The sequence below is a fragment of the Castor canadensis genome, chromosome 8 (assembly GCF_047511655.1).
Source record: "Castor canadensis chromosome 8, mCasCan1.hap1v2, whole genome shotgun sequence".
In the NCBI taxonomy this organism is placed as follows: domain Eukaryota; kingdom Metazoa; phylum Chordata; class Mammalia; order Rodentia; family Castoridae; genus Castor; species Castor canadensis.
The window spans coordinates 24,973,993-25,109,603 of record NC_133393.1 but is presented as its reverse complement, the minus strand read 5'-3'; the positions used below and the strand labels follow the sequence as shown (position 1 = coordinate 25,109,603).

The following is a 135,611-nucleotide window of genomic DNA, read 5'->3' as shown; positions in this document are numbered from 1 at the left end:
TAAATGTTATTTTTTAACAGAAGGAAAAACATATTGAGCAATAAAAGAGTCATTTTTACACTTCTTAATATTGCTGCAAGATCCACCCCAATACTCATTCTGCTTTTGGCAGCTGTCTAAAAACTGTCATTTTTAAAGCATCAAAAAACAGGGAATGCAAATTAGCCCCATTACATCAACTCTGCCTTATTTCTGATGATTAGCCAGATGCCAACAAAAATAAAATGAAACTGAAATTCTCTCTTGTTCCTGAAAGATCTCTCCTAAAATGACATATGGGTCAGAGCACATGACTGTCTTCTCTATGAGGAAAGGGTCTTGTTGGAGATGCACCGAGGCAAATACAGAAGCAGAGACCCAACTGCACCTGGGGGAGAGGGGGACAAGAAAGGCTTCATGGCTTTCACTGCCACATGGAACTGTAATCAAGTTGGGTACCCAGAGCCCCATGTCCACACAACAAACTCAAGTGGGTCTTCTTAGCTTTCATGTGGCTAATTGAACACAGCCTTCTGCCCCCACCAGAAAGTCCCCAAAACATGATAAAGAGGTTTTAAAAAGTCAAGCATCTACAAAGGCAAAATGAATAAGTAAAACTACACAATCTAAATAAGTAGACAGATGAGTATACAAAGCAGGAACTAAACAGCAAATGAACAGCTGTCTTAGCAGGTGAAAGCACCTCCAAGACAAGAGAATCCCAGACTGGCTCATTTCACACAGCTACACCCCAGGAGGGACTGGAGACACAAGTGCCTCTGGGAGCAGGGTGCCAGAAGGCGTGGAACCAGAGGTTGACTCACCCCACAAACACAGTGACCCTGTATAGTCCACCCTGATGAGTGGTTTGCTCAAAGGTTGAACCCCACCACAGAAGTCCTGGGAACCATGAAGAAAATGATTTAGGATTAAGAAAAAGCCTGTATCCAAAGCAGAAAGTCTTCTTGACCCTTTCCCCCAGGCAGTCCTGAGACTCCAACAGCCAGACCTGCCCCAGGAAGATTAATGGAGAAATCTGCTCTGGAGATATTGACCAGACCAAGAAAAACACCTACACATGCCATCAGTATGGGGGTTCTCATGGGCATTAAGCTATGATCAATCAGTCAGCATCAAACACTCCCTTCTACTCCTGCCTCTGAGGAGGAGAGAGGGACCTGGACTGAAGGAGGACGTGCTCAGCTCTTCCTGTTTGCTTCCCAATCCCATCAGCATCACCTCAGTGAATGTCTTCAGCCTGGCAGCACCAGTTGACAGCAGCTTAGTTACACCAGCTCAGCACACAGGCCAGGCCCCTCCTCAGATGCATGTCCTCCAGCCCCATGGGTCCTTCCTCCCAGATTCTATTATTGAATGATCCTAAACTCTTCCCTTGGTGTCCCCAGCCTTAGGGAAGGTCACTGCTTCCCACACCTTCTATCTCTGTGCTACCTCATTGCCTTTTCTGATCTTCTTGAATTTTGATGTGCGGTTAGCAATTCTTTATATAAAATTATCTCTGTTTAGATATACTCCCCTCCACACCTTGCCTCAGTGGGTCCTAAACACAAGGTTACTTTGGAGAAAGTTCAGCTGGATTCACTACAGGGAAGCCCACTGGAGACCCTACCCATCGGCACACCTGGAGATTCCAAATAGCTGAAGGTCAAGGATTATTGCATCTTGGAGGTCTAGTCAGGAGACAGGAGCCAAGCTTTAACTTGACAAGGAAAGTTTAAAATAAGGATTGTTATTGACTGTAACAAGAGAGTAGCTATAAAGATGTAAGGAGAACTCAGAAGGAGACCCCAGGGTGAAGGAAGAGGACCTAAAGACAGACAAAGCTGCATCCGGACCTCACCGCTGGTGTGTAGAACCCCTGAGTGACGGATGACACTAGAGCCAAAGCCCGTGCACAGCCAAGGGAAAGAGGCGAACTTTGGTTTGTGGTGATGGGGGGGACAGAGAGCGAATGGGGTAGGGGAAACCGCCGAGGCTTGCAGTATCCGTGTCAGGACCAGCTCGCTGAGGGGACGCACGCTCTCAGCTCGTAGCTGGAGCAGAGTCCACTGGGAGTCCCAGCGCGGGCCACTGATGCGGGCCACTGACTGCAGCGACAGTCACAGCCCGCTGCCCCTACAACCAGCCAGAGAAACTTTCTTCCAACCATGTCTCTCCAGCGCCCTCTACTGACAAGCCTTATGTCGCGCTCGCTGTAAGAATCGCTTCAGCTCTGTCATCACAGAGCGGTTAAGATTCTGGGTTGAGAGGCAACAAGTGATATCGCAGTCAACATGCGATGAAAACCACTGAAGTGAAGGGACTGGAAGCAGATGAAATAGAGTCAATGCAAGGAATTAAGTAATAAAACCCACTGCAATTAGTGTTCTTGTAAGAATTCTCCATGGAAAAAAACAAGAGGTTATAAAAATGAATATTTAGAGAACTAAAAAGAAACTGTGAATGAAAATTACAATTTCAAAATAAAAACGTTCCATAGGAGGCCTGGGGGCATGGCTCAAGCAGTAGAGTGACTAGTAAGGGACTGGCAAGGGCAAGTCCCTGCCAGAAGGCCAAATGAGAAAGAAAAAAGGAGAGAGAGAGAGAGAGAGAGAGAGAGAGAGAGAGAGAGAGAGAGAGAGAGAGAGAGAGAAAGGAAGAAGAGGAGGGATGGCAGAGTGGCTCAAGTAGTAAGTGCCTGCCTAACGTGTGAGGCCCTGAGTTCAAACCCCAGTACTACCAAAAAGAAGACAGAAGAAAAAAGTTCAATAGGAGTGCTAGAATTTAGAGTTGAGGGAATCTCGAGGGCAGGAGGAATGGCTTAAGTGGTAGAGCATCTGCCTAGCAAGCGTGAGGTCCTAAATTCAAACCCCAGTACCACCAAAAAAAAAAAAAAAAGTAAAGTTGAAGAAATCTCAAAAGAAGCAAGGGAGGAATATGAACAGTATAGAAAATATATGGAAGTAAGATAGTTAATCTGGATGAATAATTGGATTCTAAAAGGAACAAAGAGAACAGAAGAGAGGAAATTATCAAAGAAATAATTCAAGGAAAATTTCCAGAACTGAGAGACATAAGATTCTAGACTGAGATAGACCTCAAGTGTCCAACAAAAGGATGAAATCCATGACAAGTCATCATGAATTTTAAAATCATCATTTAAAAAATACTGGGGATGGCTGGGCACCGGTGGCTCACACCTGTAATCCTAACTACTCAGGAGGCAGAGATCAAGAGGATCGTGGTTCAAAGCCAGCCTGGGCAAATAGTTCACAAGACCCTATCTCGAAAAAGAGGTCTGGTGGAGTGTCTCAAGGTGTAGGCCCTGAATTCAAGCCCCAGTCCCACACACACACACAAATACTGGGACAAAGAAAAATCCTAAAATTTGAGTAGAAAGAATAGAAAAAACAGGTCACATAAAAAAAGATGGAGACTTAGACGATTTTTTTCTTTTACTTTTTTTATTTCTATGTTTTTTGTTTTTGTTTTTTGGGGGGAGGGTTGGGACTTGAACTCAGGTTCTCACATTTGTTAGTCAGGCTCTCTACAGCTTGAGCCACTCCATCAGCACTCTTTTTCTTTTCCTTCCTTCCTTCCTTCCTTCCTTCCTCCCTTCCTTCTTTCCTTCCTTTCTTTTCTTCATATGTAGTCCAGGCTGGACTTGAATTTGAGATACTCATACCCCAGCCTCCTGAGTGCTGGGATTACATATGTGCACCACCATGCCCAGTTTATAACTTGGATTATAAATATCCTGAAAGGCCCATGTGTTGAAATCTTGGTCTCCAACCTGTGTCACCATTTGGAGGTGGTGAAACCTTTAGGAGTTGGAACAGTACAATAAGTTAGGTCATTGGAAGCATGCCCTTGAAGGGGATATTAGGACCCTGGTCCCTCCTCTTGCCTCTTTCTTTGTTTCCCTGCCACCATGAGGGGAACAGGCCTACTCTGCCAAACACTACTGCTGTGATATACTGTTCTGCCATGGTCCAAGGCAACAGGACCAAGTGACCGTGAGCCAGAATAAATCTTTCCTCCTTGTAAGTTGATTATTTCAGGTATTTTGTCATAGTAACAGCAAGCTGACTAATATAGGTGTATAGGGTTTTTAGACAATGACATTGGAAACTAAAAGACAGTGGAACAGTGTTTTCAAATTTTAGACATAAACTTTGCAACTTTGAATTCTATACTCAGTAAACCATGTATTAATCAAGTATAATAATAATAATTAAGGCATTTTCTTTTCCTTACCTCTTTCCTCAAGAAGTTACTAGAATGTGTGTTCTATCAAAGTGAGGGGTTAGATCAAGAGAGATAAGGACATGGTATCCTTCACAGAAGGAGGTGACACTGAAACCTCAGCATGATGCTGAGGGACATCCCAGGATCAACAGGTCCAGACACTTCAAAAGCTCCCTTTTGAAATCTCTCTAAAACCTTTTTAGAAGATTAGTGGACTGGTGGTGTAGAGTGCCTGCTTAGCAAGTGCAAGGCCCTAAGTACTGCCAAAAAAAAAAAAATTTTGTAAAAAAAAATTAAGCCTGGTGCCAGTGTGGCTCGCGCCTGTAACTCTAGCTACTCAGGAGGCAGAGATCAGGAGGCTCAAGGTTTGAAGCCAGCCCAGGTTGAGACCCTAACTCGAAAAAACCTATCACAAAAAAAAAGCTGGTGAAGCAGCTCAAGGTGTAGGCCCTGAGTTCAAACCTCAGTACTGAAAAAAAAAGGAAAATAAATAGGAAAATAAAAACCAATTGAGAGTCTGGGGGTCTGGCTCAGTGGTAGAATGCTTGTCTAGTATGCTTGTGACTTTGCTTTTTGCTGTAAGTCTGGTAGAATTTGTTTGTTTTTAAAATTATATATGTGGATAAATTTGATAAAAATTTAAAATAGTCTAATAAAAACTCATTTGGGAGATAATACTCATTAAAACAGCAAGACTAATATTGGGCTTTTTAAAAAGTACAAAAAGCTCCATCAACTACGCAGACTGCCTCTTCTCTGGACATTCCTACATTCTGAGAGATTTAAAGTGTACGATGGAGACCCCTCTTGTAAGTTTATCGGACTTTTGATTTTTCCTTCCAGTGCACTGTAGATCACGCTCACTTACCCTTTATCCTGATATCCTGGGACAATTTTTATAAACATAGCATCTCACATTTCAAACAATCAAGTACAATGCAGAGCCTGCCTTCTCCACCATTCCATCTGGTCCTCTCTTCTGATTTCCCCTACCCCTCCAGAAACCCAAGGCTCTATGAACCTCCTGTCGATGAAGCCACTGTGGTCACAAGTGAGCCTGTACACCAGGGCCAGGGAGGCCCAGTGTATTGACTGTCCCCCTCAGTCTTGGCCAGAGCCCAACAGAAAGACAGCAGCTCTTGACATTTGACACGCTCTGTTCCCAGGTCTCTGTGCACAGCCCCTCAATTTCACCTTCTGGACTCTGCCAGATGTAGGTCAATCTCCAAAGATGAGGTAAGCAGGGTCCTAAATCCCAAAGCCCTTCGCAGCTACCTACCAGCCCTAATATCCTGTGGGGTCCTGAGGGAGACATGGACTGCAGACATTCCAGGCAAGGCCACTCTTGAAGGCTGGTGACCTGGGATTTACTCAGAGCCTCCTTCGAAGGCACTTCAAGCCTCTTTGGGAAGCCCAAGGGAAATGACTCATGAGACATGAAAAGGGGCAGGCTGAGGCAAGCTACTACACATCCTTGATTTTGTCTAGGCAAAGAGTCCTTATGATTACACAGGTCACTAATCTAGTTCACTAAGGCCACAACAGAGTTTGGGGTCAAAACTTTAGGAATAAAGAGAGTTCTTTAGGCCAGGTGTGGTGGTACATGCTTATAATCCTAGCACTAGGGAGGCAGAGAGTTTAACCATCACATTTCAAGAAGGAGATTGGGTAAACAGAGAAAAAAGGAATAAAAAACAAGTTTCCTCCTGTTTCAAGAATGTTCCTTGATGGTTGGGGGCATGGCTCAATGCTAGAGTACCTGCCCAGAAAGCACAAGGCCCTAAGTTCAAACCCCAGTACTGCCAAAATAACAATAATAATAATAATATTCCTTGAAATAGCTCCTACTACATTCTCTCTTATTCTATTGACCAGGACTTGGTCATGTGGCCACATTTAACTGCAGAGAAAGTCTGGAGAATGGTATAATCCACTAGGAATGAGAGTCTATTACTATGAGAGAAGGGAAGAACAGATATCACACCTTTCCCCTTCCTGATGTCAGACAGCTCCTCTGAGAGACCCCAAGGCCCACATTCAGGAACTGAGACATGTAACAAGTCAACAGGTGCTCTGTGATTTATCCTGAGACATGACTCAGTAGAAATATAACAGATTTCATTTTAAAACCCTTCTTGGGCTCATTCCCAGGCCCAGCCAACTTCTGTTCTCACTCTAAGGAAGGGAACTGAACTCAATGGCACTCTGAGATCTTCCTTATAACATCCTCCCTATGAAAAGGGATGGAATTACAGTGGAAATAGATAAGACGAAGGTGGGCAGATTCAAAAGCCAAGTTATGCCCTATTTTTTAATTCCACAAGGAATATATATGCATATATATGTAACGAGAGTCTTATCAGGAGTCTTCACATTGCCTAGATATTGGTCAGGACCATACATTAAGGATATTTTCTTTAAAATTTTTTTTATTATTGTTGTACTAGGGGTATATTGTGACATTTGCAAAAGTTCTTACAATATATCATAGTTTACTTCACCTTCTCCATCATTCTCCTTTATCCTCCCTCTCCGCAAAGATATTTTCTTGAATGAGCTTATTAATCTCTCTCCTCCTGTTAAAATGCTACTATTTACAGAACTTTCCTAATGAATAGTAATTTTATTGAGCCTGGAGTGTGAATTTTTCCATCCTATACCTCTTTAAGAGGGATAAGATAGAACATAATATAGTGTGAAAAAAAATAACATTGTTCCAAGATTGGCAAATGTTAACAGTTGTTGAAGCTGCATGGTAGATAAATAGGAGTTCTTTATACTATTTTCTTTCCTTTCAAAAGTTTGAAATTTTCCATAAGAAAATTTATTTTATAATTGTCCCAAGAAGATCTAATAAATCTAAAAAAAAAACCAATCAGCCTTAGTGGATGACAATATGGAGAGTGGAGATGTGTGGGGCTTTGGCCCTTCTAAATTATTCAGATCATGTGTTTTGAATCAGGGAGTTCAAGATGGGAGTGGAGAGGTTCCCTGTGATCCCAGGGCGGTCATCCGCTGCGTGCAGAGCCTCCGCAGCCTGCCCTCTAGTGGAGAAGCGCGGGTCCCTCCCCTTTTCCTTCTTTATAGCCTTGCAAAAGATAAAAAAGGCAATAATGTAACAGTCGTGCTAAATGATTTGCGTGACTAATCTCACTTAATCCCCACGAACAGGGAGGTGATAATGATTACCCCTGTTTTACAAATACAGACTGAGACTTAGAGAGCTTCCCCAATCTGACCCCAGCAACAGCTACTGCTGCAGAATGAAGGGAATCTGTCCAAAGAACTGTCCCTGCTGAGTCCTGCTGTCCTGGTGTTTGCTTCCTTAGAGTGGCTCTTTTCTCTTCTCTTCCCTGGAAAACATCCCTGGGTTTGCTTCTATAACATGAGGCAAGGGAGTTGGCTGCCCTGTGTATCTTTCCCAGGCAGCTCCCCTGCTTTTTTTCTGTGTGTGGGGAGAATGGGGATAGAAACCAGGACCTGACAAATGCCAAGTGTTCTAGCTCCAGCCCAAGACAGCTTCCTTCTGAGCTCTAGAACAATCCTCACTCCCAGGAAAGAAACTGGGACAGACTCAAGGCTGGTCCTGGATCTCCAGTACTTTTGTCCACAGTCTGGGGTGTCCGTCTCTTAGTAGCAAGATACCTGGGTGGAAAGTCCAACTGCCAATCAGAATGTTGCTTGATGACCACCAAGTCAGGAGATGTGGATATTTGGCTCTACTACTTAAGCCACACCCTCAGCCCTTTTTTGCTTTAGTTATTTTTCAGATAGGGCCCCATGTTTTGCCCTGGGGTGACTTAAGACTGTGATCCTTCCAGGTCATAGTAAAACCCAGTCCTACAATAGAACATTGTATATGCTTATATCAACCTTACTTTGAACAAAATCTAAAACAGCCTATACACAACACAATAAAATAAAAAATCATGACCAGAATAAATGAAGTTAGAAAAACCACATATAAAGACAGTTTAATATAAACATTATGCTGGGAAGGGGAGGTCACGATTTGGAATGAACTCTTTAGCAGACAATTCAAAGATGGAAACACAGCCCTTGCAGGTAGATTATGCCTGTAATCCTAGCTACTCAGGAGACAGAGATCAGAAGGATGGCAGTTTAAGGAGGATGGGCAAATAGTTGGAGAGACCCTATCTCAAAAACACCCAACACTAAAAAGGATTGGTAGAATGGTAGAGCGCCCGCCTAGCAAGCATGAAGCCCTGAGTTCAAACCCCAGTACTGCCAAAAAAAAAAAAAAAAACAAGGAACACAGTCATCAGATGGCTTTTAATGTCCCAAGGGTAAAATGAGACTGGAGTTACAGAAGCAGCACAGCCATTTCTGAGTTCAGAAATTGCTTTTCCTCTGGTCCCCATGGACTGGAAGGGGTGTGGTAAAGTGAACACCATCTTGCCCACATTCTTGTCAAAAATACAAGCTCCAGAGCATTCATTTATTGTTTCCAGTGTCCTGTGACAGCTGGTGGCACCAACATACAAGCACAGCAATGCAGTCTTGGGCTATGTGCCCACACTGTTGGCTGAGCTTAATCTAGGGATGCGTTCTAGGTAATCATGAAATAGGCGACACTCATATTCTTCTACCAATGTGACAAAAGAAGGCCCTCTCTACATGGAGCACAACTGTAAGATCAATGTTATACACTTGATGTCACAGCCATTTTGGGCTGCTCATTAAAAGTAGGTTACTGGGGACAAACCTTACCAATGTTCAATGTGAGACTGTTCAGAAACGTCCCAATGAATCCCGCCTGTACAATTCATGTATACTAGTAAAAATGAGACGGAAAAGAAAGTAGATTATAACAGGCCTGACATAGTGTCTCACATCTGTAATCCCAGCTACAGGAGATAGAGATCAAGAGGGTAGTCATTCAAGGCCAGCCCAGACAAAAAGTTAGTAACAGCCCATCTCAACAAACAAGCCAGGCATGGTGGTACATGCCTGTCACCCCAGCTACTTGGAGGCATAGATAGGAGGATCACAGTCTAAGGGCAAAAATACAGTCCCTATCTGAAAAATAACCAAAGCAAAAATGGGCTGGGGGTGTGGCTTGAGTGATAGAGCATCTGCCTAACAAGCATGAGACCTTGAGTTCAAACCAAGAACATGCCTGTTTCTCTGCGAGGAGTAGAGACTAAGTAGCTCACACATCTTGTCCCTTGGGCCCACATTCCATAAAAGCCACTTTTTTCTGCAGCCGCAGCATTCTTTCTTCCGATGGGCCCAATGCTAGCTAACGAAGCAGCTGTACTGCCTCTTAGGTTTTGGAAATCAGATATTTACCTTCTTGTTTTTTCACCCATGCAGGCTTCCCAGGTTATTCTTTCATTGGACTTATTTACTCCTCAATTCCCTTAGTACCACCTGCAATCCCCAGATGGCACCTCTCACTCACTGTGGCAGGTTTCTTAAAGTTTTCATGTATACCCATTAACTTCTATCCAACCTCCGGGGAAACCCTTTGCTAGGTATGTGTTTTCAGGCAAGTTACTTAGCCTCTTGAACTTTTTTTTTTCTTTTTCTTTTTGGTGGTACTGGAGATTGAACCCATGGCTTTGTGCATGCTAGACAAACACTAAACCACAGAGCTATATCCCCCACCCCATCTCTGAGCCATTTTTCCATCATGTAGAAAGTTGATAATGCCTGGGAGAATTGTTTGGCATTAAAGTAAATTTAATAATAGTAACAGCAGAAAAAGTTTATTGAGTTCATATTGTGCCAGACACTCTATGAAGCATTTAATATGCAAATATTTGGTGGCATCATCTTAACAACCTTATCACACAGGAACTCAGAGTATCCCTATTTCAGATGAGGAAACTGAGGCTTAGACAGCTTAGGGCCTAGCCCTTTAGTTACAGAAGTTACAGCTATTCTTACTCAATGTCATGGGAAAGGCACCATGAGCATGGGGAGTTAGCCAGGGGTCAGGAAAGACTGGAACAGTGAGTCATTTGCAGATGGATGGACTTGTCTGGTTGGCTGTTTTGTTTTCATTGTGAGTCTACCATTGTATACGGTCCTTGAAAAAACACAAAGTAAAAAGGTTGAAAAATTCTGGACCACTTCCACCACCAAAGAATAATCATTGAATAGCATCTCCATGTTTTGTTTTTTCAAAGAGATCAACTTGTACATCTATTTTTTTTCTGGGTAACATTTTTTTCTTTCCTGATTTTTCACTGGAAGGATTGCTTTCTATGTGGTCATTTCAGCCTTTCTAGTAGTTTAAAACATCGACCTTTTAGATGTCATAGAATTAGTGATTGCCCTTACACTTCAAGCAAAGCTATTTAAAATTACATTTTTGTTTTTGCAGTACTGGGGTTTGAACTCAGGTCCTACACTTTGAGCCACTCTTCCAGCCCTTCTTTTGTGGTGGATTTTTTTCAAGATAGAGTCTCATGAACTGTTTGCCAGGACTGGCTTCGAACAGAGATTCTCCTGATCTCTGCTTCCTGAATAGCTAGGATAACAGGCATGAGCTATCAGCATCCAGCTAAAGTTACATTTTTATTTAGCATCAAAGATAAATCAGTATCTTCAGTCTTTCCCCTGAATCAAACATGCCTTCACTCCTTTCCCTCTTCTATTCCCTCACCGTACTCCGCTAGGTAGGTACTGAAATGTGGGTGGATTGCAGGAGTGAAGTGTGGACCCCAACCTTCAAGGTCAGTCACAGGTACAGCCGGTCAGCAGGCAGGGGACCTGCAGCAGGCAGGGGACCTGCAGCAGTCAGGAATGCATTCCTTGCTTCTGCAAACATACTCTGAGTCCCAACAGTGGTGTCTGCCCAGAGGCAAGGGTGAGGAGTTGGAGCCACAGCCCAGAGGGACAGGTGGCTGGCTGCATGTGAATGAACTTTGGTGCAACTCCAGGCTCTGCAACCAGCCAACTCAGAGCAAGGGAGTGGTGTGACAGCTGACTTAGAGGATGGGTTGGAGGTGCCAGAACCTGTGGGTATGAGGTCAATTAGGAGACTGCCCTAACCACCCAGGTGGGAGGCCACGAGGATCCCCATGTGAGAAAGAAGGCCACAAACAGGAAACAAATTTAACAATTAAACAAAAGCACCTCCCTCGTGTATGTACCATGCCAGGCCCTGTAGAAACATCAAGGAGTCACTTCCTCCCCTGGTGACTTGCCTGGCTGCAGTCAGCCCCTGGAGAGCCCAAGCACCTTGACTTGCCATTAGTGCATTTCACTGTCTTTTCCCCGCCATATTGAGGTGCCAGAGAGTATCCAAATCTATCCACTCACCTACCCTTACTCCCCTCCAATCCCTCCACCACCCAGAGAAACCAGTCTTCCTTCCTTCTTTCTTTCCTTCCTTCCTTCCTTCCTTCCTAACCTGGCAATTGCTAGGGAGGCACTCTACTGCTTCAGCCACACCTCCAGCCCTTTTTGCTTTAGTTATTTTTTGGATAGGGTCTCACTCACATTTATGCCCCAGCTGGCCTGGACTATGATCCTCCTATTTATGCCTCCTTCGCAGCTGGGTGACAGGCTTGTACCACCACACCTAGCTTCTATTAGTTGAGATGAAGTCTCTCAATCTTTTTGCCTAGGCTGACCTTGTACCACCATCCTCCCAATTTCCACCTCCTGAGTAGCTAGGATATGCAGGTGTGAGCCACCAAGCAGGGCTCCTTAAAAGATAAATGTGCTCCTTTACTCTCCGGCTTAAAACTTGGAATTTCCATAGTTCTTCAGGTGAAGATAAAACCCCAAATTCCTGCCCTGCAGAATCTGGCCTGCCAGTCCCTCTCCTTGGCCTTCTCTGGGGCCCACAGGCTTCTTTCAGTTCTGTGACGGCTCTAGGCTCTGCCCCTCAGGGCTTCACATGGTCCTGCCTGGAAGGTGCCTAAGTCCCTCACACATCCCAGGGTGTCCTCCCCCAATAGTCTTTGTATAAACATGCATCCCCATTAGTTTGTAAGTCCCAGGAGGAAGGGACAGTGAGTGACTTGTTCCTTCCCACAGTCACAGTGTCTGGGCATAATAAATATATTCTAATAAGTAAATGAATAGATGATGTAACCAGTGTTGAGATCAGCTTTGCTGATCCCTGAAGAGGAAGCTGGAGAGGTAGCAGCCAAAGTGGGTGTAATTGAAGCATCTGTATCAGTTTGCAAGGGCTGCCGTTAGAGCACCACCAACTACGTGGTTTAAACACTTGAAATGGATTGGCTCACAGTTCTGGAGCTAGAAGTCTAAATTCACAGTGTCAGCAGGTTTCATTCCTTCTGAGAGCCACAGAAAATCTGTGCCAGATCTCTCTCCTAGTTTCTGGTGACCTCAGGCATTCTGGCTTATAAATGGAGTCATCCCTGTGTGTTTATGTCCTCTTCTCTCTGTATATATCTAGTGTCCAGCTTTCCTTTTTTATAAGGACATCAGTCATATTGGGTTAGAGCCCACCTTAAGGATCTCATTTGGACTGGAGGTATGGCTCAATCTGTAGAGCACCTGGTTTGCAAGCACGAAGTCCTGAGTTCAAACTCCAGTCCCACCAAAAAAACAAAACAAATCTCACTTAAACTTGGTTACCTTTGAAAGGACCCTGTTTTCAAGGTGTTGAGGATTAGGATTTCAACATATCTTTTAATAGGCCCCAGCTAAGTGCATATAATAGGTAGAAAAATCACTCGGCATTTCATTCTACCCAGCTATAGAGATGTCAAAATCTGTATAGCGGGGACTGGGGCATGGCTCAAATTAGAACAGCTTGCCTAGCAAATGTGAGGCACCAAAAAAGGAAAAAAAATTTCTAGAGTGAGCCGGTCCCCATCTAACCTCACTTTACCTGCCATGTCACTTGATTCACACGTTCCAGCCTTCCCCACACCAACATTACCCTCCAAATGAGTTCACATCATTCTCACATAAACCTGGCTCAGTGCAGGTTCCCTTCCTGCTGTCTCTCAGTGAGGTAGAAAGTCTTTATTCATAGTTAGTAATACCCATAACTCTAACAAAAGCAGAATATGGGCTGGGTATGGTGGCACACACCTGCAATCCCAGAACTTGGGAAGCTGAAGCAGAAGGATTGAAAATTCAAGGTCAGTCTGGGTTACAAAGTGAGATCCTATCTCAAAAAAAAGGAAAAAAGTAGGATACAATAAACATATCATTTAATTAGCATACTGGGAATCATTTGTCTAACCTAAAAGTAACCAAAAGTAACTTTTTCTTTCTTTTTTAACTCCTGGTGTTGGGAATCAAACTCACACATGCTAGGCAAGTGCTCTACCATTGAACTACACCTGTAACCCCCAAGAGAAGGCATTTTTACCACTAATTCTTTCATGGACCCCTAGCATCTAGCTTTTGGTTTCAAATACTATTCTCCACTAGAGTCCCTTAGAATGTAAGGCTCAAGCGAAGGATGATTCCATGTACCAGGAAAGGACATGAGAGTTCTGTCAATTCCAGAAGCAAGGATGCCTTCAAAATGCCAAAGAAAGTACTAAAAAGGACAAAGGATCCAACCTCAAGATGCTCCCATTGTTCAAGTGGAGACAACTGAGCATAAGAAGAGATGGGGATGGGGATGATAATTATAGTTAATTGAAGTACATTGAGGCTGTGGAAGGTCCTGAGATCATGATGATACTCAAAATATACAAGTTAATATAAGGGCACAAAAATGGCCATAATAGAAAATAATGGAGTTTTAAAAACTGAGCAAAAAGGGAACTGTTCATTTTGTTTCTTCTTTTAATTATGTGTCTGTTTACAAGGCAGAGGTGCTTATTTTTGTCTGTGTAAGCAGAAAAGAAACCCATAAGGAATGGTGGGAAAGCCAACTTGTTCCACTATAAGTATGAACTTTGGCAGAAAAAAAAAAACATCTGACAAGAGGTGAAGTCAGAGGCAAGAATGAAAAGAAGGCAGCTCCAACAGTACGTAACAAGAGGATGAATTAACAAGAACACGAAAATCCCTAAAAATGGAGAACTAACAAAGAGCTAACCAGTTCCTCACTCCCTACAATATTAAATGTCTAAATTGCCCTACTAAATAGTAAAATACAAACAAGGAAGGCATACAATTTACTAATTCAAATAGATTAAGTCAGTACATTATGAGAGGAAAATGGGTCATGTAATAATAATCACAAGAGGCTTTTAAATATTTTATATTAGCAGAAGAAAATAGGTTGCAAAATTCTAAAAATCTTTATGAAGGATATGTACCTAAAAGAGTTTTATTCCCCAATGAGATACAATTTCACACCCACTAGACTAACTACATTAAAAAAGGTAAAAGCTGGGTGTGGGCCGGGCACCGGTGGCACACTCCTGTAATCCCAGCTACTCAGGATTACATAGTGAATCCTATGTAGGATTACTACATAGTGAGAGATCAGGAGGATCATGGTTCGAAGCCAGCCTGAGCAAATAGTTCATGAGACCCTATCTTGATAAACCCATCACAAAAAAGGGCTGGTGGAGTGGCTCAAGGGGAAGGCTCTGAGTTCAAGCCCCAGTACCACAAAAAAAAAAAGAAAAAAGCTGGGTGTGGTGGCACAGACCTATCATCCTAGCAGAGGCAGGAGGATCTCGAGTTTGAGGTCAGCTTAGGCTACATAGTGAGACCCTGTCTCAAAAAAACAAGGGCCAGGGATGCAGTTCAGTGGTACAGTGCTTGCCTAGCATGCACAAGGCCCTAGGTTTGACGCCCCCAACACCACACACACAAAGAGAAAACACTGATAATAACAAGCATTGGCAAGAATGTGGAAAAATTGGAACCCACATACACGCAGATAGGAATGTGAGCTGGCGTAGCCACTCTGGAAGACAGTCTGGCAGCTCCTCAAAAGTTTGAACCTGGATTTTTCAAATAACTCAGCAATACCATCCCTAGTAAATATCTCAGAAAAATGAAAATATATATCTGCACAAGAACTTGTATGCAAATCTTCAGAAAAGCATTATTCATAATAGCCTATAAATAGAAATAGCCTCAAATTGCAAAATAAAATTTGATATATCTATATAGTGGAATAAAGAAAATTTTTACAATAAAAAGAAATGAAGTACTGATATATGCTATAACATGAATGACCCTGGAAAACATCATGCTAACAAAAGTGCAATAGAGGTTTCTACTTACATGAAATGTCCAGACTAGACAAATTTATAGAGACAGAAAGTAGGCTATTGTTTGCATAGGCTTGTTTGGCAGGGGAGGGTTGGGAGGAAATAGGGAATGAGTGCCAATGAGTATGGACTTTCTTTTGGGGTTGATGAAAATGCTCTAAAATTGATTACAGTGATGGTTCTCAATTCCATTAGTTTACTAAAATCCCTTGAATTGTACACTTTGTGTGTGTGTGTGTGTGTGTGTGTGTGTGTGTGTGGTAGTGGGGTTTGAACTAAGGTCCTCACACTTGCTAAACAGATCCTTAAGCTGGAATCCTGGCTCCTGGTAGAGTGTCTGCCTATTAAGTATGAGGCCCTGAGTTCAAATCCCAGTAACACCAAAACAATCAATAAAGAAGATAAGGTATGCACGTGTTCTACCACTTGAGCCATGCCTTCACCCCTGACATAGTACACTTTTTTTTTTTAAATGGGACATGAAGCTCTTGTTATACTCCTACTACCCTAACTGCTAGACTAGATGGTCTCCATGACCAGGATAACACTCTCTAGAGTCTGACAGATAATCCTAGGGCTCCTGTGTGCACATGCTTGCTCTCCCCAAGTGGGAATGTGGGTTAGCAAAGGTGAGTGTCTCTGAAGTGTTTTCACCAGTTTCTTGACAGAAAAAGTTGAATGCAGAAGGAGACAGAAGCAGACAGAGTGCATCTTCATAGCAGAATAATAAGAGAAACAGATGCAGGTGTCTGATCTAGAGAGACAAAACCAAACAGCTAGCCTTCAGGTGATACAAATGATAAGTACACCTGGACTTGTTGGAGGAAGGACTCAGGTGGTGATTACACTGTGGGGGCCAAAGAATCTCATTTTCACCTCTCTGTGAAGTTTGGCCACCCATGTCTTCAGTGTCCTTTTGATGGGCCTAGAGTTTGAACTCAGGGCTTCACACTTGTAAACTAGGCACTCAGCCACTTTAGCACACCTCCATTTTGCTGTGGTTATTTTGGAGATGGGGGTCTCCAAAACTATTTGACCAGGCTGGTCTCAAACCTCAATCCTCTCAATTCCAGCCTCCCAAGTAGCTAGGATTACAGACATGAGCCACCAGAGCCTGGCTCTTTCATTCCATTTTACAGATGAGAAAACTAAGGTTTACAGGGGTAAATGACTTCCCTAAACTGGCATGGTAGGGAAGACTGTGTGGCAGAAGAACCCCAGTCTTCCAATTTCTAGACAAGCACTCTTTCTACTGTCGTATGTTCCCTCCTCAGATAAGATAAATGACTCCTGCCAGTTCAGCCACCACTTTCACCAATAAAAAGGTAAGAATCAGTACCTAGCAGCAGTCCCCATTGCAAACATTAGGACTTTATTATATCACAGATTACTGATACCCCATCCTACTTTAAGCAGCAATTAACCTTAAATCAAAGACCGTTCTGGGCTGGTGGAGTGGCTCAAGTGGTAGAGTACCTGCCTTGCAAGCATTAGGCCCCTGAGTTCAAATCCCAGTACTAAAAAAAAAAAAAAGAAAGAAAGAAAAATCTGATGTGATAGCTCCCCAGGACCCTCCATTGTTGCAGGCCCAGCTTCTGTGAGCCATCAGCCAAATGAACTTCAGCCCTTGGCTCAGTGTTGCCTGTATGGAAACCCCAGCTCCCTGCCCTCTCTGGGCTTCAGTATCTCCCCTGTATAGGTGCCCTACAGTGCCTCCCTGGTGAAGTTATTGAGAGGCTTCGTTGGGTATGTGTGAAAACACCTTGTCCAGGATTTGACACATGTAATAAAAGTTACTTGGTATTGCTGTTAATTGCATATTGTACATCAATACTCCCTGGACACATAAAAAGAAAAATTAGGTTAGAGTCACTGCTTCTGTCACTCAGCCTTGTGTGAGTTGCTTCATATCCAAGTCTCATTACTCCATGGGTAAAACGAATCTTAAAATACCTTTGTCACAGATAGAAATGAGTCTCAAAGATGAACTGTGCAGAGCACTGGATGAGCTGAGAAGGACTTGGTGAGATTTGTACAGCAAAGTCAGTGAGACTCTGGGAAGGCCACAGCAGGATTTCAGATTAGACTCTGTGTGCAGCTGGAATAGAGAGGAAGAAGAGAGAAAACTGTGTTGACTTAATACATTAGTGACATTAATCGTCATATAAGGACAAAAGGTTTATTTGGGATCACAGTTTTGAAGGTTCCAGACCATGCTCAATTGACCCTGTTGTTTTGGGGCCTGTGGTGAGGTAGCACATGATGACAGAAGTATGTATGCAGCAAACCACTCATCTTATGGCATACCAGAGAGCAAAGAGAAAGAAGAGGCTGGGGTCCCATAATTCCATTCACCAGCACATCCAAAATAACCTGAAGACTTCCCACTATAACCCCCTCCTTAAAGTTTCTACTACCTCCCAATAGGTTATGCTTGGGACCAACCTTTAACTCATAGGCCTTTGGAGGATATTCCAGATCCAAACTACAGCACTTGGAGTGGGGAGAGGATTCACCCACTGGTTCAGTGTTTGCTGAGTGTGTGCCCTGGTCCAGACAATGTTTTGGTGCTGGCAGTCAACAGGGAACTGATAGACAAAGTGCTTGCCCTCAATGGTGTTTACACTACTACATTTGGGGGAAAGGACTAGGTCAGTGGTGCTTACACTAATGAGTCTGGGGAATAAAATAGGAGATTATTGGCACAGAATTTAAAAGTACACACAAGAGTGAACATAACAAGGGGGGCAACCAGAAAGAGGGACAGAGAGAAATGAGCTCCTAAGCCTGAGAGAATGACATTGGGCCTGTGGAAGAAGCAGGACATGAAAACAGCCCCTGCCTCCATTCTAGGACTAGGAAAAACCAAAAAAGTCCAAGAAGTGAAAAGACTTGGGTGAAGAGGTTGAGGCAGTAAGGAGGAAGGTGTGGTTGGTGAGGTGATAGACTGATGGGGAAGTGTCCCAGAAGGAATTCACAATGCAGATTCCGGGACAGGAGAACTTTCTCGGAGAAATCCCATGTCCCACTCAGGGAGGTGACTCCCCATCTCTCAGGCTCTGGTGTTTATCTTCCTCCTACCTCCTCCCGCACCTGGGGTGACCTGAGGCTGTACAGAGGGTATGTACACCTGGCCACTGAGGGGAAAGAATCACAAAACCCAATGTTGACTTCTACTGCACGCCTGCTCAATTCTGTCTGCACTTTTGTAGACTGGCCCTCCACTGCCCTCATTCCAACTTCTATATGCAGATGGCAAGCTCATGGGAAAACCTAAAGGAGATGGGAAAGACAACAGTGCCACCAAAGGAAGATCCTGTGTCATCCTGTGGGAATAAAAGCATCAGATGCAGTTGCAGGTGAGATTATTGGCTCTGAGGTTTTTCCTCTCCCTTTCCCTTCTCCCTTTTCTTTTCCTTTATCAAGGGCTGCTGTTTATTCAGCAAATGTTCAAAGTCTGTGGCTCTCTGCGGCATAAAGCACTTAATGATGCGTGTAAGGGAGGAGATCAGAGCATCCTCTACTTCCAAGAAACTTGGCTTTCTGGGGAATAAAATATAACCAGAGACAATGGGACCTTCTCTGGCTCTCCGGGTCACTATGAATGGAAGGGTATTTTCCCACCTGGCTCTGGTGCCTGCTTCCCAGACCTCCTCCTCCCTCCCTGTTGCCACAGGTGCCCTCTCAACTCTTCCTGCCACCCCTCAACCTTTTTTCAAATTCCAGGACCAGCTTTCCCACCTGAGCATGGTGAGACCATATGGCTTCACCCTCAAAATTGGGCTTTGATCTTTCACAAAGATGGGGACAGAAAGAGAGGGTCTTCAGAGAACACTAGAGAGATGTTGAGGGTGGCTAGAAAGTGGGAAGGGACCAAACACACTTCAGTTTCTGCCCAGAAATAAAGACACTGAAAATAAGCAAATTCAAGAACAACTCATGCTTTATTGGAGATGAGCATGGGACAATGAGGAGGCAGCGAAGACAGGAGAGTTCTGCAAAATGCACCGATTGAACCCAATTCAGCTCACACGATGAGGGGCAGGAGCAGCACTCTGTTCTCTGACTTCCAACCTTGGGTTTCCCTTTGCTGAGCTCTAACTCCACTGTGACCCAGGGTTTCGAGGATTAGGGAAGCCAGGCGGGATGTTCCAAGAAGAGGTAGGAGGATGGAGAACTCCAGGAGGAAATTGATTATTGACACCTGGCTGCAGGCCACTATTTCCCCAGGTAGTACCTGGATAGCGACCATTGTTCCCCCAGCTGCCTCCTGGGTAGCGACCATTGTTCCCCCAGCTGCCTCCTGGGTAGCGATTAATATTCCCCCAGCTGCCTCCTGGGTAGCGATTAATATTCCCCCAGCTGCCTCCTGGGTACCTATTAATGTTCCCCCAACTGGTACCTGGGAATTGATTATTGATACCCCAGATTCCCAAAGGGTGTGGCATGGGCCTTGTTCCCCACCCAGTCCCAGGACTGCCACCTCCCCAGGACACACTGGGATTCAGGGACCCCCATGGGAGACCAGGAAGAAGTCTGTGGATGAGAGACCAGAAGGGCCGCTGGGCAATGACTTCTCCCTGGGCTCCCAGCAGATTGGAATGGGGCAGTCGTCTAGGCTCTGAGTCTTGGCGGCGTGATGCCTCAGATAAGGACTGCTCTGGATGTGCAGAGGATGCTGCAGACAAAGGACCACTACCCAGAGGGATGGCGCCAGAACTGGAAAGGTAAGACAGGGCTTCAGGCAGCGCTTCCGCCAGATAGTCCTCAGCTATAGCAGCCATCATTTGCCAAGGATTGTCAGAGGGCCAGGACTCTGCAGGGGGCATCCCCCAGGATGGAGACCACCTCTGCATCCCAGAACCTTTTGCAGGTAGGGGGCCATCTGGCGGAAGAACCCCCATCACATCATTAGACCCAGGGTCTGGCTTGGCCTGAGGTTGTCCAGAGTTGGCAGGACCAGTGAAGGAAAGTTGTCCCAGCAAAGGCAAGTTGGTCCCCACATTTGGGGAAGTTTTCTCCTCCACTGAACCGATGCTCCGTGTAAAGAGACCTGAGAGAAAGGGAAGATAAAGTGGCCGATGAACTCAGATATTTGGCACCAACTCCTCCCTTCCCTACAAGTTCCTTCACTTTCCCAACACCTATCTCACTTCCCTAGGGGTCTCAAATGTACCATTGCTCCATGTGTGCTCTCCTGCCTTTACCCCTTCCCTTAATTCCAGCTCCTGGGGAGTGATGGGACCCAGTGTCCTCCTTTCCAGCCTCATACCTGGGAGATGCAGACAGACCAGGAGCAGGCCCAGAGGAACCCAGCTTCCTGCCACACAGCCCTGCATCCTGCTCAGCTCCAGCATCTCCCTCAGCCCCAGGACAGCTGCTTTATCCTGTTAGTGGGGCGGGGGCAGCAGAAACAGGCTGGGCCAGTGGTTGTGGGGACAATAGAACTCCATGTCCCACCCTCATTCTTGATTTGGTCTGTGGCAACAGGTGCCACTTGAATGTCCCAGGGGAAGCTGGGTGTTTCCTTACCTGGCTCTTTTTCTTGAGCTCTCTGCCCTTACTTGACCCAGGTGTCCTGGTCCACAGCTCACCTCTGATTGCCAGCCTTGATTTTTCCTGGTTTGTATACCAAGACCACAAGGACCTTCACTGTTGGCTCTCAGTGTCTTCATTGCCTCTCTCAGCAATAGAAATACTTGGTTCTCATGCCTGTCTTTAGGATCCAGATCATTCTCTCCCAGCACCCCTCCCTCAGGCATCACCACATCTCCTTCACCTTGGCCCTAACCTGCAGGAGGTTCTGAGATACAGAAGTGGCCCCATCTGAGGAGGTGCCCCTACATAAAACCCTATCTAGGGAAATAGGCCTCATTCCTATCCTTACAAGATCATGCTGTGTTAATTTCCTGTTAATGCTATGAGTTTGGGGGATCAAAACTCCAAAATGGATGTTCCTGGTTAAAACTGAGATGTCAGCAGGGCTGTATTCCTTTATGGAGGCTCTAGGGGAGAATCTGCTTCCTCTCATTTTCCAGCTTCCAGGGGCCACCTGTGTTTCTTGGTTCATGCTTCCCTTCCTCCATCTTCAAAGCCCAAAGCAGCAGGTTCTTCATATATTATATCATCTGACTTCCTCTTCAGCTTCCCATGTCCACATTTTAAGGTGCTGTGATTATTTTGGACCCACCCAACTAATCTAGGATAATCCCCTTTCTTTAAGGTCAGATGAGTAACAACCTTAATTCCAACTGCCAACTGCAACCTTATTTTTCTTTGCCATTTATTAACATATTCATAAATTCTAGGGATTAAGATGGTGACATCTTTTATGGTGTTGGGGTGGGGGCACAAGTCTGCTTACCACAGGTGGTCATATGTATCCATAGAACATAAGAAATACTGAGGGGAGGGGCTGGTTCCAAGGAACAGTAGTGGAGGATATTTAAATGCTATTATCAAGTGGCCATGACTTGATCATTATTGCAGCGGGGTGATGGGAACATAGGAACTCATTAATTATTTGTCTACTTTAAAATATTGCTATGATTTGCATTTGTACTTGGTTTGAGGGTGTCTACCACAGGTTCATGTGCTGAAGTTTGGTCCTCAATGTGGGAATATTGAGAAGTGGTAGGACCTTTATAAAGTGGGTTTTGTGCAGGGTGCCAGTGGCTCATGCCTGTAATTCTAGGTACTCAAGAGGCAGAGATCAGGAGGCTTCTGGTTCAAAGCCAGCCCTAGGCAAATAGTTCACAAGACCTTATCTCTAAAAAACTCATCATAAAAAAGGGCTAATGGCAATAACAATAAAAACAGCATTGTACTGGCACAAAAACAGACATGAAGACCAGTGGAACATAATAGAGGACCTGGATATGAAGCCACACAACTATAACCAACTTGTCTTTGAGAAAGGTGCTAAAAATATATGATGGAGAAAAGACAGCCTCTTCAACAAAAACTGCTGGGAAAACTGGTTAGCAGTCTGCAAAAAACTGAAATTAGATCCATGTATATCACCCTACACCAGTATTAACTCAAAATGGATCAAGGACCTTAATATCAGACCCCAAACTCTAAAGATGGTACAGGAAAGAGTAGGAAATACTCTGGAATTAACAGGTATAGGCAAGCACTTTCTCAGTGGAACCCCTGCAGCACAGCAACTAAGAGATAGCATAGATAAATGGGACCTCATAAAACTAAAAAGCTTCTGCTCAACAAAAGAAATGGTCTCTAAACTGAAGAGACCACCCACAGGGTGGGAGAAAATATTTGCCAGCTACACATCAGACAAAGGATTGATAACCAGAATATACAGGGAACTCAAAAAACTAAATTCTCCCAAAATTAATGAACCAATAAAGAAATGTTTCACTTGAAATCATGAGTTCAAGTGAACTAAACAGAACTTTCTCAAAAGAAGAAATTCAAATGGGCAAAAAACACATGAAAAAATGCTCACCATCTCTAGCAATAAAGGAAATGCAAATTAAAACCACACTAAGATTCCACCTCACCCCTGTTAGAATAGCCATCATTAGCAACACCACTAACAACAGGTGTTTGTAAGGATTCGAGGAAAATTTGATTCGAGGAAAAAGGAACCCTCTTACACTGCTTGTGGGAATGTAAACTAGTACAACCACTCTGGAAAAAAATTTGGAGGCTACTGAAAAAGCTAGACATTGATCTACCATTTGATCCAGCAATACCACTCTTGGGGATATACCCAAAAGAATGTGACACAGGTTACTCCAGAGGCACCTGCACACCCATGTTTATTGCAGCACTATTCACAATAGCCAAGTTATGGAAATAGCCAAGATGTCCCACTACTGATGAATGGATTAAGAAAATGTGGTATTTATACACAATGGAATTTTATGCAGCCATGAAGAAGAACGAAATGTTATCATTTGCAGGTAAATGGATGGAATTGGAGAACATCATTCTGAGTGAGGTTAGCCTGGCCCAAAAGACCAAAAATCATATGTTTTCCCTCATATGCAGACATTAGATCAAGGGCAAACATAACAAGGGGATTGGACTTTGATCACATGATAAAGCGAGAACACTCAAGGGAGGGGTGAGGATAGGTAAGACACCTAAATACTTAGCTAGCATTTGTTGCCCTCAATGCAGAGAAACTAAAGCAGATACCTTAAAGCAACTGAGGCCAATAGGAAAAGGGGACCAGGAACTAGAGAAAAGGTTAGATCAAAAAGAATTAACCTAGAAGGTAACACCCACGCACAGGAAATCAATGTGAGTCAATGCCCTGTATAGCTATCCTTATCTCAACCAGCAAAACCCCTTGTTCCTTCCTATTATTGCTTATACTCTCTACAACAAAATTAGAAATAAGGGCAAAATAGTTTCTGCCTGGTAGCGAGGGGTAAGGGGGGGGTAAAGAGGGTGTGGAGGGAAGGGGGGAGAAATGACCCAAACTTTGTATACACATATGAATAAAATAAAAATTTTTTTAAAAGGGCTAATGGAGTGGCTTAAGCAGTAAGAGCACCTACCTAGCAAGTATGAGGCCCTGAATTCATCTCAGTGCTGCCAAAAAAATAAAAAGAAGTGTGTTCTGTTTTTAAATAAAAGTATGAAGAGTCAGCCTGACAACATGTACAGTCCAAGATTTAAGCAAAGGCTTATAAGAATTCAAGATTGAACTTGTTTGTGGTAGAATGCACCTGCAGTTAATCCTATCTGCTTGGGATGCAAAGGCAGGAGGATCATGAGTTCAAGTCCAGCTTGAACAACATAGAATTTATAGTTGGAGAAATGCAGGTTTTCATTGTTATCCTGAAAACTACAAGTGCTTGTACGGCAGCAGGAAGCATGCAGCTTAACCTTTGAAAGGCATCTGGATAAATGCTCTGGGACAGAAGATTAAGCCAATTTTAATAAATTTCTGTCAACTAAAAAAAAAAGTAGGTGGGAGGTAATTAGGTCATTGGGGTAATTAATGCTGGTGTCTTCGAGTGGTTAGTGCCCATGAGAATGAGTTGTTATAAAAAGAGTGAATCTGTCCTATGAACCCCTCTGGCATCCTGTCTGGCCATGTGATCTCTCCCTCTCACATATAATTCTTCCATGACGCCATCTGCCATGTTGTGATATAGCCAAAGGAGCGCTCACCAGAGCCAAGCAGTGCCAACCTCAAAACTGTAAGATAAATAGACCTCTGTACTTACACATTATCCAGCCTTGGGGGTTTGGTAAAACAATAGAAAATGGACTGATACAACTATGCTTGAAATTTTTATAATAAAATCTGTTTAAGCTGGGCGCCAGTGGCTCACACCTAGAATCCTAGCTATTCAGGAGGCAGAGATCACAAGGATCAAGGTTTGAAGCCAGCCAGATGAAATAGTTCATGAAAATCTTGAAAATACCCATCACAAGGATGTAGGAGGGTGAATATGGGGCAAATATTGTGTACACATGTATGTAAATGGAAAAATAAGACCTGTTGAAAGTATTCCAGGAATATGGCGGGGGGGGGGTAAAGGAGAATAATGGAGGGGGTTAATTCAACTATGATATATTGTAAGAACTTTGGTAAACATCACAATGTATGCCCAGCACAGCAATAACTAAAAAAAGAAAAAGAAAAGCAATCAAACCAAAAAAAAAAAAAAAGAAGAAGAAGAGGGAAAGAAAGGAAGGAAGGAGGGAGGGAGGGAAGGAAGGAAGGAAGGAAGGAAGGGAGGAAAAAGAAAAGAAATACCTAACACAAAAAGGGCTGGAAAGTGGCTCAAGTGGTAGAATGCCTACTTAGCAAGTGTGAGGCCCTGAATTCAAACCCTAGTAACACCAAAACAACAACAAAAAAACTGTTTAAATGCCTTTGTTCTCTTCAATTCTTCTAGAAAGTTCCCACATAGGTTTCCCTGACAGACTGAGGAAATTCATTAGTTATTAGCTGATTTTAAAGCTCATCCTCATCTCCAGCCCCTGCTGACTAACTACTAGAAGAGTGACAAGTTCCTCTGCAGAACTGGCCAATGAGGAAAGCACAGTAGCCTTTTGGGGTGATATCCACCAATTTTGTCTAAGCTTTTAACCTGTACCATACCAGAGATCAGAGAAATTCCAACATTGATGGCCTGTCTCTCCCTGCAGTTCCCATCTATGGAGCTTCTGAGGGCCTTAAAACCTGCCTTTGTCTACAGTCAGAAGGCCAGATGCTAGACAGAAGGTGACTCTACAATGAAGACAGAAACAGGACTGTTTTGGAACCCTGCTTTGTCTCTAGTTGACCCTGAAGATTGGCTCAGCTGCCCCAGCTCATTTCTAGTCAATGTAACGTATTGCTGCTGGTCTGGTCTTAGAATTTTGGCAGTTCTAAATTCATCACCAGCTTATTCCACCCCAATAGGAGGGATCAGGTTAGATCTTAGGATAGGATGCTTGCAGCCAAGCAGACACTCTGAGGTGGCCTATGCTTGAGGTGAGGCCCTTTCTACAGGAACGCCACCCCTACCTCCTCCCTGGGATATGAGAGCTTCCTCAGGGTTATAAGTCACATGGCCCTCACCATGCTCTGTACTTTCCCCATGGAGGCTACCTTCCCTTCTCCACTGGAGTGCTTTGCTCTCTCGCCCTGGAACTGTAGCAACCACAGCTCTCTTTCTAACCACAGCAGAGGCAGCAAGAGTCTAGAGGCAGAGAAGACACTGTTGACTTTGTTCTGCCATGGGTTGGGATCTTGTTAAACAGGCCAGTGAGTCACTATGCTTGGCATACTCTCTGCCATGCTTCCATCCTGCCTTACTCTCTCCTCCCCCAGTTCCTACTCAGTCACCAGGAATCTTGTTTGGGTTGTTGCATCCCAGCCTTCTCAAGGTCCGAGGTGTCTTAAACCAGGAAATTGACACTGGGGACTCCTAGAGAGGACAGTGTCTAGAAGGTAAGGCATACTAATGGTAGAGGAGAAGGAGACTGGGTGGGGAGGGAAATTATGAGGACTTTATATGAGGGGAGGAGAGGACCCCAGTGTGAATGGAAAGTAGAAAGAGGACAGATTTCCTGGATCAATGAGAGGGAAGAAGGATCTGGGAGACCAGGCAACCTCTGCTTTCAGCTCAACAAATATTTATTGTTTTCCTTCTTTGTAGGAGGAGGTGTAAGGTATGAGAGAAATACTGAGTCAACTTAGAAATGAAATGGGTGAAACAGGGACCTCTAGAGACATAGGAGGAGTACTATCCAGGTCCTAAGAGGAGACCCAAGACTCCAAGAAGGCAAAAAGTCTGCATTGCGTTCACACAGTTTATTGAGTTGTGTCCAGGATCCAGAGAGAGGTAGGAGTCTGCTCCAATCTCTGCAGATGCCCTGGTGTCTTCATCACAGGGAAGCATCTGGGCATTGAGAGAAGGGGCAGCCAGGAATGGGGCTGAGAGGGAAGCTTAACAGGCAAGGGTGTGTTGGAAACAGGGATCTCACAGGGTGTGGTGAACTTAAATGATGGAGATTTGGGGTAGAATTGGGAGTGAGACCCCAGTGGCATAGCAAGTTGTTTGAAAAATGGTGAAGAGAGGTCAGTGAAAAGTGATCTTTGTTTTATGTAATGGTTTGGACTTTGCTTTATTTAACAAAGTAGGAGGAAGGGATGACTTGTCCAGACATCAGAGGTCTAGGAGCGTTTCTCAGTTTCTCAGTCAAGATCTTGAATAGGTGAGATTAGTCAATGGACCATCTCAATGAAATAGCAAAGGAAACTTTAAGGGGTGGTAATTTGGCAGGTAGGGCACTGCAGTGAAATGGGATCTTAAGCAGTAGGAGAGAATGAGGAAAGAAGTCTACCATTTGGGTGAGCAGAAGAAAGAAGGGATGATAGAAGAGAATTTAAAACATGGGATAATAGAGCAAGTAGAGCAGCTCTTTTGGGAGGGAGGAGGAAAAATGAGCTAATCCCATGCCTGGGGCCCTGGACATCTCCTGGTTGGGAGATGATGTGTGTGTGTATGTGTGTGTGCCCATGCATGCACATATGAAAAACTGACTTATGGCTTGTCAAGTAATTCTCCCTGGGGTAGGAAAACTTCAGGATCAGCTAACTGGGGCTTGTGAGGCTTCACTTGGGCCAGGATGTCCCGGATGGAGCGACAAGGCACTCTTCCAGAGCTGCTGAGGCCACAGGGCTTGGCACCAGCAGAGGGATCGGGCTGAGGAGAGCCATCGGGACCTCCACTCAATGTTGAGGAGGAAACAGAAATGCAAGGCTGACCAGAAGAGGTGGACTTGCTGCCACAGGGCTGAAGGACAATTTTGCCACTGGATAGGGAGCCGGAGCTGCCACCAATAGAGCCAGTACCTGGAGGGAAGCAGGGCCCCTGAGTGGCACTTCCACAGGGGTGGTAGGATGAACTGGAACTGCTGGAAATGCTAGAACTGATATGCACTCTAGAACCGGAGGGGGAGCAGGGTCCCTTAGAGCCTGTGGAGCCTCCACAGAGCTGGACACCACCAGTGCCCACAGGCTGGAATGCAATGACTGGGGAAGTTCCCGACTGGTAGATATTGGAACTAGAAGAGCTGTGGCTGGGAATGATGGGGTTGCTGGAGAAGTATTTGCCCTCAGAGATGGGGGGGCCAGCTGCAAAGGAAGGGACCCCTGGAGAGCCCTTGATAGGGTTTTCTTTGGTGAAGTAGCCCACAGGGTAGATTTTACCCCCACTGTAGGTCATGCCTGGGACCAGGTAACTGTTAGAGGAGCCACCTACCACCTCATAGCCACCATAGGACTGCTGTACAGAAGTGATAGGGGGACAGGGTTTGCCTGAAAGGCCACTATTACTACAGGGGATACCTTGAACCCCTCCAGGACCACCAGAGCCATGCTGTTCCACCACCACCACTACAGGCCTCTGTCCCCCTGACACAGAATGGGAGCTGGAGATGTAGGAGCCAGAGTGTGATATGACAGGCCCCCCACTGCAGGGAGAGTCAGGGACGTTTGAGCTACAGGGACGCAGACTGGAGCTGCTGCTTTGGACACTGCTGCTGGACATTCCAGAGCTTGGGGAAAAGGAAGAACCTCCTCCATACTGGAAAGAGCCTGACGAAGAATCACCAGTCGGTAGTCCTTCCCTGCTGCCTCCTGACTGAGAGCTGCTGCTTCCTGACTGGGAGAAGCTGGATGAGCTTTGTAGGCTGGAGCCAGATCCAGAGGAGTAGCTGATCTGGGAATACCCTGTTCCTGGCTTAAATACCGAAGATCCTGAAGAACCACCCTGGATGACGCTGGATCCACTGGACCCACCACTGGAGATACTAGAACCACTGGAGCCACCGCTGGAACCACTGCTGGAACCACTGGAACTGGAGCTGCTGGAGCCGCTGGAGCCACCATGGCTGCTGGAGCCACCTTGGCTGATGAAACTTTTGGAGCCACTCTTGCCAATGAGACAAGGGTCGTTGGGGGAGATGATCCGTGTGGGGTCCTTACAGGGGTCTAAGACGGTCCCAATGCTCTTAGCTAAGGTCCCTGGGGAGGAAATCAGTGTTCAGTAAGGTCCAGAGAGGGACTTGGCTTCCTTTCTCAACTTTCAGCCCCATCCTAGTCATCTGCCACTTTGGTTTCCCCTGAGAGGAGTCCAGGAGAGTTAGGAGGTAAGAAAAGGAGAACTGGCTGTTAGTCTTTAAAGGATATTGGGGTGACAGAATAAGGATGTTTTCATTATTTTGGGAATGACGGTTGAGTGGGGAGGAGGTCAAATATTTACCAAAAAATATACAATGCTACTCCAAAGTGGGAGGCATTGAAGGAGTAATCTGCGGGGAATAGAGAATGAGGACAACTAGGTCCAGGAACAAACAGGTGTAAAAGAAGAGAGTGGGGAGGCTGGAACTCTGAAAGATAGAGAAATCCGAGGGATGGCTGCGGAGGAATCCTGGACCAGACCATGGGACCAAATATAAGGAGACAATAAAAGGCAAAATGATGAAGGGCTGAGAAAGGAGGCAGAAAGACATTTGAAAAAGAGAACTTGATGGCAAAGGGGCTGACATACAGGAGAGAGTACTTGACGGATAACATTTGGTCAGCAGCTCCCTTATGAAGGTAAAAGTGTGGAAATCCTGCTTCCTGTCTCAGCAGTGGCTGTGCCAGTAAATCTGGGTGGGGGCCAAGATATGGGGGCACTCTACTGTTGCTTCAGAACCTGCTGGTACCAGTGTGACAGGACACCTCACCCTGAGCCACCCCTGCTCTCATTGGCCCAGCCCAGGACACAACATGAAACCCTCTTCTGAGGCAGGTGACCATTATCTGTTTCCCTCTTTCCCCACCCAGCCATCACACACGTGCACCTGCTGACCCCTCCCCCAGCCCCTGCGTTTAACTCCTACTGCCTTTACCTCCCTCAGTGTGCACCCACTTCAACTTTCTGCTTATCCTAAACTCTTTCACCTGAGTGTCCTCTGCCCACCCTGGCCCCTCCAGGTCTCAGGTATTGTGGGCAGAGCCACACACTAGAAATTTCTAAACTTCTCTGAGCTTTTATTTATATGTTCAGAGAGGCCAAGTCTGCTTTGCCTTCGTCACAGCATCGCTATGAAGACTAAGTGAGATCATCCAAAGCAGTAGAATTATGATTCATTCTTCACACACATCCTTGAGCCCTCCTCCAGACCTCCAAAATCTGAGACGTCCTATCTCCTCACAAAGAAATCCTCCATATGTACCTCCACACTAAACCCAGCTCCGCCACTGCTCCTTCACTCCTCTGAAGGTGGCCAACAGACCTGCCACTGCCCCTTCTCTGCTCTGCAGATGGACAACAGACCTTCCCAGCCTGAGGTTTGAATCCTGGCTCTCCTGCTTCTAACTGTAATCTTGAGACAGTTTTCGAACCTCTCTGAACCTCAGTATCCTCTTCTGTAGAGTGGGAATAACAAATCTTCTCTGATACAATTCATCTTTGTTTTTTTTTTTTCTGTGGTACTGGGATTTGAACTCAGGGCCTACACCTTAAGTCACTCTGCTAGCCCCTTTTTGTGATGGTTGTTTTTGAGATAGGGTCTTGCAAACTATTTGTCCAGGCTGGCTTTGAACCTCGATCCCCCTGATCTCTGCCTCCTGAATAGCTAGGATTACAGGTGTGAGCCACTGGTGCCCGGCTGTCTCATACAATTCTTGCAATGATCAAAACTGCTAATGTATTTAAAGTGTTTAGGACAGTGTCCGGCACATGTAACAGGACTCTAAAATTGTTAGCAATTATTATTCCTATGAAATATTCAATCTTCACCCTTCTAGCACTTCCGTAATAATAATAACAACAACCAATATTTATACAACCCTCTAGAACTTCCAAAGCATGTCATGTGCATTATTTAATTTGACACACATGGGTGTTATTAAGCCCATTTTATTAAGCACAGAAAGTTTAAGTAGGGGCTGGGAGCTTAGCTCAGGGGTAGAATGCTTGGCAAGCATTTGTGAGAACAAAAATAATTTTTAATTTAGAAGACTTTAAGAATAAAGTTAAGTAAGCTGCCTGAAGTGACAAGGCAGTGAGGAGTAGCCCCTAGACTCAAAGATCAGATTCAGAGCCCCTGCCCTTCTCCCTTGCTGGGTCTTCTTCTGGACTCTCCCCCCAACATCCCCTTTCTTGGGGTCAGCATCCCTTCTCCCCCTTCCCATCTTCCCACCCCTAAGGCCCCCAGACTCCTACCTTGCAGGAAAAGACTGGCCAGCAGCAATGCCATCATCCCTTGCCCTCCCACACGCCCCATGCAGGGTGCCCGAGAGGAGCCCATTGTGGATGGTGCAGTCTCCTGACTGACAGCAGCTCGTGGACACCAGGGCCTTTATGCCAGGGCTGGACATTCCCTGGGCAGGAGTCACTGTGGGGAGGGAGGAGGGGCGGAGGGGGTGGGTGCCTTGGGGAAGTTGGTGTGGCGGGAGGAGCTGAAGCAATCAGCTGTCACGTCTGCCTACTCAGCAGCAGTGGTAGCTGAAGTGTGGGGGATCCACAGCCACAGGGCCCTAGATCCTGCCTTGGCTGGCCTCCCCTGGTTCCTCATTGCCTAACCCAGAACCAAGCGCTCTACCAGGGCCACTCTCTCGGGGTCATCCACTCTCACCCTGGGACTCAGCTGCTTGACTCCTTTCCTTCCTGCTTCCCAGGATTGGTCTGTCCCATCCTCTTATCTTCCCTCCACTTGAAGACAAGGTGTGGGCATTTCACCTTTCTTTCCCATCCTTGGGAAGTGCCTAGCAGCTGCTCCAACTCCCACCTCGCCCCATCCCATTGCATGGTACAACCCCACCAAGGTTCCCATTGAGGTCTGGATTTGCCTGTTTCCTTCACTTCCCACCTTGGCAGATACCGTCACTCATCCTCTATTTTCCTCTTTCAGATGCGAAGATCTGCCCCCACCCTTTCATCTCACCTTTTGCCACTTCCATTCACCAGCGTGCCACACGCCTATCACATGTCCTATCAGTGGATGAACCCTCTCCATGGACATCACGTTCTGAAAACCAGCCCCCTGACAACTCTCTTCCAGGGCGCAACAGGGACAGCATGAGGGGCCCTGGGAGTCAAGGCTTGGCCCAAGGAGAGGCCTGGGCTGGGGACCCCTGTCATAGCTGGGCCTCAGTTACTCACAGGCCACTCATAGCCCCTCCCCCACAGTGGTGACCCAGACTCAGGAGGGTGAGCAAGAGACTAATGAGGTTAATTGGAAAGGTGGTGGCCGGACAGCCCATTAGCTGGCTCTCTGGCCTGGATGGGCGAACAGGAAGCAGCAGTGGGTCCTGTCTGAGTCGGATAAAGGAAGGCCAGGCAGGCTGCTGGGTCCCTGAAGGACAGAGGTTCAGAGCCCTGGGATCTTTCAAGAGGGTAGTGGTTTCTCCTTGGTGGCTGTCCCTCCTCCTGCTCTGGCCCAGCCCCGCCCTGGCTATTGCTCACTGGTATTGCAGAGAGTACCAGTATCGGAGGGAGGGGCCCTGGAGTCTCTCCTTAGCCAGCCAGCCCAAAGGAGCCCTCCTCCCCTCCCTCCCAGAACGGCCCCCCTCCTCCCAAAGGTATTTCTATCCTGGAGCCCTTGGCTTAGTCTCTCCTGTTCTCTTTGTCTCCTGCCCTGCCCCAAACTCCACCAATGCGATGATGGAGCTGTCCCATGTCTGTGCTGTCCGTTACTGAAGCCACCAATTTTAAGGGCTATGAGTCCTTAAAATGGGACTAGTATAATCCATTGCAGACCTGGGTTTTTTATTTTACTTAGCTTGTATTAATGTAAATGTAAATAGCCACGTGAAACCACTGACCACCATCTAGTTAAACCGTTGATTTCCTGCTGGTACCTAGAATGGGAGCATAAGGCACAAGGTCCATAGGAGCTGTGCAGAGAGAGGCCATCAACCTTTGAAGAAAATGATACAGCCATAAAACAAAACAAATGGAAACCTTGCCTTTAGCATACGGATGGCATGGGTTTAAGTCCAGCTAATCCTCTAGCTTTAGGTAACTCATCCAACCTTTCTGTACTTCAAGTTTCCTCATCTATAAAATGGGGATATTTTATATAATACTGGCTTTGGAAGAAAGAATAAATGGGACACAGGTATAACATCCCCCATCCCTGCACAGTCAGAGTAGCAAATGAAGCCCCACAGCTGCTCCTGTTTGCATCCTGTCTTCAAGGGAAAACAAATAGGATGGTTTGCCCACAACCCACCCTGAAAGACTGCTTTGCACCCATCCTGCCTTTGCAGAGCAGCAGACACGAATCTGAGACAGGGATGCGTTGTAAAGTGATGTTGCTCTTTCTGGATGTCAGCACCTCCCGCATGCCCCTCCCTAGACTCTCAGGCCCCATCTAGGAAAAGGAGAAGGAGGGGGCCCTGGGACAGGGAGGGGAGTGGCAGAGACAAGAGAGGGGAAAGGAGCCTTGTGGTCTGGAGCATGCTGGGCTGCCCCTGAGTGGGTGGGGAGAAGGCAAGAGAACTTGGGGACTGTGGGTTATTCTTTTCCAGCACCAGTTTCTCCTGACCAGCCAGAGGTGGCAAAGTTTGTCTTGTTTTCTTTTTCACATTCCTCCCTGCTTCTGTCAGACCTTGGCCAGGACTGCCAGGCTGGAGGAGGCACAGTCTCTCTTGGCCCCTTGCCAGTTCTCCAGTCACCTACACAGGCACATTCTTCCACAGGGTTGCTCTCTATCCACCCTCTTCCCATCCCATCAGCCTGGGCTGCACTGGACCTAGATTGCTCTGTCCACATCTGAGCCCTTGGAGCTCCAATCTGTACTCCCCATTCTCACTGAAATCCTTGCAGTGTCTGTCCCATATCTGTGGTTTCCCCTTTTGCTGTTTCATTTGCCTGTGGTCAACTGTGGTCTAAAAATAATAAATAGAAAAGTCAAGAAATAAATGATCCATAAATTTTAAAAATGCTTAATTACAGTACATACTTATAATTGTTCTGTTTTATTGTTATCATTCTTGTTGTGCCTAATTTATAAATTAAGCTTTATTATAGATATGCATGTATAGGAAAAATAATACAGCACATAGAGGGGTTGGTTCTCTCTATCCTTTCCAGTGTCACTGGGGGGGGTCTTGAATTGTATCTCCTGCAGATATGGGTGGGATGCTGAACTTTGCTGTGTCCTCACCATTAACCTTCCTCTCAGCTCAAGCAGTGAAAACTTGAAGCTAATGAGGCTAAAGAGGGAAGGAACACTGGTTGAGTGTCCACATAGGCCAGGATCATCTTCTGGAAAGCTGGTCAGTTTGATGATATCCACAGTCACACGGGCGGGTCTGCGGGATAGCACAGCAAGCTTCCAGCCGTCACTCCACCAGAGAGTGGCCAGTGCAATGGATGGACTGTGTGAGAAAGTAGGGGAGGGTACAGAGCAGCCCCTTGCCCAGAAGGAAAACCAAGTTGAAAGCCTGCACCTTCCAAAGGCAAGAGATCCTTGCATTTATGAGGAAGACATGTTTCTGTCCACTCCAGCAACTCTGTGCTGCCTGCCCTCTGCTCTGCATGGGCACCAGATAACCATGCCCGCTCCCATGTGTGCTTTGGAAGTTGCAAACAAGTAGGAAGATGAATTGTTGCTTGCCCTGAAAGAGCTGCAGTCCATCTGGGGACACACAGCACAGAGAGAAGCCTGTGGTGGTGAAGGGAATGGGAACTGGGCTTGGAGGAGGTGGCAGGTCTTTCTCTGGGCCTTGAGGAATGATGAGAAGAGCAGGGAGCAGCAACTCAGACCGGACCCTGGTGGGGCGTGGGATATATCAAGAAAGAGTGGGTGGCCCGGCACATGTAGAGGAATAGTGGGGTGGACGGAAGGATGAGCTAGGTGCCCTGGGATTACAGGTTATCTATAACACAGGCTAAAGGATTTTGACTTTGATGGGCAGTGGAGTAAATGTGGGAGGGCACAGGGAACTGAAGGGCTTTGAATGAGAGAACAGCCTGATCAAAAAGGATGCTGGATAAGAGAACCCCCTTCACTGGCTGCCCACTGTGGCCAGACATTGTCCTGATTTTCATCCTGTGTTGTCTAGTCTAATCCTCATAACAGCCCTATGGGGCAAGTGCTTTTTCTCTCTTTTTCACAGAGAAGGAAACTGAGTTTAAACTATGTGTCTGAACTAGCTGCTCCAAAGCAAAAGATTTGTAAAAGACTCAAACCCAGCCCTGTGGGACCTCCAAGCCCACAGAGATCCCTCTCCTTTGCACAGCTGGCGCTGGGCTGTAAACAAATGGCAGTGGTTCATGGCCAGGCTCCACAGCCTCCTTACACCCTGGCAGCATGTGTGTCTGTGTCTCTACACAGAATGTTACCACTTCTCTTGAAGCCTCAGAAGTTAAGGAGTCTTAAGCGAGACAATCAACAGCACACGCAATCCATCCCACTCGGTTGCTCTCCTTTGCTTTTCACCTTTGGGCCTAAAAGTCAGAGCAGAAGTTCTAGAACAAGCATTCCATGGAGGGAGCCTTAATTGACCTGGGACTTAGGATGGGAAAAAGAAAATTGCGTGGTCACAGAAGAGAAAAATCCTGAAAGGAGATTAATTGTGGCAAGAGAGGTGGACAGAGGCTACCCCGAGCCTCTTTGGGGCCCAGACCTCAGCACTCTTCAGATCTGCTCCTCTCTCCTCTGGCTCCAATACAAGGCCTTTTCCACTCCTCCCGTCTTTCTCCCATGTGGACTCATCTCTGATCACAACGTCCTCCTCTCCCTAGAGTGGAAGCTGACACTCCTGGCCCACTCCCACTGGGAATGTCCTCTGAGTTGTTTTTCCTGTAGTGAGGATAGGTGTCCATGAGTCATCCATACTCTTTACCTGGTCACTCTCGTGACCAAGAGCACTGAAGGAGAGGACCTGTCTGCATTTGGTTTCCAACCCATCTGTGCCCATGCAATAGGGAAATGGCTCCCTTTGGTCCTCATCTCTATTCTGTCTTCCTCTTGGGAGCATCCGACTTGCTTCTGCAGTTTCTTCCTTGTGATAGATAGTCTGCCCGGTCCTGACTCCTTCATTCTCTTTTCAGATAGACTGCAGCATGTAATCCAGGCTTCAAAATACAGCATAAACCTTATCCTTTGGGCTTCTGGCTCCATGACAGTGAGCAAAGCATGTGTGTATTCACCAAGCCCCCAGTACTCATCTGTGGTAGTCACTTGGCAATTTTTTTGGAATGAGAGAATGGAGAAATGTGTCCAGTCATGCTTCCTCTTTCTGCCTTCCTCAGAAGTATATCTCCTTCCTTTCTGGCATCCGTGCCCCACTCCCTTCCAACCACACCTACCATGTGCAAAACCCCCATCAGTGTTGAGGGTGCACTATGGCAAGGGCCAAGGCCTTGCTTCCAGGAGTAGTCAGTCTTGGGAGAAGGGAGCAGACACGTGCACTTGGCTCTGACACAAAGCTACTCACTGACTCCCTGTGCTGTCTGCCCTACCCTCATTCCTCATGGGTGACTGACTCCCTTACTCTTCTCTCTACTGGATTATTTTTTTCTTTCCAAGAGATGCAACACACTTCCATTAACAAATAGCAGCGCTCACATGGCTGTGATGAGGAAGGATGGGGATTTCCCCTGGACAAAGTGTTGATCGGATGCTGGGAGAGGACAGCACTGTGTATTTTTAAATCCCCTAGGGGTTCTGGCATGTGCATTGCCCCTGGCTGAGAACCACTGCTCTAATGAGCAGTCTTCCCTGCCTGCCCTTTTCTCTCAGAATATTCAGTGGTGTGAGCTGTTCTCAGCTCTACCCATCCTTCCTTCTTCCCTGATCGGCTCCATTCCATCACTCCAGAAGCACCCTCCTGACCTGGACCTGGTCATCCTCCACTTTCCTCACTACTCATGGCCTTTCCTCAGCCCCTTAGCAGCCCACTTACTTCCTCCAAGGGACCCAGGGCACTGTAGCCAGCCCGTGGGAGTCAGGGCCACAGTCAGAGCCAGACCCGTTGTCAGGTTTGAATCCTGAGAGAGAAAGAATTGACGGGGGGATGGGGTGAGACTTTGCCCATTGGGCTTCTTACACCCCCATCCTTGTTCTTTCTTCTCCAAAGCAGCAAGGGTCAGCTGAGGGATAGTCATGCTCCCTGAGCCCAAGACTTCAGAGCCCTGCCTAAGTGACACCTAATTTGGTCATCACCCCTCTCATCCTGTGAGGAGGTGCAGACAGAAGCTGTGATTAGCTCTCAGAGTAACAAAATATTTGCCCCTTCTCAGTTGTATAGAACAAGCGCCAGGGAAACCAACCCTCATCATCTGCTCATTTCGCGTACCTATTAAACAGTCATTCTTCCCACTGTGGCCATTATGCTTTTTATTGGTCATCCAGAATTAGAAATCCAGTTCTCTCCCCAGCCAGGAGGAACATATAGGAGAGGCCAGAGGGAAGGGTGGGCCAGGGCACAGTCTGCACATGGTCTCATGGTCTCCAGAGGGGCTGGACAGACTTGTATCAGGAGAGACTTCTAGCCTGGGTGTGACCCTCAGAGGCTCAGTTCCTGGGGATAGAATTCCTGAGGGCCCCTCTGCTCCCCTGTTTCTGGCCTGTCTGAGAGCCTCTGGCTGAGGGCTCTTCATGTGTAGGCAGCTTCTCTAGTTCCTGGCACCTAGTGCATCACCCAGCACGAGGTAACCAGTAAGTGCAAACTCCTGTTGGAGAGGCTGACCATCTCCACCAAAGAACACCTGCAATTCCTGGATAGTGTATAACATTCACTCACTGCAAACATCTGTATGTGCAGGATTTACCTAGGTTCTCTCAATGACCCTAGAAGGTGCAGTTATTATTAGTCCTTTGGAACTGCAAACACAAATTCAGAAGTTCAGCACAATATCTACTATCAGTAGACAGGGACTTGGCCCTAGGATCCTGATGCTACACTAAGCTGGTTTTGCCTGTTTTCCCCAGATATTCCTGTAGCCTCTCTTGCTCCCCCATTTCATTCATTCTTGTCACCTATCATCTCAGGCAGGTCTTTAAAAGTATGTCTCAGCTCCCACCTCAAGAACCATTATTCTCTCTTCCCTTCGTCTGTGTTACTGTATGTCATAGTGTTTATCACTATATGATAACCTATTACAGATGTCCGGTATGCATCGTTTGGCATTCACTTCCCCTTCTAGAAAGTAAGCCCTGCCAGGGCAAGGTCTTTGTCCCCTAGCCTCACTGCTGTCCCCACACCTCTACAGCAGGCTCTGGAAGGAACTCAATAAATAATTAGTGAGACACTGTGACCAAAGATTGATGTTCTTCTTGGGATGCCATGGTCAGTAGTGCTATGCTTTCCTGAGGAGATATAAAATGGTGATGTGGTAAAGGAAATAATGTTTCCAAGTTTAGTTAATATGAAATAATAATAACAACAATAAAAGAGAAAAGGAAATAGCAATGGTTATGGGACCATTGACCAAGCAGTCTGTCAGAATTTCCAGAGCCTGCCTCATCTCACCTCACATGGTTGGCTTGTCTCAGAGGGGTCACCGTGGTTGCCAAGAATGACTCTCATGTGCTGACAAGTGAATACTTGATGTTAATGCAACCAAGAGCAAGGAGGGCTCCAGAAAAAAATTCCTACAATGAGCCTCTAGACTGCCCTCTGGTGGCAGAGTGAGAAACGCCCACATACAAGAAACTAGGGTTCAGGATTTCTCAGGAGTTAGAGATAGTAAACAAATCCCATCTATACTCCTAGCACCTAGGAGGCTGAAGCAGGGGGATCATGAGTTCAGGGTCAGCCTAGGATACATAACGAGACTCTATCTCAAAGATAGAGACAGGGAGAGACAGAGATGTAGATAGAGACAGAGATAGAGAGACAGAATCAGAGAGAGAGAAGAAGAAAAGAAAGAAAGAAAGAAATACTTTAAAACCCTATCTCAAGCTCACACAGAGAACAGATGGCAAAGTAGGAACCAGAACCTGAGTCCTCTCAACACTGAGAAGGTGGGTGCCACTGGCTCAGCCTGTAATCCCAGCTACCTGGAAAGCTGAGATCAGGAGGATTGTAACTTGAGGCCAGCCCAGGTAGATAGTTGGGGAGACCCCATCTCCAAAATAACCAGAGCAAAATGGGCTGGAGGTGTGGCTCAAGCAGTAGAGCGCCTGCATTGCAAGCTCAAAACCCCGAGTTTAAATCCCAGTCCCACCAAAAAAAAAAAAAGAAAACACTATAAGAGTAATTGAGATTATGCAGCAAAAAGGAAGGCTAAGCAGCAATTATTTACTGCCTTTGAAGAGTTTAGAGTGGATTTTGTTTTGCTCAACAAGTTTTAGAGTCAATGCCAAGCACCTAATTGGCATTTAACTAAAGATTAGAAGACAGGTGCTATGGCACACACCTGTAGACCTAGCTATGCAGGGACTGAGGCTGGAGGATTCCTTGAGCCTGGAATTTCAAGACCATCCTGGGCAACAGAGCAAGACCACTTCATCTCAAATGATGGTGGTGGTGAAAATGATGACGACAGTAGCAGTGGTGGAAGATATGGTTCAATGGTAGAGCACTTGTGTAACATGCATGAGGTCCTGCCTTCTGTCCCCAACATCACAAAAAGAGATTAGAAAGAACTGCATACAGTAAGAGAGCCTGAATTCATATCCAAGCAAGTGTTCTTTAGCCAAATGAATTTGAACATGAAATTGGCAGAGGAGTTGGGCTTCCCTTCTGGGCTCCTACCTCAGGTGTGCCCCTCTCTAATTTAACTTTTATCACATCTTATTGCTGTGATTGACATGTTTGTTTCCTCCCTAGACACAGAGCTCCTTGAGGGTAGGGAGGACTGAAACTGCTTCCTGGGATTGTCACCATCACCCAGCACCCCACACAGCAGAAGCTCAATAAATGCTGGATGTGTGGGCAAACAGGAACAAATGAGTGGTTTGGAGTTTCTCTGCCTAGAGATCTTCAAAGCAGGGCCGACAACCATCTCTTCTGTCTAATCCAAAGACATCATTCACCTGCCCAAAGGCTGAGGGCTGTCCCCGGTGCTTTCTCAGGGTAACTCAACTTCTATTAATTAGGTTATACCATGAAACCAGTTCTAGGTTCTTTTCTTTCCTTGACCAAGCATTTTTGACTACCTGCACATCCAAAGTACTGGGTTATTGTTCTATAAATCTATGATACTATTCTATTATTTAATTCCATGGTTCCGTGTTGACATAAGATGTGATGGTATCCCTGCTGTATTCACTCCCAGGGGAAGTAAGCAGAGGTAGATGAAGAGGAATGGACATTGTCTAACTTGAATGGATAAACTGGCACAATGGGTCTCCCTGAGTCAACACTCCACTCCATCCAATCCCACTCAATCTCCTCCCTGGCTAACAAAACACTGCATGTTTTAGTGCCAGTCCCCATGGCCTATTAATAGGTACTAAGATCCTCAATTACCTCATGCCTCCTCCTTCTCCCTCCCACTCATCCACCTGTTCAATTAAACAGAGAATTGGTTTGAAGCCAGGCAGTCCTGCACCCAGCCTTTACATTGATATTTGTGATATGTCTTGATAGGTGAGTTACTTCTCTCAGCACTCAGTTTCCTCCTTCCTTCCTTCCTCCCTCCCTCCCTTCCTTTCTTTCTTTCTTCCTTCCTCTCTTTTTCTCTCTTTCTTTCTTGTTTTTCTTCATTTCTTGTTTTCTTGAACACCTACAGAGTCAGGTACTAGAGAGAAGGGCTATAAAGACAAGGCCCATTCCCTGCCCTCAAGAAGCTCATACTTTATGAGAAAAGACATGAAAACCAACATAATGTTGTGAAATTAAATAATGCAGCATAAACTGGGCACCAGTGGCTCCTACCTACTCAGGAGCCAGAGATCAGGAGAGGAGGATCACAGTTTGGAGCCAGTCCCGGCAAATAGTTGGCAAGACCCCATTTCAAAAAAACCTATCACATAGATCAAGGGCAAACACAACAATGGGATTGGACTTTGAGCACATGATAAAGTGAGAGCACACAAGGGAGGGGTGAGGATAGGTAAGACACCCAATAAACTAGATAGCATTTGTTGCCCTCAATGCAGAGAAACTAATGCAGATACTTTAAAGCAACTGAGGCCAATAGGAGAAGGGGACCAGGAACTAGAGAAAAGGTGAGATCAAAAAGAATTAACCTACAAGATAACACCCACGCACAGGAAATCAATGTGAGTCAACTCCCTGTATAGCTATCCTTATCTCAACCAGCAAAAACCCTTGTTCCTTCCTATTATTGCTTATACTCTCTCCACAACAAAATTAGAAATAAGGGCAAAGTAGTTTCTGCTGGGTAGCGAAGGGTAAGGGGGGGAGGGGAGGGAGCGGGGGGAGGGGGTAAGGGAGGGGGCAGGGGAAGAGGGGAGAAATGACCCAAGCCTTGTATGCACATATGAATAAAATAAAAATTAAAAAAAAAACCTATCACAAAAAAAAGGGCTGGCGGAGTGGCTCAAGATATAACCCCTGAGTTCAAACCCCAGTACTGCAAAAACAAAAGCAGCATACAAATGGGCTGAGTGGTACAAACCTGTAATCCCAGCACTATGGAGGCTAAGGCAGAAGGATCATGAGTTTGAAACCAGCCTGGGCTTCATAGTAAGGCCCTGGCTCAAAAAAAAAAAAAAAAAAAAAAAAAAAAAAAGGCAGCATAGGGACTTAGTTTTTTTCCCTCATTTCCTCTCTAAGTTTTTTTGTTTTTGTTTTTTCTCTCTCTCTTTTTCTCTTTCCTTTCCCAACTAACTTCATCTCACTTGCTTGGTGGGTCATGAGGGTTAGTTAGTGTGAGGGGCCCAGACTGCCTTCTTTTATTCCAATCCCATACTCCTATATCTCCTTGCCACAAGGTGTACTTGCCCACTGTGGGCATGGTCTTAGAGAGGAGAAGGAATTTCAGATATGAGCTCCTGAGCTCCAGCAATAAGACTTTCCCTACTTTTCCCCAGCCTACCTATCTAACAGTCTCTCCCTTTTCTCCAGGTTATAAACCCCTCCCTGCAACCCTTTCTATCTACTCTCCATTGTTCAAACCTGCCATTCATTAAGGAATCCATCCATTCATAAAATACTCATTAAACGTGCAGTATGGCCAAGGCACTGTATTCTGTGTCAGAATTACATCGATGAATAGAGATGGCCTAATGTAATTGTTAAAATCAAAGTTGTTAGCACAGCGCTGACCAGAGTTCAAATCCCAGTCTTGTAATTGTCCCCTGTATGACCATGCATGGAGTCACTATACATCTTCCAGCCCCTGTTCCTCTTTTTTGCAGAATGGTGCATATCAAGTGAGAGCTTAATCCATAGAGCATTTGACAACAATGCCCTCCTATGGTACATATGCAGGAAAAAGAGCTACAGAAGCAGAACCTAGGACAAAGATCCAACCAGGGTGCAGGGGGCTCATGTTGTACTCTAGGTACTGGGAAGGCTGAGCTTTGGAGGATCACAATTTGAGGCCAGACCAGGCAAACTGTTGGGGAGACTGCATCTCCAAATAACCAGTGCAAAAGGGACTGGAGGTGTGACTCAAATGGTAGAGGGCTCAAGTGGTAGGGGGCCTGCTTTGCAGGCTTGAAGCCCTGAGTTCAAAACCCCAGTCCCATAAAAAAAAAAAAAAGATTTGTTAAAAAGTGATGAAGGTGAAAGAGTTGAGAAGTGGAACTTAGGCAGGAAGGAGCCCAGGCAAATGAGTGGAACAAAGCCTAGTCTCATGGAGGGCAGCTAGAAGTCCCCTTCCATAGAGGGGACTGAGTATTGATGCTTCTGTTTGTGGGTGGTCAATTAAGGCCTGGGGGTGGGATGGGGTGTGAGAAATTCGGGGGAGGGTGTGGGGATGTGGGAGAGACAAATTTCCAGATGCTTGCCAGCATTGAGCTGGAGGAGAACAGGCGAGATGAGGGACATGTACTATGTCTAGCACAATGGGTGTCAGTCGGTGCAGAAGGGTAAAGGCTACCGAGAAGAAATGGCTGAACACAATCTCTGCGGTGAAGATAAAACAACCGGGAATTAATCATTGCTGGGGCAGTGGTGGGGGTGGACAGTGGGGCGTGGAGAGACAATCTTGAAAAGAAACAACGTGCTAGGGAGAGGTAGGCCATTCCAGGACGAGCACACGCCAAGGCAGAGCCCTGAGGTCCCTGCTGCACACAGGCACTTGGGCCTTGGCCTGTTCCCTACCGTAGTGGGCACTGGGCTGCAAGGGTGCAGCTATCCAGCAGCTTCTGCGCTTATGCGGTGCATGAGTCGCGCTTTCCCGCCTTTTCACTCCTTCCATACCCGCCCTCCCTGCAGGTTGGAAGCATCCCAGGTGTTCTAAACCCACCCCCACCCCTCTAAACCCACCCCCCACCCCCCCAACCCCTCCTCACCCCCTCCTGTGACTTTACTCCAAACTCACCGCATTCACTGCCAAGGCCATTTCTATGGTGCTCACTCATGTAACTAGTCATATGCATCCTTACTACGTAAATTTTGCATCTCCTAGCTTCTATTTCAACTTCCTGCCAGTAGAAACTATAAAATTTTATTCTTTATATTCATACTTCCATGCTCCCGGCATTGGTGGACATATTAAGGATGTAAGAGAATGAATGGAGGAATAGCTGAATCTGATCTACTTTGGGGTCTATTAAATTCTATTAGATTTATCCCTACAATTCTTATGTGTTCCAAGATTATTCCTAAACCCTAAATTTTGTTTCACTCCAGTCACCTGTAGGTTTTAATGCGAATTACCATTAATAAAGTGGGTATCCTAGGGGTGAAGTCTAAGGTAATGTAATTTCTCAATTTCCTTTAGTCCTTCTTTCAACTCTGATCAGCCATTTGACTGACACTAGACTATGGAGATGTCTCTGGATCGCTGCCCTTTGAACTTCGTTGCTCCCTTAAAGAATTTTGAGGACTGCAGGAATGGCTCAAGTTGTACAGTGCTGGGCTGGTGGAGTGGCTCAAGTGGTAGAGCACCTGCCTAGCAAGCCTGAGGGCCTTAGTTCAAACCCCAGTACTGCCAAAACAAAACAAACAAAAAAACTGTGCACCCATTAAAAAGAATGAAGCAGTACACAAAGACAACTAATCAAAAAAAAAAAAAAAAGGTTGTAGAGTGCCTGCCTAGCAAGTGTGAGACCCTGCGAGTTCAAACCCCAGTGATGCCACCAGAAAAAAAAATGTTGAGGTGCCTGTAATCCCAGTACTTGGAAATCTGAGGTTAAGATCTCAAGTTCAAGGTCAGCTGGGCTACATAGTGAGACCCTAGGTAAGAGCTCTATCACTTGAGCCACTCTTCCAGCCCTGTTTTGTGCTGGGTATTTTTGAGATAAGATCTCTTGAATTATTTGCCCAGGCTAACTTAGAGCTGCAATCCTCCTGATCTTGACCTCCTGAGTATCTAGGATTACAGGTGTGAGCCACCAGCACCCAGCCTAACATGTTTTCTTGGTCTTCAATATAGAGGTCCCAAAAAGGAAGGAATGTGTAACTTGTGACTCTCACAGTTACATTTTCAAACCTCTGGCATATGCACTATGAATGAACAAGAACAGAAACTCAAATTATTTCCAGTTCTCTGTAAGTTTAGCATTGTGAGGATGGCATCTGAATATTTAAAAATGTAATTGCTGATAAAGAAGCAGCCTAGATTCAGAATTAAGATGGTTTTTATTTTTCATTTATGGTAAGCATTATCAGCAACCTGTGGTTTCCAGCTGAAGGTCACCAGGTGGCAGCAGGGAGCAACAATGCTGTGAGCCCTGGTCCCAGAGGTCCCAGGTACAGGAAAGAGTGGGAGGAGGAAGTGAGAAGCAGAGATGGGGAGAGGGCCGGGCGAGTGAGGTAGGAGTGTGTGCTTTCGCTATCAGAGAAAAGAAGAACAGAAATGTGGGACTAAATATGGATTGCAAGAGGGGACAGAAAATGTTAAGGACACCGTCTGAGTTCAGAATACAATTGAGGGAATGAGGAAGGGAATTAGGAAAAACTGGGAAGATTTTAAGGGGAAACTGAAAGGCAGACACGAGCTTGAATGCACGTTGCCTGGAACCTAAATCACCTGGGGATCCTCCTTATCTGTACTCTTCGTGGGGTGGGTCAAGGTCTGGCTCCTCCTGAGGGCCATGGTCCACCTCAGGGGCAGGAGGCCAGGGATTTTCTGGGGGCTGAGGTCCTGCTGGCCAGGGGTCATCCGGCCGGGGAGGTTGAGGGGGATCAGTGTTAGGGGGCTCAGGGGGCCAGGCGTCAGTTCCAGGCAGATCTCTCCAGGGACGGTTGGGACCTGGAGGTGGAGGGTCCTCAAAGAGAGGGGGTGCCCCTGGCCAGGGATCACCAGGAATTGGAGGGCCCTGAGGCAATGTTGGGGAGCTCTCCTCCTCTGGAACCTCTCTGGATGCGGGAGAGGGGTGGTCCCGCCTGCCTGAGATGCCTGTAGAGGAGGAAGGAGAAACGTGAGAGATGCTAAGGATGAGACTTACCCACCCCAGCTTCAGACCCAGGAGGCAGAGCCTCTCTGGAACAGTCTGAGCTGACCCTACCAAGAAGCTCCAGGCAGCACCCAAAGTGCTGTCCATACATTTACCAAATACAGAAGTAATCTTAAAATGAATGAAATGGGGGATGGGGAGGGAGCCCAAACAATGTATACATGTGAGTAAATGTAAAAACGATAAAACAAAGTTTTAAAAAATAGGTGAATGAACCCCTGGACTGACCTGAACCACTTTAAGAGCCTGAAAACCCTCCAAACAAGCTCTTCTAACACTGCTTGTGACACCTCACTGGCATGACCCTGGAGCTGGTCTGCATCTAGAGTGGTCTATACCTTGGCCCCATGTGGCATGCAGACTCTTCCTCTACAATGACCCCACCATCCTTAACACAGACTCCAGCTCCAGTGAATACTGGCCCCAACTTGAACTCTGAAATCATCATACAGCTCCATCTGAACCAGCACATTTATTCTGACCCAAAAATGTTCCTGCCTACATCCCCTGCACTCTTCCCCTTAATTCCCAGAATCCCTTCCACCCCTGTGCCTCAATTTCACCCCTGCCCTTCTTTGTGGTCACCCTCACTAAGGGTGGGTCTTCTTGACTATGTCCATACCCACCCTCCCAGATATACTCCTGACCTCTTCCCAGCTCACCTCTGGCACACAGGCAAAGGACCAGGATCCCCAGCAGCTTCCAGTTAAGCATCATGGCTGTTTACTGGCCCCCAATGGTGGGGTGCTCTGAATCTGAGTTCCTAAGAGCCCCAAGAGGATTTATATGGGAGGAGGAAGAGGAGGAGGCCAGTCTGTTGGGAGGGGCCAGCCCAGTGACACAAGGAATCCCATCAGAACCTGACTGGTCAAACCTGTTGGGAAAGCCCTGGCTAACATGTGGCATGACAGCAGCGTCTCTCATTTTCATCCACCACCACCCCCCATCATCCCAGGACCCAGCCACCAGTTCTCCCTATCAGTGGCCCAGACCCTGGGTCACTCCACCCTTGTTTTCACACCCAGGTCCACCCACACCCTGAAGCAATCAATACCCTTCCAGTCAACTCCATAATCACAGGGGTCATCCACCTTTTATCCCTGGTAGCTATCAGAAGCTAAGGAATGGGAACAAACCCCGCGTGGGGAAGCATCATTAATTATAGGGCCAGAGACAGGACGCCTGGGCTGGTAGGGGGCCGCCTTTGAAACCTGGGATGCAGGTGAGGCAATGTCAACCTCAGCCCCTGACCCTTGTCTTAGTGGGGGCTTCCTTCTTTCCCTGGCACTTCCACTCCCTCAGGACCAGGCATGCTGCTCTCTGGCATGTGCACTCTTCAGGAATGTAGGGAACCTCCCAAGCAGTGACACCCAAGGAATTCCACCTAGGAGCTACCTGGGGTGACTGTGGAAGGGGAAGGAGACATGAGGATATCCTGGTTTCCTGACCTTACACAGAGATGGTTCCACCAGTCCAGAAACTGCCCTCCCATAACTTTGGCTTCTTCTTCTACCCTCAAGACACCCCCCTATTCCTGACCCCTACCACTGGGCCTGGGCTCTAGCTCTCCATGCTTGAACTCATCTTTTAGTTCTCAGCTAATTTACCTCTCAGAGATCCTCCTAGAACTTTCAGAAGTGTCCAAACTAGAACTAAATTCTTTCCCAATTATTCCCCAACCTGGGAATTGTTCCTCCCCTGCAGTGAATGACACTACTGTCCCTTCTAGGGCTGGTGTGGAAAACTTCATTCCTCCCCTCCCTCGCCCCACCTTCCTGCAAGTTCTGATCATACTACATCCCAACTAGGCCCCTCTTCTGGTCATGGACCACCATCTTGCCCCAGCGTACTCTTCAGTCCTCTCTTCCTCCCTCCCCACACCCAGTCAAATCTTTTTTAAAATGCAAATAACTTTGTTCCTACAAGTACTCCACAGACTTTCTATTGACTTGGAATAAATTACCTCTCCTCCAGGATTCTCTATCCTAACCCACACTAAACTCTCCTGGCCTCAGCGCAAGGTCTCCTCACCCAATGCTGCCCTGCCCCAGAGCCCGTTTCTATAATTTGACAGTATCTTACTTTTCTTCCTAGCATTTGTTTGAAGCCTAGTTTGTTCTGTGTCTCCCCTTGTCTCAGTGTCTTCCCTGGTTCAGGGGCATTGCTATCAAGCCCACCACTGTGGATCCGGGCTAGGACAGTGTCTGGCTCTGAGATTCTTCTTGAATGAGTGGATTGCAAGAGGGGACAGAAAATATGAAGGACACCATCTGAGTTCAGAACATAACTTCCTGCTCCTGGCATTAATCATCTTCCAGAGATGTTTTAAGTATTTTAAAAACAAAAAGTAGGGCTGGTAGAGTGGCTCAAGTGGTAAGAACTTTTGCCTAGCAAGTAATTAGGCCTTGAGTTCAAACCCCAGTACTGCCAAAAATAAGTAAATAAAAATAAAAATTTTAAAATAAAACTGGGAACCTGAAAGCCTTTCAAACCACTTCCAAAGCAGCCAAGGAAAGGGATTTGGAAAGAAGTACCACCAGAGAAAGAACCACTTCACACAGTCCCAGGAAGAGAGATGGCTGCAGGAGGAATCCACATATTCCTGGAGACAACATTTCAAACAGTGGCTCTACTGCAGTCATCTTTATTTTGTGGGGGAGAATTCAGACTTGGTGGAAGCTGGTGTCCCTAAGGCTGAATGAAGGAAGAGGGCTGGGCTGGCCTCTTATGTATTTCTCCGTGATCCTCTGATCCTCTTGGGAACCAGCCCTTGGCTGCCTTTCCCTCAAGCTCCAAATGCTTAGCTGTTCAACTGCGGGCTGGAGCAGGGGAGTTCTGGTTGTCTCCTTGACAAATAGCTTCCTCTTTGGAAATGGCCTCGCTCAGGCCCTGCAGGTTATCAAGCAGGACAGAAAGGGACCCTGTGAAAGAAGATACCAAGGGATAATGTTGACAGAAGGCTCTGAACTGTGCAGGGGGTGGGACCAACACAGGATGGAAGGGGCTGAGGGAAAAGGTTCTTGTGTCCAAGGTGGGCATGGCTGAAAGAGGCTGAGGGCCTCCGAGGCTCATGCATGTAAAGAAATTCTTGACTGCTCCCATTTGTCCCTTCTGCTTAGCCCATTACCTTTTATGGACTCCCTAGTGGACAGGGCTGCTGGTGGAGACACAGGTGCTGAGGATCCTGGAGGCTTGGGGCTAGACTCAACAGATTTCTCTTCATTCAATAAAGAGGGAAGAACTGCCAACAGTTGCTGCTGCTTGTAATGGGAGAGCAGACCCTCCTGCTGCAAGGTGGCCTGGGAAAGAGAAGGTTAACCACCACCTAGCCTCAGTAGAACTGCCCCTGACTCTTTCCACACTTTTACCCACCAACCAGTCTACCACAGGCCCAAGTCTCTGCTGTCCCCCCTACCAGCATGAGATTCTTGTCCCTCTCTAGCTCCTCCACGCGCCGGGTCAGTCGCTGTCCCTCCTCCTTCCGAGCCTCATCCTGCAGACGCCTGAGCTCCTGGTTCCGCTCCTTTTCTCTGGTAGCTTTGCGCTGAATCTGACGCAAGGAGATCACTATAGAGAAGTCAGGGGAGTCAGGGGAGGTGTGCGTCAGCCCAGAGCAGCCAGTAGCACAAAAATGAGACTGGATGTGCATCAAGAACCCTGGGTTCCCAGCTGGGCAGCTGCACTGTTCTGTGGATCTCAGTGTCTCTTCTGCACAGTGGGGATGTGATCTGATGCTCCAAGAACCTGTGCATCTGTGAACCCAAAGCACTTTCCCCATCTCTGACCCATCCACAAGTTCCTTAGGGAACCTGAATAGGGGCTGGATATTAGATTTTGTACAATTAGTGCTTGTGATTTTTTTTTCCTAAGATTTTTTTGAGATAGGTCTTGCTATGTAGCTCAGGCTAGCCTTGAACTTACTATGTTGCTCAGGCTGGCCTCAAAGTCACAATCCTTCTACCTCGGCCTCATCATGCTGGGATTACAGGTGTATACCACCATGCCGAACTAATACTCATGTTCTTAAAGTGTGATAATTCTGTGGTTACACAGACTTTCCTGCTTGTGGGAGATGTGGCTAAACAATCATGTTTGTAACTTAAAGATTAAAAAAGTGTGTGTGTGTATAAATTTGTGTGTATGTGTAAATAAGAGAGCAAATGTGGGAAACATTGACTGCTGTCTCTAGTTAGAAAAGATGTAATATTCATTACTGACTTTAACTCATCCAGGTGTTTGAAATTTTTGAAGGGGACGTGCTAGCGATCAGGATATTGGTGGTCTTTGATGAGGGTCGATGACTGGGAGAGGAGTCTGGGGGCTCCAGAACTGGTCACATGCTATTTCTCAATCCGGTGCTGGCTGCATACTGTTCACTAGGTGAGTATTTATTTGTGCCATTGCTTCAATACTTCATTACTTGCATGCATCAATAAAAAGCTGTGCAACAGGGCTGGTGGAGTGGCACAAGTGGCAAAAGTGTCAGTTTAGCATGCATGAGACCCTGAGGCCAAACCCAAGCATCAACAAAAAAAAAAAAAAAAAAAAAAGGAAAAAAGCTGTAAAACAACTTGGGGCAGGCAGGGGTGGGAGGAAATAATAACCTTATGTCTCAATGCTGCCTTCTTCCTGGAAGGCTCATGTCCACTCTGGTCCATCTTACCAGCCTTGGCTTGCTCCCTCCGGGCCTCATTCAGTCTCCTCTCTGTGTCTAACAGCTGTTCCCGCAGCCTAGTCTCCACCTCAGCTACCTTCTCTTGCAGAGCTGGAGTTAAGGTACGATGGAGAGTATCAGGAGGAGCCACACACCCTCTGTGGCAGCACCCACTGCCCGTTCCCCACACCTTGCCCATAGATCTCCTGCTGCTGGGTCAGCTCCTGCCGGAGACTGGCAGCCTCTTTGGTGCTCTCCTCCTGGCCTTGACGAGCTGCTTCCAGTTGTAGTCCCACACTGGCCAGGGACTCCTGGGTGCGCTGTAGCTCCTGTTCCAGCTGCTGGGCCACCTTGTTCAACTGCTGCCGCTCTGCCTCCCCTGGGATGAAAAGGTTCCCTCAGGCCCTAGACCCCAGGTTCTCCTGGAGCACATGCCCTAGACCCCAGGTCTTCCCACCTCCTCTCTGTCCCATCCATGCATCCATCCATTTACCCATCCATGCAGGCATACCTTGTTCCCGGGCTCGGCCCACCTCCTGCTGAATGAGGTGGGCACTCAGCTGTAGTTCTGCATCCAGGCGGTTACGTTCTTCCCGCAGTTGCTGCAACTCAAGGTTCATGTCCATGTCTGCTGGGGGTTGGGGTGGAGGTGAGGGGCAGCTGGGACAGACAAGGGAATCATGTAAAATCACCCAGCTGCCTGACCACTTAAGCCCCCATCCCTCCCTAGTCCTGTTTTGGGTACTAGCAGTCAACACCTGAGAGCCCCTCCAATACACACACCACCCTCTCCACTTCAAAGTGCCCAAAGTTCACCTCTCCAGGCGCAGCTGAGCAAGGGCCAGTTTTCGAGCCATCAGGCCTGGGAAGGGAAAGGCAGAGAACAACAGACAGCTGAGTTTGCATGGGATGAAAGGGAAGACAGGGAAGTAAAGGGAAACATAATGCAAGAACTGGTGAGCAGGAGGGAGGATGACTATGGGATCAGAGAGCCAGGCTAAGGAGAAGAGGGCCAGGGCTGCTGGGGCAAGCAGGATGCACCTACAGATGCTCTACCCACCCTGAATGGTGTGGACTTTGCGGACAGCATAGCTGAGTCGATTGCTGAGGCTGGGAAGTCGAGCAACAGCCTGTTCCATCTTGGTCATGGTGCTCTGGAGGTAGATCTGAGAGCTGAAGAAGACACAGGTCACTGACCCACCACCATCACCTCATTCCTGAAAAGCCTGCAGGGCCTTGTACACACAACAATGTCTACCCTGTACTGTTAACCAACTGAGAAAAACAGGGAGGGGGACGAGAGTGAGGAAAAAGAGTTGAAGCCACAGAGAGGGGCAGGACTTTTTAGTGCAAGGCCTGGTGATACAGGTCTTTAGTGACTGTCAGATAAAAATGACCCAGTTGCAGGGTGCCACTGGCTCACACCTGTAATCCTACCTACTCAGGAGACAGAGATCAGGAGGATCAGAGTTCGAAGCCAGCCCAGGCAAATAGTTCGTGAGACCCTATCTCAAAAAATCCATCACAAAAAAGGGCTGGTGGAATGGCTTGAGTATAGGCCCTGAGTTCAAACCCCAGTATCACACACACACACAAAAAAAAGATCCAGTTGCTAGCCAGGTGCCAGTGTCTCGTGTCTATAATTCTAGTTACTTGGGAGGCTGAGATTGGGAAGATAGCAGTTCAAGGCCAGCTTAGGCAAAAACTTCAGGAGATCCCCCCATCTCAACCAATAGCTGGACATGGTGGTGCATGACTGTCATCTCAAGCAATGTGAGAGGTTGAGATAGGGAGGATGGCATTTCCAGGCCATCTCAATTTGGGATAAAAGCTGGGCATGGGCCAGGCACTGGTGGCTCACTCCTATAATCCTGGCTACTCAGGAGGCAGAGATCAAGAGAACTGAGGCTAAAAGCCAGCTTGGGCAAATAATTTGATAAACTCTATCTTGAGAAAACCCTTCACAAAAAAAAGGGCTGGTGGAGTGGCTCAAGGTGTAGGCCCTGAGTTCAAACCCCAGTACTGCAAAAAAAAAAAAAAAAAGAGCTGGGCATGGTGGTATGTGCTTGTCATTCCAGCAACTGCAGGAAACTTAAAATGCTTAAAATAGGAGGATTATGGTCCAGGCCTGCCTTGACAAAAAGTAAAACCCTACCTCAAAAATAGCCAGAACAAAATGGGCTGGAGGTATGACTCAAGCATTCAAGTGCCTATCTCGCAAGCATGAAGCCCTGAATTCAAATCCCAGTACCACCAAAAAAAACCCAGAAAAGTTGCTCAAAAAAAAGGCAGTTATTCCTGATCCAATACCTGCAGTGAGCTTCTCATTACGATCATGGCAATCAGTGTCTTTAGTAACAGTCTGCAAGGGGTCATACTCCACGGAAGTGTTCAGCAACAACAGTTCTTTTGGGGCTAAGACAACGGGCACCTTTGGGGTACATGAACTTAGGTATGTTTTTCTAAGGAAAAAAAAATCCCATAGCTGCCATCAGTTTTCTAAGCGGTCCTTGCCCTAAGAAGGCATTAAGTAACTGTACAGATTTCCAAACAACTTGTGAATCTTATATTTCACAACCTGATGGGGTTTTTTTTGTTTGTTTGTTTTCTCTTTTGGTTTTTTAAGACAAGATCTTACTATATAACCCGTGCTGGCTTCGAACTTCCAGTATTCCTATCTCTACCTCTAAATGCTGGGATTATAGGCATGGACCATCATGCCTGGATGCAACCTATTTTTTGATCACTATAACGCACAAGAGATCAAAGTTGCCCTCTGGAGTGAGCCTAGGAGGGTAGATTCCCTGATACCAAAGCAGGGCAGCCTCATGCATCTTATCAGCTAGCTATGCCAGAACAAACCCACATGGCTCAGGAAAACTGAGAAGTGAAACAGACCCACAAGGAAGGGCCAGGGAGTATTTAGTCCCTCCTAAGCACAGTCCCAGTCTCCTAGAAAAACAAGTGATGACAAAGCTGGCAGCAAGCAAAGATCATTTTCACCGACACCTACAGTGGCTCTTATTGAAACCATTTCTGATAAGGTCTCCAGGTCATGTAGAGACTTGCTAACAAACCTGGCAACAACCTGGAGTTTGGATTACTTTAAACCTGGAGGACCTTTTGGTAAGACATATAAGTAAGAACAATTTCTGACATGAAATAGAACGATGAAACCTCTTTCAATTGCTCTAAGTGGAGTGGGGAAGGGGTTACAGGGAGGAGACAGTGGGGGCAATCTAACCAATGTATAGTGTAAGACTATTGGGAATTGGCATAATGAATCCCCCCAGTACAATAAATACATGCTAATAAAAATGAAAAAAAAAAAAAAAAAAGAAAATTACTTACAATGTGAGCTAAAAAAATAACAAATTTTGTGATCTCCTGTACCAAAGCAAAATCCTGTGGATGGTATCTGTTCTCCTGGATGTAGGAGGCACGTGAAATGGATTGAAAGTGAACAGTGGTTCCTCTTAACTAGTCTAATTCCATGCAAGTTTAAACTATTGTGTCATTTTTTTCTGGTGCTGGGGATGGAACTCAGGGCCTCTTGCATGCTAGGCAAGCACTTTACTACTGAGGAACATCTCCAGCACTGGCATTCATTTTAAAAAGACATCTAGTAAGCAAGTAGAGGAGATAGCTTCCAATAATTTTTTTTTTCCAAAAGGGCATGCCTGTAAAATCATAAAGAGGAAAAGAGATTATGTATCCACACCCCCATCTCTAAACATTTTTTTTAAATTGTTGTGCTGGGCAGGGGTACATTGTGGCATTTACAAAAGTTCTTACAAATCAAATATATCATACTTGAATTTACCCCCTCCACTGCTCTCCTTTCTCCCCCTTTCTCCCCATTCCTGGAAGTTTCAACAGGTATCATTTTTGCATTTACATACATGTGTATACATTTTTTGCACCATATTCACCCTCCTACCATCTTCCTCTCCCCTGCCATGGGCCAGGACCTGTTCTGCCCTTCTGTTCCTGAACAGTTCTGAAGGTGCAGATCTTCCCAGTGGCTCTACTTAGCTCAAGCCACTACCAAACTGAACTGAAAGAGGCAGCAGTGCCTCACTCCAGCCCAGCATGGTAGGAACTGACAGCAAGTGGTGCTGGTATGATAGAGAGGGGCCACCCCAGGAGAAACCAAATATAGAAGCTGCCAGGTTTCTAGCCTCTCTTGCTTGAGGCTTTTTAATTCCAAAATGCCCTGGATTGATGGGGAAGCAGCAGTGCTCCTCCATCCACCCCTCCATTCCAGATACCTGCTGATAGCACTGGCCACAAGCTTCAGCTGTTCCTCAGCCGAGGCTGTTTGTTGTTGCCGCCGCCGCCGAGCTTCCTGAGCACGGCTCAGCTCCATCTGTAGGGCCTGGGGAGGATGTGGTAAAGGAAAGAGTCCCTCGCTAATGCCCACAGATCCTGGTCAGGGGCTTTCTAATCCTCCCTTAGCCTCCATCAGTCTCAGACTCAGACCTTGGCACTTAGGCGCTCCACCTCCACCTCCGCGGCTTTGTCCTGCAGGGAGCGCTGTAGGATGGCCTGCTCCTGGCTCTGGGTGGTCACTTGTTCCTGGAGCTCAGCCACCTGGGAGAAGAGAGAAAGCTGGGCAAGGCAGTCTAGAAGCAAAGGTTTTGGGGGGTATTGAGAAGAAGCAGAGTCAAAGGTCTCTGAGGAGACAAGCAGCTGGGGCTCCTGAGAATGCAGTCTGAGTCCAACTGTCCTTCCAGAAGCATGTTCCATGTACCCACACTTTGAGGGGCCACAACCTGACCCATCCTCAAAGAACCACCCCCTCTGACCATGCTACCTACCCTCAGATGTTGTTACCTCCCCAGAGAGGTCATTCCTGACCATCCTACCTAAAGCTGACCCACTTCAGTCTCTCTGTCACATCATCTTTTACACTTCGATTTATAGCACATATAATTGTTTGACATCTGTTTACTGAATCCCCATTCTAGAACCTATGCTCCATGAGAGCAAGTAATTGTCTGTTTCATTCAGGACTGTGTGCCCAATATGTGGCAACCACCTCAACAATATTTGTTGTTTAATTGCCATTCTTGTGCAAGGAGCTGGGGGGAGTGCAGGGTCAAACAGAGTCACTGACCTGTCCCTTCAGCTGCTTCATGTGGTCTCTGTGCTCTATCTCCTGGGCCTTAAGCTGCACTGTGAGGGCAAACACCTTCTCCCGCCAGCGCTGCAACAGGGACTGATACTTCTTAGTAAACTCTGGCTCCAAGGCATCTAAAGGTTGAACCTGAAGGTAGGAAGAAGAGGGAGAAGTGGCTCCTGAGTGAGTAGAGAAAGAGATTCCATGTTTGTCTTTTCTCTGTCCTTCTGTAGCAGCAGAAGTCACAATAGGAGGAGTTTGAGGTCTGGCAGTATACCCACCCAGGGAGGGAGGCTAGGTGGCAGGTGTAGAGCCTAGCAGGTGAGGGCTGCCTGGGGAGGACATTACCTTTCTGGTCAGCTCCTCCTCCTGTAGGGTGAGCATGTGCATGAGGCTCTGCACCCGTACCTGCAGCAACTCTGCAGTGGCCTGCAGGCTGGCCCGGTCCTCCTGCAAGTGCTGCAGGTGGAATGAGAGCAGTGCCAGTCAGAGCCTCCATTCCTGCCCTGGGGTAGCAGCCAGTCTGGGTTCCACAACAGCACTGCCTTATGTAGTTGGGACCATGCTTTCCTCCAAGGGCTGCCACCATCTCCTGACCTGATTCCCCATAGGCCCCTCCACAGCTACACCCCTGTGCTCCCTCCACCTGCACAGTGTTCAGAAGCTCTTGTCGCTCTGGCTCCCACGCCTGGCTGTGGACCTTGGGAGGGACTTGTTCCCCCACATATCTCCTCAGATTCTCTACCAGGGTCACCTGAGTCTCCAAGTCTTCTTGGGTTTCACTAGAGTTGGCATGGAAACAGACAGGGCAGCCATCAGTGGAGCACCCTGGAGACCTCACACCATCCACCATCAGGCCCCTCTCAGCCACCCATGCCCACTTACTTTAGCTGCTTCCGCAGCAACTCAGCCTCCTTCTGGGCCACAGCCAATTCCTTGGCTTCCCCTGCCCTCCTGTTTTCCAGACTATTCAGAGACTTCTCCAAGCCCTCAGCCTTGTTGGTCAAACTGGAAAGAGCTTCCTGGTGAGCCTGTGTCAAGGAGGACAGCTATGGAAAGAAGAACAGGCTGAGCAGGGGCCAGCTGGCCCCACATGAAGGCCTTCCAAACTTCCCCTGTGCTTTGATCTTATCCCTTCACTCCCACTGTCCATGACCTCAGAGAACAACCCAACAAAGATCACCCAACCATGTGGCAAAAAGTGATCGTCCTTGGCATCTTGTTCTCCCCAACCACCTTCAAACCCATCAAAAGTTCTTACCAGGTCTCTTTCCAAACATATTTTACTTCTCTGTCTTTCCAGATTCACTGCAACAACCTTAGGTAAGCTACCTCCTCTCTTGCCTGGACAATGGCAACCATCTCCTAACTACTTTTTATTTTGCCTTGTTTTGGTGGTACTGGGGTTTGAACTCAGGGCCTTAGGCACTGTACCATCCTAACTAGTCTTTAAAACCCTTCAGTGGCTTAACATTCAGAACCAAATTTAGATTTCTTCCTATGCCTGTAAAGTCTGTGACTTGGTCAGGCCTACCTCCCTGAGCTCCTCTCCTGTGGCTCTCTCCCTGCTCACCCTGTGCCAGTCATAGCAAGTCTGCCTAGGGCTGAACAGTAGCTTCCTTACTCTGCAGAGGAACAGCAAAGGACAGTGATGTCCCCTCCTCAGAAAGGTCTCTCTTGGCCCTCTAATCCTTCCCCACCACCCTACCCTGTTCTATCACTGTTCACAGCTTTCTGAGCACTGACACCATCTGATATTATCCTACTACAGTATGTACTCACTGTCTGCTGTGCCCCATAGAATAGGTTGCTCTAAGGAGGGAGGAAATCTGTCTTTTCTTGCTGCCTCAAACAATGCCAACTGTGTCACAGCCACTAACAATCACAGGACAGGTGGGTGAGGGGGCAAAGTGGCTGCCTTGCTTTCTGATGTCTCCCCACTCTAGCCCTATCTCCACACCAAAGGAAAGTTTGTGATATAAGGCACAAAACTGATCTTTTTAGATCAAATGCAAATCTGATCATGTCATTTTTCTGCTTAAAACCTTTCAGTGGTTAGCCAGGTACACTGGCTCATGCCTGTAATCTGAACTGAGTGGCTGAGATTGAGAGGATCAAGGTTCAAGGCTAGCCCAGCCAATTAAATAGTTTGAGAGACCTCATCTCCAAAACAATCAGAACAAAACGGACTAGAGATGTGGCTCAAGTGGTAGAGTGCTTTGCAAGTGTGAAGCTCTGAGTTCAAATCCCAGTCCCATCAAAAAAAAAAAACTTTCAGTGGTTATTCATTTTGGGGGGGGCAGTTTTATAACTTTATTTAGTTAACTTTACTAACTAATCAGCAGTTAGGTATCATCCACATTGCCTTAGATTTTTGAACATGGTAACAGGGTTACCAAAGTATAGACCTTGTTTGATGACAGTGCTATACATGTTCAAAGAAATTTCTCTAGCAATAAATTATAAAAATGATCCCTAAAGGTAGTCTTTATGGTTTTTGTTTGTCTGTTTTCGTCTTTTGGGGTTTTTTCTGAGATGTCTCACTATGCTGTCCAGGCTGGTCTGGAACACCTGAGCTCAGTGACCCTCCCACCTTAGCCTACACACACACACAACATCTATCTCTCTCCTTTGTCTATTTTCTGACTGGATTGCTGATCTTTCCCTTATCAATTTCTAGACACAAATTATGTATTAGGGATATTAACCTTTTCCTGTGACATGAACTATGAATATTCTTCTGTAGTTTATCATTAGTTCTTCAACTCTGTCATTTGAATATCAATATTATAAAGCCAATGTGAATATTCTTTTTTAAGGTCTCTGTAATTTGAGTCACAGGTACAAAGGCCTTCTCTGCTCTAACATTATAAAGGAATTCACTCATGTTTTGTTCTAATATCCGTATGGTTTCATTTCTTGACATCTCGATTGGTTAGGGTGGCCTTTCCTAATCCCCAGACTGGGTTAGTGCTCCCTTGTCCCAATTATAATTAATTAATTACAATCTCATTAAATGTTGAATGTATCCTGCATTAGGCTGTCAGCTCCACCCATGAGGGTAGGGACTCAGGCAATTTGGTTACAGAGTCCCAGCTGTTTCAGGAAATAGCAAAGAGAAGCACTGAACTTCCTGACAATAATCTCCCTTTCCTAATCCTCTTCAGGACCCATGCCTACCTTCGTCCCTGGCCCCCACCACACTCTCAAATGTATAGAGTACGTGGTGTAAAGAAGGAAGGAAAACTACTTCCTATTGGAAGAGGAAAAGAGGGCATCAAGTCGTGAGAGATCACCTGAGTCCTGAGTGCAATCTGAGTAAGACCAAAACACCCAAGTTCTCCCTTTTTCTTGGCCACCTATTTTACTCTCCTGCTCATGGGGGTCTCTTCTAAAATAATACTTGCTCTTTGCCACCAAGAAGTTCCTGTCCTATCACCCAACCCCCTGCCACATTCACCTGCTCTTGGTGCAGCCTCTGAACCTCCTCTAGCTCCCGCTGGTTCCCCTCTTCCAGTTTCTTCCGAACAACCTCAGCCCCAGCCAAGGCAGCACGCAGACCTTCAGCCTCAGCTCGGCCAGCCTTCTCTGCCCGTGCCAGAGCCTCCAGCTCCACAGCTTGGGCCTCCAGCCTCATCTTCTGCTGCAGCGAGGTCTCCCGTAGGGACCGGACCTCCTCCTCCAGCTGCCGAAGCTCTTGCAGCTGCTGAGAGATCAGCTCTGCCTGCTGGCTCAGGGCCCGTGACCCATCCATCTCCAGGGACCTTCAAAAACAGGTTAGCACAGGCAAGAAGTGTCTCTGATCCTGGGAAGATGACCAAGGGCATAAATGGAGACAGGAAGAAGAGGATCCCTCTGCTGCCACATGCAGAGGTGTAGGGGATGAAGCTGAAGCATGGGAATCTCTGCATTCACATAATCATCTTCATCATTCATTGAGTCCCTACTAAGGCCAGGTGTGTTGATACATGCCTGTAATTCTAGCACTAGGGAGGCTGAAGTAGGATTGGGAGCTTGAGGCTAGTCTGGGCTACTAGACTATAATAAAAATTTTAAAAGTCCTTACTAAGCACATAAGGTCCACTGCCTGGGTTCAGAGGACCCAAGGGCTAGTAAGAACATGGAACATAATCTCTCCAGAGAGCTACACATAGGCAGATATGTTAAACATCAAACTGCACATCATAAGACCAGATATTCTGAGTGAAGAAATTAGAAGAACATGAAGAGACTTCTAAATTCTGATCTAAGGGCAAGTAAAAGTGAGGGAAGCATTGGGGGGGAGGGGGGGCGTGGGGCAGGGTTTCCTGAACTTCTATTATCTACATGGCAAGGCCAAGTGTGAGGTACAAGCTTTTATCACATGTATGGTATACTATATGAGCAGTATGAGAGAAAGTGCCCAATCTTTGGAAAATAATCTACTGGCATCATGTACATTTTGTTTTGTTTTCTGCAGTAGTTGAATTCAGGGCCTCATGCTTGCCAGGTAGCTGCACCACCACGTAAGTCATCCAATTAGCCAGCCCTGCATCACTAAGTTTAAACCGGCTTGTTCTATAGTTCCTGAGAGAGCTCCCTCACTAGAAGCCACAGGATTCTTTTTTAACTAAAAGGAATCTGTAGACAAATTAAATGACTTGCTTGCTAAAGGTCCCCTTGCTGGCAACCAAACTAGATACAGAATCTGTAGTGACACCAATCTAGTACTTTCTTTAATCATGATCTTGGGCTCATGGAGTAGCTCAAGTGGTAGAGGGCCTGCGCAGCAAGCATGAAGCCCTGAGTTCAAACCCCAGTTACCACAAAAATAAATATACAAGCAAACTGAAATATGGTAATGGTAGCAGGAAATCATTCATTCTTTAAAAGGTGAATAAACAAATAAACAAACACAATTCAAAAAAAAAAATCATGCTCCTTCCTTTTTGATACAATCCTATTTTGGATTGACAGAATGACATCTCTGTGCACATGGGAAAAGACAAGAAACAAGAATGTGCACATTCTTGTATGCACATGAAACAAGAATAAGAATTTTCACTTTTTAAGCATGAATCCCTGAATTCAAACCTCAAGACCACATAAAAAAATACATACAAAGTAACAAAATTGTAGGCCCTGGGGGATCTGATCCCTAGGTTGGGGAGGGGGAGGAAGTAATAGAGTAATAATTTTCACACAACACATTTAGAGACAGCATGGCCAACTTGTGACAAGTTCTCCATAAAAGCCTTTTTCAACTACTCCATCAGAACGAACCAGTATACCACAATACTGGGTCTATATGTCTAGTCTTACCTTGCTTTACATGGGGCTTTAAGATTAGCTGCTGGCCAACCTATCTCCACCCTTAGAAATTTAAATTCCTTACTAACTGATAATTTAAGTCATGATCTCTCTTACTCATCTTTGTTATGTCCAGCCCTAACATTATTTATACATTGTAGGTACCAATAATTGCTCATGCAAAAATGAGGGTTGGGGCTGGGGTAGCAATCCCCTAGCATGGGCAAACCCCTGGGTTCAATTTCCAGCAGAAAAAGAAAAACCACAAGTTATAGAACCAAGGGCCAAAATAGAGTGAGAGATCTATTTCTTCTTTTTTTTTTTTTTTTTTTTGTTACTGGAGAGTGAACTCAGAGCCTCATACATGGTAAAACACTCTACTTAAGCTAGGCAACCTTTTTTTTGAGACAGGGTCTTGCTAGTTTTGCTCAGAGTGGCCTCAAATGAGATCTTCCTACCTGGGCCTCCCAAGTAGCTGCAATTACAGACATGCACCAGCACCACACCTGGCCTAAGGAATCTATTTCAATGAAGGGTCACTAGTAAGCAGGTCTTAAACAGCAACAATGGATCCTACCTGGCTCTCCACCCTGGCCCTTGCCCATGGCCAGAAACATCCCATTCCCCCATGGTCACTGGAGGCTTCTGAGTGTCTACCCGCCTCTCTGAGACATCTTGATGGACTGGGGATCGAATCAGGGGAATGTCTGAGACCCAGGTCGGTGCCATTCGTGGCACAGTTGGAAGGGGACGAGCTTGGAAGTGGGAGGGGGGAATCAGCCCAGCAAAACCTGAGGAATCACAAGAGCAACAATTGTCAGTTTCCCAGGTAGAGGCAATCACAGGTCCCCTTGCCCAGCCCTACTGACCTGAAGGTGGCAACATGTCCACGTTATCTGAAGACTCTAGATTCTGTTTCCAGTCATCTATGCTCCCCTGGACAATAGGAGAAACAAGGATACTCCAATTCAATTTTCAGGCCATCTTCCAAAGAGAAAGCCCCTACAATAACAAAGTCATAATCCTTAAATTACAGACAGGTCCACCCAACTCTCAGCTTTTTCCTATTTCCCAAAAGAGATAGTAGACCACTTGCCAGTCCCAACCTGGCCCCTGGTAGAACTGGGCAAGAACCATGATTTGGAGAGAATGTACTGAGAGGCAGAGGGGGAGCTTTTGGGTTTTCTCCTACTTCTATGATCTGGGCAGTGCCTTTACCCTCCTCAAGTTTCTACAGTGCCTGCTGCTCCTGGTTGGAGGTGAGAAAGGAGGTACAGAGTGCAGGGGCCCTGAGCCCAATCTCCAGAGTTCTCTCCATGGCTCAGCAGGGCCCTGGGGAAGCCCATCCAGGCATCTCCAAGCCATGATTCCTGGATCCTTCCCTATTAAAGCACTGACCCAAGGCCTGACCCCAGAAGAATGTAGCCACATGTAGGGGTGGATGCCTCCCTAGGACTCCTGGGAATCCAAGCAGCCTAGAGCCCATGGCAGAGAAGCCAGCTTTCTGGCATCACATGCAAGCCTCTCTGCAACTTTCCTTTCAGTTTCTCTACTATCTCCTCAACTTCCATTCCCGTTGCCCTTCTCCCTCTACAGTCCTACAGCAGAGTGGGCTCTTTAAGACCTTCCCCCCCACCACCCAAATTCACCTATTTTCTTTTTTTACAGGAATTTGGAATTCCTATTCCTGTCCCTCCCTATATCTTAGTCTGCTTTTTTCCTGAAGGAATTATTCTGGTCCCTCATTCTCACCCTCATCTCTCAGCTGATAGCGTGCTCAGTTTTCCCCTCTTCCCGCCCCCAGATTCACCCTGCTAGACTCTGAGCTCTAAGGCTGTTTTTTTTGACCACCTCGTCTGTTCCTTTACCAGGCCCTTGCACCCCTCTTCCCCTATGGACCCCCTGAACCCACCCCAGCACCCCCTCTCAGCCCCTTCCCGCCCGCAACCGACTCTCCCAGAACGTCCCTCACCCAGCGCGAGAGCCCCCTCAGCCCTTTAGCCCCACCCCCTACACCTCCCTCCGGGCCCGACATCCACCCCCGAACGCGCATGCGCCAGGCGGGTGGGCTGGCGGGCTCCTGTAAAGTCTTATTTTTGCCCCGGAAGGAAGAATGAGAAAAGTTTACGCAGGCGCAGAGACATCTAAGGCTGCGCCCAATTAACGAGTCAGGGCATCTCCGCGCCCTGACGGCTCCTCCCCACTCCGGGAACCCGGGAAAATTTGTGAACTAATCAGAAAAGGTGGAAGGCGGGATATCGGGGGGACAAACCCGGCACACCGCCCAATAGAGTGGAGGAGAGCAAATGAGATGGCCAATCAGAAACAGCACGGGGGCGGGCTAACTTGGCGCGAAGTCGGACCCGGGAATTCCGAAGGAGGAGTCCGCTCTGCCCGCGCGCCGAGACCGCGCCCCTCCGGGTCCCGGCTTTCAGACTGTCAAACTGCAGCGGGAGCGAAGGTCCCAGCCGAGGAACTTGAAGGGCACTGCCTGGAGCGGAGACTACTCCGAGACTGCACCGCGCGGGTACATTTGAAATTGGGATGGACTGGGAGAGAAAAGGTCTAGTTTTGCCTAGCGGGATCGCTAGGAGCGCCTTTTTCTGTCTATGCCATCCAGAGAAGCCAGGAAGCAAGGGGTTAGATCCGCTTTGTTAGAGCATTTAGGGACCCGTTTGCATGCACAGCTCTTTAGGGTGACAGTGAATCCACTTCCCTTAGGGGTTCAAACTCGTTATGAGGAATTGGCCAGAAGAGCGGGCGCTGGCAAAAAGAGGAGGTGTTATTTGGATAAACTAGTTTGGCAGCAAGCTTCTCTTCACCAAATTAGAATTGATAAGTTCGTATTGCATGTATGTTTGTACAAAAGAACACACACACACACCCCTCCAGTCCGCATTTCCCCCAGAAGCCGCCTAATGTATCTTTACCTTGCACAGATTGAAGGCTTCCCGGATGTTTGGCGGCCTGAGGATCCAGCTCAACTGAGGTGCCACCGGAGGTGTTCCTGTTTTTGCATCAGGACCTTCCCGGAAATTTTTAGCTGCAAATTTGTTAACAGCTAATTTTTGCATTGTGTACCTAGGCTGCTTGCGTCAGATTTTGCACTACTCTGGCTGTGAAATTATACACGGCACAGCTCGTTTGCAAGACTGAGAAGCTGGACTTAAGCCAAAGGTGCATGGTCCGGTAGTGGGAAAGGTGATGGATTCTTAAGTGGAAGAGGTGGTGTGAGGGGCACCGCCCATGCTGCCCTGCTTCCAGCTGCTGCGCATAGGAGGCGGCAGGGGCGGTGATCTCTACACCTTCCACCCTCCAACCGGGACTGGCTGCACCTATCGGTTGGGCTGCAGGGCCGACCTGTGCGATGTGGCCCTGCGGCCCCAGCAGGAGCCTGGCCTCATCTCTGGGATCCATGCAGAGCTGCATGCTGAGCGGAGAGGTGATGACTGGAGGGTCAGCCTGGAGGACCATAGCAGCCAAGGTAAGCAGTAAGCAGGGCAGCCTTGCCCCCGGGCAGTTCCAAGTTGGAATGAGTGAAGGGATCCAACTATCAGGTCGGACAGTCATGACCCAGGCTTGTCTGCCCATCAAAAGTGTGCCCTGTCAGCTCTCTATAGGACTAGGAAGTAGAAGTAGGGTCTGGGACATCATCAGCCAGTGTCACAGTGGGATGTTTTGGGGCCAAGCTCAGACTTGGCTCCATTTCCAGTATTGTTGAGGCACCTTGTTCCTGTGTTAGGACAGTTACAATTAATGTTTTAGTGACCTGGGCGTGGTCTTTCTTCCCAACTCAAGGCTGCCTTCACAGTTGAGTTCTGCCTCTGATCCTTGGACCAACAGGCCCATCACTTCACCTCTCCAGATCTTGGTTTCCTCTTAAGTAAAACAGGCTTGGTGAATTCTGTTCTGTGGTGCTGTGGGCATCAGACAATAGTAGCCATTACTGTTTGTTATGAGCTAGGCATTGTTTTAAGTATATTGAATATAGATGGCACTAATAGAATACCTTTTATTCACAAAAAAGAAAAAAAAAGGCACAGAGGTTAAGAAATTAGCCATATAGCCTGGCATGGTGGTACACATCTATAATCCTAGCACTTGAGAGGCTGAGGCTGGAGGATCATGAATTCAAGGCCAGCCTGAGCTACATGTTTTTGTCTCAAACAAACAAAAGACAGCTTGTAAGTAGTAGAGTCAGGATCTGAATTAATCTGAGCTACGCTGCCTATTGAATTGGAGCTGGCCCTAGGCACAATGATGGAGAAGCCCATCATGGGAGAACACAAGAAAAGCAAACTTGGTCCCTGCTCAGAAGGAGCACATATGTGGTGTCACCTGCTGAGGGTCTTAAAAAGTCAGAAAGAATTTGATGTTTTTCCCCGTGTCCCCTGAAAATCAACCAGGGCCAGAGTTTTCTACTCCTGACTGGTCATTTTTGTTCTTGTCATTGTTTCGTACCCCACCATCAACAGGGACTTTGGTCAATAATGTCCGACTCCCAAGGGGCCACAGGCTGGAGTTGAGTGATGGTGACCTCCTGACCTTTGGCCCTGAAGGACCCCCAGGAACCAGCTCCTCGGAGTTCTACTTCATGTTCCAGCAAGTCCGGGTCAAACCTCAGGACTTTGCTGCCATTACCATCCCTCGGTCTAGGGGAGAAGTTGGGGCTGGGGCTGGTTTCCGGCCCATGCTGCCCTCCCAGGGGGCCCCACAGAGGCCCCTCAGCACCCTGTCCCCAGCCCCAAAGGCCACACTGATCCTCAACTCCATTGGCAGCCTCAGCAAGTTCAGGCCCCAGCCCCTTACCTTCTCCCGGAGTGGGGGTGGGCCACAGAGCCTGCCTGTTTCCACTCCACCCGAGGAAGTGAGAACCCCACCTGCTCCACCCCCACGAAATCGGAGGAAATCAGCTCACAGAGTGTTGGCAGAACTGGATGATGAGAGTGTAGCTCCCGAGAGCCCCCCACCAGTACTTATGGGGCCTAGGAAGAAACTCCGGGTGGAAAAAGCCCCACTGACACCCAGTGGGTAAGTAGAGTCATCACTGTCTTGTCAGCCTTTCACTGCCTTTTGACTCTTTGAGTCTTAAACTGAGTTCTCTCAAGTTGGAAAAATGAGAACAGATGTAGAATATATTGGAATGGCAAGATCTGAGTTAGCTCTGACAAATACATACAAGTTAGGGTAGGTTAGGGTTTTTTTAAACAAAAAACCAGAAAACTCCTGGGTGCTAGGGATTTAGTTCACTGTGAGAGTACTGGCTGCCTCAAATTTTTGCCAGTACTGAGGGCATATGTTTTTGTTTTGATTTGGGTTTGTTTTTTTTTCTGAGATGGTCTCACCATGTAGTCCAAGCTGGCCTCAAACTTTCAGTCTGCCTATTTCAGCCTTCTAAATTCTGGGATTACAGGTGTGCTGAGCTCAGGTTATCTAGGATATTAGACATCTGCTCTACTATTAAACTATACCCCCAGCCTAAGTTCCTACTTTTTACAGAGGATTTTCATCCCATTCTTCTATTGCTTAATGATGGAGAATTAATTTCTAGGCTCACACTATCTACTGAGTCTTAAATTCCTCACCCTGTGATAATCCATGGGCAAGGTCTAGGCTTCTACAGGTTTTTCAGTGACTCTGGTATTTGTCATTTCCTTCAGAAATCAACATGGAAACACCCATGTCTCTCCCTGCATTTGGGGGTGGAGAGCGCTGTGCAGCACCTTGTTGCAGCCTTCCTCAAGAAGAGACAGTGGCCAGGGTTCAGTGTGACAGTTAATACCTGGTACCATATGGCCTGTGTTGGCTATAGCATCCAGGCTGCCAGGGAGGCTGACTTCCAATGTCCAGGGTGCTGTGTTGGCATCCAGACCTAAGGCCCATCACCAGATCACCAGAGGACACAGAACTGGCACCTCTAGTCCAGTATTAGACACAGTCAGATAAAAATGGTTCATAAGAATTGCTCTTTTCTTCCCTTCCCTCTGCAGGAGAGAATGACTACAGGGAAAGTTCCGTGCTGTGGACATGGATTCAGGGCCTGGAGCCCTGACAGAAGAAAACTTCCTGCCAAAGACACGGGCCTTCAGCAAGTTACAGTGAGCTGAAATTTTCTGCTGTTATAAGTTGTAAAACCTTCTTGTCATGGACACCGAGAGTATCTGCGCTTAGAGCACCCATCAGTTGCAGAAGCCATACCTGTGAAGATGTAAGGAATTTTTCTGTTTCTTTTTTCCTTTTGTTGGGGATCAAACCCAGAACCTTGATCATGCTAGGCATGCTCCACCACTGAACTACATCGTCAGCTCCCTTAATGTTCTTGAATGGTATCATCTAAGGCACAGCCCCAAACTATTTTACACTGGCCAGTTCTGTTGCTGACCATGATCTCGGTGACCTAGCTTTTCAAGTTTTACTTTTATTTACAAATAAACAAGCAGCTTCATCTACCTCTGAGTATTTAATCTTATAGGCCTGATTCTTGTGGTTCTGATACTCTCAAGAGCAGGTGAAGATGAATAAAGAAAGTATGAACCTCCTCGTTCCAAAAGTGTTAATATATGGGATGAGGTGTGAAAAAAAAAAAACCCAAGAAATTAAGATCTCTAGTTAAAGGGAAAACAAATCCACTACCACTAAAATAAGGTAGTTGGGATCTGGTAAGGTTTATGAGAACAATGGAACTTTTACAGGCTATACTAGCTAATTTTTTTTATTATTTATTTTGGTGGGACTGGGATTTGAACTCAGAGTTTTGAGCTTCCAAAGCAGGCACTCTATAGCTTGAGCCATACCACCAGTCCTACAGGCCATACTAATACCATCAGGAAAAGAGAAAAAAGCTAGTAAAGCAGCTACAGCACTGACCTGGCCTGGTGTGGATTAACCTCCTAACCTATGTAATACAGAATACGTGTCAGTTTTCTTCCGTGAACCTCTACCAAGCCAAGATATTGGCAACGCATCATATCCTTTCTACAGTTTTCACTAGGAAAGCCTTACTTGGACCTATTCTACTGCAACCCACAACCCCCTCCTTCCTAGACTTACCAATCCATGTTTCCCATATTAAGGAAACCTCACAGCAAGGGCCCCTAACTAGCTAGTGACAGAATCAAGAATAAGATTAGGGTATTTGGTGAATCACTTTAGTACAAGATGTACAAAAATCTAAGTGGAAATCAAATGGATAAGAAAACAGAAGGTGCTCAGCAGTGGTGGCTCTCACTGAGATTGGGAGGATCACAGTTTGAGTCCAAGCCCAGGCAAATAAATAGTTCAAAGACCCTTTCTCCAAAATAACCATAGCAAAATGGACTAGAGGTGTGGCTCAAAAGGTAGAGCGCATGCTTTGCAAAAGTAAAGCCCTGAGTTGAAACCCCAGTCCCACCAAAAAAACAGGATGTAGAGTTTCTGGTTGGGGTGACATGCAGCAGAAACAATTATTTGAAGCCTTGATTTCTTTCTTCTTTTTTTTTTTTTTTGTGGACTGGGGTGTAAACTCAGGCCTACACCTTGAGCCACTCCACCAGCCCTTTTTTGTGATGGTATTTTTTTTGAGATAGGTTCTCTTGAACTCTTTGCACAGACTGGCTGCAAACTGTGATCTTCCTGACCAGCGCCCAGCTGAAGCCTTGATTTCTTAACAAAGCCACTGAGGGGACTGGAGGTGTGGCTCAAGCTGTAGAGAACCATCCTTACAAGCGTGAAGCCCTGAGTTCAAACCCAGTAATGGCAATAAATAAATAAATAAAAATAAAGTCACTGAGGACTTCCAGAGTAGTGTGGAAAAAACAGAAAGCTGATGAGGAATAGGCTCCTCAGGGACTGCATCTATGGGCAGAGGTATGGCATTCAAGCTAAATCCTCCAGGACCCCAATAACTAGCTTAGGCCTGTCAGGGACCTCTGCAAACAAATGGGGTCCAATCTGAACTCTCTCCCAAGTATTTTGTGACCTCAAGAAGTTTAAATGGCACCTCAGTTTCCCTGAAATAACTTGGGTATGAGAATAGACAGTATTGATTTTTGGGTTTCTCCATTCTCACTTCCTCATCAATAACTAAAGGAGGACAAACCAAAGACAAAATTGTGTTATCTGTTGTGTCCCAGGCTTCTTTATTTAAGAACAAAGTGATGAGTAATGTGGGGATTAAAATCAAGAGCATCATTGAACTTCACCTTCCTTCCAACCACTCCCCAAGTTCCCTGCTTCCAATTCCTTCCTTAGTGAGTCAAGAACTTAATCCCCAAAGCCCTGGTACAGACTCCAGGTTCTCTTTCCCTAGCTTCTCTCCTTTCCTCTGCCTCCTATCCCTGGGAAGGGCAGGCATTTCAGTTTGAATGCATGGGAGAGCCCAGAGTGGTGACAGACACAGGGGGATAGGCTTCCCCCTCAGGGAAAGGGACTGAGGAATAGAGGGTGGTGAAGTGAGGGCTCCCATAGCCTGGGGTACCAAAATGGGGCCCTGGAGCCAGAGGGAAGGACACAGGTGCCCCTGAGAAGGGAGACCCTGCAGCCTCAAAATCCTCTCGTTGGGAATAGTCACTGCTTGATCGTTTGCCCTTCTGGCGCCGATTACAGAACCACACTCGGACCACCTGGGAGTGGACAACACAGAGGAAAGTGACATTGGACCATAAGCTCAGGGAAGTGAGTCTGGCTCTGCTTGAGTATTTCACCCCAAACCAACAGCCCTGGAGTGGTGAGAGGACAGGAGCCAGAGCTGGGGAAAGGGAAGTGGCAACTGGGAGGGGGATTATGGAACAACATGGGGATGGGGGCCGGGGCACTTACATCCTTCTCCAGCCCAAGCTGCTGGGCAATGAGGCTGATCTGCTGCAGTGTGGGTTTTGGGCACTGCAGAAACATGCTCTCCAAGTTGCCTCTCACGCGGTTCTCAATGCTTGTTCGCTTTCTCTTTCGGGCCTGCACAAGGGTCTCCGCTTTGCATATCTGAGCAGGTGGGGAGGAATTGACAAGGGTAGGCATTGGACTTGCTGGCTGACAGCACCACATTGAGGGACCAGTGGCTTGAGAGCAAATTGCTAAGGGAGCACTAACTGGATGTGTCCTGAGAACTAGGAGAATTGAGAAAGGAGGATCCTGGAAGCAGAGGTTTTGACCTGAGGCTTCTCCAGGCAGAATCAAGGGATCACTTTACCCTTCCTCCATCCCACTGAGAATTGCTGCCCTGGACGGGGTGGCCTAGTGGGAAAGCATGTGCTTGCTTAGCAAGTGCAAGGCCCTGGGTACCAATCCCCAACCCCAAACCCTACCCCTGAAACACAGACAACTGCTGCCCCCAGGTGGAGAGGGAGAGTTTCAAGTCAGGGAAGGAGGCAATGGAAATGGCTGTGATGAGGCAGGTCAGGTCCCATGCACCCCTTGCACCCTTACCTCCTGAAGGTTCTCATTGTTATCAGCTTCCTCCACCCATTTCTGCAACAGGGGACGCAGCTTACACATGTTCTTGAAACTGAGCTGCAGAGCCTCAAAACGGCAGATGGTTGTTTGGCTGAACACCTTTCCTGGAGGCCAGTTGAAAAGAGGCAACATGAGGCAGGACCCAGGCCCCTATTACCTCAAGCCCCAGCCTTGCTGCCTTTTCTAGCCTCACAACTCCCACAGAGGCCACTCAAATCCCAAGTGTCATCTCCCTTTCCCCATGAATCCCTGAAGCCCCTCCCCTCACTCCCTTGATGGGGAGGAAAGTTCGTGAGTTCAGGAATGTTCCTTCCAGGGGAGATATGGTCACTGTGGGGTCAGAACATACTGAGGAAGACCCACCAAAAAGAACCCCCAGAGTGAGCCCCACATCGGCCTGAGTATATCCCAGGGTAATCCTCTTCTGCTTCAGCAGCTTGGCAAATTGTTCGAGTTCTTTCTGCAGAGATTTCATGTCCTGGGACTGCATTAAAAAAGGCAGAGAACTTGTAAGAACACAGACACACCAATCATCAGCTTCCTATTCAGGGTTCAAGAATCTGACTGTGGTCCCAAGGATAGTCTGTGGGGGTATCTCAGCCCCCCAGGCAGCCTGTTTGAAACATTTACAAATGTCACACATTCACAACCCCTCCTGTGACAAGAAACTGTGTCCCCAAGAATTGGGCACATCCACTAGAAAGAGCACCAGCTGGCCTCCATGAGCTTATGCAGTGAATCCTGCTGCCAACTCAATATTCATAACAGGCTCTTTGACTCACAAGTTAATTACACCTAGTTTGAAGTTTTGAAACTACAAAACTAAAGTGCATTGTGTCTTTTGATTTTAAATTCAAGATACTCTTCCCAGCTTGAGGGTCCCAAACTGGCATGCATACACACAAATAAGCATTCTGTAAAAATTAGAATAACTGGTGTTATAGGAGATATGAAGTGTTTTCTATACACATGGTATTCACTATTTTTTAAAAATCTAATTATCCTTTATTTTTATTATGTCTTTTTGCAATATTGAGGCATTTTCATTGATTAACTTAACGGATGTATTAAACTCCCATTTTATTTTTATTTTTGAGACAGGGTCTCACATATGTAGTCCAGGCTGGCCTCCAACTCTGGATACTCCTGCCTCAGCTTCCTCAGTGCTGGAATTACAGATGTACACATCATGCTCAGCTCTTATTAAACACCTTCTATAACCAGAAGCCACACAAAATAGACAAAGTCCTGACCTCATGGAGCTTACCTTCCAATGTGGGGAGATAAGTAACTGCTAACCTACTATCCCGCAGGAGAGAAGTGCTATTGGAAAAAAGTCAAGCTGAGCACAAGAGTATAGTAGAGCAGGGTAGGAGATCATGGAGGTTAACGCTTTTAAATTAGAACTGAAAAGTGATATTTAATAAGGTCAGAGGGGCTGGGTAGGTCCTCGGATGCTGGGGACAGTGACTTCCGTTCATGGTTCACTAGTGACATCTTACTCATATCTTAAAACATTGGCAACCGACTATGAGAAGGCAAGAATATAATTTAGGAAGACTACTACCTTAATCCCAGCACAGATGTTAGTGGCTGCGGGAGGGGAGTGAGGGAGAGTAGGACATGATTGATGCACAGTGACTTTAGAAGGTAAAGATAGCACTGCTTCCCATGGAGGTAAGATGCGAAAGGAATAAAAGTGGCTGGTTCTGATTGTGCAATGTGATGTGGTGGGGCAGTTTAGGTCATCCCAGCAGAAGACAGAAAATTCTGTAATCATCTGATGTCTAAATGGCATGTGAGCCTTGAAGGTGGATGAGAGGAAGAAGGGTAGATAAAGTAGAAGTTAAAGGGCGAGGCCCCAGGGAACTCCAGTGAGGGCAGGCCAGCCCAGAAGACAGATGAGCAGCAGAGAGAACATGGCCTTTCCATGCAGTCCTGGAATCCTTAATGAAAGTATTTCGATAGTGACAGATGCCATCAGACTCAGGCAAATTTATATTCTCAAATGTCTGCTTACCAATGACTCAAACATAAATACCCTCAGCTGTCCTCTCAGCTTTCCCAAATCCTATTTTGGTGATTTGGAATAAGGTAAACCACAGTTCAGATCCTTGTAGTTAAGACTCATGAAATAAGCTAATAGTGACTCCCTAGGAGATTTTGTGTCACTAATGAGATAATGATGTATAAGCCGAGCACACAGACAGACACTTAGGAAGTGGACCCCAATTGGCAGCCATTATTATTCAGCAGTCACCTCCTGCAAAGAGGCTGGGGTTACTCACTCACCTCGGCATCCACTCACACCTTCAGTGAGGGCTGAGGGCTTTGTACTTGAGCTCTAATTGCTTGCACTTGTTGCTTCCAAGGACTAGAGTACACACATCTCCTTAATAGTCCCCAGCAGGGCTGAAGGCCTTCGGTTGCTCAGAGAATCCTGCACACTTCCCAAACAGCCTGGAGATAACTTCTCCCACTCTCTTTTTCTTATTTACAACTTAAGGAACCGAGACCAAAATCTATCAAATCAGTACCTCCAACTCCCAACAAAGGGCACCAGGGTATGCATTTAATGTAATTGTGACTCATGGGCCTGAGGTAGAGGTCGAGGGACAGGCTTTAAACTTGACTGGAGATGAACCCAACTGCACCCAACACACAGCCCAAACAGGACCTCCTATCAGAAACCAGTCACACCCTAGCCTTTCAGGAACAATAACCCCGGATAAGCACTGTTTTTACCCTCTGGCTGTGCTTAACCCGTAAAGGCCAAGATCCTAGGTCTGATAAGGATCAAATTTTCTAGAAAGGGATCAAACCCACCCTACACTGTACCTGATGCCGGACTGATACTTAGCAAGTCATCCCCAGCAGGCCTAGGAAGTGTACGAGACCTACTTGACAAGAACCAGCTGGAGCAACAGACAGGCCGGGCAGGGCCAGAGCAAGGGACAATTCAGGCCAGCTTCCGACTCTCTGCTTTGGAATTCCAACTCCTAGTTTTCATCTTGCCCCAGCCTCCCAAAACCCCTGCAGTCACATCTCCCACTGCCTAGGGTGGCTGAGTTGCCTTGTCCCCTCGGGCTGTCTAGACCTGGGCAGCTGCAGATGACCACCTCCCCCTCATTACCACCTATGCCAGCCTAACCACCTCCTGTACCCTGTCCCTGTTGCATCTCACTCACCTCCTCAGGGTTTTGGTCCAACTTCTCCTTCTCCTGCTTCACAGCACCAGACTGGGCAGTGCAGGTCCCAGGGGAGGCCCCCTCCGAGTGGCTCTCTACCCCAGCTCCTGATTCGCCCTCAGGCTGCAAGGTCTCCAGGCCGACTTGGGGCACTAGGCCCACTCCAACCTGAGGTCCACAGTATGCCACCCCTCCACAGAACTCATACGGTGGGGGACATGGAGAAATCCCCCATACCTCTGAGCCTGGTCCAACCCCCGGCCCGATTCCTGGCCCACCAGGAGGACCTTGAAGGCTCAGCCAGGTGCGAGGGTCCACCCAGCCTGGTTCCAGCCCTCCTGTCCCATCGCCCCCACCTCCCGGTGGGGGCGAGAAGGCAAAATCAGAAGCCAGGTGTCCAGCCATGGGGAGAAGGGCACCCCAAGCCGGGGGCCTGAGGAAATAAGGGATCACCAAGGGACTGCTCAACACCTCTCTCCCTTCCCAAACCCACCCACTAGCCTTGACCTCTGGCCCCGCCTCCTGGATGGGTGGAGGAGAGGACGGTGGGGGTGGGAGAAACTGAGGCTAAGCCTGTTTGCCTGATAAGAGGCAGTGGCATCTGGAAGGGCAAAGCTGGGGACACCTGACTAGGCACCCCTTCTGGGTGCCTCCACTTTCAACTTCCAGTGGGCTACAGGGCCCTCTCTTATACCCAGAGCTATCTGGGATCCCTTCGGCAACACCTCCACATTCTTCAGGTGCTGAGCCACCTCTCCAAAGACCCCTAGCACTGTCCCCTCATTGGAGCCAGCCAACCACCCTGCTCAACTTCTTAACTACTTATTAAGCATGTATGTGTCAAGTATTTCTGGGGCCACCCCTCAATACAGTAACAACCACAAGCTCCTTGACCAGCTGTCCTGCTTTGGCTCCCCCACCCCATCCAGAAACGTAGCATTCCTATGCAGATACTGGCCAAATCCAGTTACTCTAAAGCCTTGATGCCGGACACCCATCTGCCAAGCTTGCCAAGTTCCACCCTATCTCTAGAGGCAAACTGCTGGACAGGCCTCCACTCCATTCCCCCAGTCCTCAGGCTCCCGTCTCCTCACCTAATAGACTCAGGGATTGATCCTTACACATATACTTCCCATTATAGATCCAGACTCTGGATTGACTGAACCTGAGTTTTCCGACCAACATCCAGACCGAAGGAACTGACAACCTCATCATGGGTCTCCCCACCCCCACCCCATCCCTCTGTCCCCTCACAGTCTGGGCATCGGCAGCTAATATCACAGCAAGCTCAGTTCTCCCTCCCCCACCTCTCCTTCCTAAGCCTCCAGTCTTAGTTCCTGGGTGGAGAGAACCAAGGGGTGGGAGGCATGTGGAGAAAAAAATATCTGCCTTCAGGTTCAAAGAGGCCTGGGAGGGACTGGGGGAAGGGGGCAGGACAATGGCCTTGGCTGGACAATCCTGGTCCCCAGAGGGGGCAGCTCTAACCCTAAACAAGTGCTCAACTCTTGAATGGACCTGGATGGCTCCCCTGGGGACAACTTCCTGCTCCCCAGCCCCCCTAGCCCCAATCCCCTCACACAGATTCCCCTCAGAGCCTCCAACAAACCATCCTCTCCAATCCCCTCAAAGACTGAGCCTCAGACAGGCTCCTGCCAGGATTTAAGGAGCCTGCTCCCCCTTCCACTGGGGACTCTGGCATCCAGCCTCATCACCCACCCCTCCCCCAGCCCCCCAGGTCCGGGGATATGCTTTGTTTAGGGGGGCTGGCTGGCAGAAAGATACTGAGATGGTGGTGATTTGGAGGAGGGGTGCTGGAAGCCTACCCTAAGCTTTCCCTGAGGGTCTGTCTTTTGGGGCCTGGTCTGTGAGTCCTGAAGGCTGACGTAGCTGGCCTACTGTTTGGTTCTGCTTGCAAAAGAATAGCCCTGAGTACCTATCTGCGCGAGATGTTTGTCTGCCTACTCCCAAAACTTGCCCTAAATGAAGGCCCCTGGGCTCCACACGGGCTCTTGACCATAGTGTGGAAGACCAGAATTCTGAGCCTGGGACGCTGACCTCTGGTTACTCAAGACCCAGTCCTGCCTGAGGTTGTCTACTGGGGTTGATGGCTCTGTCTGCTTCTCTAAGGACCTGGGTGACGATGGCCAATTGTCTTCATCACAGTGCAACCCGTGAATCTTTTTAACTTGTTTTGTACTTTCTCCACCTGAGCCTCCGCTCCTACCCATCTTCCACCTGTATATACTTTTTTGGGCAATTGGCCCTACAAATGAATTTCAATACCTTGCATTGGTCAATTTAAAGAACTACTGGCAGTGGGGCTAAGTGCTGTGTTCACCTCACAACCATTAACTGCCCCAAAGACAGGTAAAAGAGCCCTGTGGGGGTGGAGAGACAGTTTCGGAACAGGAGAGGCCCCTCCCCAGCCATCTCCTCAACCCCCAGGACAGAGCCATCCCGGCACCTTTGTCATGCATTTATCTGCTGTCTGCCAAGAGGACAGCCTCCCTGAGGGGGAGGGGCAGGTGAGGGCTGAAATCTCTTGCACTGGGGCCCCTCAACTGGCCACCCTGTAGCTCCTAGGAACCCCCACCTCAAGCCAGTCCAGAGTGTCCCCTCTAACCCCGTTTTCCCAGTGGCCCACTCCCCCACTTAACACTACCCTTGTTTTTTGGATTACAATTTCTACTTACTCTAAGTGGTAAGTTTTTGGCATGGATAAGACCCCATTCTGGGGAGGGACCTGGGTGCCTGGGTCCTTAACTACCTTATGACCAGACATCTGAGCCAAGTAAGTCCTATGCATGCCTGGAGTCTGACCTGGAACCTTGATACCAAGTTAAATTTGTCTGGAGTCCGAGCTGGCCTTCTCCTTGGGTGCTCTGGGCTGCCAGGAGGCTAAGACTTTCTCTCCTCCTCCTTCCGCACCCTATTAGGCTTGAAGGGTAGGCAGCCTCCCTTCTGCCTAGGCTACCTTTCCCCAGGCCTGGCCTGGTGCTGTCAGGCCCTGTTGGGCCTGGAAGAAGCTGGAAGAGGGGCTGAGCCATCCAACCTTGCTTCTTGGCTCTCCTGGGTCTTAACGTGTCACACAAAAAAACCTCAAGACACCAAAACTAATTTGAGACTAGGCTCACAAACTCTCCACATTCATCTTTGCTGTAGTACAAGGCTTGTCCCAGAGCTCTGCCTGGAGACCGAGGGAGGGCAGTTGAGAGCCACCCTCCCACACCAGATGTGGCCCACCAGCATGGTGCCAAAATATGACATAGGCAGCTTTGCTACTATGAGCTCAGCCATCACCTTCCTGGGGGTGAGTGCAGTTTGACTAGAAAACCAGCTGAAAGAACTCAGATGGGGACCAACTGGAGAGAGCTAGGAAACCTTTTATTTTAACTTCTGGTTTCTGTCAATCTGAAGGCAAGAGAGGGAAGGAATGCAGGGCTGAGGAGAGAAGTATTCAGGCCTGGCCCACCTTGGTGCTGACTTCTCTGAATCCCAATGTATACAGATTCCACTGTAGACCACCTGTCTTCCCCAGCTTCTCAGCAACTGGCCCTCCAGCCTCCCTGTGGGACCTGCAAACTGAGGTCTTTTTTTTCCCCAGATTAGACAGACACTCTCAACTGGAAGAGAGGAGTTGGCTCTCTGGTCTCCCAGTCTACAGGGAGGCATAGAGGAGAGTGAGAGGGAAGGAAGCTGGAAGGAGCAGTTAGGAGTAAACCTAGAGGCCATGGACCAGTGTCCTAAACTGTGGCTCTGACTCCCCAGCTACTGCACCTCCCCCTCTGTGCCTCAGTTTCCTTGCCTAATCAAAGGACTTGGGAAGCCCAGCACCCCTGTAATCCTAGCTACTCTGGAGGTAGAGATCAGGAGGATCCCGGTTTAAAGCCAGTCCAATCAAATAGTTTTTGAGACCCTATCTTGAAAATACCCAGCATCAAAAAACCAGGGCTGCTGGAGTGACTCAAGTCATAGAGAGCTTGTCTAGCAAGCATGAAGCCCTGAGTTCAATCCCCAGTACTGCAAGGAAAAAAAACAAAAACAAAAACAAAAAAACATTCACAGGATTAAAATAGTGACATTAAAAAAAAGAGACTCTGGGGATGTAACTCAGTGTCAGAATGCTTGCGGAACATGCTTGAGGTCCTGGTTCAATCCTCAGCACTAAATAAATACATTAATTAATTGACTGCAAAAAGGAATTGAAATAAATGAGCTTTAAATCTTCTTCCAACTTGGTCAGAAAATTGCTGCCCCACTTCCAACACCCTCTTATCTACCCTCCTCATTTACTTCACATGGAAGTATAGGTTTATCTCTCTTCCCGTGTGAAGAGAAATTGGGGTGGGAAGGGTAGAAATGGGGAATCCAGTGAGATGTTGCCACAGGTCTCCCTGTGCCCCACCACTCACCTCCAAGCAGCCTTCCTGGGAAATCTGGCAGGGCTTCCCCTCAAGTTAGATCATGATATACATGAGGCATTAGGAAGCCCAGTTTGGATTTAGTTTTCAATGTTTGGGTAACTATAAGAAACACATTCCAGGTCAGACATGGTGGTGCATACTTGTAATCCCAGCACTCACACTAGGGAAGCTGAGGCAGGAGGATCATGGATTCAAGGCCAACCTGGGCTACATAGTGAGATCCTGTCTCAAAAACAAGAAACACACACATGCACACTCTAGGAAGTAAAACTTCTAATGGATAAGAAAGGGGTGGGAAGAAGGGAAAGATAGAGAGAGAGAGAAAGGGAGAGGAATACAGAGAGAAAAGAGACAGGGAGACAGGAAGGTGGTGTCTAGCTCTAATGCTGTGAGCAGCTTTGCTGTCCTGCTGTTCATTCTAAGAAAGGGGTCTGCAGCTCACACAGTGACCACTGCAGAAGCCATCCAAGGCTTAGAGATTGGGAGTGTGGCTCCATGGCATAGAGTTGACTAGCATGCCCAAGGCCCTAGGTTCAATTCCCAGCAGCACAAAAAATGATGGGATTTCAGTGGACAAGTGGCTTTGAGCAGTACTAACTGTTTGGGGAACTGGTAGAGGTGGTGACCAGAGACTTTGGGGTCAGAGCAACCCATCTCTCAGTTGGTTAGCTGGACAATTGGAGGGTAGAAGGTTCCTTCTTGGAGCTTTATAAAAATCTCATGTGGCACAGGGAGGAGCAGTGGCAGAGAGGAGACTGCAAAGCCTCTTCCACCAGGAGAAACTCGTAGCAGGGCTGCCACCCATTCCTACTGCATCCCGTGGTCATTGTAGTGATGTCCTGCCCGGAGTGGCCTTGAGTGTTCAGCCTTGCATATCAAGTGGAGAAAGAGCTGGTCAAGTACCTGTGATAGAAGGAAAGCAGAATGGCTATGCAGGTCAGTGACTGGAGTGGGTTCACATAGGACTCAGGTAATTAAATAAAGTTTATTTATTTTCTTTCCTTCTTTTTCTTTTTTAAATTTTCAGATAATGTCTCCCTAAGTTGATAGGGTGGCCTCAAACTTGTGATCTTCCTGCCTTTGCCTCCCAAGTGCTAGGATTACAGGAATACACAACCATGTCCAAGGGCTGAAATGGAGTTTCCGGTGCTATGCTACAGCACCTGACCACATTGTCCTGTTAGTTACACACCCTACCACACAGGGCCTCCCTGTGCCTAGCACAGCATCCAGTGCAAATCCCAGTTCTAAGTGCCTCCTACTGGCTATAAGCCCATGGCAAATGGAGCTGAGCCCCTCTAAGCCTCACTTTCCCCTCTGGGAATTGGAGATCCTAGTCCTTACCTCGCAAGTAAGATGAAACCAGTTGGGCTGGGAATGCAGTTCCATGGTAGAGCACATGCTTAGCATGAACAATGCCTTGGGTTCCAGGGTTCCATCCTCAGTACCACACACACACACACACACACACACACACACACAAAACATATACACACAGAGATTAAATGGGATAATGCATAGAATTGTTAATGTAAAACCTGCCAATAAGGGACTAGGGATATAGCTCAGTGATAGAGTGCATGCCTAGTATGCACGAGGCCTTGGGTTCAGTCCTCAGCACTGCAAAGACAAAAAACAACAATGACAACAACAACAGCAAACCCTTAAAATAAGAATTTAAGAACTAATAGCTGTTATTTAAACGTGTATTACTGGTAACAGAATTTACAATGTCCCCAACTATTTGCTAGATGAAAAGAATGATATAAGCTAGAAATATGCTTTGCTCTCAACACTGACCAGTTCTCCAAACTTCCTGGAACTACTGGGGAGGTGAATATGTCTGAAAAGGGCAATTATTTTCCTGTTTCTGAATTTGAAAAAGTTGAATAAGATTTTTTTTTTGCCTGAAGGGAAAGTTTGGGAGCTTAGAGACAGTGGCTAATAGTTTAGAAACCAATTCCTTGAGCAGAGGAAAATGTGTGGTTGGGTCCTTCCACTTATGTTCCTACCCTTTCCAGTATCAATATTCAGGCCCTCTGGCACCACTGGGAATGTAAGAGGGTTGAGTCAGGGATGAAATTCACCAGGCAGTGAAGGCTGTGGAATCCAAAGTGCGGGCACAGAGTGTCATAGATCTTACTTGGATAATAATGAGTGCAGCTCTACATCTCTGCACCTGTTGATTCCCCCTCTCTTCCTGGCTCTTCCTGAGCTCCCAGCCCCATTCACCTTGGCTTTGGTTGTTCTGTGCCATGACACTCCTTAGGATGAAGACAAAGTGCTGGGTTCTGGCCTTCAGTCTGAAAACTAGCTTCTCCCAAGCTTTGATTCCTGGCCTGGGACCAGGACAGATAGAAATCCTCCACCTGCCCTCTTTGCAGCATAAGAAAAGTTCTCCATCCAAGTGGCCTGAGACTTCACAAGGGGCTTGCCTGGGGCTGACTTGGGAAAGAGCAAGGAAGTTGAAGCCCAGAGTTTCAACTCTAACAAGAGTCTTGCCTGGGAGACAATTGTATGGGTTCCTATGAGAAACTGTTTCTCATGTACACTGTTTCTTAGGCCACCAAAGGAGTGGGTAAGGGGAACAGGGAGTGAACAAGGGGAAGGGATATTCTTGTTTCCTTGCAGAATCTCATGCAGACTCACTGTTCTAGTAATGACTCAGTCACAGTGGCACATCCCAGCACTCAGAAGCCTGAGGCAGGAGGGTCATGAGTTTGAGGCCTGTCTGGGCTACACAGCAAGACCCTGTCTCAAAACAATAAAGAAGAAAAAAATCCAAACAAATAGATAGTAATGACTCCCAAATCTCTAAATCTCTGCCCTTCATATCAGTATATCCAACCACTTCTGACCATCTTCACCTAACCACATCATCTCAAATTGGACACATTCAAAACAGAGGTATCTTCCTAGCCTCCACCATGGAGCAACCTGCAACTCATCCTGAATTCCTGGGAATGGGGTGAGGGGTGAATGGCATCACCTTCAAATCTGCCTACTCACTCAAGCCAGACCTGGGTTGTGGGATACAAAATGACATTTTTTTTTTTTAATCGTTTTTACATTTACTCACATGTATATACATTGTTTGGCCACCTCCCCCCATGAAATTACTTTGATGCCATCGTAGCCTTCTGGCAGTACCATCAGGCTATCCCAAAGGTATGAAATAAAAAGGCTCACAAAAAAGGCTCACAGACCAAGTTAAGATGCTCAAAACAGTTTTTGTTTTGTTTTGTTTGCTGGGAATATAGCGCCTCACGTAGCTCCTCTGTTGCTCAGCATGCATGAGGCCTGAAGTTTGATCCCCAGCACCACAAAAACAAAGGAGAAAACCATGGTTTATTAAGTAAATATGAAACACACAATGAGGAGGAAAAAGAAAGTTCCGGGGTGAGTTAACACACATAGGATATGGAGCAAGTTGAGTTGTAAGGATCACACAACCTGAATTCTGGGTTATACAATGCATATCTGTCCTGTCAGGTAGAGACCTCACGAATTTGTGTGCCTCATAAGCTATCATGAATATTTAGTACCTGCTTGATCTTTCTGTCCTTTTCTTTCCCTGTTCTCACAAATATGTTCCATCTATGATCACTCAGTTGTCTGAATATAACACTTTTTTGTGTGGGTGGGGATATTGGAGTTTCAACTCAGGGTCTTGTACTTGCTAGGCAGGCCCTCTACCATTTGAGCCACTCTGCCAGCCCATACTTCTTTTTTTTTTTTTTTTTTTTTTTGAAGGTGTGTCTCAAGAGGTATTCATATGTGCATACAAGGCTTGGGTCATTTCTCCCTCCTGCCCCCACCCCCTCCCTTACCACCCATTCTGCCCCCTCCCTCTCCCCCCCCTCAATACCCAGCAGAAACTATTTTGCCCTTATCTCTAATTTTGCTGTAGAGAGAGTATAAGCAATAATAGGAAGGAACAAGGGTTTTTGCTGGTTGAGATAAGGATAGCTATACAGGGCATTGACTCACATTGATTTCCTGTGCGTGGGTGTTACCTTCTAGGTTAATTCTTTTTGATCTCACCTTTTCTCTAGTTCCTGGTCCCCTTTTCCTATTGGCCTCAGTTGCTTTAAGGTATCTGCTTTAGTTTCTCTGCATTAAGGGCAACAAATGCTAGCTAATTTTTTAGGTGTCTTACCTATCCTCACCCCTCCCTTGTGTGCTCTCGCTTTTATCATGTGCTCATAGTTCAATCCCCTTGTTGTGTTTGCCCTTGATCTAATGTCCACATATGAGGGAGAACATACGATTTTTGGTCTTTTGGGCCAGGCTAACCTCACTCAGAATGATGTTCTCCAATTCCATCCATTTACCAGCGAATGATAACATTTCGTTCTTCTTCATCAGCCCATACTTCTGAGTTCCATTCATCCCTTTTTTTTTCATGCTTTCTATAGAACTGGATATTCCCAAACAACCAGCAAGTGTACTCTTACCAGGGTGTTTGTCTGAGAATGCTACCTCCTTCAACACCCCCAATTTCAAACAATCACCAAGTGCTGCTGATTTTTTACTTCCTATTTCTTTGTAGATTTTGTGTCAGCTTCACTGGGTCACAGGGTGTGCAGATTTTGGCTAAACATTCTGAGTTTGTCTCAGGGTGTTTTTGGATTATATTAACATTTGAGATAATATTCCCCCAGAAATTTGCATGATAGGATTCTTTTTTTTTGGTGACACTGGGGTTTGAACTCAGGGTCTTGTGCATGCTAGGCAGGCACTCTACTAAAGCTAAGCCCCTAGCCCAAAACATATTTTAAACAAAAATAGTTGCTATGAGCTATTTTGAGAAATCTCTCTCTTTAGACTCATTCCTTCCAATCCCAAACAAACTGCTAGAATAAATTTTTTTGCTCTTTTTCCTTAGCCCTCACTTTTGTTTCTTTGCCAAGCTGAGTATTAAACCCAGTGCTCTGTGCGTACTCTCTACCACTAAACTACATTGCCAGTCCTTGGTTTTTGAGACAGGGCCTAATTACATAACCCAGGCTGGCCTTAAACTCATGATCCTTCCTGTCTTCACCTCCTTAGCACTTAGCCCTCACTTTTAATTAACAAAGTGTTTTATTTGATTGATTCTTTTCTGATAAAAGTAACAGTAGTGGAGTGGCTCAAGTGGTAGAGCATCTGCCTAACAAGCATGAAACCCTGAGTTCAAATCCCAGTACTGCCAAAAAACCCAAAAAGGAACACAAAATATCTCAGAACATTAAAAAGAAGGCTCAGCAATAGGAAAAGGGGACCAGGAACTAGAGAAAAGGGTAGATCAAAAAGAATTAACCTAGAAGGTAACACACATGCACAGGAAATTAATGTGAGTCAATGCCCTGTATAGCTATCCTTATCTCAACCAGCAAAAACCCTTGTTCCTTCCTATTATTGCTTATACTCTCTCTACAACAAAATTAGAAATAAGGGCAAAATAGTTTCTGCTGGGAATTGAGGGGGTGGGGGGAGAGGGAGGGGGCAGAGTGGGTGGTAAAGGAGGGGGTGGGGGCAGGGGGGAGAAATGACCCAAGCCTTGTATGCACATATGAATAATAAAATAAAATAAATAAATAAATAAAATAAAAATAAAAATAAAAATATCAGCTCAAAAAAAAAAAAAGAAGGCTCAGACCATGCCTCCTCCCAAAATAACCACTGTTGTCAGCTTGGCCAATGTTTTTACAAGTCATTGTCATGAATACAATGACCCACTTTATATAATATAACTTCTTTTATTTATTTTTTACTTAGTAAATATTTGTCTTCTAATCAAATCTTGCTTTTGCCCCCATTTCAGCACCTCTGCTTGAGGTCACCAGCCACAAGCTCTTTTCAGCCCTTGGCTGATATGGTTTCTAGGCAGCCTATGGCCCTGGATTTCTCTTCTTGTCACCCTCCTGCTTGGGAATTGACTCCTCTCCTCAGCCACCTTGACTGGCTCCAGTACCTGAGCAGACTACCAAGGGTTTTCTGAGTCACTTCCCAGCCCTACTCTCTGCTCATTACAAGTATTTCCTGCAGAAGTCTGCTGTCTCTGGGTTTCTTCAACACTCCCTTCTTTCCTTTATAGCTCCTACCATTTCTCCTCCAGGTAGCTGCTCAAGGGATCGTTCCACACTCAGGTTCAATAATTTTCTTCCTTGCCCCTGCCTTGAAAAATAATCGGTTTCATGGCCTGGCTCATGTGGGAAACTGGCACCTGCCTAGGGTTTGTTATCAGGACTACATTGATAGTCCTCCTTTGCCCAAATTCCAGTAGTGTGAATTTAGGGCAATTACAAACATCTAAGCCACCTTTTCTTATGTGTAGCCCAGAAAAATAAGGCCTCCAGGGTGGGATATGGTGGATTCAACAGCTTGTTAGTAGATGTCTGAAGCAATGACAGGGATGAGCACTCCAGCAATCTGCACTGAGTCAGCCTGTGCCATCACCCTGTGCTGCCCATCCACCCTGTGCCACCCACCCTGTGCTGCCCATTTCGGTTCTACAGCTCCACCTGTGGCTTTCAGAATCCTACTCTCTGGCTACTCCAATTGTCTAGAGATCCCACACCCCCTTTGGTGTGTCTACTCAAGACCTTGCCTATCTTCCAACATGGAGTGTCAGTCCCCTCTCTCAAGTCTTTCTGCATCCCCAGAGATGGAATTCTCTCCCTTCTTTGGGAACCCCAAGACTACAAATTCTGGTGTGATGACATCTGTAACATTTTATGGATCTGAGCAATAGTTTTCTTTTACCAGATGGGACATCCCTTAAGATCAGATCTTATTCATCTTTATATCACCCATGAAAAGCAGGAAACAGCTGATCAGTAACCAGTTATCATAAAAGTCACCTTCATATACAATTCACATTTTCTCTGTTCATTTCCTGCCATCCCAAACTATCTGTAGGTAAGGGTTAAATTTAAGGTTCAAAAGTGGAGGTGAATGACAGGTGTAGTGGTATAAGTTTGAATCTCAGAACTCAGGGGGCTGAGGCTTGTGGATAGGAGTTTGAGGGGAGCCTGGGACATATCGCCAGCCGGGTGCTATCTCTAAAAAACAAAAGTGCAGGGCAATCTACTTATGAGAGGCAACCAGTCTCTGAGGAAACTCTATCTTATCTTCTCTCAGACTCACAACTTTTATCTCCCATCTTCTTTGTCTGGGCTGCAGAAAGCACTCACACAGTGCCACATACAGGCTAGCGTTTAGGGGCGGGTATATTCCAGGAAGGGCAGGGGGGTCTACACAATTGAACCTCCCAACTCAGCCCTGGCCTCCAGTGGTGTTGGTGACCTGGATCACCTGGCCTCAGTTTCCCTAGAAGGGTGGGTAAGATGGAGGTTGGAGCTCAGTAGGGATGGAAAAAATAGAACCTCCAGTTAGGTACAGCTTCTCTGCTTCGCAGCCTGGATCTGTCCTTTGTATCCACCCCTTCCCCGACCCCACAGTGGCTAGAAGGCTCCCATTGGGCAGTAGCTGCTTGAGAGGCAGGATTTTCCTTTTTCTTTGAATCCCAGGCTGCTAAATTTGGTCAGAAACAAGATTCCTCCTCCTCTACAGATGAATAAGTATTTTGGTGTTTGTGTACTTTAGAACTTTGTGTTGAACTGTTCCTCCAGCTTGCATGCACAAGACCCTGGGTTGGATCCCCAGCACTGCAAGAAAAAAAAAACAAAAACACAAGACAAACCACCTATGGTAAGCATTCTCACATATTCTTCACATTTCTGGAAATATTTCCTATGGTGGATTGGCTGGCTCAGAGGGTGGTGGTATTTTCATTTATATTGTCAAATTACATTATATTATATTACAAATAGAAGTAGTTTCTAGGGAGTGTGACTTAAGCGAGAGGCAAATACCAGGTCCTGAGTTCAAATGCCAATGAGGGGGGTGGAGGAAGCAGGTTTTAGCTTCCATAGTTTTCTTTCTCACCTCTTTCCCTGTATCTTTTCACAGTTGCGTGACCTTTTATAGGTTTGCAGGTCATTTGGATGTATAACTAAGCCTTTGAATGATGCTGAAGTGCCAGACTTATCTCCACCTCATGGAGGTAATTCGTCAAGTGCAGCTTCACTTGTCAGTATCCTAACTCTGAGGCTGGCTGCCACCCTGCTGTCATGCTGACATCACAGGAATGTAGCCAAGGTTTAGAAGAAACCTTGACCTAAAAGTCTGGGTGGGCAATGGTGACCAAGAGAACTGCAGTGTCCTGGGCCTATTCAGTACCCTTGGGGACTAGTCTTCACCCAGGTGTTTTCCTTTTTCTGAAATGACCTTGTCGATCCCTCAAGAAGACTGAAAGAAATTTAGTCAAAAGAACATTGTTTACTAGAGTCCAGACTTGAATTCCAATTAAGAGAGTTCTGGGACCTGCTATCCCCTATGCACCAGCTCTGTGCAGGTCTCCCTCCCTGAATTAGCCCTGTCCTCCCCAACAATGCCCACAATGGACAGAATTTAAACCCAGAAGGGGATTATGACACCCTGCCCTAGTGTCGTTGTTCCCATCTAGGCAGTAACCTCCTTGGGAGCAGGACCATTTTACTCATGTTCTTATCCCCACAGACAAACACAGTTCTTAGCACATAGAAGGCATTCTATTAATTATTAAGCGAAGGGTTAGTGTGGGGAAAGGCAAATGGTAGAAAGGCAGAGACCCCAGGAGGAGAGCCCTGAATTCAAAACCCCAGTACTGCCAAAAAATAAAAACTAAAAATAAAATAATCATATTCTGTGAGTGTGTGCCTGCTGCTAGAGCAGAATACAAGAAGGATTCAACAGAGGACTGAGGATGTAGTTCAGTGATAGAGATCTTGCCTAGCATGTGAAAGGGACAAGGTTCAATCCCAGTACTACAGATAAGTAAATAAATAAATAAAATAAAATAAAAATAAAGAAGAAGAATTAATCAACAAGTTCCAGTAGTTGTACCCAGAAAAACATAATTCTACAGACTGACAGTTATTTGTTGTTTTGTTTTGTTTTTATGGTATGGGATTTGAACTCAGTACCTACACCTTGAGCCACTCCACCAGCCCTTTTATTGTAATGGATTTTTTCGAGATAGGGTCTCACAGACTGTTTGCTCAGGCTGGCTTCAAACCACGATCCTCCTGATTTCCTGCCTCCTAAGTAGCTAGGGTTACAGGTGTAAGCCATCAGTGCCTGGATCACTGCACAGCAATTCTTAATGTTAAGTTCCGTGAGGTTTATATAATTTAAATCAACTTAAATTTTTTTTACCTTTCAGATAGAATTTTAGAAAATACCTAAAAAGAAAATAGTTCTGGCTGAGTGCTGGTGGTTCACACCTGTAATCCTAGCTATTCAGGAGGCAGAGACCTGGAAGATCTCGGTTCAAGGCCAAGGCCAGCCCAGGCATAAAAAACAAAAAACAAAAAAAACAAAAGTGAGACCCTGTCTCAGAAAAGGACTGACAGAATGTTTCAAATGGTACAGCTCATGCCTAACAAGTATGCGGTCCTGAGTTCAAACTCCGGTGCCAAAAAAGAAAGAAAGAAAGAAAAAAGGTTCTGAATGTGCTTCCTTTTAAGTTCTTTGATATAATCTGGTTATTTTTAAAGTAATCCATAAAGTAAGTACTTTAACATTCATGTATTAACAAAAACTAAAGGAGAAAAACAAATGTTTAGAAAACCACGGCTGAAGAATAAATTATTTTTGACCTCATGGAAAACATAACTACATAACTCCAAACTTACTTGCATTTCTGTGACAAAGCTATCCATACCACCTATAAGAACATTTCTAATTTATTTAATGCTTATTAAATGTTCAGAAATGTTGCCAAGAGTGGTGGTACACACCTGTAATCCTAGTCCTGGAGAGACTAAGGTAGGAGAATCTCAAGTTAGAGGTCAGCCTGGACTATATGAGACCCCATGTCAAAAAAAAAAAAGTTGCATAAAACATCCCTTTTCCTTATTATTAGAATAATTGCTCTATGTGTGCTTTTAAAAAATTTTTTTTTTAATTTAAAAAACTTTTTTTTAGCACAAGAGGTAAGTTTCAGCTTGGAAAAAATTGAGGGGGGGAGGATTTTTTTTATTTTCCTTTCTTTCTTTCTTTCCTTTTTCCTTCCTTCCTTCCTCCCTCCCTCCCTCCTCCCTCCCTCCCTTCCTTTCTTCCTTCCTTCCTTTCTTTCTCTTTTAAAACAAAACAAAACAGGGTCTTGCTATGCACTCCAGGCTGACCTCTATCTGAGATCCTCTTGCCTCATCTTCCCCAGTGCCAGGATTACAGGTGTAACCACCCACTGTGCTTGTACTCCTTTTCCTTTTTGTTAACACAAATTGCTCCATGTTTTTCCTTACATCCTCCTGATTTGAGTTGGAGACACAGAAGGCTCCACTGACAAGCACAAATGCCTGGGTGAGTAGAAATTTCCTCATTTTCTTGAGTTTTAAGGGGAGACTTGATCACTACAGGTGACAATTTGGACTGCACTCTCTGTGAGAGTTAAGTCGTCTTCTCTGCTGTTGTCTTTCTACCCAGGCTGCTGCTGGCAGGCTGGGCAGTGACTGGGCCACTGTTTGATTACAGATGTGCCCTAAAAGTAGCCCCTCCAAAACACTTGGGAAGGAGGGCAAATCCTGTCTTCCCTTGCAGCAGGACCAAAGCTACAGGGTACATCTGATCAAAGTCAAGAGGAAACCACATACCAGCAGGGGTGTGTGTGGGGGGGGAGTCCTGGAGAAATTCCTGTCCTGGAAATAATTCAATTTTGTTGAATTATTTCATGATTACTGCTAACCCATGGGGGCACAGCTGCTTCAGAGTTCTTTGTACATCTCTCTCCTCAATTGTCTTGTTCTTTCTGAAAACCTGTAATTGTCTTCTCACTGATACTTACTTTTCCTTCTACAGATTTCTTTATCATCTGTGCTATTTCAGGAATTGATTCCCTTTTCTTTTTTTGTGGCAGCACTTGCCAAGTTAAACAGATAGTCTCCAAGGCCTTTGGCCTAGTAGAGGAGCTACTGGTCTCCAGCTGCCTGCTGTTCCTCCCCAGTGGACTCTGCCACTGTCCTCCAAGGATTACTGTCTCCCTTGGACGGCTTGTCACAGCTGCCACAGCAAGGCCAATTACTTAACCCTTGAAACAGTCCTACCCAGAGACCTGCTCAAGTGATGGGACCTGCTCAGAACTTAACTCTGAGGTCTCCCAGGGAGATGGCCTCAAGAGGGAGCCAAGCAGGGGGGCTGGGGGTAGAACTCAGGGCCTTGTACATGCCATGCTGGGCAAGCTCTCCACCAATGAGTTACACCCCCAACCCCTGCTGACTTAAAACTCTTGACTCTCAGTTACAGACCTCTAAAGTGTTCCTCCCCACAGGAACACTTTGAGGACTAAAGGGATAATAATGCAGAGTTTCTGGCAATAATACAAGCTACAAAGAGGGGAGCTGCTTTCCCCCACTGATTTCTGCCTCTCCCTCCTCCAGTCCACATTGATCTCTTGCCTGAATCATACAGATCACAAGATGTCAGGTCAGCTTGCAAATATCTATGCTTTTATACCATTTTCCTGTGGGTGTCCGGTGTGTTTTGTATCTTAAATAAAACATGGAAGCACCAGCAGTGAGGGGCTTTGAGCTCTTTCTTCCTCTCTTCCTCTGGCCTAGTTTGGGTACCTGGGATGAGTCTCATATCACTGGCTATGAATCTACTCTGTATAAGAAATCCCCACCCCCTGCCCCCAGGACTGGAAGTATGGTTCATGTGGTAGATTAAAGTCCCTGCCTTAAACATAAGGCCCCAAGTTCAAATCCCAGTATCACCAAAACAAAATAAAAACAAACAAATAATAAAATCCTCCTGGAAGAATTATTTTTTTCTTGTTGCTAGGGACTGAACCCAGGGCCTTGTGCATGCACTCCAACACTAGAGCAAAACCCCCAGCCCTTTCTTGTTGATGTTGTTTTCAATTTTGTTGTTGAGACAGGGTCTCACCACTACCTTTGATCAGACTGGCCTCAAACTTGGAATCTTCTTGCCTTCATCTCCCAAACAGCTAGGATTACAGGTATGCACCTCTACACCCAGCTGCACAAGTATTTTTGCTGCCTTCTCAGTCTTCCCTTTGATTTATTTTGCAGTGCTGGGGATGACTATTGATTGGGAACATTTTCATAGGCATGTGGGCCATTCGTGTATCTTCCTTTCTAGAGTGATTGTTATTCATTTTTGTTTTTGTTGCTTATTTGTCTTTTTTATTGTGGAGTCCTAGGAGTTGTTTATATATTCTGCACACAAATCCTTTCCGGAGAAAAATGCATTGCAAACATGCTCACACAAACTTTTCTTTTTTTGGGGGGGGAAGTGTTGGGGTTTGAAGTCAGGGTCTCATGCTTGCTAGGCAGGTGTTCATACCACTTGAGTTACTTTTTTCTGATGGGTTTTTTTCATACTTCTCCTTCCAGTTGCAGGGCTCCCCACACTAGTGTGGGAGTCTGGGTGCTGCTGGTGCCCTAGTGGAAACCTAGGCCACAGTCCGCTGCTGGGGGTGCAGGGCTGTCTGGTCCTGTTGCACACTCATGTTCTACCAGCTCTTTTCTTTCTTTTTGGTCACCATGGAGTGAGCCCCAGGAAGGCGAAGAGAAGGAAGTCTCCATGGGTGTCACATCTCATTCACCCCTTCTTACAACGGGACCCCTAAAACCTATTGATTTTTTTCCCCACACATTATCCAAAATAGTGAGTCAAATTGTGAGAGCTAGTCCCTAGGAATTTCACACAATTGTCTTTGTATCAGAAACCAGGTCAAAATACTCAATTTCTTGGAAGGACCCAGAACTGTGGGAGGAATTCATTTTTCAGTTTGTAAAGCCTATTTCAGATTTCTCTGAAGATTGTAGAAGGAGCTATATACACAGGAATTCTCTTTCTCTTAAGTGCTGGAGCCAAAGAAGAATGCTCAGAATCTAGCCCACCTCAAAGTGGGCTGCCTCGCCCCACCCTCAGAGTTTGTCACCTAGGGCCTGTTTGTTTCCTGAAGCCCAGGCTCTGCATCTTCACCTGGTGCTGGCTCCAGCTCTCTTTCCTCCTGGAAACTTGCTCTTTTCAAGGCCACTCACATGCTCTGTATTGTCCACTCTCCCTCTTTTCTTTTTTTTTTTTTAACCTCTTAGCGGCTTTCCCCACACTCTTAAAAAAAATTTAATTGGTCAATTCTTATGGATTTACTAAACAAATTTTATTAGGAAGTAGTTCTAACCAGAAGAAAAGAATAGAGAATTATAAGAAAGCTTTATAAACTGGGTGAGGTGGTGCATGCACCTGTGATTTCAGCACTACAGAAGCAGAGACCAAACCAAACCAAACCAAAAACCAAAACCGAAATGAGAGAGAGAGAGAGAGAGAGAGAGAGAGAGAGAGAGATTCACAAAGCTTTGCAAAGCCACCACTTACGTTTGCCAGTCTGTAGTATTTTTCCATAATTGGAGGATACAGTGTATATAGCAAATACTGGAAATATACGAAAATAGCTCATTTTGCAGTTTGACAGCAGTCTTCTAGTTAATACTGTACTGAGCCAAGCAAGAACGAGCTGGGTGGGGGGAAGTTATCTTTTTCGCCGTATTGAACTCAGGGCCTCACACATGCTAACAGAGTGCTCTACCACTGAGCTATGACCACCAGCCCTGATAGGTATTTTTAAAAATCCTTTTGTTTGACATGTCTCTAGATTTTGTATATATTGTTCCATGGTCAATGTATTATTGGGAAGTTTGCCTTTTTTTTTTTTTTACATTTTAATTAGCATATATTATTTGTACAGGGAAGATGCATTGTGACATTTACATCTGTGTTTACAATGTATCTCAATTAGATTCACCCCCTCCATCATTCTCCCTCATCCCCCTTCCTCCTTCTTAGAATAATTTCAACATGGGAGGCTTGCTTTTCATTAACACTGTATATAAACTGAATCCATGTTTATCCAGAGTTCACTTGTTTTTATTGCTGAATAGCATTCCAGTCTATGCATATGATACAATGTTTCTTTTTCCCTCTTCACTGACTTTTAGATTGTTTCTACTGTAGTCCCTGCTGCAACAGACATCTCCCTTGGCCTGGAAGTGAGTTCCCCTAGGACACATGTGGGAGTGCATTTACCACATGACGCTACACTGTGCTACCTTGTTCTGTGAAGTGTTATACTACTTTATACTCCTCAAGCCTTTTTCTTTTTAGTTTCTCACACAGGCTAGGAAAGTGCTGTACTACTGCTGAGCCACACCCCAGCCCTATTCTCTCCCTGACTTGAAAGCTCCTGCAGCATTGTGCAGGTCTAGTTCTCTTCCTGCCACACTGGCTGCTCCTCCTGTCTCCTTTGTTGCTGCTTTTATAGTAAATGTTGGAAGCTCCACAGATTGACCTGGGCTCTTGCTCTACTCTCACTGACATCTTTTTTTTTTTTTTTTTTTTGCTAGAACTGGGGTTTGAACTCAGGACTTCAGGCTTGCAAAGCAGGTGCTCTACTGCTTGAGCCACACCTCCAGTTCTGACATCTTAATTGCACTAGTTTTTTCCACTACCAGGATTTTTAAAATATCATAGAGGAGGGAATAAAACTCACTCAGATATATTGTAAGCACATATGTAAATATCACAATGTTCCCCCTGTACAACTATTATATGCTAATAAAATTTAAAAACAAGAAAAAATTCATACATATATGGATTGATCTGTTTTTATAAATTAAAAATTATACAACAGGTATTTTCATATATTTCAGGTTGGACATCAGTTTCATTTCTAAAAATGTGTCAAAAAATATACTGGCATAACTTCAAAATGACTGTATGAAAACTGATAGGTGGCAGCATTGTTTGTAAAAGAAAAAGCTGGGGTTGGGGATGTAGCTCAGTGGTAGAATGTTTACCTAGCATGGGCAAGACCATGGGTTCGGTTCCCAGCATCACAAAAAAGAAACGATAAAGAAATAACTCAGATGTCTACAGTAGGAAATGAGTTAAAAAGCATCAGTACCACAGAAATTTAAAAAAAAAATAAAAAGACCTAGGAAGCTCTTGTTATTCCTTCTGGGAAGGTCTCCATATTACACTGTTGAGGGAAAAAAAGCAAGGTGCAGGAAAGCATATGTAGTTTGCTATCTTTTGTGTGTAAAGGGTGAGAAAGACTTTTCATCCTTTTAAATCTTCTGCTTTTGAACATAGTCAAAACATAAAGGCAAACATAATTCCAAAGGAGAAAAAACAAAAAACCTCCCCAAGAAATCAAAACAAAAAACTTAAGGCTAGGGGTGTAGTACAAGCCAGTGCAAGGTCCTGGAATCAATCCCCAGCAGCAAAACAAATGAATGAAAACCCCAACCCTGATAAGAACAATTCATTTACCTCCATTAAGATAAAAAGCATTGTCTCTGGGGTTGCAGCATTACTTAAAAAAACAGCATTACTTAAATGATGATTCAATATGTCTTTTGTGGTACTGAGGTTTTTAAACTCAGGGCCTCATGCTTGCTAGGCAGGTGCTTTACCACTTGAGCCACTCCACCAGCCCTTTTTTGTGTTGGGTTTTTTTGAGATAGGGTCTCAAGAAGTATTTGCTCAGGCTGCTTTCCACTGTGATCCACCTGATCTCTGTCTCCTAAGTAGCTGGGATCACAGGCGTGAGCCACCAGCACCCCGCTTTTGTTTTCTTCTTATTGCATTATATCTCTTTTTGCTTGTTTATCTTTCATTCACTAAGAAATAGTTTTAGTTATTTATTTCTTATGTATTTTTTGTGGCATTAGGTTTTGAACTCAGAGTTTCATGCTTGCTAGGCAGGCACTCTACCACTTAAGCCACTCCACCAGCTCTCATTCGCTAAAAGGCATGATTTATTAACAAAAAAAAAAAAATGTTTACTAAAGGACATTTTGACCAACTCTTGGCAAAATCTGGTGTACAAGGGACACTAGGTGGTCTCATACAACTTGCGGCTTCAGCAATATCAGTGCGCCCTCTAGTGTCCCATGGGTTCAATTACAATATGTAGTAAAGAATGCGGGCTGAGTTCCTAAATGGAAGAAGTTGATTGAAGCCAATTGCCAAATTTTCAGGGTCATTATGTCCTATTCTCTTATCCATATAAGTTTGCTCATCCCCTCCAAACTATGTCACCCCATATTTGGATCAAAAGGACTCTCAGAGCTCCTCTGGTCACATCATAGTCCCAACAGTACAAGAGCAGTGGAGCAAGCCCTGGGTCAATGTCATGAAAGATGGAAAAGACCTGAGGGTGTAGCAGCTGGTCAGCGAGCTGCAGGAGCCCCAGGTGCTGTGTATAAAGTGCTGCCTCTGGTTCACCCTCTGACCCCACACCTGCCCCTTCCCTTGGTGTTGTTCTACCATTCATGGGACCCCCCAAAAAATCAAGTACTGTATTCCTGAGGTGAGGTGCTATGTAGGATGGACTCAGTATGGTCTAGCTTGTCATATTCTCTGCCTCAAAGCCCTCTTCCAGCCCTCCTCTACCATTAGAAACCAAGCCAGATTGACTTGGAACAGTGTGGTCTCAGGACAAGCAGCATTGGCATCATAAGAACTTGTTAGAAAGGCAACTTTCAGACCCTCCCCAGATCTATCAAACCAGAAGTTGCATCAACAAGACTGCCAGTACAAGTCTACTTTTCAAATCAGGTCTCTGTCACTCTGAGTCTCTCTCTCCCTGTCCCCCATCTTCTCAACTCAGTAACCATCAGCTGTGATTTCTGAGTAGCCATGTGTGCAGTCTCTGGCAGATAGCAGCTGGCTCCTCCATCAACTTATTGTGAATACTGGCCTGCCCCAGGGAGATTCACATCCTGGATTCTGAGCAATTCTCTCTTGACCTAGATGCACATTAGGCTCCTTCTCACCCTTAAACCACAGCTCAAATGTCAAATCTTTCATGAGTCCCTGGTCAGAGCTGATGGTCCATGCATATGTTCCCAAAGCCCTTACCATTGGGGCTATAATTTCCTTCCCCATCACTGCCTGAGCAAGACAAGGCCAACCTTAAGGGAAGAGGGCTTGTTTCTTCTTACCTCTGCTCCTCCTAATGACAATGGCCAGCACCCAGCAGGTGTCTCATGAATGTTTACCGAATGAAGGATTGCCTGAGATGGCCTAGCCATCAGGGAAATGCAATGGGAATCCAAAACCAGAAGTGGCTGGAAAAGACCTTCCCTTCACTGGTTCACAGAGCCCACTGCAGTTCCTTTTGGAGCCTTCTCATATGTCTTTAATTTTATTTATTATTATTTTTTGCAGCACTGGAGTTTGAATTCAGGGCTACACCTTGAGCCATTCCACCAGCCCTTTTTTGTGATGGGCTTTTTTGAGACAGGGTCTCATGAACTATTTGCCAGGGCAGGATTTGAACCTTGATCCTCCTGATCTCTCTCCTAAGTAGGTAGGGTTGCAGGTGTGAGTTCTTTCTTTCTTAAAAAAATTATTAGCATATAATAGTTGCACAGGGGAACACATTGTGATATTTACATATGTGCTTACAATATATGTGAGATTTATGCCCCCATCATTCTCCCTGTTCTTCCCTCCTCTCCCCTTCTTGAGTCTTGATTCCTCTCTCATCAGGTGCCTCCATGCCCTCTGCAGCATCTAATACTATAATCCTTATTATGTCAGGAAGAAACAAATGCATTATGATGTTTTAGTATTCTCAATCATTTATATATTTTTATTTTATTGTATTTTGATGACATCACATCCTAAATCCAAACTGAATTTTTTATTTTATTATTAATATTAGAATTTAATCCTGATTTTGAAAAGAAAAAGTGTAACAAGGTTGGACACATACAGTGTTTCTATAAATAATGCTGATAATAGTTGAAAAAGTGGGTACACCGGAAACAAATACTTTCTGTTTCTTCTTTTTTTGTTTTGGTGCTGGGAATGGAACCCACATCCTGGCACTTGCTAAACACTTGAGCTATATCCTCAGCCCCTGAACAAATACATTTTGATTTATTTATTTATTTTTTTGGTGGTACTGAGGTTTGAACTTAGGACCTCACACTTATTAGGCAGGTGCTCTACCAATTCAGCCACTCCATCAGCTCTTAAATACATTTTTTTTCATTCTTTTATTTGATCATTTTCACATTTACTTACATGTGTATACCTTGTTTGGGCCACCTTCCCCCTGGTCACCTCCATCCCTGCCAAATCCCCACCCCCCCACACACACACCTGTTTCCTGGCAGAACCTGTTCTACGCTCTTGTTTTTTGTTGCACATTGTTCAAGGGTTTTGCTGAAGAGAAAACATAACAGATAATAAGAAAGATAAAATGTTTCTGCTAGCTTGAGGTAAAGATAGCTACACAGAGAGATATCTAAACATTGCTTCCATACACTTTGTGTTGCAACTCACAGTGGTTAATCTCTGCTAGGATCTCTTTGCTACCTCCTCTTCCCCTTCCCATAGCAGCTCTTAAATACATTTTTAAGATGTGTTTTTTAAGCCTGATTTTTTTTTTAAGCCTTTGGAATTGTAATCATGAAAAAACTAAATTTTTTTGGTAGTGGGGTTACTGGGATTTGAACTTGAGGGCCTCTTGCTTGCTGGGCAGGCACTCTACTACTTGAGCCACTCCCCCAGTCTAAAAATTTTGTTGCCTGATCCAGGTTTTGTTTTAAATACAGTTAAGTGGAGAAAAGCTATTGATTCATGGGGTCGACACAGATAGCAGGTCCCAGTCCTGGGGGAAGTTGCAGACCACTTTAATTCTGCATCTCTTGACCTTTCCCCACTCTATCCTTACTTCTTTTTATTCTTGCAGTTTTCTTTTTTCCCCTTTACGTACTGAATCCCCTTTTCTTCCTCTCCCTCTCCACTATCTTTATTTTTATTATTATTTTTTTTTATTTTATGTATTTTATTTTTATTTTTATTTTTTTTTCATTTTTCTTTTATTATTCATATGTGCATACAAGGCTTGGTTCATTTCTCCCCCCTGCCCCCACCCCCTCCCTTACCACCCACTCCACCCCCTCCCTCTCCCTCCCCCTCAATACCCAGCAGAAACTATTTTGCCCTTATTTCTAATTTTGTTGTAGAGAGAGTATAAGCAATAATAGGAAGGAACAAGGGTTTTTGCTGGTTGAGATAAGGATAGCTATACAGGGCATTGACTCACATTGATTTCCTGTGCGTGGGTGTTACCTTCTAGGTTAATTCTTTTTGATCTCACCTTTTCTCTAGTACCTGTTCCCCTTTTCCTATTGGCCTCAGTTGCTTTAAGGTATCTGCTTTAGTTTCTCTGCGTTAAGGGCAACAAATGCTAGCTAGTTTTTTAGGTGTCTTACCTATCCTCACCCCTCCCTTGTGTGCTCTCGCTTTTATCATGTGCTCATAGTCCAATCCCCTTGTTGTGTTTGCCCTTGATCTAATGTCCACATATGAGGGAGAACATACGATTTTTGGTTTTTTGAGCCAGGCTAACCTCACTCAGAATGATGTTCTCCAATTCCATCCATTTACCAGCGAATGATAACATTTCGTTCTTCTTCATGGCTGCATAAAATTCCATTGTGTATAGATACCACATTTTCTTAATCCATTCGTCAGTGCTGGGCATCTTGGCTGTTTCCATAACTTGGCTATTGTGAATAGTGCCGCAATAAACATGGATGTGCAGGTGCCTCTGGAGTAACAGTCTTTTGGGTATATCCCCAAGAGTGGTATTGCTGGATCAAATGGTAGATCGATGTCCAGCTTTTTAAGTAGCCTCCAAATTTTTTTCCAGAGTGGTTGTACTAGTCTACATTCCCACCAACAGTGTAAGAGGGTTCCATTTTCCCCGCATCCTCACCAACACCTGTTGTTGGTGGTGTTGCTGATGATGGCTATTCTAACAGGGGTGAGGTGGAATCTTAGTGTGGTTTTAATTTGCATTTCCTTTATTGCTAGAGATGGTGAGCATTTTTTCATGTGTTTTCTGGCCATTTGAATTTCTTCTTTTGAGAAAGTTCTGTTTAGTACACTTGCCCATTTCTTTATTGGTTCATTAGTTTTGGGAGAATTTAGTTTTTTAAGTTCCCTGTATATTCTGGTTATCAGTCCTTTGTCTGATGTATAGTTGGCAAATATTTTCTCCCACTCTGTGGGTGTTCTCTTCAGTTTAGAGACCATTTCTTTTGATGAACAGAAGCTTTTTAGTTTTATGAGGTCCCATTTATCTATGCTATCTCTTAGTTGCTGTGCTGCTGGGGTTTCATTGAGAAAGTTCTTACCTATACCTACTAACTCCAGAGTATTTCCTACTCTTTCCTGTATCAGCTTAAGAGTTTGGGGTCTGATATTAAGATCCTTGATCCATTTTGAGTTAATCTTGGTATAGGGTGATATACATGGATCTAGTTTCAGTTTTTTGCAGACTGCTAACCAGTTTTCCCAGCAGTTTTTGTTGAAGAGGCTGCTATTTCTCCATCGTATATTTTTAGCTCCTTTGTCAAAGATAAGTTGCTTATAGTTGTGTGGCTTCATATCTGGATCCTCTATTCTGTTCCACTGGTCTTCATGTCTGTTTTTGTGCCAGTACCATGCTGTTTTTATTGTTATTGCTTTGTAATATAGTTTGAAGTCAGGTATTGTGATACCTCCTGCATTGTTCTTTTGACTGAGTATTGCCTTGGCTATTCGTGGCCTCTTGTGTTTCCATATAAATTTAACAGTAGATTTTTCAATCTCTTTAATGAATGTCATTGGAATTTTGATGGGAATTGCATTAAACATGTAGATTACTTTGGGGAGTATCGACATTTTTACTATGTTGATTCTACCAATCCATGAGCATGGGAGATCTCTCCACTTTCTATAGTCTTCCTCAATCTCTTTCTTCAGAAGTGTATAGTTTTCCTTGTAGAGGTCTTTTACATCTTTTGTTAGGTTTACACCTAAGTATTTGATTTTGTTTGAGGCTATTGTAAATGGAATTGTTTTCATACATTCTTTTTCCGTTTGCTCATTGTTAGTGTATAGAAATGCTAATGATTTTTCTATGTTGATTTTATATCCTGCTACCTTGCTATAGCTATTGATGATGTCTAGAAGCTTCTGAGTAGAGTTTTTTGGGTCTTTAACGTATAGGATCATGTCATCTGCAAATAGGGATATTTTGACAGTTTCTTTACCTATTTGTATTCCTTTTATTCCTTCTTCTTGCCTAATTGCTCTGGCTAGGAATTCCAGTACTATGTTGAATAGGAGTGGAGATAGTGGGCATCCTTGTCTGGTTCCTGATTTTAGAGGGAATGGTTTTAATTTTTCTCCGTTAAGTATAATGCTGGCTATAGGTTTGTCATATATAGCCTTTATAATGTTGAGGAATTTTCCTTCTATTCCTAGTTTTCTTAGAGCTTTTATCATGAAGTGATGTTGGATCTTATCAAAGGCTTTTTCTGCATCTATTGGGATGATCAAGTGGTTTTTGTCTTTGCTTCTGTTAATGTGGTTTATTACGTTTATTGATTTTCGTATGTTGAACCACCCCTGCATCCCTGGGATGAAGCCTACTTGGTCATGGTGAATAATCTTTTTGATGTGTTGCTGAATTCGGTTTGCCATTATTTTGTTGAGGATTTTTGCATCAATGTTCATTAAGGAGATTGGCCTATAGTTCTCCTTTTTGGAGCTGTCTTTGCCTGGTTTGGGGATAAGTGTAATACTGGCTTCATAAAATGTGTTTGGCAGTTTTCCTTCCCTTTCTATTTCGTGGAACAGTTTAAGGAGGGTTGGTATCAGTTCTTCTTTAAAGGTCTGATAGAATTCAGCAGAGAATCCATCAGGTCCTGGACTTTTCTTTTTGGGGAGACTCTTGATTGCTGCTTCAATTTCATTTTGTGTTATAGGTCTATCAGGTGATTAATTTCCTCTTGGTTCAGTTTTGGATGATCATATGTATCTAGAAATCTGTCCATTTCTTTTAGATTTTCAAATTTATTTGAATATAGGTTCTCGAAGTAGTCTCTGATGATTTCCTGGACTTCCATGGTGTTTGTTGTTATCTCCCCTTTTGCATTCCTAATTCTACTAATTTGGGGTTTTCTCTCCTCATTTTAGTCAGGTTTGCCAGGGGTCTATCGATCTTGTTTATTTTTTCAAAGAACCAACTTTTTGTTTCATTAATTCTTTGTATGGTTTTTTTGGTTTCTATTTCGTTGATTTCAGCTCTTATTTTTATTATTTCTCTCCTTCTATTTGTTTTGGGATTTGCTTGTACTTGTTTTTCTAGGAGTTTGAGATGTATCATTAGGTCATTGATTTGGGATCTTTCAATCTTTTTAATATATGCACTCATGGCTGTAAACTTTCCTCTCAAGACTGCCTTAGCTGTGTCCCATAGGTTCTGGTATGTTGTGTTTTCATTTTCATTGACTTCCAGGAACTTTTTAATTTCCTCTTTTATTGCATCGATGATCCATTCTTCATTAAGTAATGAGTTATTTAGTTTCCAGCTGTTTGCATGTTTTTTGTCTTTACTTTTGTTGTTGAGTTCTACTTTTTACTGCATTGTGGTCAGATAGTATGCACGGTATTATTTCTATTTTCTTATATTTGCTGAGGCTTGCTTTGTGCCCTAGGATATGATCTATTTTGGAGAAGGTTCCATGGGCTGCTGAGAAGAATGTATATTGTGTAGAGGTTGGATGAAATGTTCTGTAGACATCTACTAGGTCCACTTGATCTATTGCATATTTTAGATCTTGGATTTCTTTATTGAGTTTTTGTTTAGATGACCTATCTATTGATGATAATGGAGTGTTAAAGTCTCCCACAACCACTGTGTTGGCGTTTATATATGCTTTTAGGTCTTTCAGGGTATGTTTGATGAAATTGGGTGCGTTGACATTGGGTGCGTACAGATTGATGATTATTATTTCCTTTTGGTCTATTTCCCCTTTTATTAGTATGGAATGTCCTTCTTTATCTCGTTTGATCAATGTAGGTTTGAAGTCTACTTTGTCAGAGATAGGTATTGCTACTCCTGCTTGTTTTCAGGGGCCATTGGCTTGGTAAATCTTCTTCCAGCCTTTCATCCTAAGCATATGCTTATTTCTGTCGGTGAGATGAGTCTCCTGTAAGCAACAAATTGTTGGATCTTCTTTTTTAATCCATTTTGTCAAACAGTGTCTTTTGATGGGTGAATTAAGTCCATTAACATTAAGCGTTAGTACTGATAGGTATGTGGTGATTCCTGCCATTTAGTTGTCTTAGTTGTTTGAAGGTTTGATTGTGTGTACCTAACTTGATGTTACTCTCTACTGTCTTGCTTTTTCTTATCCTGTGGTTCGGTGCTGCCTGCCTTTTCATGGTTAAGTTGGGTGTCACTTTCTGTGTGCAGGATCCCTTGCAGAATCTTTTGTAATGGTGGCTTTGTGGTCACATATTGTTTTAGTTTCTGCTTATCATGGAAGACTTTTATTGCTCCATCTATTTTGAATGATAGCTTTGCTGGGTAGAGTATCCTGGGGTTGAAGTTATTTTCATTCAGTGCCCGGAAGATCTCACCCCACGCTCTTCTTGCTTTTAATGTTTCTGTTGAGAAGTCTGCTGTGATTTTGATGGGTTTACCTTTGTATGTTACTTGTTTTTTCTCTCTTACAGCCTTCAATATTCTTTCCTTAGTTTCTGAACTTGTTGTTTTAATGATGATATGTCGTGGAGTAGTTCTATTTTGATCTGGTCTGTTTGGTGTCCTGGAGGCCTCTTGCATCTGTATGGGAATATCTTTCTCTAGATTTGGGAAATTTTTCATTATTATTTTGTTGAATATATTACGCATTCCCTTCGCTTGCACCTCTTCTCCTTCTTCGATGCCCATGATTCTCAAGTTTGGTCTTTTGATGGAGTCAGTGAGTTCTTGCATTTTCTTTTCATAGGTCTTGAGTTGTTTAATTAATAGTACTTCGGTTTTTCCTTTAATTACCATTTCATCTTCAAGTTCTGAGATTCTGTCTTCTGTTTGTTCTATTCTGCTGGATTGGCCTTCCGTTTTGTTTTGCAGTTCTGTTTCGTTCTTTTTTCTGAGGTTTTCCATATCCTGGCAGTTTTCTTCTTTATTGTTGTCTATTTTTGTCCTGAGTTCATTTATCCATTTATTCATTGTGTTCTCTCTTTCACTTTGGTGTTTATACAGTGCTTCTATGGTTTCCTTTATTTCTTCTTTTGCTTTTTCAAATTCTCTATTTTTGTTGTCTTGGAATTTCTTGAGTGTCTCCTGTACATTTTGGTTGACCCTATCCAGTATCATCTCTATAAAATTCTCATTGAGTACTTGTAGTATGTCTTCTTTTAAATTATTCTTGTAGGCTTCATTGGGTCCTTTGGCATAGTGTATCTTCATTTTGTTGGAGTCTGGATCTGAGTTTCTGTTCTCTTCATTCCCCTCTGGTGCCTGTACTAATTTTTTTGCTGTGGGGAAACTGGTTTCCCTGTTTTTTCTGTCTTCCCGTCATTGTCCTTGGTGTTGTTACTGTCCCTGTACTGTGTGTAATTAAGTATTTTCTAGCTTGTAATAATAACAATGGTAATATTTAGAATGGAAGGGTGAACAGAGATGGAAAGCAAGAAGTTAAAGAAAAGGGGAAAACAAATATACAGACAAGAGGGAGAAAGCAGAACAAGGTATCAGACAAGAGAGTTTCAAAGGTATAAACAGGGAATGTTAGTGTACTAATCGACAGTAAGCTGAACAGACATTAGAGAGACAGAGAGAGGATTGAAAATCAAAATAAGTAAATGAAAGTAATATCTATATATAAAAATGAATTAAAATAAAATGGAAAATAGAAAATTAAAAAAAAAAAACCAAAAAACTTCCAAGTTTATATGCAATGCAGTTTCAGTCTTAATAATTTGGGTGTCCATCTCAATCTCCAGTCCTGGAGTTGGTGCCTCAGATGTTGTTCTGTAGTTGTCTCATCAAAGGGGATGCATAAAGTAGAACAAAACTACACACTCACACACACACACACACACACACACACACACACACACACAAAGCCCCACCAAGTGTCCCCAGTTCAAATGCAATACAGTTTCAGTAAGTTTTTCGGCTTGCAGGTGTAATTTGGTTGTTCTTTCATCAAAGGTACGGAGAAAAAGAAAAAAAGCGTCTGGAGGCAGTTCTGAGAGTGGTATCTGCAACTGTGGCTTACCTGCCTGCTGCTCTCAGCCTGTAGCTGGCGGCGTTATTTATGGAGATCTCTGGGATGAGCTTCACACTCACCTGGTCCCACAGGCTTTGTTTGCTCAGAGTTCTCCCGTGCAGGAGCCTCTGCTACAGGCTTTCCCCTTTCCAAGCACTGGGAAAGGTGACACTGCACCCGTGTTATCAGGCCTGCGTGTTTATCTACAGTTCATGTGGGAGGTGGGTCTTCCCCCCTCTCCTGTGCAGTTCTCCTCCACCTCCACTTTCACAAGCTTTCCTGCTCCTGATTACTGGGCGGTGCTGCTGCTCCTGCCGGCTGCCATGTTTATTTACAGTTCACGTGGGAAGTGGGTCTTCCCTCCTCGCCTGTGGAGTTTTTCTCCCTCTTCCACTCTCACAAGCTTTCCCGCTCCTGGTTGCTGGGTGCGCACCCCGCTCCTGCCAGAGGCTCTCAGGCTGCCCGGCTTGTTTATTTACAGTCCTGGGAAGGATGCCCTTCCCCCAATCTTCAGCGCTCAGGGCACCCCACCCTCTTTCCAGCATGTCTTAACTGTTCTTATTGCTTATTACTCAGTTTCTCTTTTTTCCCTGGGTGGAGGTCAGTCTGTCCAGGGGGCTATGCTGCTCAGGCCCAGGCTTGTCTGTGGGGGTACTGCGGTACCACGAAGCTCACCTGGTCTGCTCTTCCCAAGCCGTATGGGCGCCGGCCACTGGCGGCCCCAGGGGCCCTCCTCGTTTCTCCGTTTAACGTGAAGTGCAGATTCTCTGCTCTGGCTGGAGATGTGGAGGGGTCAAAGTTATGCCTTTTCTCAGTGATTATGCCTGCAAAGTGTGTCTCCAGCGTCTCTCCAAGATTTCACTATAGGAGGGTCGCTTTCTGCTTCCTACCTCTAGCCACCATCTTGGAATGCCTCTCTCCACTATCTTTAACACCTCACCCATCCTCCCCCACCCCTTTCTCTATGCTCTCCTTTCCATTTTATTCCTTGTGCATTGGAGCCTGGTGCCCAGCACAAGTGATGGCGACCACCTGAGACTTGGGAAGCCGGAGGCCAGCCTGGACTCCTCACCATGTCTCCTAAGCGGTAGAGCGCGGGTGGGTCCCGCTGTTGTTGTGTGACTCTAAAGCAAGTCCCTCACAATTTTCCTCGGAGAGATCACACTCAGAGTCCTAATTAGGGTCCTCACGGAAGGGGCGGAACCCTCAGAGGGTTTTCTTAAATCTAGTTGCTGCTTTTTCTCCACAGGGGCGGTTTTAGACGGGACAGCCACAAGGCAGGTGATTCCTTCCTGGTCAACAGTAGGAAGTGGTTTGGGATTCCAGAACCCTAGGGTGGGACCCCATTTGGCGGGCGGGGGTCCTGGGGATGGAAGATGCGTTTCCTTTCCACAAGCCATGTATTTCACTGGGATGCGGGTTGGTTGAAGTGCTTGTCAGATTCTAGATCCCGCTTCAGACCCGCGAGGTCTGCACTTTCCCAGCGGGCAGGTGTAACTGCCCAGCAGTTTGACAACCTAAACCCCAAATATGGCTCGCCCTCCTCCCGGCGTCATAAACACAGCAATTCCACTTTAATAGCAAACAACAATTTTGATTTCTTTAGGCCAGAGTGTGGGCGACAGGCGATCTTTTAGGCTTCGCAGTGAACTCCAGCCCCTGACTTGAAAACACGCAAGGGTTCTGCAAAGTCCCTCCCTGAGTTATGTAAGTGACTGCGCTAGGTGGTTTATTTGTTTTTGCGACACAGTGTGGCATCCAAAGTCAGTGCAGAGAAAGGCGCCACTACTCTTGTGAGTCCAGAGGTCCAAAGGCGAGAGTGGAGGGGAAAGGAGATTAGGAGGCAGAGCAGGGAGCAGAGGGGGCTGAGGAAAAGTGCTTGTGCAGAAGAGGGCTTGGGAGGAGCGGTGTGGAGGGACAGCCCGCCTGGATCCTGGAGAGAGACCCCAGCCCCTCTGAGGATCTCTCTGTTTGCAAGCCTGTTACCTTCATTATTTAAAAAAAAAAAAAAAGTCTCTCTGAGGAGAATGGGGACTGGACTTTAATCTCTCTTGTGCTATGTAAATGATTACTGTAAAAATAATCAGTAAAATGAATGTAAATCTACAAAATTGTCAAAACTATCACTTATCAAGGCACCTGTCTGTAATCCCAGCACTTGGGAAGATATTGCTTTCAACCTTCTAGCTTATTCTTTTGACTTTTACTTTCATAAGTCACGATGCAATGCCGCCGCACCCAGAAGTTTGAATATTTATATAAATTCCTTGAGTCTGTAAACAAACAAACAAACCTTTGGTCATCAGCTGCCTACAAATTTTATTTTATGGACTGTTTGTAAATCCATTGCAGAACCCTGGAGCGCCACCTAATGTTAACATAAGCGCAATGACAGCTAGAAAACAGAAATCCAGACTCTGGGAAGTACTGCTTATGTGTGCTTTAGCTTTTTTTTTGTTTTGTTACTTGTGCTTAACTCAGGGCCTACACCTTCAGCCCATCCACCAGTCCTTTTTTGTGACTTTTTAAAAACATAGTATCTTATGAACATTTGCAGGGCTGGCTTCAAACTGTGGTCCTCCTGATCTCTGCTTCCTGAGTAGCTAGGATTACAGGTATGAGCCACCTGCGCCCAGTGTACCTTTTCCATAAGAGGAATTTTGTTAGTCTCTGCAAATACTGTCCCATGCTGGGGTCAATGGCTTGTTTTCTTGCTGGTCATCACATAGAACAGCTACATAGCGGCTTGCTTTAAGGAGTTACTACAGCCAGGATTTGGAGGACTGATGTATCATTCAACCACACTCAGATGCCCACAATATACCTGACAAAGTTCTGCCCTCACGCCATTATTCCAGGAATTGAGCTGTCATTCATTTCCCTTCCTCACCCCTACACCTCCAGCTCCTGTGCTCTCTTCTAGGTTAGATTCCAACCTAAAGAGCCTAGGCAGGAGGCAGAGACTCCTTATGTCCATAAAAGCAGAAACTTCACTTTCTCCACAGTGCTGCGGTTGACACTGTATGAGGCATGGGCTCCACTCTTTGGCCACTGACCAGGACATGGTGACACAGAGGCTGGGGCTGTGCAGGCACATTTGGCAGGGATGGCATTACTGGCAGCAGTGACACCTACCCAGTTTCCAGGAGCAATAGTGACAACAGCATCAACCTGGTGGTATAAATGCAGTCTTATGGTCAACCCCAGCCATCTGAACGTCAAGACAACATCCAGGGCTTTGTCTGGGAAGGTCTGAGAAGCCCTGGTCTGCGTGTCTTGTACACAGAGCTCTAGAACTATGCTGTGGGCTCCAGGCCTGGGGTTTGATCAGATCACCAACACTGCAGCTCCAAGGCTCTGCTCTTGCTCCCTGTCTCCTCTGTAGCCATCACTCCCTGGTACCCTCAGCAGTTCTCCGGGCTGTAACTACCATACATATGATATCACCTCCCAAACCTATCCCTCCAGCCCAGGTTTTCTCCTAAATGCCTCTAGATGAGTCTGCCCACTCTCAATCCAGAAAACTCAACTGCATTTCTTTCTTTGTCTTTTCCTTGATGCAGGGTCTCATTACATTACCAGGCTGGTCTTGAACTCCTGAGCTCAAGTGATCCTCCTGCCTCAGCCTCCAGAATGCTGGAATTACAGCAGGTGCCAACACACCTGGGTCCTCACCTGTATTTCTAGTGGATGTCTCAGCTACATTTCCTAGACAGAGTACAAGCCAAGCACCCGCCTCATGAATGCCCATATCAGTCTTCCTTTTTCTGCTAATACAATTCCATCTTTCTATTACTTTCTCACAAATGTTTGGTGTCCTCATTTACTTCTCTTTTTATGTCATACTTTAGCAGCATACTGATAAATGCTGTAAAGTCCATCTTCCAGTATGCATGGAACCCAATCACTATTTTCACAGCTCACCTCCAAGTTCAAGTGCACAACAGGTCCTGCCTTGAGCACTGACTAGTTCCCCACATTTTTCTCTACTGCCTCACCTGTCCCTGGCCTCTCCATACTGTTCTCAGTTCAGCAGCCAGAGCGATACCTTGAAAAGAGAAGTTGTGCCTGTGTGTCCTTGCTCAAAACATCCTCATTCAAAGTAAAAATCCTTCCAGTGTCCTCAACACCTACAGAGCCTGGCCACACCTCTGACCTCCTGGATTCCTCACTCTCCCCAGAACACAGCCAGGATTCTGCCCCAGAATATTTGCACTAAAGGATATTCTGCTTAGAAAAACTTTCCATCAGATATCTTCATGACAGTTTCCTTCATGTGCTACAAATCCTTCTTGAAAGCTCACCTTCCCAATGAAGCCCACAATGAATGTCCTAGAAAAGTCTTCTTGCTGTCCCTACACCACACTCTGGATCACTGTCTCAGAGCACTGACCTCCTCCTGCATGAACACTCTCATTCACTCTGCTTAGTATCACTTGCCTCTTCTCACTCCAATTCTTGCTGCACAGGACTGGCTGATTTGGCCCTTTTAGTTCCCTGATGGGTCCTTGATCCAAAATTTGTGTGTTGTATAGAAAATACTGACCAAGTGACAGCTGAATAATGATCACTGCAGACCTCCTCCCTAATAAAGATGGAGACTCCATCTTTATTAATGGAGCTCAGATCATATGCAACCTGGCAGCTACAGCACAAGGTCCTCTCACACTGAGGTCAGTTCTGCCTGGGCTTTTCTTACAACTGCAGCCCTTTCTCCCTCCTTCCTTCACCAGCTCTGCTGCACTACACAGCAACCATTACTCCTTTTCTTCAGAAAAGTTGATCCTTAATTTGTGGATCATATTTGCAATCAATTAATACACTACATTATTCTCAGCATTTAAATCCACAAATTGGAAACCAGACATAGGTGTGCAGGCCTGTAACCCCAGCACTAGGGAAGCTGAGGCAGGAGGATCTCAAGAGTGAAGGCAGCATGTAGCGAGACCCAGTCTCAAAAACAAAATAACAACATTAAGTTATTATTAATATAAATATTACCACCAATTTGGATAGGAGCCAGGCTGGGATTATTAGACCTAAGGCAAGAAGAGCCCTGGATGAGCAGAGAAGGTAGAAACATGACAGGATTTCCCTAAGATGGGAAACTATGAGATTCTTCTCTCTGCTGTCCCCACACTCTGATTCCTTTAAAAATCTTGGAGAAAAGATCAAAACCACAATCCAGGAAACAGTCACTTCCTGATGCCACAGAGTCTGCCATGTGCAGGACCCTCAAATCATTGTGGGACAGTGACAGGAAAATCACCTCCTGCTTCCATAAGAAACGTGGTACACCCAGAGGACAATGACACCAGAATCCATACCAATTACGAGCATAATTCTCTATAAAGCACGAAAAAAAAAAATGGTGGTTCCTGAATTTGGATCGATGACTGAGTCTAGACTGGCCTGCCACAGGAAGCCCTAGTTGCTCATGATTTTGGACACAGGAAAACCCTGGAAAGGTCTGAGTCCCTGTGATCACAGGACCTGGTAGGACAAGTTTCTACTAAAGGGAAAGGGACTATGGGGAGAAGATAACACAGTGGAGTAATAGCCATCTCAAACCCCAGGATGGACCGAACACCAACTGTGCATAGCTCTGTCCACATGTGGCACCACTCAGCCTTTCCCTGTCCCCACCTGCAACAGACTCACACCACAAACACTAAGGACTCTGGAAGCTTGTCAAGTTACATATTGTTGCTCAAGTTTATTAATCTTCCCTTGACTTAATTAACCATCAACCTCATCTCATGGCAAGAATCTGAACAACAAATCCACATGCACATTCTTATTGTCACCAGGGAAGCCAGAACTGCAGCTCAGTGCAACCTAATGACAACACAGGAATGGAACCCTCCCAGCACTGCCTCTGCTGGAGCAGCTGGTTGATCAGGAAAGAGGATCCTGGACAGCGTGGGAGGGTCTCAGCACTCAAGGCTGAGCTCCTCATTTCTTCACTTTATGATGACAGGAGCACAGACACATGGACACAGTCAGAAGCCTGTTGCAGAAAGACAAGTCAGGAGCTCTTGAAATCACAGGAGGGAGGGAGGAGAGACCTGAACAGGTCCTCTGTGGCTTGGTCCTCAGAAGGCACCATCTCACACTGTAGGAGAAAATGATCAGGACGGGCACAGTAAGTGGTGACACTCTGAACAGCCCAGCACACACTTAAAATGTCCCAATCCACAGTCCCCATATCAAAGGACTCTGCCCCATCCCCAATCCCAACTCAGGCCTTCAGGGTGTCACCTTTATATATAAGCTGCAAGTGATGCATCAGAGCCCTGGTCAGAGCTCAGGTGATGTGGCTAAAGGAGGAATTGTGGGATGGATGCACAAACTTCTCTACTGTACCACATGGGGCTCGGGGACCCCCCCCATACTTACTTGCAGTTTTATTATAGCCCTCTTTTTTCCCACCTGTGGGAAGAAAACAATACACGAGGGGCCAGGAAGAAGGCAGGGCCACAAAGCCTGGAGGAACCGCTAGTCTTGGATCCCAGGGAAGTTTCCAGACTGTGACTGTAGACCCAGGATAGGACCACTAGGCCTGAGGAGAAGGGATGGGCAGGAAGGGTCCAACTGCCTTCCTGAAGGACTGTCCTCAGAGGGACCTTACCTCTGATCTGTGACAGCTGGGACTCAAGTCCCCATCACCACCATCAGCAGGGTGATAAATCTGTCCTTCATTTTCCATGTGATTTACAAAAGAGTAGGTGTCAGCAAAGAGGGCCCAGGCTGGAGAAGCACCTTACAGGTGCTACTTCCCATTAAGGAGGCAGGGACACTTCTACCTGGTGCTTGAATACCCCAGGGGACAATTCAGACCCACCCCTTCCCTACCTGCATTATTTCTCTTCCTTATCACAACTGCTCCAATGACCACAGCTCCAAGTACAACCAGAACAGTGACAATTTCCACAATGGAGATGGTGCGCTGAGGATGTGGCTCTAGGAGGGAAAAGGAAGGAAGGTCTATTTTCAGCCCTGACCCTGCTGAGGGCTCCAGAAGGCTCCTGTTTTCCCTAAGAAGACAGTCCATGCCCACGTCCCCTCCTTACCCCATCTCAGGGTGAGGGGCTCACGCAGCCCCTCATGCTGCACATGGCACGTGTATCTCTGCTCCTCCCCCGAAGGCACCACCACGGCCGCCCACTTCTGGAAGGTTCCATCCCCTGCAGGCCTGGTCTCCACAAGCTCCATGTCCTAGATCTGGTCCTCACCATCCAGCTGCCAGGTCAGGGTGATCTCCTTAGGGTAGAAGCCCAGGGCCCAGCACCTCAGGGTGTCCTCATGGTCAGAGATGGGGTGGAGGGCCACTTGTGTCTCTGGTGGGGCTGAGGGGGAGATTCAGGAAATTCAGACATTTGACATTACTTCCCATGGGCCACTGCAGAACCATTCTTGTGATTATCTTGAGAACAGACAGGACGATTGGGTTGGGGAAGGGAATGCAAAACCCAGACACCAGCCAGGGCTCAGGCTTTGGGATAATCACTTATTTCTTGGAAAGTTCTAGAAACAAACTGAGACTGTTCAATGTAAAGGCTCCAGATCTCTGAGAGGGACTTCAGATACTGACCTGGGTGAAGTAAAGACTCAAGACCTGGTGTCAGATCTCTAAAGACACTGCATAGGGCAGAGAACAAGGCCTGAGACAGTCTCCCTGTGATGCCCAAGGCTGCTGACAGAGTGAAACGGAGCTGATGGCAGTTATTTCAGGGACTGTCTTCCCCTCCACGTCTGGAGAGATACTGTTTGCCTTAATTGTCCTGAGGGACAAGCAGGCCTCAGTGTCCTCTATGATGCAGCCTCAGAAAAGCCAGGAGGAGGCAGGCAGAATTTTTCAAGCAGTAGGACACCTGTCTACCAAGAGCAAGGCCATGAGTTCAAACCCCAGTACCGGAAAAAAAAATCTACTGGGCTGATCCAAGGTGGCGACTAGCCTACAGAAGCAGAAAGCCTAAGATCTGTGACTCCAGAAAACTACCTGAGACGATAGTGCAACACTTGGGTAATTCTGACTACTTCTAGGCAAAATAATTACTACCATCACATTAGGTGCAGAAAAAAATTAAAAATCTGACCCTCAAACCAGCCTTTAATTGCACCTGACAGCTGTGACCTGCCAGCAAGCCAGGTCTAGCCCCAGGAACCCTCCTGTCCCATGGCGGTTTCTCTCTCCTATTTTTTTTCCTTGTCTTTTTCCTCCTCCATCAAGCAGAAACAGAACATCAACCAGAATCAAACTGCAACTTCCAGAACCCCTAGCCTGTGGAAAGCCTTCCCACACTGTGCTGCACTGAGAAAAGTTGGTGCCATTTCTCCCTGCTGCTGCAGGCTCCAAACTTCCCTGCATGGTCAATAGGTAGAATGAACAGGTGAACATCACACACCATGCAGGACTCCCCTACCCACCCCCTGGGAACATATACCAGCACAGCCCCTGGGCAGATGGATTCCCCACCCTCAAAAAACTGAAAAACTAACAGCAAACTGTAATTAAACATGGACAGTGGAGGGGGTAGGTGGAACACAACCTGCCCCAGAGAGAGGGGGTGGGGTAAGGAGCTAAACTCTCAGCAATGAACGCTCAGTGAATAAACACTGGAAAGGGAGTAAAGGCTGAGAGCCCTAGGCAGGTGACAAGCCACTTCCCAAAGCAGGGGAGTTAGTGGATCACAGAGATGATCTCTTGATCCAGAGGGCTGCATTCAAAACCAAAGTGCTCCACCTTGCTGGGGGAGGAGCTGACCAAACAGCTGAAGCTGAACCACCCAGCATGGTCTGGCAAACCTACCTTACCTCACAATTTCAGTTAAACTGGTGGACAGAAGAACCAAACACTACTCACAAGCCAGTCACCTGGTGAGACCACATCAGAACTTCTGCTTATATGCCAATACCAGGACTGGATGCCAGAAGAATAACTCCAGAACTTAAACCAAACACTGAAATTCTATTGTTCCTGAACCTAGTGTTTTTTAATTGGGTTTTGTTTTTTCTGTTTTGTTTTGTTTTACCTTCCATTTTTTTGTTTTATTATTGTGAGGGTTTTTTTAAATCTTTATTTCATTTTATTTTTATTTCTATTTTTTTCTCTCTGTACTATCAACTCACCATCACTATCTTCTTATCCCCATTTTCACCCCTTTCACTCTCCTTCCTTCATCTGTGCTACAATCCATTGTTCTCCTTCCCAAATACTCTTTTTACTACTTCTCATCCACCCTCTCCCCTTGCCCTCCTCTCCTCCTCACATCCTCCCCCAACTTGTCACATTACCACTCCCTCCTACACACTCACCACCTGCTGACTAATCCATGTACCAACTTTACACAACCCCAATCCCCTGCAATCCCTGACACAAGCACCCTCCACTATAAGAACAGAAATACATCCAAGCACACACAAGGGCCACAAAACCCGGCAACCCCCATATTGCTTCCCCCACTCACCCACCCAACTTCCTGTCTCCCCTTTTAGTACCACCCTAACCAATTTCCATAGATAGCTTAACAAGCATTACCCCCCTCAATTCCCACTATTTCTAGATAATATCATCCACGGGGCTTCTATATAATATATAAACTGGTCAGGCATTGAACCTGTGAATTAGTTATTGCTATATTACACCTCCAAGCCAGGGAAAGAAACAGCGTATCAACCTAGCTAAAAACCAAGATAGTCATAACACAAAGATTAAATCAAAGGAAAGAAAACAGGCAATTAAAAGCACCAACTAACCTATCAAGAACATAGTTGCACAGCACCAAATAGAGCAGTGGGAAGAAGAAGGGATGAAAACCACTCTCCTCAAAAAATTAATTCAATACAGGATTCAGAGGGAAATGAAGAAAATGGATACCTAGTTCCTGACCCCAACAAAACAAAGATAAATGACACCAAGCAACCCAGTGATGCCCACAAAAACACCCTCAAAGAAGAAATCTTGCAAGATATCACTGAGAATTTCATGGAGAAGATACTAGACATGGTTAACCAAAACATACAAGATGCACTCAAGAAATTTCAAGACACCAAAAATAAAGAACATGAGAAGACACTGAGACAAATGAATGAACTCAGAGACAACCTAAACAAATACCAAAGTGAAAGTAAGGGAACTATAAAAAGAGAGGTAAATGAATTAAAGATGAAACTAAAAAAATATAAAAGAGTACGTGACCAAAGATATGGAAAACCTCAAAAATAAGAATCAAACAAAAACAAAAAACACAGTGGAAGGCCACTCCAGCAGAGTTGAACAAGTGGAAGACAGAATCTCAGAACTTGAATATAAAGTAGAAATTAAAGAAAAAAGTGGAGAATTGTAAGGCAAAAACTCAAGAGCTGTGAAAGGAATATGCAAGAACTCACCAAATCCATCAAAAGACTAAACCTGAGAATTATGGTATTGAAGAAGGAGAAGAGGCCCAACCAAAAGGAATTTATAATATATTCAATAAAATAATAACATAAAATTTCTTAAAGCTCAAGAAAGTTTTACCCATTGAGGTACAGAAAACCTCTAGAACACCAAACACATTTAACCAAAATAAAACCTTCCCACAGCATATTATCATTAAACAACTGGCACAGAGAACACAGAAAGAATACTGAAGGCTGTAAGAGAGAAAAAACAGGTAACATATAAAGGTAAACCCATCAAAATCACAGTAGATTTCTCAATGGAAACCTTAAAAGCAAGAAGGGCATGGAGTGAGGTATTTTGGCCACTGAATGAAAATAAATTCAACCCTAGCACTCTACCCAGCAAAACTATCATTCAAAATAGATGGAGCAATAAAAATCTTCCACAATAAGCAGAAACTAAAACAATATATGATCACCAAGCCACCACCACAGAAGATTCTCCAAGGAATTCTGTACACAGAAGATGAAAACAAATAAAACCATGAGAGGACAGGAAGTATCAAACCTCAGGAGAAGAAAAGTCAAGGAATCAGAGAGTAGCATTGATTCAGCTGCACACAATCAAACCCTTAAGCAACAAAAACAAATAAATGGCAGGAATCACCACATACCTATCAATATTAACACAGAATGTCAACGGACTCCACTCTCCCATCAAAAGACACCATTTATCAAGCTGGATTAAAAAGGAAGATCCAACAATCTGTTGTTTAGAGGAGTCCCAAATCATTGACAGAAGCAAACACTGACTTAGGGTGAAAGGCTAGAAGAAGATTTACCAAGCCAATGGCCTTCCAAAACAGGCAGGAGTAGCAATACTTATATCAGACCAAGTAGATTTCAAACTTACATTGATCAAATGAGGTAAAGAAGGACACTTCATACTAATAAAAGGGGAAATACACCAAAAGGAAATGATAATTATCAACCTATATTAGTGTACCCATTTCCATCAAACATACTCTAAAGGACTTAAAAGCATATATACACACAAACACAGTGGTAGTGTGAGACTTTAACAACCCCCACATGATGGAGAATAGCCTCTTCAACAAATGTTGCTGGGAAAATTGGTTATCTGCCTGCTGAAAATTGAAACTAGATCCATGCCTATCACCCTGTACTAGTGTTAATTCAAAGTGGATTAAGGACCTTACTATCAGATCTGAAACTCTAAAGTTAATACAGGCAAAAGCAGGGAATACTCTGGAAACAATAGGTATAGGCAAAGATTTTCTCAATAGAACTCCAGCAGCTCAGCAACTAAGAGGATGGACAAATGGGACTACATGAAATTATAATTATAATTGTATTTCTTTTGCACAACAAAAGAAATGGTCTCTAAACTGAAGAGACCATCCACAGAGTGGGAGAAAACATTTGCCAGCCACACATCAGACAAAGGACTGATAACCAGAATATACAGGGAGCTCAAAAAACTAAACTCTCCCAAAAATCAATGAACCAAAGGAGTGGGAAACTGAACTAAACAGAACTTTTTCAAGGAAGAAATCCAAATGGCTAAAAAACACATCAAAAAAATGCTCACCATCCCTAGTCATAAAGGAAATGCATATCAAAACACATTAAGATTCCACCTCACTCCTGCTAGAAAACAGCTATCATCAAAAACACCACTAACAACAAGTGTTGGCAAGAATGTGGGGAAAAGAAACCCTCATACACTTAGGTAGGAAAGTAAGCTAGTACAGCCACTTTGGAAAGAATATGATGGCTTCTTAAAAAACTAAACATAGATCTGTCATATGATCCAGCAATACCACTCCTAGGGATATAGCCAAAGGAATGGGACTCAGGTTATTCCAAAGGCACCTGCACACCATGTTTATTATAGCACTATTTACAATAGCCAAGCTATGAAATAGCGAAGATGCCCCACTGCTGATGACCACATTAAGAAAATGTGGTAATTATACACAATGGAATTTTATTCAGCCACAAAGAAGAATGAAATTTAGTCATTCGCAGGTAAATGGATGGAAGTGGAGAACATCATCTTAAGTGAAGTTAGTCAGGCTCAGAAGGCCAAAAATCCTATGTTCTCCCTCATATGCGGATTATAGACCTAAAATGCAGTGATATTATTGGACATGGGTCACACACTAAGGGGAGAACACTTGCAGTATGAATAGGGAAAGGGAAGGAAACCTAAAACTTGATAGTGTTTGATATGCCCACTGTAGAGGTGCGAATAAAGTAATCTTAAACTGGCAGAGGCCACTACGGGAAGGTGACCGGGAAGTAGTGAAGAGGTCAGGTAGAGATGAACGGATGCGGGTTGTAATACACATGTGCATGAAAGCAATGATAGGAATCTCTCTGTACAGTTATCTTTATCTCAAAGTAGCAAAATGCTATGTTTTTCATGTTATCTCTTATGTTTTCGCTTCAACAAAATTGGAGAAGAGGGCAGAACAGGTTCTGTCTTGAAGCGAATAGGGTGGGGGAGGAGGGAAAAGGAGGGGCACGGGGGAGAGGTGGCCCGAACAATGTAAACACACATGAATAAATGTATAAACAATAAAAAATAATTATTGGACTGAGAGTACAGCTCAGTGGGAGAGCACTTGTCAAGCATCGAGCCCTGAGTTCGGCCCCAGGTACCACAAGAAAAAAAGAAAAAAAAGCCGTGGCGGCTCACCCCTCTGGAGCAGAGGGAGGGCGGTGTCCTGGGTGGGCCCCCTTTTCCTTCACGCCTTGTGGGAGCGGGCGGGGAGATCTACAGGAGATCGGGAGGGGTCTCTGGCCCCGGGTACCTGTGCGCAGCAGCGTCTCCTTCCCGTGCTCCAGGTATCTGCGGAGCCACTGCACGCACTTCCCCTCCAGGTAGGTCCTGTATTGCTCCGCCACACCAGCCGCCTCCCACTTTTGCTGGGTGATGCGAGCGGCGGTGTCCGCCGCGGTCCAGGAGCGCAGGTCCTCGTTCAGGGAGATGTAGTCATGGCCGTCGTAGGCGTGCTGCTCGTACCCGCGGAGGAGGCCCCCGTCCGACCCCATGTCGCAGCCAGACATCCACTGGATGGTGTGAGAACCTGGCCCCGCCCCCACCGTCAGCCCCGCGCCCGCCCGCCCCGACCCGCGGGGATTTCCACCTAAACTGAAAATGAAACCGGTCCGAGTCCCCGCAATGTCGGGTGAACCTCGGATCTGGGGATGTGAGGCGACTCGGGCCGTCATGGGGACGTGGAGGGGTCGTGACCTCCGACCCGACCTGTGGTCACTCACCGTCCTCGCTCTGGTTGTAGTAGCCGAGCAGGGTCCGCAGGTTCACTCGGGAAGTCTGTGCATTGCCCTTCTCGATCCGCGTGTTCTGCTCCCAGTACTTCGGCCCCTCCCGCTCCCAGTACTTCGGCCCCTCCCGCTCCACCCACGGCGCCCGCGGCTCCATCCTCGGGTCCGCGGCGTCGCTGTCGAAGCGCACGAACTGCGTGTCGTCCACGTAGCCGACAGCTATGTATCGGGGCTCCCCGCGGCCGGGCCGGGACACGGAGGTGGAGAAATACATCAGGGAGTGCGAGCCTGGGGACGGGGGGCGGCTGAGACTCCGCGACCCTCCTGCCGCGGAACCCGGGTCCTAGGATGATGGGCCGGAGGGGAGGAGGGGACACGGGCTCCTGAGACCCCAAAGGGACATCGGGGGAATGGGGCGGGTGGGGGAGCGGCAGCGCCCGGGTGGGGACGGGGAGGTCGGGGCCGCGGGGCGGAGACGCGGCTCCCTGGGTCCTGAGCTCCCGCCCGCGGTCCCCTCGCTCCTTCCTGGCAGGGGTCGTTTCCCTCCCGACCCCGCACTCACCCGCCCAGGTGTCGGTCAGGGCCAGGGCCGCTGAGAGCAGCAGGAGGAGGGTTCGGGGCTCCATGACCCCATTTTCAGGGTCTGTGGGACGATCTGAGAGCGGGCAGCTCAGTGGGGACCTTATAACCCAGAACCGCGGAGACGCTGATTGGCTCCCTGGGAACCCGACACCCAATGGGAGTGAGAACTGGGGCCGCCTCATGAGTGTCCAGGCAGAAGGACCTGACACGGGTTGGGAGAAGTGAAACTGTGGGGAAGTGGGGAGTCCCTGAGAGCTAAACTTGGAGAGCTGGTGCTTTACCCTGACCCATCTCTACGGCATCAAGCCCTGTGTCAGGGTTAAGGCCACCCAGCGCACCCCATCTCAACAAACTAGCTGGGTTTGGTGCTGCGCACTGTAATTCCAGCTAAACAGAGGCCATTGATAGCAGGATCACTGTCTGACGCTGGACCGGGGCAAAAAACGCTAGACACCACCTGAATGCAAAAGGAGTTATGGCATGGTTCAAGTGGAAGATTGCATACCTGGCAAAAGGAGGGCCTGAGTACAAACCCCAGTAACACACACACACAGACACACACACGCAATTAACCCAAAGAACACAAACCACTATAAAATGCACTAGAAGTGCCTGCTGTTTAATCATATAAGGTTCTTTTATTGCGAGGACTCTGGACAGGAGATGTAATAAACTCAGTAACTTAATGCTTCGATGAGATCATGTTTCAGTGGAACCAGTTTTTTTTCCTTTGGCAATGAGGAGGAGGTGAAGACTAGAATAACCCTCTTGCACTTTGGTTCCACAGCTTCCATTCTTGCTAAGCTTTGATTTAGTCCAAATAAAGTCCTACTAATATAAAAATAGCTCAGATTTGGGAAATCCTATGAAAACGTTGAGCCCTCCAAGGGTTCCATAGACCCCACTTTGGGAACTCGTGTTCTGAGTAACCATTTGGTGGGGAGTTCCTCCAGACTCCACCCTCTGTGCCCCTTCCTCATTTCCAGAACTTCTTCCCTGAGCTGACACCCTGCCTGCCAAAGCTCAGCTAATGCACTGCCCCTGGGTCTTCCAGAAGAGTTGCACCCCTGGACATTGGATGTCAGAGAGTTTCCTTAGTCTGGGGACAGAGCTGGAGGGACTCCAGGTTCCCCTTTGAGTTGGGAACAGTTTGTGTCTGAGGCATCTGATACAAATTCATTCATTGCCAGACAGGAATTTGACTCAATCTGCATAAGAAAAATTGGCCTTTCATTTCAGATGAGTCCAGTGCACTTCACTTCAGGCCCCCAGAGACTCAGGAGCAGTTATCTCAGTCCATGAGGTTGATGTAACAGAAACACCATGGACTGGGTGACTTATAAACAAGAAATTCATTTCCACCATTCTAGAGGTTGGTAAGTCCCATGTGAAGGTGTGGCCATCTCGTGTCTAGGAGGGACCCTGTCCTAATAAACATCCCTGTTCTCACTGAGCCCTCCATGGGGAAGGCCAGGCAGCTTTCTGAGAAGGGTGGTAATTCCATCCAGAGGGCAAACCTGATCACCTCTCAAAGCCCTCCTTCCAAATGCCATCACATTGGGGATAAACTTTTCAACACAGGAATTTTGGAGGGACGTGAAAATTTGGCAATGGTGTTCGATAGAATATTCTGTGTTGTGCGTCTGCACTGTGCAATATGGTGCCCACAGGCACATGTGGCTACTGAGTACTTGGTAAGCCAGTGCTCTACCACTTGAGTCACACATCCATTATTTATTATTATTTTGGCACCACAGTGTTTGAACTCAGGTCCTTGCACTTGCTAGGCAGGCGCTCTACCACTGCTCTCATGTTTGGTATATGGTATTGACAGAAACATTCTTAGATGGTGCATGAGCGTATATCATACATATTATGCACTCTGCACGTATGGGATAATCAGAAAAATACATTGCTTGGAATTTTGAAAGGGAAGGCAGACAGTAGAAAGTGAGGACTCAGGGCAGAGACTCATGGTACAGAGCGTCCATATCTGCACTGGGGCAGTGAACTTGCAGAGCCGCTCTCCATGTCTCAGCGTTGTTCTCAGTGGAGGCCCAGAGCCTCATTGCCTCCTTTGTGGGGTGAGGACATTTATCACTCTCTTGTCAGCAATTTGATGCTTTTAAGAAGAAAAGCGTCCAGGTGCCAGTAGCTCACAAGCGTCCAGGTGCCAGTAGCTCACACCTGTAATCCTAGCTACTCAGGAGGCTGAGATTGGGAGGATCTCAGTTTCAGGCAGGCCCAGAGAAATAGTTCCCAGACTCATCTCCAAAATAACCAGAGTGAAGTGGGCTGGAGGTGTGGCCTGCACCTGAGTTCAAATTCCAGTCTCACTAAAAAAATATAAATAACAAAAATAAGAAGAGTTGACATTTTTACTGTTTTAGTGGGGGATTTGTCCATGGACTCTAGATCCCATTTTCCAAAAATGGAAATTTTACAGCAAAATGTTTCAGTTATAGGATTTCATTGATCCTGGAGCAGAGGATCACAATCTGAATCTTAGCATGTGCACTGGACATGATCCATCAAGGGTTGCACAAGGGGAGTGTAAGTATAAATTCTTTTTCAAAATTGTATTCAGGCACAAAAAGTAAGTTCAAAAGATTCTCCAGACCCAAAAAGATAAGACATCCATATTGCTTATCCCTTGTCACTTAGGTCATCTTCACAGAAACCATCACAGTGTGCAATTTCTCATTTGTATCCCCAGAAAAATATGTCTATGCAATAATGAGTGTTGTCATGTCAGTGTAGACCACAGACTGCAGAATTGTGACAGTGGCTTGCAAAGCAATCTGTCTTTGAGGCTGGAACTGAAGTGCCATGGAGACATCGGCAGCTCAGAAACCAGGCAGGGAAGTTTGATCCTGGGAGAAAAAGGGGTTTATCATGGCAGAAGACCTGAAGCGATTTCTACAGAAGAGGTCACTGAGTGTTGAGGGCCTCATGCTCTTGTGTGTCACATGGAGATGGAGCACCTGTTGTTGATGTAGCAATGACAGTGTCCAGAGCCTCTTTGACACCCGGTGTCTTATCTACTGCTGCCCTTGGGGGCAGACCAGAGGAGCAAACTGGAGTTTCAGAAAAGAAAATTGTCATTGGTTACTGTTACTGTCATCTGTTACTGTTACCACAGAATTCTCCCACAGGTGAATCAATTCAATCATGATCCTCTGGCAGTGAGTGTCACAGCCACCAGCAATGACTACACAGGGCTAATTGTCAGCCTAGATGAGGAACCTGCTCCATTATTTGAAGAATGATAAAAGTTGAAGTTTCTTAATTTGACAATTATATAAATGTGAACCTTGTCATCAGTATCCATGTGCCAAGAAGGGGCCTCCTTTCCCACCTTATGCTGAAGAGAGAACCTGTAGGTATAATTTATAGACACATAAGTGGTTATATCCATTTGTGTAAGGTCTTTTTTTATGTAGTGAGATCTGGGGATGCCATGAAAACGGTCCTGTCCCTCACAGCTCACATGGAGTAGGTGCTGTCACCAGACATGAATGGGATTGTGCCCCGTGGGTCAGAATGAAAGCAGCAGGGGACCCACCTGAGCATAAGTGCCCCATTGTCCAGTACAGGCCTGAAGTCACAGCAGACCCTCTTCCTTGTGGATGAAGTGAGGACGTATTTTCCTTCGGATGTTTCATTTCCTCGATCGAGTGTGAGGAAGATGAAATGGCTTAGACAGGTAATAAAATCAGGACGAGCTCTAACTTTCCTTGGAATGTATTGTTCAGCGGTGGTGATGAACACCGCTAATGTTTGATTCTTCTCAGAGGCTGCTTTCTCTGGATGAGAAGATAACCATGCTGTGTGGTTGGAAGAAATGTCCTTCAGTGCTGGGTGAATGTGCAGCATACATATCTCTCAGTATGTGTGAACACTGTAAGAGAAAAGAAATAGTTCGTCTCAAGTTTTGAAAGGGAAGGCAGACAAGTACAATGTCAGGAGCTCAGGACAAATGCCTGCCAGGGTGGAGCCTCTGTGTCTGGGCGCTGGGGCAGGGAAGTCTCAGAGCTGCTCTCCATCTCTCAGTTGTTGTTCTCTGTGGAGGCCCAGAAGCATCATTTACTGCACTGTGACATGTGGGTGTATATTATTCTCTTTTCAGCAATTTTATTTTCTAAAGAAATTTTGGCCTTTTATGAGAATATTTCTCCAAGTAATCTAGCCCATTGTGCAAAAATGGAAATTTTACAGTAAAATAGTTCAAATACAAGATCACTGGTCCTGGAGTAGAGATCAGATTTGGTCTTAGCACACGTTCTGTCAAGGGTTTCACAAGTGTATGAGGTGTTACTATAATTTATTTTTGAAAATAGGATTCATGCTCAAACATGAAACTTCAAAAGTTACTGCAGAATATACAAAGACAGGCCATGTGTGTTGCTCCCCTGACTGTCACCATCTCTTGTCACTCAGGTTATCTTCTGGAAGCCATCACAGCAATTTCTCATTTCTGTTCCCAGAAACTATGTCTGTGCAATAATGAGTGCTGTTATGTCACTAGATGCCATAGTCTGGAATGTGTATTTGTTCATTACATGACTGATGAAAGTCTTTTTTTCTTGAATATAGAGAGAATACACAAAAAAATCACCCCCAAAAATTAACAAACTCTGAACAGACACTTCACTGAAGGTTCGCACATGGAAATTAAGCATATGAAAAATGCAGCATGATTTATCCTAAGGAAATGCAAACAGAAACAGCTACACACGATTAGTCATTATTAGAATACCAAAATCCAAAAAAACTGATAATACCCCAGCTGACAAAATGAATGAGGGTGAGGAACAGTCACCCTCATTCATTGCTGTAGGAATGCACAAATTGGGCCGTTACTGTGGAGGACTTTTGATGTTTTCTTTTAGCTCTAAACATAGACTCACTATATAGCTCACTGAGCACACGCTTAAGTGTTTGTTCACATGTGAAAAAAATATGTTTGAAGAAAAATCTGCTTGCAAACGTTAACTGTGGGCTTCACATAGTGGCCTTCTTCTGAAACTACAGTGTGGAAAGGGAAGAAATGAAAAACGAGAATCACAAGGGGAACCATGGTTGCTCTGCCTTGGCCAGGTGATGAAGAATGATGTCATCAGGGTAAGTCAAGTAGGCAGTGCAAGCCCTTGACATGTGCTGTTGAGTGTGGCATTTCATCTCTGTGGTTTTCTCACCCAAACTCAGTTCCAGTCAATCAAGCTCATATCAAGGAACATTATTCAATATGCGTGACCAGTACTCCTCTAAATTCTCAAGGTCACCAAAACCCAGAAAAGTGTGTGTAATTGTCACAGTCTTTGGAGTTGCCTTTGGAGACATAATTGGAACTAAATGCAGTGCGGTATAGTGGATGGAACCCTGGAACATCAGAAAAATGATGTTTATAAAAACCATGAAGTCTGCGTGAAGTAGGGAGCTGAGTAACAATGGGTCACTATTGCTTCAATAGCCGTGACAGTGAATGAGCCTAATGTAAGAGGTAAGAGGAGAAACTAAGTGTGTTATTCAGGAAACACATTACTGCCTTTACTTTTCTATAAAGCTAAAAATACTCTAAGAGTAGAAACTCTGTTTTCAGACATAGCCCAAAGAAAAGGATAGTTGGAAGAAGAAGAAGGAGGAGGAGGAGGAGGAAAGAAGGAGAAGAAGAAAAAAATAAGGAGAAGAAGAAGCAGCTACTTTATTTCCAGTTTTCCAAGGTATTATCATCAAGAAACAGAGAGGTGGATCTGAGAAGTACTAAGGATACAGCAGAATTCTTGCCAGATGCTCTCCTCCCCACCTTTCTCCTCCCTTCTTCTCTCCTCTCCTTCCTGAGCAGTCCAGAGCTGCTCAGAAGCACCTTCATCTCCATGGTGAGGCACCTTCTCTGGATCAGCTATCTCTGCCAGTTCATTCCACAGCCCTGACCTCTGCTCAGCTTCTCCACCAGGATCTGTGGGCAGCTCAGTGGTGCTCCCATGTGGCTGAAAAAAAAAAGACCCAAGCTCCCTGTTCCATTCTTCATCTGGGATCACCCCTGTGTCTCCTGGACCTCCCAGCAACTGTTTTGGTTTATGCACATAGTGCAGCAGCCTCATTCCTTTATCAGGTTCCAGATTCTCAACTACTGCATGAAACCCAAAACAAAATAAGTTTTCTCCTATTGAATGGCTGTAGATTCTGCTTAGGAAGCCATAAGGGGCTGGTCTCTTGGACAGCGTGGACCCCACAAACATAGTAGGTGTTTTCCATGTCGGAGTTGGGAGCTTGAACCTCAGAGTTCTTGACGCTTGTTCTGGGTGCTTCCTCCAGGGTAGAGGGGTCTCATCCTTTGAATCGGGGCTGGATCCTCCTACCCTACCAGGAGTAAGAAGAGCCCTTTATTTCATATGATCAAAAGGTTTTGGTAGCCCAATTTCAAAAACTTCTCTGCTACGTTTACAAAAATATGTTGACTAGTTTTATGACACTTAGGTTTATTGTGCTTTAACTCTTGCTTACAAGGTGAAAGAAGGGTTGAGCTTCAGTTCTTCTTCCCATGTGGATATCCGGTGTCCACTGACATGTGTTGAAAACCCTCTCTTTTCTCCATTGAATTATCTTGGCACCATTGTCAAACACCAGTTGCTACTACAGTGCGGTCCACCTAAACAGAACCATATGCTGTGATAAGGGATCTGTCTGTGCATTCTTACACCAATACCATGCTTTCTTGAATGTGGTAGTTTCATAATCGGTCTTGAAATTAAATATTTTAACCCTTCCCACGTTGTTCTTGTCTCTTGAAATTATTTACCTACTCTAGCTTGCTATAGTTTGGACAGTGATGTCCCCCAAAAGGCCCATGTATTGAAGGCTTAGTCACCAGTGCTGGGAGGTGGTGGAACCCTTAGTGGGTGGAACCTACTGGAAGGAATTAGGTAATTAAGGCTGTGCCCTTGAGGGGTATTGGGAGCCTGGCCCTTCCTATTTCTCTGTTTGCCTCCTGGATAGCAGGAGGTGAGCATTTTTCTTCACCACATATTCTCCCCATGATGCACTGCCTCACCTCAGGCCCAGAAGCAGTGGAGACAACTATGGACTGCAAACTCTGAAACCATAAACAAAATAAACCTTTCCTTCTCATATGTGGTTAATCTCAGGTATTTCTCACAGTGACAGCTATCTGACTAACACGTATGTTTTAAATCTTTCCCTACAAATACTAGAATCAACAAGCTAAGTTAAAAGAAAAAAACCTGGACTCAGGATAACTTGACAAGAAAAGGCAGATGTGATAGAAGAGTCTTACCTGTTGCTTACCAGCTGGTCTGAGGGACAGAGATGGTGATGGCTGCTCTGTCAGGGTCTCTACTCCACCCCAGAGTGTGATGATGGCAATGGTCCCAAGGCATCAGGATGAAATTCTCATGAGTACAGCAGAGCTTATGGATGGTGCCCAGGACTGTGAATTTGAAGATCTCTCAGGAGGAGAGGGGAATCCTAGATGAGGCTAAGAAACTCCTGTATCTTGATGTGATGCTGGAGAGCTTTGCACTTATGATCTCACTAGGTTGTGAGCATAGAAGTGAGGATGAAGAGACATCTGTGCAGAAGGTTTCTGTGGAAGGAGAGCCACACTTAACTGCAAGGTGGGTCCCATCCACTCAGAAGACTCATGCCCATGACATCTGTGCCCTGGTCTCAAAGGGCATTGCATCTGCCTGATCCACATGTACCTGTATGTAGCCTGTACACATGCCATCCTTTCCCAGCACCAGAAGCATCACAGTGCAAGAAACCCTTGAAGAGACACATGGACGGGACCTCATTTGAGAAGAGCTGTGAATTGTGTGTTAGGAAAACCAGATTTTAATAATGTATACACATATTTTCAGGGCCTAAGCACTTGCTCTACCACTGAGCTACACTACAAGTATATTCTTTTTAAAAATTCTTTAAAAAACATTGAAAAAAATTTAAAACCTTCATGCTCACAGAGGTAGATTTAATGTATTTTTGGACTCACTTTATAGTTACAGGAAGTTACAGAGAGTTGCCATTTACCCTCTACCCAGAATTCTTTAATAGTAGCATCTTAATGTAGGCAGGGGCAGTTACTTTCCAAATAGGACTCCAATCACTCAGGATATGAGGACAAGAATTGACAATGGGATTGCATCAAACTGAAAAGCTTCTGCACATCAAAGGGAACAATTTCCAGAATTAGGAGACAACCTATAAAATTGAAGAAAATCTGCAGGCTATGGATCAGAAAAAGGATTAATATGTAGAATATATGATGAAATCAATAAAATTAAACACCAAAAGAACAAATAATCCAACTAACAAACAGGCAATCAATTTGAAAATAGTTTCAAAAAAGAAGTACAAATGGTGGAGGGAGGATTCCAAGATGGCAGCTGGAGGGAGGAAGCAGAAAGCGGGCCTCTTAAAGTAAAATCTTGGAGAGACGCTGGAGATACACCTTCCAGGAAAAACCACCAAGAAGAGGCAAAACTTTGACTCCTCCACACCTCCAGCCTGCGCATAGCATCTCCACTTCACCTTAAATGGAGAAACCAGGAGGGCTCCCACGCCACCAGACGCCAGGGTCCAGACGGCTTGGGAAGACGCGGACCACAAGGTGAGCTAAGCGGTCCGCGGTACTCCCACAGACAACCCACAATCACAAAAAAAAAAAAAAAAAAGAGAACAAACTGGCTGGGTGTCAGTGGCCCAACCTGTAATACTAGCTACTCAGGAGGCAGAGATCATGAGGATCTTGGTTCAAAGCTGGTTGGTCTTTCTAAAAGCAAGACCCTATCTCAAAAATACCCAATACACACACAAAAGGTCTGGAGGAGTAGCTCAAGTGGTAGAACATCTGCCTAAAAGGAGTGAGGCCCTGAGTTCAAGCCCCAGTAAGTTAAAAAACAAAAAACAAGTCGGGCACCGGTGGTTCATGCCTGTAATCTTAGCTACTCAGAAGACAGAACTCAGAAGGATCACAATTTGAAGCCAGCCCAAGCAAATGAATAACCCATCACAAAAAAGGGCTCAAGGTGTAGGCCCTGAGTTCAAGACCCAGGGCACACAAAAAAAAAAAAAAAAGAGAGAGAGAACAAAACTGGATTTATCACAATACCAGATGTAGTCCCTGCAATAACTGTAGTGGGTGTGGTGGGGGTAAGGGTGAGTGGCACAACCTATGCTATATACACATAAAGGTGTGCCCTTTTCTGTCTGCTTGGCTTAAGCACATGGTAGGAAGAAAGAAGGCTTATTGTGCCCCTTCCCTGAGAACACCTGACTGAAGCTAGTTGTCAAATTTTTAGGGTCATTATGGCCCATTCTCTTATCCCTATAGATTTGCTCAAACTATGTCATCCGAACTTTGGATCAAAAGGACTCTCAGATTTCCTCTGATAACATAACAGCAGAGAGACAGTAGAGCCAGTCCTGGAGGTTAAAGTCAAGAAAGGTGGGAAAGACCTGAGGCTGTAGCAGCTGGAGCCCCAGGTACTATGTGTAAAGCTCTACCTTTGAGTCACCCTCTGACCCCACACCTATCCCTCTTGGGTGTTCTGCCATTCATGGAACTCTCAAGAAAATTTAACACTGCATTCTTGAGTGGAGTGTGCTCTAGATGGGGTAGGTGTGGCCTAGTTCTATATATAGCTCTCTCCCAGCCCTCTTCTGACATTAGAAATCAAGGAAACATGTGGTCCCAGCACAAGCAGCATGTTAGACTTCCCCCTCCTGGTTACACAACCAGGTTGTTCAGCTCACTTTCTGAGATAGCCTAGAGATTCCTTCCTATGCTGCCCCTGATGTTGCAACAATAAAGCTAATGAAAGGCTTTTCCAAAGCAAAAAATAAAGGACTTGTTAGAAAGGCAATTTTCAGATTTTACCCAGACCTACCAAATCAGAAGCTTCATTTTAATAAGATTTATGTATAATTTTGCTTTCAAACCAGCTTTCTCCCTACCTCTCTCCCTCCCCCCGCCCACCACCTCTCTCTCTTTCACATCTCATCTCTATAACTAATAGTTGTGAGTTTCAGAGTTTGTGATGTATCTTTACCCACTTCAACTTTAGCCTGAGGTTTGAAGAACTTAGGTGATTTTAACAGGTCTCCCAGAGAGACTATAATTGATCAGTGATTGAGAGGTAGCATCTTTGAGACAATGCTCTTTCATAACTGAAGGGACTTGGAGAAAAGGACACGAACTCACATTACCTGTCTCAAGCTCAGAAATGGTTTTTGTGTTGACCATGTGGTCAAATATACTGTGGATGGAACATGAAGGGAAATCATAAGCATTCAAACCTCTGACCTCACTGACACTATTATCAAAAAAAGGGAGCGCCCAGATGAAGACCTTCTTCAACAGCACTGCTCCAACATGAACAACAAACAATAGCACGGGGTCCAGTTCTACACATGCTTTTTTGTGTGTGAACTGCTTCATTGAGAAGTTGCTTCATGGCTCTGGCTAAGTCCACAGCCTCAAGAAGCCTCACTGGTAAGCTGATTGTCACACTTTCACCACATTCTTCACCTGTAATAAAAGTACTTGATATTTACTGGACTCAGAAAAGTTCTTCCTGTTTCTGAGAAAGTGAAAGTTGTTGGAATCCATGTGCCTTTATTTGTTTATGACACTGCACTCATCACCAGGAATCATCACATTGCAAAGCCACTAATCTTGATGAAATCCAACTGTCTACTCCACGCTTGCCCTGGTGCAGCTCTGGCAGCTTCTCTTGGCATTGTACTGGCACAGTCTTATTCTCATCTTGCTGTGCATCAGCCCCAGGGTTTCCCACAAACAGGTCTGTGTTTTCACTACTTCCTGGATTCATATTTCCTTAACTAATTATTATTATCATTACTGGTATTAACATATTATTTATACTCTCCTCCTGGTGAGTCTATGGGACTTTATAATCTGGATCCTGATTAGCTATCTAGGAACCTAAGCCCAAAACGAGTGAGAACTGGTGTCCTTCGTGAGTGTCTAGGCAGAAAGACCTGAACCAGGTTGGCCCCAGATCCCACTCTGGGCTTCCCCACCCAAAGCACCTGCCCTTGAGCTTGAGACTTTACACTTACCCCTCTCCTCCTGCAAGGAGCTCTGTTTGTCACATTGTCTCCCTTAGTCCTGGTCTTAGTTCTTTTGTATGAAGAAGCCAGGGAGATACCTCCAGAAAACACATTCAGAGCAGGTTCTAATAGTGGCTCTGAATTCTAGATTTTAGTTCTAAAAATCTGTAATTCTGTACAGATTTTTAAATTTCCCTTCATTTGACATGTCTTTAGATTTTGTATACATTGTTTTATGGTAAATGCATTAGTGAAGGCTTCCTTTTCCCATTAACATTTTATATAAGATGAATCTGTTTATACAAATTGTTCACTTGTTTTCATTGCTGAACAATATCCCATACTGTGAATATCCCATGCTGCTACAATTTATCTCTTCCCCTCTTCATTGACCTTTTGTATTATAATCATTGTTACAACAGCTATATCCCTTGGTCCCCTGTATGAGTCACCCTAGGATACATTTGTAGAAGTGGTTTTAACCACATGATGCTACATTGTTCTACATGGTTCTCTGAAGTAGTTTTATTAGTTTATATTCCTCTTCACCCTCCCTTACCCTTCTATCCTCTTTCCCCTGCTGAGGGTAGAACTGAAGGTCTCATACAGGCTAGGCAAGTGTTCTACGGATGAGCAACATTCCCATCTCCCTTCCCTTCCTGGCATAAAAGCTCCTATGGCATTATGTAATTCCAGTTTTCTTCCTACTGCACAGGCTGCTGTTCCTCAGTCTCCTTGCTGACTGCTCTTGCTGAAATGTTGGAGAGCTCCAGACATTGACCTGGGCTCTTGCTCTGCTCTCACTGACTCCCAATTGCTCTATCTTCCTCTACTCCCAGGGTTTTAAATAGCATCCATAATTTTAAAAAATTGTACTAATAGAGGTACTTTCATATATTGCAGAAAGGACTGCAGTTTCACTTCTAGAATGAGTCCAAAATACACTTACATACCTTAAAAATTATTGTACCCAAAATTATATATAGCAGAAGCTGTTAGTAAAAACAAAAAAAGTTGTGGGTGTAGCTCAGTGGTAGCGTGCTCACCCAGCATGTGCAAGCCATGGGTTTCATCTCTAACATTGCAAAAAAGAAATGGAAAAGAAGTAATTCAAATGTCTATCTGTAGGTGACTGTCTAAAAACCATAGTTTATCTATATAACAAAGTACAACAGAAACTTAAACAAAAGAAACAGACCTAGGGAGTTTTTGATACTCCCTCATGGAATGGTCTCCATGTTACACTGTTATGGTTAAAAGAAAAAGTAAGGTTCAGGAAAACACAGGTAATTGGCTACATTTTGTATATAAAGGGAGAAAGAATAAATATGTCTACATTACATTTGTTTGCATATAGATGAAATGTGTTTGGAAGAATAAGCAAGAACTTAGTACCAGAGGCTGCCTATCTGGATGGGACAAGGGTAAGAGAGCTTTTAATCCTCTGTTTGTGAATAAAGTCAAAACATAAAACCAAAGATAATTTCAAGGGAGACAAACAAAACCAAAGCCCAGAGTGTAACAGATGCACAAGTAAGCCCTGGAATCCATCCTGAGCACCAAAAAACCAAACCAAAACAAAACAAAAATCTTGATAGAAATAATCTTTTGCCTTCAATAACATAAAAATTATCTATGACATATAGTATTCTTTAAATAAGAAAGTTTGCTACCATTTTGAGTCAATGTGTTGTTTTCTCTTCACTGTATCATCTCTGTTTGCACATCTGTCTTTCATATGTTAAAAGGTAAAGTAAAGATATGATTTATTAACAAAAGGAATTTGCTTAATGAAGATCATTTTAGCCAGATCCTGAAAAAGTCTGGTCTATAAGGGACTCTAGGTGGCTCATGGCTACAGCAAGTTCTCTGTAGTTTCTTGTGGGATCAATCACATGATATGTAGTAAAGAAAATATGCTCAGTGTGCTCCTTCCTCTAGGACACCTGATTGAAACCAGTTGCCAAAATTTCAGTGTCATTATGGCCCATACTCTTACCCCTATAATTTTTCTCATACTTGTTAAACTATGTCACCCATCTTTGGGCTGAAAAACTCTAAGAGCTCCCCAAACAACAGAGGGCTCCAAACAGCAGAACAAGGCTTGGAGGTCAATGTCATGAAGGCAGGAAGGACCTGAGGGTGTAGCAGCTGTTCTGTGGAGCTGCAGGCAACCCAGATGCTATATGGAAATTGCTGCCTGGTGGGCTCCCGTCAGGGAGTGGGGTGGGCTAGGGTGGAATAAGTCTTTTTGTACCTACTAGCCTGGGAATCCACTGGGATGCTGGTTGACACATTGAATGATGTTGGATTCCAGATCTCTCTTCAAACCAGAGTTCCCACACAGCCCCTGGGTCTGCAATTCCTTCCTTTTTTCCTTCCTTCTTTCCTTCCATCTTCCCTCTCTCCATCCCTCCCTCCTTCTCTTTCCTTCCCTTCCTTCTCTCTCTCTCTCTCTCCCCCTCTCTCTAATCTCCATAACCAATAGCTGCAGTTTCTGAAGAGTCTGAGCACTGGTCTCTCCTGGGTGCCCACTTGTTCCTACTTGTACCTCAAACCATGGCTTGATGTTGTCTTTTTCATTCAGCTTCTGTGGGTCCTTGATCAGAGCTGATGGTGCATGTATATGTCCACAAAGGACTTACCAATGGTGCTATAATTTCCTCATCCACTTCTGCCTGACCAAGAGCAGGCCAAACTTGAGGGCAAGAAGAGCTTGGTTCGTTAGACCTCAGCCTCAAATCCTCCTAAAGACAATGCTCCCTACGTAGCAGTGTCCCATATAAGTTTACCAAGTGAAGGGATTGCTGAGGATGGCTTAGCAAACAGGGAAGTGGAATGGCAAGGTAGAGCCAAGAGTGGCTGGAAGAAGAGTTTTCCAAACACCTTTACTGGTTCATAAAGTCCACTGCAGTTCACTTTTGGAACCTTCTTATGTGTCCTGAATCCCCTCTCATCAGTCACCTCCACACCCTTCCCAGAGCCCATCTAGTGAAGCAATGCCTTTCAGGACCTCCTTCCAGATCAGTCAGGTCCAAACCCAAAATGACTTCCTACCTTGGATCTAAAGGCTACAACTCTGTTGCAACTTCATTTCATTTCTTTCTTTTTTTGCCAGTACTGGGGCTTGAACTTAGGGACTTGTGTTTACTAGGCAGGCACTTTACCACTTTGAGCCGTCACACCCCAACCCTTCTGCCTTAGATTTCAGTAGAAGTTAGGAGATTTTCCAGCTGTGATGTCACTGAGCATGACAATGTGGTGGTTGACCTTAAGGCTAGGAAGTCATGGCAGCATTTGTAAAGAGAAGCCTGCTCATAGGAATATATAGTTTTGGAATATGCAGGAGTCTTCAGGAGAAAAACTACAGATGGTTCCAGAAATACTAGGACTGGCACTCAATGGCTGAATGACCACCTTTCTGTCCTATGGCTGACTCCACCTCAGCCTTCTTCTTTCTTCTTCTCCTTCTCCTTCTCTGTCTCCGTCTCCTTCTCCATCTTCTTTTTGGCAGAAGTGGATTTTGAACTCAGGGCCTCACACTTGCTAGACTCACTCTACCACATGAGCCACTCTGCCAGCCTTTTTTTCTGTGTTGGATATTTTGGAGATGGGGTCTCCTGAACTATTCGCCTGGGCTGACCTGGGTCCACGATCCTTCTGATCTCTGCCTTCTGAGTAGCTAGGATCACAGGCATCAGCCACCTGCACCTGGCTCTCAGCCCTCTCTGTTTCCACTTCGGTGGACTTCTGCAAGTGTGAGCACCCTTAGGGTTTACTCTGGAGTTGTTCTTGCCATGGCGGTGGGGCCTCTGTTGGTGTGCTTCATGCCCAGGTGGGCTTCACAGGAAGCCAAGTGGTCTGTAAGTCTCAAGGTCAATACTTTTGGAGAATCCAGGCCAGGCATGCAGAATCTCAAGGACTCAGATGTCCAACCTGTGACGATGAAATCACCAGTCCCACTCTCTCAGGTGTAGGGAGATGAAAACCATGTGACAACCAGCAGTGCACACATGGATGGAATTTTCTGTGTTGATTTTATTGTTGAGTTGATGCCTAGACCCAACAATGGTAGGGGTACGTGTAGGAGGAGTTCATTTCTTTCTTTCCAATGAGCCATGAATTGGAACTTCTATTCTGGTATTCAGAGGAGAGATTTTGCTTCAAGTTGAGTTGGGGAAGGAGATTTGACCTATTTTCATTAGAATTTTATGTATATGTTTTTAAATTTCAACAGTGGTATTTTATACTATTAGAAAGTTCAACCAAAAAAAAAAAAGGCTATGACCCAAAAAGAAGTGCACAATTTTGGAATTAATAAAACCCTTTACTATAACAAGGTAGCAGGATAAAAAATCAACATAGAAAAATCATTAGCATTTCTATACACTAATAATGAACAAACTGAGAAAGAATATATGAAAATAATACCATTTACAATAGCCTCAAAAAAAATCAAATACCTAGGTGTAAACTTAACAAAGGATGTGAATGACCTCTACAAGGAAAACTATAAACTTCTGAAGAAAGAGATTGAGGAAGACTATAGAAAGTGGGGAGATCTCCCATGCTCATGGATTGGTAGAATCAACATAGTAAAAATGTCTATACTCCCAAAAGCAATCTACATGTTTAACGAAATTCCCATCAAAATCCCAATGACATTCATCAAAGAGATTGAAAAATCTACCATTAAATTTATATGGAAACACAAGAGGTCACAAATAGTCAAGGCAATACTCAGTAAAAAAGAACAACTCTGGAGGTATCACAATACCTGACTTCAAACTATATTACAAAGCAATAGCAATAAAAACAGCATGGTACTGGCACAAAAACAGACATGAAGACCAGTGGAACAGAATAGAGGACCCGGATATGAAGCCACACAGCTATAACCAACTTGTCTTTGACAAAAGCACTAAAAATATACGATGGAGAAAAGACAGCCTCTTCAACAAAAACTGCTGGGAAAACTGGTTATCAGTCTGCTAAAAACTGAAACTAGATCCATGTTTATCACCCTATACCAATATTAACTCAAAATGGGTCAAGGATCTTTATATCAGACCCCAAACTCTAAAGTTGGTACAGGAAAGAGTAGGAAATACTTTGGAACTAATAGGTATAGGTAAAGACTTTCTCAATGGAACCCCAGCAGCACAGCAACTAAGAGATAGCATACATAAATGGGAGTTCATAAAACTAAAAAGCTTCTGCTCAAAAAAAGAAATGGTCTCTAAACTGAAGAGAACACCCACAGAGTGGGAGAAAATATTTGCCAACTATACATCAGACAAAGGACTGATAACCAGAATATATAGGGAACTCAAAAAAGTAAATTCTCCCAAAACTAATGAACCAATAAAGAAATGGGCAACTAAACAGAACTTTCTCAAAAGAAGAAATTCAAATGGCCAAAAAAGACATGAAACAATGCTCACCATCTCTAGCAATAAAGGAAATGCAAATTAAAACCACACTAAGATTCCACCTCACCCCTGTTAGAATAGCCATCATTAGCAACACCACCAACACCAGGTGCTGGTGAGGATGCGGGGAAAAGGAACTCTCTTCCACTGTTGGTGGGAATGCAAACTAGTATAACCACTCTGGAAAAAAAATTTGGAAGCTACTTAAAAATCTAAACATAGATCTACCATATGATCCAGCAATATTACTCTTGGGGATATACCCAAAAGACTGTGTCACAGGTTACTCCAGAGGCACCTGCACACCCATGTTTATTGCAGCACTATTCACAATAGCCAAGTTATGGAAACAGCCAAGATGCCCCACCACTGACAAATGGATTAAGAAAATGTGGTATTTATACACAATGGAATTTTATGCATCCATAAAGAAGAATGAAATGTTATCATTTGCAAGTAAATGGATGGAATTGGAGAACATCATTCTGAGTGAGGTTAGCCTGGCCCAAAAGACCAAAAGTCGTATGTTCTCCCTCATATGCGAACATTAGATCGAGGGCAAACATAACAAGGGGATTGGACTTTGATCATATGATAAAGTGAGAGCACACAAAGGGAGGTATAAGGATAGGTAAGGCACCCAAAAAACTAGATAGCATTTCTTGCCCTCAATGCAGAGAAACTAATGCAGATACTTTAAAGCAACTGAGGCCAATAGGAGAAGGGGACCAGGAACTGGAGAAAAAGTTAGTTGAGAAGAATTAACTTAAAAGGTAACACACACAGACAGGAAATTAATGTGAGTCAACTCCCTGTATAGCTATCCTTATCTCAACCAGCAAAAACCCTTGTTCCTTCCTATTATTGCTTCTACTCTCTCTTCAACAAAATTAGAGATAAGGGCAAAATAATTTCTGCCTGGTATCGAGGGGGTAAAGGGGGAGAGGGAGGGGGCGGGAGGGGGGTAAGGGACGGGGCGGGGGTTGGGGGAGAAATGACCCAAACATTGTATGCACATATGAGTAAAAGAAAAAAAAAAACCCTTTAAATTGATCACACAAAAAAAGAAAGAAAAGAAAGCTAAACCTTACCCAAAGTGCCTCCAAAATTAAAAAAAAGAAAAAAAAAAGTTAAACCTATTCAAATACAGGAAATGTTTTACAATGCTCAGAGCATCAAGTTGTATCATCACCTCTTGTCTCCAGTGGTGGGGGGCAAGATTAAGGGGCAGCCTGTGGTGGGAAGGGACCTCTGGAACTGTGCTGTGCCGCCAGCCCCGCTCCCCACCACCCCCACCCCTACCCTGCTCCATTGGTTTTCTAGGTCCATGTGTGACCTTTCCCGAGTATGTGTGTGTCATGTGGGATGTCCCTGCTGTGGTACATATGGTGAATTATTTTGAATATTGCTTTTGAAAATTAAGATACTGCCCACGCTTTTTGTGTGTTCTTGAGCTCGGGTCTCACGACTATGTAGCCCTCCACCCCCTGCTCTGGAACTTGTGATCTAACTGCCTCAGCCTCCTCAGAGCTGAGGTCACACTCCTGTGCCCACCATGCCCAGTTGCTTTTTTTTTTGGCAGTATTAGGATTTGAACTCACGGTCTCTGTGGGTACTCTACCACTTGAGCCATGCCTCCAGGCCTTTTTGCTTTTGTTATTTTTGAGATAGGGTCTCACTTTATGCCCTGACCGGCCTGGACCTCAGTCTTCTTATTTGTACTTCCCAGTAGCCTGAATGACAGGCATGTGCCACCAAGCCCAGATTTTTACTGGTTGGGAGAGGGGTCTCCTGAACTTTTTGACTGGGCTGTCCTTAAAGAGTGAGCCTCCTGTTTTCTGCCTCCTCTAAGCTACAATTAGACTTGAATTAGTAAACCTTGCCTCTTTTATTTATTTAATCATTTTTTTGGTGCTGGGATAGAGCCCAGTGCTTCCGGTCTTCTGAGCATCAGGGCTACCCCTGAGCTACAATCCCAATTCCTCTTTTATATGTTTTGTTCATCATTGTAAATCATGTCTGGTTGATACCCTTAAGATTGTTCTAGAGTTTGGATTTTGTTTTAAAATCATAGATTTCTTGAATAGGAATTATTAAGTTAAAGGGAGCAGACACTTTAAAGACTTCTCAAACATGTTATAAAAGTACTTCTCAAGGCACTATACAGGGCT

At 45.5% G+C, this 135,611-nt stretch overlaps 7 protein-coding genes, 1 long non-coding RNA gene and 2 pseudogenes across 12 annotated transcripts; 3 read left to right on the top strand and 7 right to left on the bottom strand.

Annotated features, from left to right (window-relative positions):
* Positions 1–19,293: 19,293 nt before the first annotated feature.
* On the bottom strand, positions 19,294–23,534 carry C8H6orf15 (chromosome 8 C6orf15 homolog). Its single transcript, XM_074082603.1, has 3 exons — positions 20,901–23,534; positions 20,641–20,755; positions 19,294–20,421 (listed from the first exon to the last, which is right to left on the bottom strand). Exons 2-3 carry the CDS (start codon positions 20,723–20,725, stop codon positions 19,466–19,468), a joined length of 1,041 nt encoding a protein of 346 aa, XP_073938704.1. The 5' UTR covers positions 20,726–20,755; positions 20,901–23,534; the 3' UTR covers positions 19,294–19,465.
* Positions 23,535–26,154: 2,620 nt separating this feature from the next.
* LOC141425657 (uncharacterized) lies at positions 26,155–33,783 on the top strand. Its single transcript, XR_012450692.1, has 3 exons — positions 26,155–26,292; positions 26,501–30,186; positions 31,752–33,783. It is a non-coding gene; the product is annotated as an uncharacterized lncRNA (long non-coding RNA).
* On the bottom strand, positions 26,641–31,222 carry Cdsn (corneodesmosin). The gene is made up of 2 exons (XM_020154958.2): positions 31,064–31,222; positions 26,641–28,872 (listed from the first exon to the last, which is right to left on the bottom strand). Exons 1-2 carry the CDS (start codon positions 31,146–31,148, stop codon positions 27,389–27,391), a joined length of 1,569 nt encoding a protein of 522 aa, XP_020010547.2. The 5' UTR covers positions 31,149–31,222; the 3' UTR covers positions 26,641–27,388.
* A 10,715-nt stretch (positions 33,784–44,498) lies between the features above and the next one.
* Positions 44,499–46,152, bottom strand: Psors1c2 (psoriasis susceptibility 1 candidate 2). Its single transcript, XM_020183344.2, has 2 exons — positions 45,998–46,152; positions 44,499–45,277 (listed from the first exon to the last, which is right to left on the bottom strand). The coding sequence occupies exons 1-2, from the start codon at positions 46,050–46,052 to the stop codon at positions 44,922–44,924; spliced, it is 411 nt and encodes a 136-aa protein (XP_020038933.2). The 5' UTR covers positions 46,053–46,152; the 3' UTR covers positions 44,499–44,921.
* Positions 46,153–47,949: 1,797 nt separating this feature from the next.
* Positions 47,950–62,455, bottom strand: Cchcr1 (coiled-coil alpha-helical rod protein 1). 3 transcript variants are annotated; one of them, XM_074082586.1, is made up of 18 exons: positions 62,373–62,455; positions 61,270–61,336; positions 60,978–61,191; positions 58,572–58,875; positions 55,997–56,160; positions 55,758–55,893; positions 55,460–55,570; positions 55,109–55,258; positions 54,472–54,582; positions 54,261–54,367; positions 51,050–51,162; positions 50,806–50,851; positions 50,501–50,649; positions 50,180–50,368; positions 49,999–50,100; positions 48,751–48,902; positions 48,463–48,634; positions 47,950–48,256 (listed from the first exon to the last, which is right to left on the bottom strand). In XM_074082586.1, the coding sequence occupies exons 1-18, from the start codon at positions 62,451–62,453 to the stop codon at positions 48,144–48,146; spliced, it is 2,481 nt and encodes an 826-aa protein (XP_073938687.1). In that variant the 5' UTR covers positions 62,454–62,455; the 3' UTR covers positions 47,950–48,143. The 3 variants fall into 3 exon arrangements, with proteins under 3 accessions (XP_073938687.1, XP_020038936.2, XP_020038934.2); XM_020183347.2 differs by having other exon boundaries at positions 61,270–61,402; positions 62,373–62,425; XM_020183345.2 differs by lacking the exon at positions 62,373–62,455 and adding an exon at positions 61,619–62,285.
* Positions 62,456–62,762: 307 nt separating this feature from the next.
* On the top strand, positions 62,763–66,916 carry Tcf19 (transcription factor 19). Of its 2 annotated transcripts, none has more exons than XM_074082615.1 (4): positions 62,763–62,927; positions 63,486–63,884; positions 64,876–65,431; positions 66,391–66,916. In XM_074082615.1, the coding sequence occupies exons 2-4, from the start codon at positions 63,647–63,649 to the stop codon at positions 66,398–66,400; spliced, it is 804 nt and encodes a 267-aa protein (XP_073938716.1). In that variant the 5' UTR covers positions 62,763–62,927; positions 63,486–63,646; the 3' UTR covers positions 66,401–66,916. The 2 variants fall into 2 exon arrangements, with proteins under 2 accessions (XP_073938716.1, XP_020038938.1); XM_020183349.2 differs by having other exon boundaries at positions 63,340–63,884.
* Positions 66,917–68,733: 1,817 nt separating this feature from the next.
* Positions 68,734–73,419, bottom strand: Pou5f1 (POU class 5 homeobox 1). 2 transcript variants are annotated; one of them, XM_020186259.2, is made up of 5 exons: positions 73,015–73,419; positions 70,190–70,310; positions 69,800–69,930; positions 69,197–69,355; positions 68,734–69,000 (listed from the first exon to the last, which is right to left on the bottom strand). In XM_020186259.2, the coding sequence occupies exons 1-5, from the start codon at positions 73,417–73,419 to the stop codon at positions 68,734–68,736; spliced, it is 1,083 nt and encodes a 360-aa protein (XP_020041848.2). The 2 variants fall into 2 exon arrangements, with proteins under 2 accessions (XP_020041848.2, XP_073938714.1); XM_074082613.1 differs by lacking the exon at positions 73,015–73,419 and adding an exon at positions 71,252–71,277 and having other exon boundaries at positions 70,190–70,335.
* A 2,725-nt stretch (positions 73,420–76,144) lies between these two features.
* On the bottom strand, positions 76,145–91,582 carry LOC109700905 (synapse-associated protein 1 pseudogene; annotated as a pseudogene).
* A 16,734-nt stretch (positions 91,583–108,316) lies between these two features.
* On the bottom strand, positions 108,317–117,048 carry LOC109700906 (saoe class I histocompatibility antigen, A alpha chain-like). Its single transcript, XM_020186257.2, is given in 8 exon segments — positions 108,317–108,743; positions 109,028–109,060; positions 109,260–109,324; positions 109,484–109,591; positions 109,702–109,977; positions 115,855–116,130; positions 116,324–116,617; positions 116,892–117,048. Coding segments are annotated over 8 exon segments (1,203 nt in total). The 5' UTR covers positions 116,956–117,048; the 3' UTR covers positions 108,317–108,656.
* Positions 117,049–119,806: 2,758 nt separating this feature from the next.
* LOC109700909 (ragulator complex protein LAMTOR3 pseudogene) lies at positions 119,807–120,180 on the top strand (annotated as a pseudogene).
* The last annotated feature ends 15,431 nt before the right edge of the window (positions 120,181–135,611 follow it).

Excerpts from the sequence above, each read along its gene's own strand:
- Tcf19 (XM_074082615.1), top strand. The coding sequence starts at position 63,647 with ATGCTGCCCTGCTTCCAGCTGCTGCGCATAGGAGGCGGCAGGGGCGGT. Across the intron at positions 63,885-64,875 it reads GGAGGACCATAGCAGCCAAG|GGACTTTGGTCAATAATGTC; the intron begins GTAAGCAGTAAG and ends CACCATCAACAG.
- Psors1c2 (XM_020183344.2), bottom strand. The coding sequence starts at position 46,052 with ATGATGCTTAACTGGAAGCTGCTGGGGATCCTGGTCCTTTGCCTGTGT. Across the intron at positions 45,278-45,997 it reads CCTTTGCCTGTGTGCCAGAG|GCATCTCAGGCAGGCGGGAC; the intron begins GTGAGCTGGGAA and ends CCTCCTCTACAG.
- C8H6orf15 (XM_074082603.1), bottom strand. The coding sequence starts at position 20,725 with ATGCTGGAGCTGAGCAGGATGCAGGGCTGTGTGGCAGGAAGCTGGGTT. Across the intron at positions 20,422-20,640 it reads GGTCTGTCTGCATCTCCCAG|GTCTCTTTACACGGAGCATC; the intron begins GTATGAGGCTGG and ends CCTTTCTCTCAG.
- Cchcr1 (XM_020183345.2), bottom strand. The coding sequence starts at position 61,831 with ATGTGGCTACATTCTTCTGGGGTCAGGCCTTGGGTCAGTGCTTTAATA. Across the intron at positions 61,192-61,269 it reads GGACATGTTGCCACCTTCAG|GTTTTGCTGGGCTGATTCCC; the intron begins GTCAGTAGGGCT and ends GTGATTCCTCAG. Across the intron at positions 55,571-55,757 it reads AGCTTCTGAACACTGTGCAG|CACTTGCAGGAGGACCGGGC; the intron begins GTGGAGGGAGCA and ends TTCCACCTGCAG.
- Pou5f1 (XM_020186259.2), bottom strand. The coding sequence starts at position 73,419 with ATGGCTGGACACCTGGCTTCTGATTTTGCCTTCTCGCCCCCACCGGGA. Across the intron at positions 69,931-70,189 it reads CACTCTGGGGGTTCTTTTTG|GAAAGGTGTTCAGCCAAACA; the intron begins GTGGGTCTTCCT and ends ACTGGCCTCCAG. Across the intron at positions 69,001-69,196 it reads AGCTTGGGCTGGAGAAGGAT|GTGGTCCGAGTGTGGTTCTG; the intron begins GTAAGTGCCCCG and ends GTCCACTCCCAG.
- Cdsn (XM_020154958.2), bottom strand. The coding sequence starts at position 31,148 with ATGGGCTCCTCTCGGGCACCCTGCATGGGGCGTGTGGGAGGGCAAGGG. Across the intron at positions 28,873-31,063 it reads GGCCAGTCTTTTCCTGCAAG|GGACCTTAGCTAAGAGCATT; the intron begins GTAGGAGTCTGG and ends TTTCCTCCCCAG.